This window comes from Fundulus heteroclitus, unplaced genomic scaffold (genome assembly GCF_011125445.2).
Source record: "Fundulus heteroclitus isolate FHET01 unplaced genomic scaffold, MU-UCD_Fhet_4.1 scaffold_54, whole genome shotgun sequence".
NCBI lineage: Eukaryota > Metazoa > Chordata > Actinopteri > Cyprinodontiformes > Fundulidae > Fundulus > Fundulus heteroclitus.
Genome location: NW_023396967.1, coordinates 901,725 through 1,028,280, shown reverse-complemented (window position 1 = coordinate 1,028,280; position 126,556 = coordinate 901,725). Strand labels below are relative to the sequence as shown.

General features: G+C 39.9%; 2 protein-coding genes and 1 long non-coding RNA gene across 3 annotated transcripts; all 3 read left to right on the top strand.

The window, feature by feature from the left end:
• The first annotated feature begins 8,253 nt into the window (after positions 1 to 8,253).
• Positions 8,254 to 13,002, top strand: rab5if (RAB5 interacting factor). The gene is made up of 4 exons (XM_012862298.3): positions 8,254 to 8,566; positions 10,338 to 10,441; positions 10,553 to 10,682; positions 11,714 to 13,002. Exons 1-4 carry the CDS (start codon positions 8,459 to 8,461, stop codon positions 11,753 to 11,755), a joined length of 384 nt encoding a protein of 127 aa, XP_012717752.1. The 5' UTR covers positions 8,254 to 8,458; the 3' UTR covers positions 11,756 to 13,002.
• A 1,534-nt stretch (positions 13,003 to 14,536) lies between these two features.
• zgc:158828 (probable ATP-dependent RNA helicase DHX35) lies at positions 14,537 to 26,754 on the top strand. The gene is made up of 21 exons (XM_012862336.3): positions 14,537 to 14,576; positions 14,959 to 15,086; positions 15,193 to 15,285; positions 15,513 to 15,590; positions 15,765 to 15,869; positions 15,941 to 16,002; positions 17,175 to 17,244; positions 18,093 to 18,152; positions 18,531 to 18,643; positions 18,720 to 18,816; positions 18,955 to 19,113; positions 20,834 to 21,044; positions 21,146 to 21,270; positions 21,466 to 21,520; positions 21,669 to 21,859; positions 21,953 to 22,030; positions 22,146 to 22,275; positions 22,368 to 22,449; positions 23,671 to 23,742; positions 25,068 to 25,179; positions 25,260 to 26,754. The coding sequence occupies exons 1-21, from the start codon at positions 14,537 to 14,539 to the stop codon at positions 25,296 to 25,298; spliced, it is 2,100 nt and encodes a 699-aa protein (XP_012717790.3). The 3' UTR covers positions 25,299 to 26,754.
• A 2,955-nt stretch (positions 26,755 to 29,709) lies between these two features.
• On the top strand, positions 29,710 to 123,544 carry LOC118561043. Its single transcript, XR_004929739.1, has 3 exons — positions 29,710 to 29,870; positions 101,950 to 102,029; positions 123,409 to 123,544. It is a non-coding gene; the product is annotated as an uncharacterized LOC118561043 (long non-coding RNA).
• The last annotated feature ends 3,012 nt before the right edge of the window (positions 123,545 to 126,556 follow it).

Here is a 126,556-nt window from a genome sequence, read left to right as displayed (position 1 = left end):
TGAAACCTGCTCCCAGAGTGGATAAGTCTGAAGTCGCTCCCTGCAGCGGCTCCGTTTTGATACCCCAATCTGCATAAGTGGCTACATACTGGCGTGTTTGCATATGCAAGCCAATGTTGACCTCGCCTCTCCCTTAAATGGCGAACAATGACGAACTTCAAATTTATTGTGGATTTTGCAATTCTTTACAACACTAACACATGTTGCTCCTCTAATGCGTTTGTGAAGACCGCCTTAGTGTTGGTTAAAACACAAATGCCACCTGTAAGGTGTGATTGTTCAAATTTTCAGGCACGAAAAGTTAAGTGGGGCACATAAACTCAACACCTATTAGCAGAAACACATTTTTTTTTTTTTTGGTGATGCATACAACCTGACTTTGTTAAATTTTAAATTAAACAGACGAGTTAGCATAAACCAACACATTAGAAATGCTGTTTTATATAAGCTAAATGTAATTTAATTTTTAGACATAAAATCACTCATACTGTTTATTTATTGAACACAATCACTTCAATCCTTCAACGAGCCAGCAAGGACAACTATCACTAGATGGTCGCACACTATCTGACAGAACGTAAACATAACGTGCAATTCCAGTATTTTGATTGGGTGATCCGAGCTTGGGGCCGTAGTATTTGTGCTCCATGGGTGAGAGGTGTTAGGCATGCACACTGTGATTTCAGATGTTCATTATTTAAACAAATGTTGGTGTGCCGGCCCCAACATCAAGGCACCTCAGGAGGATTTAGCCTGCTGAGGTTGTCAGTTTTCTGGCAGACTTAGATATATAGACACAAATGTTTAAAACTGAAATTTATTGGTAAGGGACAACTTGTCTTTTTTACAATATTACTCTATAAAGAACGACCCTGTCCCACTGATTATTGTGAGCATAGAGCTCCACAGCGACATCTGGTGGGGCCTGGTCCCACTGGCCCCAAATGCAGAGACGCCATAGCTCTTTCTGTACTTATGAGGTTACCATGGGTAAGTGCACTATTTATTGGAATATTTTATTGATTACTTATTGAGCTGTCTGTTTCCAGAACAAACCTATATGGGGATGAACCTGGCCAGAAAGTGCTCACAGTTTACGTTTTGGTTCAGACATTTTATTTTGTATTTTCCCTGGAAGCAGATGTGTTTTACTTTGCCAAAGTGTCTCTCTTCATGTCCGACTCATTACTTTCCTGTCAAATTGCTGCGTACCAAGGCAGACCCCTGCTCTAACCTGGTGGGAACTACACAGACACAGTTGCAGAGAACCAGAAGTGGTTTGCTTAGCCCCATTCACTTCAACCAGATGTAATCAAACGACCAGTTTTTCCGAAGGATTGGACGCTAATTTGGATCCGGTGTGTCTCGGCTGTAAGTTCACGGTTTTCTCAGAGCACGCTACTGCAGCTTTAAATTTAAAGGAGGCACTTCTAACACCCCATCCCCTCCTGGCCTCAGAAAGTTTCTCTCCCCCTATTCAGCCATTTTTGTAGTATGCTGTGGGGGTGGCGTCATGAATTTTGTGAGTTAATACACCAAACAACTGAACATTTTGACTTATCTACTTGTAGCTTTGGCATCCTTCACCTTGGACTACAAAATCACTGCAAAAAAAACAAACCCAAAATCATTAAATGGTGGATTTCCAATATTGGTAAACCAGAAGTCCATGACCTTGTTTATCAGTTCTGCAGCAAATACTGTGACGTAATTGTTCTAAAAACGTAATGGAGAATAAAGAAAACTGAAAAATATGACCCAAACAGAATAGAAAAAATATTTACACAGTGAATTCAAATTTTCTGCCATTTTAGAGACACCAACAAAAATGTATTTAAGGGCTAAAGAATTGACATTGCATGATATGTCCTCTTGAAAAAAATACTTACCTCAGTCAATTTGGTTAGAGCATCTGTTAACAACAATCTTCAAGTCTTTCCGCGGGTTTTCTGTTGGATTTAGGTCTGGACTTTGACTAGACCAAACTAATATGTGAATTAGCTGTTATCTTAACCATTCTAATGTAGCACTGGCTGTATGCTTAGGCTTGTTGTTGTTGGAGGGATTAGGCCATGCCCACCAATTATTTCACTACATATCTCTCAAGACCTGGACCAAGATCAAGCATACTGAATTGTGTGCAGAGCCAATGGAAAATGGAAATTCGAGGCAAACGTATTGCCATGGCGTGACGCCGGACTTTGCCACGCCGCCAGGACTACACCCTCCAGCCCATGTTCTCAGTAATAGAGACCATTCATCTTGTTATCTGTCACTTGGTATAATGTTATGTTGATTAGATAATAAGGGCGGTCAATGATGGACTACCAAAGTAAAACATTACACTTCCTGTTTTCAGGGGCTGGGACTTCAATGATGTTAGCATATGACTATTGAGTTTTGTTTGGGACCACATGTGGATCAATCAAAGATGTTTTCATGTCTCTGTGACTTTCCTTGTAGGAGCAATAACAATTGTGTTTTGTTTTTTTATGGTGAGAAGTCACCCTTCAACGTGCAAAAAACTCACAATTTTGGTAACGTTAGATCCCCCATCCCTTCTTATTAAACTGACCAAATGTCAAGGAGATCAATCGAAACTTCCAGGTGGAGTTCGATCAAATGTAGGTTAGAATCAGCAAAAACTGTCAAAATCGCACATTCAATAACAAGATGGCTGACTTCTTGTTTGTTTTAGCTGCAGATCTACAAGTGTACCGAATGTCATACCTCTACAACAAAGTACGCTGAAAGCGGAGGGTGTTTTAAAAATGTCATTGGTGTGCTGTGGACCCATTTGTTATGCGACTTTTGCAAAACCCTTAAAATACATATTTTTTTAACTGGCCTGATGCTTGTCCAAAAAACACTTTTTCTATATGTTTGGGCCTCCAAAAAGCCACTTACTTTGATGGGAGAATAGTAATAAACAAGCAAAAAACAATAGGTCTTTGCAGCGCTTATCTGCTCGGTCTTAATAAAAGAAACTGAAAGTGTTCTATAAAAGTGCTTCTGAGTAGATCTGTTTACATTCATTTTAAACTGCTCACGGGCAGTGATGGAGATGTAGAGCATCAGCAAATGTTTATTTAAAAATCCTTCCTGTGTGTAAGGATAGATTTGCACAACATATGTTTCACATATGTTGTGCTGCACAGTGGCGCAGTGGGTAGCGCTTTTGCCTTGCAGCAAGAAGGTCCTGGGTTCGAGTACACCCCTGGGTCTTTCTGCATGGAGTTTGCATGTTCTCCCTGTGCATACGTGGGTTCTCTCCGGGTACTCCGGCTTCCTCCCACAGACCAAAAACATGACTGTTAGGTTAATTGGCTTCTCTAAATTGTCCTTAGGTGTGAGTGTGTGCGTGAATGGTTGTTTGCCCTGTTTGTCTCTGTGTTGCCCTGCGACAGACTGGCGACCTGTCCAGGGTGAACCCCGCCTCTCGCCCAGTGAACGCTGGAGATAGGCACCAGCACCCTGCGACCCCATGAGGGATAAAGCGGTTCGGAAAATGGATGGATGTTTCACATAATTTTCCTATTCACCATCATGAGCTCCCCGTGCCTTAATTCCCAAACTTTTCTTGGTGCCCCCCCCTGTGATTTAAAAGAAAATTTTTGCACCCCTCTCCAAGCAATCTTTTCAACAGTTGAACAACGAAAAGCCAACCGCAGTAAAACACATAACAATAAAATAAACTGTAATCTTCTTTAAATCACAAAACTACCACTTTTAAAGTGTAATTGTTTTAAGTTTAGCTGTCTATTTTACTATGGAATTGAATTGAACATTACCATCAATATATATTTTAAAACAACCTCTCAAAATTGGTAATTTATCCATTCCATTTACAATGCCCCCCATGCAATTACACCAAGCAATATCTATTTCCATGTTCCATTTCCATGTACTCCCTGTGCATGCTAGGGGTCTCTTCAGGTGCTCCAACCGTCGAGAAACATGACTTGGGGTCATTGGTTTCTCCAAATTACCCATATGTAGGAATGTGTGTATATGCGATTGCTTGTCCTGTGTATCTCCACGTTGCCCTGTCCTAGATTGCCAACTTGTTCAGGTTGCCCCCTCCCTCTCACCCAGTGATTCTTGGAGATAGGCACCAGCACCTCTAGACCCTGGAGGTATGGACAAAAGATGGATGGGTGAAATATTCAATTCAGTTCAGTATAAAATACTTTATTATTCTCAAAGTGAAATTAACTGTAATTCCCACTATCATTTCTTCAAAGAGTAGCCGCTTCAATTGGAAATTCAATGATGGCTTTAGACTTATCTAATAATAGATTCAATAATCACCCATTAGTAATCACACAAATTAATTTTAATGAGTTATAAACACTCTTTTTACCAACCCACCATGGCAGACAGAATTTGGCATGCATTATTTTTTTTTTTTACTTTTAATACACTGTCAAAACCACATGCTGAAATTTACTCAGCAGTCGCGACCCCTCCCCCCCAACAAACACACACGCATGCACACACACAGTTAGCAGCTTTAAATACATTACTTAAATCTGATGAAACAAAAAGAAAGGGGAGGGATGACTTCAAGGTGAGACATTTTTAGTCCCTCACTTCCCAGCAGCAGACTCAAATTGCTCAGAATTAGTTAGGTTGCATGAGTTGCTTCTAGATAATATATATTTCACATGAAACATTTCTTTTGTTTGGCTCAAGGTTTCAAACATAAACTGTAAAAATTTTATGAAAAAAAAAACATGTATAACAAGTATAATCCATTTATACAGGTATTACTCAAATAAATCAATCATTGATCATTATGGACTAGTTAAACTTTCTAAGCAAAAAATGAATAAGATACATTACTTCATAAGATTCTTCTAAAGGCATTTAAAAACCTTTTTTTCACATAACAGCGCCAGGGTCACAAACACTGAATGGTTTGAAGATCTCGGGAACATCCCTAGAGGCATAAAAGATTATTTTGACATCCTCTAATGTCATGGAGAAGGTGTTCTGCAAGTCCTGATCAGAGACGGAAATGTGCATTTAGTTCTTCTTATTCACACAACATTAGTGTGACACTTGGTGACAAAAGGAAAGAAAGAAAAAAGCTTCTAATGACTTTGCAGTTTCCGGTTTTAACTTGGTTCCTGGCCCGTCAATGCAGAGTCACAACCCTGCCATGTGCCTGCCATTAAATACCTCCCCCCAAAATCACCCAGGCCAGTGATGCTCCACATGGACTGATGTGAAGCGCCCAGAAACAAGCAGCAAGAGCCCAACCTGTGTGACGACAGCCTGCCTCCTCTTATAGGATTGTTAAAGAAATATTTTACAAATAAAGCTCTCCGTGTGGTTGCAGGGTAACTGAAGCCATCGCTTGTAAGTTAATAAGGTTTTGTTTAAGGGGTAACTATTTTTTCATATTGTCTTTAAGACGCTTTTGTTATGATTTTGTTCAGCTGTACGCAAACTGAAAATGCTGACACCATCGCCCACCACTTCCCGAATTAGTCAAGTTATTTAGAGATTCAAAAGAGAAACTGAAATTCTCCTTCTGTGCTTCGCGCCAAAGGCTGAAAACACACATTTATGCACAAAGTATTTGATCTAATCAAATAATTGCCAAATCATAGATTAATATCAATGTTTTCTTCTGTTAATGGGGAACTAAAAAGGTCCTTGAGGTCAACAAAAACAATGCAAGTAGGAGGAGCTCTCCTCCAACAATCTTGGTGAAATTAAATTAAATGACAGAACTTACAGGAAATGCAGTGTTGCTCTATGGATAATCATTTAAACAAAGGTCATAAAGTCTGATATGCTGTTTGATCAAATAAAGTGAATGCAGACTGCAGACCATGTGTTAATTTAAATATTCCGTAAAACCAGATGTCATGTTATCACTTCTTCACCAAACTTACACAATTCTTAGATACAGAAAACTATCTAAAGAAATGTTTTTTTCTTACATTTAATTCTTTGGATCCCCTCCAAACATTTCCCATCTTTCTACGGATGCTTTTATGACCACCGAACAGTTGAGCAACATTTGACCCAAAACATGTCGCGAAATGCCTGAAACCAACATTGCAGTGGTGATCTTAAAAGTTGCATCTGTACTTATCTCATAAGGACAGCATAGGCACACGTGAGTACAGTAAGGATAAAAAGGGTCATGCGTCTTTTAAACTGTGTATGTAAACATTAGGTTGCAGTTGTAAGCTATGTGAAAAGATAAAACAGACAAAACTTGAACAACATCGCTGGGATTTCTTTTCTGTTGGAACATTTAAAGCCATCATTGTACACAGTGACTTACAAAAGTATACATTTTGTTGGAAACAAATTATTGTGTGAACTTTGTCCAACTTTGTCTATGGGGGGAAAAACACACTAACTCAAAGTGAGTCAATAAAACTACAAGGCATGCAGATTTGATAAGTGTGTATGCTTTATGTGTTCACCCGTCTCTCATTCTCTTTTCTTTTTTTTGTGTTTATGCAAATAAATTTTCCTCTAGGACTGATAAAGGATTCTAAATTGGAGTCTAATGCAAAATATGCCTGACATCTTCTATGGCAAAATGTATTTGCACGCAATTCTATACATTTAAACATGACTTCCTAGTTCTGTCCTTCACTTAAAAATATTGCAAATGCAAACAGGTTAGTTTCATGCCTTCATCTAGGAAGCTATGCAATAGATGGCCAAATAAGGAGACACCATAATCTGGAGCATAGTACTGCAAAACCCTCAGCCAGTAGTTCACTAGTTTTATTTAGTATATTGCTTTGGCAAAACTTAAAAATTCTAATCTGAGTTTTTTTTTTTTTTAATGCTAGCTCCAGCTTTAAATTAATGTTACCAGCCTATGAATCATATACTAATAATCAGGTTATTTCACAAATTATATTATGCTTTTTTGGCAACAGTAACTGCTAGTTTCCATTATTTTTGAAATATTACCGCTCTGTTAATTTTGAGATCAATTAAGAGATCCTTGTGTTATTTGAAAGTTTTATTTAGGCCCATTCAAATTATGTTTTGAGAAATAAACTTTTTGCAGTTTTTAGCTTACCCACATTTGCTACCCATGTCAGGTGTTGGCACGAGCATATTTAAATGAAAAAAAAAAACTAAATGTTACAACTTATCAGACTTTGGTCTGTTACTCTTTCATATTCACATTCATAAGAAAGAGGTTATGTTAAATCCATGTTTGAGCCAGCAGTCAAGGCGAAGAGAGATAGATTGCCATCCTCCATATGGACAGTAAGTCACTGTAGGCTGTGACAGTAAATGGTCGCAAAATGTCATTGCTAACAAAGTTGACTGTTCACAAAATGTTGTATTCGTCATATTAATGGAAAGTTGAGGGGAAGAAAAAACATAGATAACTGCAGCCTCAAGAGGGTCTAAGATGTTACTGGTTTTAAAGTGTCTTAATGGTATGACATCACACCCTTGACGTTATACCCTTCCACTCTGTCCAGACCATTGATGTCTACAAATCAGTTGTGAGACACTGAGATTGCAGCTGAAAAGTAAAGATGACTGTGCTTTCTTAGTGGCACAACCTGACTATGCACATTAGAAATAGAAATACACAGACTTGATCGTTTTGAGTCTTTTAAAGTTAATTTAATCGCTCTGATTTTTAGTTTCAGTTCAGCCAGCAAACTTTCCAAACCTAAACCCTATAGTTAGTCTATGGGATACTGTCGGGAAAAAGATGAGTGACAACAGACATGCCAAATGCAGACAAACTGAAGGCTGCTTAAGTGACACGCGCTCCTGTTCATCTCCATGTCACGTTGTGCTGACGCAGTAATTGATGTGAAATAAGCCCTGATAAAGTATTAAATTGATATAGCCCTCTGTACCGTACATGGACATACTTTTCAGTAGGCCTTAATTTTTTCTATATTAAAATTCCTTTTTATTGGTCTAAATATTCTTAATATTTCAATTACGAGAAATGTCATTTTGGATTAGCTCATAAAGACATAATCAAAGTCAACACAAATAAACAGTTGAAAAATATCAGACTGTGTGTAGTTAATATATGCATAGCATCATTTTCACATTTTTAACTGAGTTACTTGAGTTACCTGTGTGATTTACTCCAGCTCGAGAATCACTGCAGTACCACTATATGCAATAACAAGTCTGGTCCAACAGGGGTCGCTGTATTTTTCCTTCAGTCCCTTTGACGGAGCGGTGCCGAAACGTCGCACTCTCTGATTGGTTGGCGCAAGCTGGGGTTAAACAATGTTGCGCATGCGCCAGCCTCCTTCTAACTGTTAGCGACCGAAATCTGTCAGCTCAGCGGAGTGAAGGTTCATCTAATACCCTCAAATATCCCCCAGCACCAGTATATTTTGGTCAGCGTTGGGGAGTTAACTCTTACGCGAGGTGTTTTTAGCGTCGACTTGCAACTTTTCAACGCGTGTTGACAGAAAGAAAGCGCAGAATGGCGAGCAGTTCTAAACGGAAAGAGGAAAGTCACCTGCTGAATGGGGCTGTGAAACAATCCACATGGAGCAAAGCTTTCTGCAGTAATGCCGTTTGGGAAGAAAAGGCGAGTCGTTTAACTACTTTTTAGTTTATTTTTTGTACCAAAGCGCTATCTGTTTTCTACCTCAAATAGCCAATCTCAAGACTTTGCTTTGTGGTGTTGCTAAAGACAGCTAGCCCCAGCTAACCCCCATGTGAAGGATTAATCTGGGTCGTTTAGCTGACTGTCATGCTGAAAGATGTACGCTCTTTTGTCTTCGTGGCTTGTTTGAACGAGACCGGCTATTTAAACTTTGTTGTATTTAAGTAATTGATATCTAGACACGACAAATTACTTTTAGTTTCCAAAACACATGTGGTTTTACATCTCCCCACAGTGAACGTAATAGGAACATAACTGATATGATTCATAGCCCATGAATCATATCAGTTGTTTTTGTGTTAGCGTATGGAAAACATTACCTCGGTATTTTTTTTTTTTTTTTTTTGATTGAAAAAAAAAACATAACTAAATCTGCTCTCCTAAATAAATTAGAAAATTTATCCTGGATATGACATTAACTAAAATAAGAAAAAAAGATGGGCATAATCTGGGTATGCATTATTTAAGTACTGAACTGGATTTATTGTTACTGCAACTTTTAAAGAGCAATTAAAATTCAGTTTTTGAGGGACAATGCTGACAACTACAATGGCTTCTATAAAAGACTCCCAGTTCTGCTGAAAGTAGTCGATGACCTTCCTTTAACTGCATTGACTAAACTGTTTACTGTGGTAGGTAGATGGTTTCATCCCAAAACAGAAAGAAAATTATTAGAAATTCAGTTTTATTTACACAAAACCAAATTACAACAAAAGTCATCTAATGGCATTCTCCAAAGGGCTTCAATTCATATCCAGGTATATAGAATCCAGTTCGGCCCAAATTTAAGTCTATTCTTTTTTTTACATTAGTGTGTTAATGTAATCACATTCAGATTGATTTACATGCTTTGCCAACTGATCCTAATTATAACAGAGTAAAATAAAAAGCTGTTGTTTAAATAATGCCCAGAGGTAAACGGCCACCAAAGGTTTAGCTGACTCCACTCAGACGGCTACAGCAGCAGTCTCTCTTCCTAAGTATGGGATGTCCTTATATCGATATTTATTTTTTATTTCCCCCGATATCAGTCTTGCCTCAGTAGCTCAAGAGGACAAAAAAAGATGTTTTAAAGTGTTGAAGTTACTTACTTTGATTATTTTCATTATGATTATTAACAAAGAAAGAGAAAATGTTCTTTTTTTTTGGGGGGGGGGGGGGGGGGGGGGGCTTATTATATTTGAGTTGAGAGATTGATCTTTAAATGTCTTATTCAGTTATCGTTATTGAATTTAAATCAAGCTCTGATGGCTCAAGAAATACTCACATCCCCAGCATGTGAAGTATCTGAACTGCTGTAATTTTCTGTCAAAGGTCCCCCCACCCTGTAGGCTTGACCCATTCAGCCACAGCTTTTATGGCAGCTGGAGACCCCCCCCCCCCATCACAGTTAGTTCACTTTTTAAATTCAACAAAAAGATTCCAGAAATGGGTCCCACAGGTCAAATATTTGATTTATCGCTTGTTTTAAATATGTTGAGGTCTCGTAATCTAGCAGTGAACATACCTGTTACTTTAGCTCCGAATTAGGCCTCAAGAGTGCAAATGTATGTGGTCTGTCTCTCCATCAGGGCTGCGATTTGTTTTTTTTCCCCAGTCTCCCTTCCTGAGGTGAGGCTTTTTAGCCCGATCGAGCCTAGGTGTGGCTATGCTTCTCCAACACAGTTTCACTTCTAAATGTTCTTTTTCACAGGATGAGTTTTTGGATGTGATTTACTGGCTCCGACAAATTATTGCAGTTATCCTTGGTGTGATATGGGGTGTTGCACCATTGAAAGGATTTCTAGGAATAGCCATGTAGGTATTCTGTGCTGCCTGTCTGAATCGTATAATTTCCTGCCCTAATATTAGATTGTCCCGATGGAAAACGCATGAAAAGTTCTCATCCTCCCATGTCTACCTCTTTAGCTTCTGCGTCATCAATGCGGGTCTTCTGTACGTATACTTCAGCAGCTTTCAGCAGATCGACGAAGAAGAGTACGGAGGCACGTGGGAACTCACCAAAGAAGGCTTCATGACATCTTTTGCCCTTTTTCTGGTTAGTACACAATAAAAAAAAAATTAAGCAACTATTTTATTTTATTTTTTGCTAACTATTGCAGATTGAGTCAGATTTACAGTAGGAACAAAGATAAAAAATGATGATTTTGATGGTCGTTACTGGAAAAACTATATTGGTGTGTCACTCATTGGTTTATGTTGTTCAAACACAAATGATTGGCTGGAGAAAAATGTTTTTTAGGTTATTCTTTTTAAAAGAATGAAAGCAGATCAATCGCACGTTAAGCACATAAATTGTACAGTTCAAAAAATCGGAAATAGTTTCAGTTTTAGCCTTCAAATTAATTTTTTAAACTCGGATTGTAAATGCAGGTTATTGCTTAGACTTTCATACAGCTTGGTGGCCAATTTTTTAAATAGATGGCAGGAAGATGGTGAACTTGTCTGGTTTCTGCTGAGTAATGTTTTCTCTGATTTCTATTATTCCACTTTGAAATGCCCAAGCTGAGTTAGGTGTGCGTAATAAATAAAAATTTTGTTTTATTTCAATATTGCTTCAATTAATAACAAGCAATGCAATTAAAAAACAAATTAGAATTATTACAAAAAAATATCACTTTCTGCTTGGAGGTATATTATTTTTGTTTCCAGTCTTTGAGAGAAAGTGTGCTAAATAGCCAATAGCTCTAAACTGAATGCAGCACTGAAGTTCAGTCGGCCAAGAGGTTGGTTCTGCTGTAACAGCAGCAGCAGCCTTTAAATGCTTGGTGTCAATGCTGGCTCCAGTGTTGCATAGGAACTGTTGTCAATTGGCGCTATATGAATACCGTTGAATAGAATTTTAGGGGTTTAGAGAGTTTGACAAGTATCGTTGCTTTTTCTTTGACCTCGATTCCTACAAGAGCCTTTATTTCTATTTCTAGAAAGGGCAATCTCTAAATCAAGTTTCTTTTGTTTTCCTTAAAGGGATGCAGAGCAGTTGCTGCATTTATTTATTTATTTATTTTTTTGTCCAGTTCCATTAGAATAATCACCATTACGTGAACCATTTTTGTTCTTCTTTGCCAGGTGGTGTGGATAATCTTTTACACAGCTCTACATTATGACTGAGAGGAATGCATGAGGAAATAAATATGAACATTTTTGTTGAAGTAAGTTGACAAAACTGAAGAACTTCATGGTTTGGGGAAGGGGGGGGGGGCTGTCGGTGATCTACACTAAGACGTCTGTGTGCACAGCATTATGGGAATGCTAGTTTGCTAAACAAGATCCAGCAAGAACACAGCGATGAGCACGTTCAGATGCTGTACATTTTTTATTTTATTTTTTTGAGGCTTCCGTTTTTTAAGTACATCTTTCATTAAACTTCCCAAATATTTCTTCACATGATCGTAAAAAAGGAACAATAAAACACTAAGTTGCATAAAGTAAAAATGTTTTAGGCAGGTTGCACTGTTGGTTTTAGTACATTTATGTTGATGTGAAGCATTTCAGTCAGCTTGCTTTCTCCAACTTCAGATGACTGATGTGAATCCAGAGTTTCTACAAGCTATGACTACCAACCTGTGTTTATTGGTTATATGCAGCTCAGTGAAGTTTCAAGCAAAGGACAATAAATACAAAAGTCAATATAAGACAAAGGTTCGGTTTGTGGAAACATTTTCTAAATGCAACGTGTCAGATGAACAAAGCCACCCTACATGGATTAACTCTGATGGTTTAATCTTTTAATCCCTGCTCTGAAATTAGTTGACTGAATAAATGTTCAGAAATGGTAGTCATGAGTTATAGTAAGATTAATGTAGTTTGTCTTAACAAGAGCAGATATAGGGATTTTTTTATTTTTTTTATTTTTTTCTTCCAGAAATAGGAGCTGTCATTTGGTTTTGCTTCTCAAAATGTCAGATGTCTGTATCCAAAAACAGCTGATGAGCAACGTCCAACATGTTCCGATGCAAACTTTGATCATCTTGTTTTTAAGCTGAACTTGATCCGTGCACTGCCATGATTTGCTTTTAGTATTTGTCTGCCATTATTAATAAACTTTAATAAAAATGTCAATGGTAGCTTTTAGATAAATCATGTCTGTTTGGAAATTAATTTAAAGTGTGTCATTTTTTTTTCTGTCAAATCCCACGTTGTATTACACAGATTTATTTGTATTTATGTTATATCTCTTTTGATGTAACATAGTTCTCAGTATTTTATAGTAAAGAGGTTTTAAGAGCAGTTCTTGCAAAGATGTTATGATACTGTTATTCAATATGCAGCTGGTGTTTGACAGGATTGTATTTTCTGATCAAATCTTTTGGGAATCATTAAACGTGGGCTTCATTTGGCCTTCATTTTCAAAGACATGAGCATTTTCATTGCAAAATCCCTTCTTATTGTGTTTTTTTTTTTTTTTCTTTTATCAAAATACTTTTTAAATTGAAATGCTGTCATTACAGGCAAGGGAGTGTCTTCATATAAAACCCTTAACTGATCTGGTTTTAAAATATTGTAAACTGGTGGAAATTCTGGTTCCAAAATCCAAGATTCCAAAGTGATTGTAGATGTTTTACGGCATGAAGATGGAATGAGGGTGGATGTTTCAGCAAGACGGCGATCCCAGGCACAGCCAAGGAAACTGAATTGGTCTCATTGAAATAAAACTAAGCTCCCAAAATGGCCCGGCGGATCACCTGACCTAAATCTATAGAAATAATGTGGAAGGAACTAAAGCTCATAGTTAGTTGATAGGACCCACAGACCCTATAGTCTTTCAAGATGACTTACGAGGAAGTATGGCCCAAATTATCTCCTGAGGAATGCATGCAGCTAGTATGTCCATATAGGTGTCTTGAAGCTGTTATCGTCAGCCAAGTGTTTTTATGAAGTATTTAATAAATTTCAATCGGTGTGTGGAAAAATCCTTGTTCCCTACGGTCTTACAGCTTATTACACACTATATATATATATATATATATATATATATATATATATATATATATATATATATATATATATATATATACACACACACACACACACACACTCTACCGGTCAAAAGTTAGGAGTCACCTTGTCCTTCAATGGCTTCTTTGTTATTACTACCTCTGGCGAGTCCTTCAAAACAGGTGACTAACCTCATGAGGCTCAATGAGAAAAGTTTCTAGAGTGAATAAAGCGGTATTAAGCAAAGGGGGAAGTATTTAGAAAAAGCTAAAATATATGTTTTGATTTATTTCACAATTTTGTTTTTGATACACAATTCTATATACTTTTGAGTCATAGTTTTGATGTTTTCACTGTGATAAGATATTATAGACTTTATTGATTTCACAGTGGAGAAATTCACTTGTCACATCGGCTTAATAATCAAAAGAAGGTGATAAAAGGAGGAAAAGGTGCATGGGGTATATACCATGTGTCTCTAATATAGACAGAAAAATAAGGAAATCCATTGAATGACAAAGGTGAGTCCAAACTCTTGACTGGTAGTGTATATAGAGATGTACTTTAAATTCATTTGCTGTGGATTTAGCCGAATTTATGATCAGACAAAGTTTCATTTGGGGTTGTGTTGAGATTCAGTATATGGCATGACGTAATATCATATAATTAGATTGCTCGTCCATTCATCTTATTTATTCATAACGGTAACAATTGATAATTGATGGGGACATTTCTGTATTTTTGCTTTTGGGGGAATGACGTTTGGAGGGATCTGAAATATTGATTCAGGACAGAAACACTAGTATTCCTTAACAAAGAACGAGGGGCCGTGTTCACCAATTAAATGGTACGTTGGCTTGCCATACTCTGACATCATTCAGAAATCTGAAGAAAGCCCAGGTCGTAAGCGTCAGTCTCGTGGGCAGAGAAACCTGGCGTGACGTAGAAGCCAAGATGGCGGCTCCCCGCTCCACGATGAAATTTTGGAAGCCGGGTAAGTGGGAAGAAAACAAGTAAAAGGTCACGAAAGGCTGTGTTTGGGCTCCGTAATTGCACATTTCCGGCTACCGTAGTGAGTCGGTGATAAACGCGAGTCTGCAGCGGAGCTCAATGCTGCTGCGTGCTTTCTGCAGCCTGAGCGCTTCAACTCAGGCTCAACCGCGCTGAATCCAAGTGTTTACCTGCCCAGATGAAAGCGGCTCGGAATGTTAATAGCAAATTGATTGGTCGCAGGTAAAGACGGGGTTTCTCTACAGGGCGTTGCACCAAAAATCCCGGCTAAACAGGCTCTTGGAAACCCCTTTTAGTTTGCGGCTAACACTTTAATAAAACATATCTCCTCCTCCTCCTGTCTCTCGCCATCTGCTCTGCTCCAGGCTCCGAGGCTCCGGGCATCTCGGAGGAACGGGACCTCAGCTCGGAGACCACCGGCTCCCCCATCATCTTCAACCCAAACACGGCCCTCTCCATAGAGAAACAGCGGCAAAAGCTCCCAGTTTTCAAGGTTTTGGACGGACACGGATCAGTGCATTAGCAGGATTATTATCATTATTCCCCCTGTTTGCTCAGTCTGTGCCTTTCTTTTTCCCCTCTCCTCATTCCCGATGCAGCACAGAAACAACATCTTATACCTGGTGGAAAGCTTCCAGACTGTGATAATAGTTGGGGAGACAGGATGCGGGAAGACTACACAGATACCCCAGGTTAGTGTCTGTAAAATCTCCCAAAGGTGCACGAATGCAGCATCCCCCCCCCCCCCCACCACCACCACCACCCTACCCCCACGGTGGCTCAATATGACCTTGTATGGATGCTTAGCAGCCTGCTTTCCTTTACAGAGCAGAGTTTTGGGCCACATCAGCTAAAGCTTGATTTATGCAGAATGTCTTATTCATGCTTTGTTCTCTCCTTTTCATCTGCCTTCAATCAGTACCTGCTGGAGGCTGGCTGGGCAGCGGAGGGGAAAGTGATTGGAGTGACGCAGCCTCGACGTGTGGCTGCTATCTCTGTAAGAGCTCAGCTGATGTCCTCTTCCCCCCCCCCCCCTTTTTTTTTTTTTTTTTTTTTTTTGCCAATGTCACCTGGCTGGAGGCAAATTAACTTCACACTGTAGGACACGTGCCCAGCTTCAAATCTGATACTTTAGTCTCCATTTTTACCCCCCCAATCCTCTGGCTGGTAGGTGGCAAACCGTGTTGCGGAGGAGCGAGGGGCCCTGCTGGGACACGAGGTGGGCTACACCATCCGTTTCGACGACTGCTCTGATCCCCACGCCACCAGGATCAAGGTAGCCAGAGGAAGATGGGTTCAGTCTGACTCATGGTATTCTGTCTTTTACTAATGCGTTTGTGGTTTTAGTTTCTGACAGACGGCATGCTCGTGCGAGAAATGATGGCCGATCCTCTTTTAAAAAAATACAGGTACGTGTTTTAGAAATGAAGGACACGCTCGCTGGCCGTTTTGTTAGGCACACCCTTATTTACACCTTTTATTAGACACACGTCACAGTGGATCGCGTTTTGCTTTCAGAACTGCCTCGATTCTTCGCGGCATATATTTAACCACATTTTGGTCCTCTTTGACGTAGCAGCATCAATTGGTTGCTGGAGACTTGTTAGCTGCACAATCCTGAGGGCAGTCCTAGTATAGGTGCTCTGTTAGGTTAAGATCTGGTGACTACAGTGAACTTATCATGTTCGGGGAACCTGTTTGAGATGATTTGAGCTTCATGATGCATCGTCCTAGTAGGGGGACGGGTACACCGTGGCCGTAAAGGGTCTGCAGCAATGCTCAGGTTGGCTGTGGCATGTAAACGGAGTGTGTCACGAAATGATCCCCTTGTTTAGGGGATAATTATCTTGTTTAGGCCAAATTCTGACCCTCTCATCTAAATGTTGACCCTGAATAGTCTTCAGACAAGGCAACAAATTCAAATCCGTTCCTCTGCGATATTTGTTATTGTGCCCGAATTGTATCCATAGTTCCCAGTTGTTAGATGAGAGGGGGGTGTCTGTCCGATGTGATCTTCTGCTGCTTTAAACCCACTGGTTCAAGGTTTGACATGTTTTGCATTCAGAAATGGTATTCCCTATGCCTTGATTGTAACGACTAATGAGTAGTTTATTGAGGTACTCTTGCCTTTTATAACCATCTCAAGTTGGTCTACCGACACCAGGGACACATTTTCATGCACAAAAAAAAAATATCACTGGATATTTTCTCTTTTCTTTGGAACACTCTCTGGAAACCAGAGATGATTGTGCATGAAAACTCCAGAAGATTGTCATCTCACAACAGCCGTGCCACATTTAAGGCCAATTCTTTCTCCCCAGTTCTGAGGCTCGGTTTGAACTTCAGCAAGTTGTTTTCATAGCGCCTGGATGCATAAATGCACAGAGTTCCTGCCTTGTGGCTTGCTGAGTTTTTGTCTTTGTAAGGAAGCATTTGAACGGTGTACCTAATAAAGTGGCCAGAGTTTATATTTATGTATGGTTATAAGTCTTATGTAGGAAGATTGTTTGAGTTTTAACATTAAAATCCAGTTCCGGTTATTATTGGTAGTCAATTCTCTGCTTTCCTCTGTTGCATTCAGTGTGTTGATGTTGGATGAAGCACATGAGAGGACTCTGTACACAGACATCGCCATTGGTCTACTGAAGAAGGTAATTAATGTAAAAATGGTGTTTCACTTCCAAGCAAAACGTGATTTTTCTCGCAGTTGGTCACCACATTTGAACTAGACTGGCTTCAGGTTGTTATTGTGTGACATTGTTGAATACAAATACCACGGTTTCAGCATCAAGGTGTTAACACACAAACTCCAAATTATAACAATCCCACAGCTTTCATTTGAAATCATAATGACATATTAAGGATTGTTCTAATAATATCTATAATATGTTTTTGCTATTTTGATACATACACTATGCAAATGCATAGAATATACACCTGCTAAATAAAACTGAACTTTTACACCCCTTTCCTGTTCTGTATAACTAATTGATATCAGCTAGTTAATTAGTTTGATTATACGCCTAGATAGGCAGCCTGCTCTTAGTTTACAAACTGTAGTTTTAGTTGTAGTGTCAGAAAGGTCAGATCACAGACCTCAAACTGTATGTTTCTAATGTATGAAAGGATTCTAGTCAATTATTTATTTAGCTTTTTCTTTTGTTTTTTCGTTCATGTACAGCACTTTGGATGCTGTTACTGAAAAGTGCTATGTAAATAAACTTAAATTTATATTACCTCAATGAGAGGGATGAGTGGTGCTAAATCAGTTTGTATGCCTTGACTTTTTTCACAGCTCTTTAGTTGATATTCTGTGTCAACTCTTTAATTGAACTATAGTTTTAAAATGGGAGTTTGCTAATTCCTTGCTAAGTGAGCAAATCTTCTAAATCATTCATGGCTATAAATGATTATTTACCCGTCCTTGGCCCTCTTTTCTAGCCATCACTTTTTTTTGTTCTCTCTCACTCTCTTGTGTTTTTGTCTGATTCTTCGACAGATTCAGAAGAAGAGACGAGACCTGAGGGTGATTGTGGCCTCCGCCACTCTTGATGCCAAGGTGACTGCATCATTAAGATGAACAGATATGCTAAGCTAACATGAAAAGATCAACAGAGGCAGGCGCGTAGATTTCAGGTGGAATAACGATGCGCTCATGCTAGCAATAGCCTGATGATGGATAGATTGCTGGGACAGCGTCACGACTGCTCTGTGTCAAGCAAGTCAGCCAAAAAAAAAAAAAGACTTTTATCTAACTTTGCAAATTAATTAATAACTTTAATGCTGGTGAAAGCGTTTGTTCTTGTAATGTTGCATAGTATTTTCACGTTTTACTATTTGGATTTTGTCATAGCAAAATGTGTAATTATGGAAAATTAGAATTTAAAACCATAATTTTCAATCTATTAACCATGATATTGTCCTTTTTTATGTGAAGAAATTCCACGAGTTCTTTAACCTGAACGAGACTGGGGATCCGAACAAGGACACGTGTGGGATCCTGACAGTAGAGGGACGCACCTTCCCAGTGGACATCTTCTACACCGTCAGGTAGTCTAAATGGAGATTCAAGATCACGTTTAACTTAAAGATTCCTGTAAAACTTTGATCTCTGGTTTATTGTTAGCCCCGTCCCAGACTACGTAAAGGCCACAGTGGAAACCGTGATGAAGATCCATGAGATGGAGGATGATGGGGACGTTCTGGCTTTCCTCACTGGACAGGTGAGCCATCATCTTTATTTTGTTTTTCTCTACTTTTTTTTTTTTCTTTTAGGTTTATAAACTGATCGTCACCAAAGGCTTTGGTATCACCAACACATTAAGTTAGAATTTTTTTCCTTTTGTTAAAATGCGTTTTAGGAAGAGGTGGAGAAGGTGGTGTCGATGCTGCAGGATCAGGCCAGATCTCTTTCTCGGACTGGTATGAAAAAGCATCTGAGGATTTTGCCCATGTACTCTGGTCTACCCTATGCAGACCAGATGAAAGTCTTTGACCGGGCTCCCTCTACTGTTCGCAAGGTGAATGTTTATCTTTCTGTCTAATGATATAGAAAAGTACAATTGTTTGGGTAATTCCCATTGCTGTCATTTAATGTCATAATAAAAACCTGTTTAATGTTAAGTGGGACCTTTCTCTAAATTCTATCATAAACAAACCAAAAATACACGGAGTGCAAAATTGTGGTTTCCTCCCTGCTACCTGTCCTCCCATCAGTTTATCAGTGCTGCTCCAGAACGGCTCCAAGCTACGTGCCAACTGGGTCTTTTCCATGCGTAGCTCTAACTCGCTAAATAACAATTAAGTCAGCTCTTCAAAACATCTCTCTCAAATATAGTTAAAAATAATTGGTTGTGTCCTCAAATAGGGGCCCATGTGTGGCATTAACCACCTCTATTAATGTGCTGGTCTCCCTACCAGCCTCACAAACGTACATTTAGAGGGAAAAGTGAGTGGAAACATTTTTTCTTTTACACACACACACACATATATATATATATATATATATATATATATATATATATATATATATATATATATATATATATATATATATATATATATATATATATATATATATATTTTACATTTTATATTAGTTTGCAAAATTGTGCCACTCTGTGAAGGTTTAAACAAGTGTTAAATAATTTTCAGGTTTCTTGATGTTCAAAAATTAAATAAAAAAAAAAAAAAACAGGTAACACTAATCATGTGGATGTTTTAACTAGTCCTTTGATCTCTGCTGATTCATTGTTGAGTAGATTAATCATCACTAGCTGAAGGGAGCTCTGAGCCTTTCTTAGATTTTAGTTATTTACTTTAGCACCATTTTCTGTGCCTAAAGCAAAGAGAGCTCTGTTGAACTTTCATTGTAAAAAAAGAAAAAAAAACAACAACACTGCTGGTCCTGAAAACTCTCTATACTTTTTTTATGTCGTCATCTGATCATGTTGCTAAATCAATTCCTTCCTGTTGTTAACCTGAGTTTAAACGCAGCAAGTTTATGAAAATCAGATTCTGCTGCTGCTAAACGGTGGAGACCACACAGATTTGAACAATTACTGCTCAACTTCCAGACCGTCTGAAAATGTCAAGAAAATTTAAACTATGCCAACTGACCCTTTATTTCTGGTTGATCAGATTCTCTACACTTGATAACAGGTGAGACCTCAACAAGACTGAATGCTGGATCTGAATCGGAGGGGTTCAACAAAGAATTAGTTTAAGGGTGTGCAAACTTTTGGAACAATGCGATTACAGCTTTATTTTATTATAATAAGTTTTTTATAAAGCGCTTTCAATTAAAGAGCGGAACAGTAGGTGATAAAATTAGTAGAACAAGAAATAAAACAATCCAATTTAAAAACAGGTAAAAACATGAAAACAAAAGGAAACACCAATATTGACTTAGAACCAGATTCTCATCAACATGTTTGTAATTCCCCATTTTCTTTTCTATTTTTTTTATGAATGAGATTAGACACAGACTGCAAACAAAGCGTAGTTATATGCCCATAGATCATGATAGATCTATGGGCATAGATCCTACAGTGACGCTCACCTTTTACCAGCAGTTACAGGAAGCATTTCAGTCACTGCTGCATTTGGGTGTATCGGCACACGATTTTCAGTGGCCACCCTTTTGGATATCTCAGCATTTTTTTTTTAGATCTTATAAACAGACTTCAATGTAACAAAAAAAGGTATCAATCATGCTCGTCTTTTCCTGTTTCTCTCCAGATCGTGGTGGCCACAAACATAGCCGAGACCTCCATTACTATAAGTGGCATAATGTTTGTCATCGACTGCGCGTTTGTGAAGCTGCGGGCCTACAATCCTCGCACGGCCATCGAATCCCTGGTGGTCACTCCCATCTCCAAGGCTTCAGCCAGCCAGAGGGCTGGGAGGGCTGGACGAAACCGGCCTGGGAAGTGCTTTAGGCTGTACACAGGTACGCTGAAACGCAATTACAAGAAAAAGAAAAACGAGGAAACGCGGTCCCCTTTTTAATAATTTCCCCTTTGCTCCTTTTGTTTCTGTTTCGTGCATCAGAGGAAGACTACGAGAAGCTTCCAGCATCTACTGTTCCAGAGATGCAGCGCTCCAATCTGGCCCCTGTGATCCTTCAGCTCAAAGCGTTAGGCATAGACAACGTGCTGCGCTTTAGCTTCCTTTCTGTAAGTTGCTCACAGTGCCCCCCCACGCTCAAGGTAGTTTGCTCGCCCACCTTGAAAGGAACTGTGTGTTTTTGTTTCAAATCAGAAGAAAATAAAAAAAACTATGCACTCAGGCATCTTACAATTAACAGTTTGTGTCTGTAAAGATCTAAAGACACCAGACTGAACTAATTCTCCTTTGTTTTGTTGATCCAGCCTCCTCCAGCCCAGACTATGGTTCAGGCTCTGGAGCTTCTTTACGCTCTTGGAGGTGAGAGACGTTTTGGTCGTCATCTGTGAAAACACACGCCGTCCTTCAGCTGCAGCGCTGATGCCATGCGTTGTGTGCCTGCATGCACTGGCCAAGCGGCGCATCCACAGCACGCACCCTGTTCACAGCCCGCTTGTTTTCACGGCAGGTCTGGACCATTACGGCCGTCTGACCGACCCCATGGGCGTGCGGATGGCCGAGTTTCCTCTCAGCCCCATGTTTGCTAAGATGCTCCTAGAGTCTGGAAACTTTGGCTGCTCCAAGGAGATCGTTACCATTGCAGCGATGATGCAGATTCAGAATATATTTGTAGTGCCGCCCAATCAGAAGAAAGATGCCGTAAGTAAAAAAAAAATTTAGGAGCTTTTTGTAATTTCTGCTTCATCAGCTCAAGAACTATCTTGTTTCTTTTTGGCAATCTGCCCCCTGCAGGCTCGTGAACACAGGAAGTTTGCAGTCGCTGAGGGAGACCACCTCACCATGCTGAACGTATACGAGGCATTTATTAAGGTACAGCATGGCTCTTCAGGCTGCCGTGAACTCTCATAATTTGACGAATGTGTCAAATGCGTGTGAAATCATGCCAAGTGGGACCCTTTTTTTGTTTGCTGTATATTTCCTGCAGCACCAGAAAAGCTCCCAATGGTGTCAGGAGCATTTACTCAATTACAAAGGTCTGCTGCGCGCCGTCACAGTGCGAGAGCAGCTGCGACGTCTCATGAACAAGTTCAAAGTGCCACGAACTTCCAGCGAGGGTGTGTCTTTATCATGATTATGTTAAGTTAAATCAGCCGAGGATGTTGTCTGCAGACGTTTGGCTAACTCGTAATACTTTGTTTTCCCACAGGTGATCCAGATGTGATCTTGAAGTGTATCGTGTCTGGGTTCTTCGCTAATGCTGCACGCATTCACCATTCTGGTTCCTATCGGTGAGGCTCCCATTCAGTCGGGCGTTTTTAAAGGAGAAGTCCGGTCAAAATCAGAATTCAAACTGCTGAAAGTACTTTAAATATAAAACTACTACATACTGTGCAAAAAATTATAAGTTTTTTTAATTAATAATAATTCTCATTTAATCATGTTTATTTGGAGGAATCCATCTTGGTCAAGAATAGTACTGTCACCTCCCATTTTTTGACGTCACTCGGCGGACCCGCTGTTGAGCAAGTTTCAACGCTCTGTTTGTCACGCGCACTATTTTCCAAGATGGCGAGGGCTGGTGCTCTGTACTAAGCAGAGAGTGAGGAAGTACTTAGTGACAGTGATGAGAGTTCTGTGGAGTCATCATCATCTGATAGCGATATGGATGTTTTAGAAGAGTTTCTTGACAGAAACCGGACTTTTGACGGAATCCAGCGCACCTTTTTCCATTGCAAACTCAGTCGGGTCCTACAGAATATATCTATACACGCCTGTGTGTGTGTGTGTGTGTGTGTATGTGCGCGCTCCGCGCAGCACGGCTTTGAGCCGTGGAGCGCGCACACAAACACACACACACACACACACACAGCGGAGGAGAGATCGCTGAAGTGACTTAAGTTAGCTGATTATTATAGTATAAGTATTAAAATATAAGAGCATTCCAGCACATGCTGGGCGGAGCACAGCTTTGCACGGCGCTGCAGCTGAGCGCGCGCACACACAGACACAAACACACACACACACAGCGGAGGAGAGATCGCTGAAGTGACTGTGTTGAAATAAGCAATGTTTTTTTCCACTTTTACCAGTTGTGTTGGAACATCCGATGGCCATGCACGTGGGCATTGTTGCTTCAGCGGTGAAGTCCTCTGGAAATCCGAAAAAATTATTGATGATCGCAGCTGTGTAGAACGGCTCCTATTGACTTTGCATGGAAAGCGGAGAGAAATGCTGTCGCCGCTTCCGCTTTTCCACGCCCCAGGATGTGATGTCAAACGCCCCTTACTGCCCAAATATGGGCAGTAATGTCAGCCCCCATACACAGTGATTCAGACGACAATTTATGTTTTTATTTTCTTATTGATTAAAGATAAGTTCATTAAATAACCACAAACGTATTAGTTTTAGTTATAGCTAATGATACCCTGATTTTTCCTTGTTGACCGGACTTCCCCTTTAATGCTTTTAAGCTTTGAATTTCAAACTCAGTTCTTCTTTTGTCTTGCCAGGACTTTACGAGATGATCTCGAACTTCACATCCACCCCAACTCTGTGCTGTATGGAGAGAAACCTCCAAAATGGTCAGTATGTTATCTTTGGCACAGCTTTTCTCAGGTTACTACTTAGAATATGCATTAGTAACTATATATTAGCGAAAAGTTGTAAATGTTTTGTAAAATATGACAAGGTGCACTGCCTTGTAAAATTATTCAAACCTCTAGAACTTTATTACATTTTGTACAACCACAACCTTTAGTGTAGTCTGATATTTTAGGTAATAGAACAACATAAATTAGTACAGATTTGTGAAATAGAATGAAAAAGATGCAAATTTTAATTAATAAAATAAATAGAAAAATAATTTTTTATATATTTCATTTATTTTATCTCCCTTATACCTTTAAACACAATCTAGAGCAGAGCTGCAAAATATGTACTGCATTGCAGTTGCCATTTCGGGATCAATGTTTGCAGTATCGCAATCACCAAAGACTTCTTTGATGCAACATTGTGTGGAATATTATATTTAAAGTGTTATGCATGCAAATCCTGCATGGCTCCCATATTTTTGGCCTGTTGGACCTTTTCACATTCTTGATGTATATTTTTTGCAGCAGTGATGCTAAAGCTGTAGTGGGGTGGATAAATATAGCGGAGTGTCATCAGCACCATGCTGTCTGATCATTTTGCCAATCAGAAGCATATATATATATATACACTACAAAAACGGATCTAAAAACAAGTAAAATGCTCTTAAAGTTAGTCTATTCATCCTTGATTTGAGCCAATAAACAAGATTATCTGCCAATGGAATGAGTATCTTTGCCCCTAAAATAAGAAAATTAGACATCCTGCACTTGAAATAAGATGATGGAGATGAATTGTTCCTATTTTAAGTGGAAAGATCTTATTCCATTGGCAAATCATCTTATTTACCTGCTCAAATCAAGGACAAATGCACTAATTTCGAGAAGATTTGACTTATTTGTAGTTCTGTTTTTGCAGTGTAGTAAAGAGATCCAAGGTCTGAACCCTGTGGTACTCCACAAGTGACCCTAGAGTTTGAAGATTTATTATTAACATGAACAAACTGGAATCTGTCAGACAGATAGGATTTAAACCAGCCTAATGCTTTCCCCTTAATCCCTATAGTATGCTCAACCTTCTTCATCTTTTATTTTCATAAGAATCTGAAAAATACTCCTTTTCCTTCCGCTTTCCAATATTACACGACTTTGTGTTAATCCATCACATAAACTCAAACGTAAACTGTAAAATGCAGAGGTTTGTGGTTGACAAATGTAAAAAAAAAAGAAAAAAAGGTTATAGTAGAAACCACACTTCTACAAATTACTGTAAATGTGGATGTTCCTTTTTTTTTTTAAACCCTTTCTGAAAATCTTAGGGTCGTCTTCAATGAAGTGGTGCAGACGTCAAAATACTACATGCGTGACGTGACTGCTGTGGAGTCATCCTGGCTGGTCGAGCTGGCGCCTCATTTTTACAAGCAAGCCAAGGTATCGTTATAGCCCATCCTCCAAATAATTATCCCCTGCTTTGGGAATGTTCTGCTCAGTGTCTCTGTTTTGCCTTTTAGCATGGTTCGCTGGCCAGCAAGAGATCTAGAGTCCTCTGAATGAACCACCCTCAGAAACCCAAAGGGGAAAGCAAGACAAAGTTACCACTGTGCTCCCACCCATTTCCATTGTATATATGAAGATGTAATATATATTTATTGTCCATGTCCACCGACACGGCTCACTCCACTTGGTGTGGCCATGCTACAATAGAAATACAAATCAAAAGTTGTAGATTTTTAGAGTTAATGTCAGCACTTGTTCAGTTTCTTGGCTGTATGTCTGTTTACATAGAAATGAATGTTTGAGGAGGCCAGGCTGGGCCTGAACGGCACCCATTTGAGCATGGTCATATGGTTCATTCATACAACTAGAAATGTGTATATATACTGTACTCGAAGCAGGCTCAGGTCCAGGATTCAGCTCCTGTGCCACAGGCCCATCCACACCTGGCTTCAGGATTTTTTTTAAAGCTATGTTTTTTTTTTTCTGTAGCAGATAAATACTGAATGACAAAAGACTGTGAGGTTGTTTCCCAGTGAGGGATTCGTTATTTTTTTTTAACCTTACTTGGTACTATCATGTCTGTTAATTTTGCCTTCATTTCTAATTTTTTTTTTCAATGTAAATGTTGTCATATTGACCTACACACTGTTTCAGGGTTTTCTTTACATTTTTTCATTCAGCATCTGGTTCTCTGATTGATACTGTGAAGAAGCTCCATTATAGCTCAGATTTAGTGGCCTTGTCACCACACTGTGCCAATTCTTTTTGTTTCACATTTCACTTACAGATGAAATATGTAAATACTCCCAAATATTGTACTTGTATTGCTGTGAAACTAAAATGAGAGAAGAAATGCCATTTGTTGCTGTGATAACAAAAGAAAAGTATTTAGACGTACATCCAGCATCTCGTTAAATTAAAAAGGCATTTTTCAACTAGTTCCATCATTAAATGCCACCTATACAGAATTTGTTTTTTATTTGTTAGTGTCTTGTTTTATGCTTGGTTGTATTTTATAATTTCAATAACATGTTATGCATCACATTCCATGTCATCTGCATGAACCAAGTCATATTAATATCCATTTTTTTTTTATTCCAACCCTAAAAGCTTTACTTCACTTGGTCCGCTGCTGGAATGGCCAAATTCGACACGTCTACCTTTGTTAATTTTTCCGTGGTAGAACCTGTCTTTAGAATAGCTCAGTGAATTCAAGTAAAACTGTAAAAACACCCAAAAACAATACCTTACAGCACATAGGATGCACTCAGACCTATTAGATTATAAGATGGAAGTGCATTTGCATGTTAAATGGTATTCTAACCACGACCTATTCACTTTGTAGCTGTATTTGAGGAGAAAACCGTTCCAACGTGACTGAGCACCCTCCTCTGCAGACGGAGTATAAAGCAGTGATCTGTAGACGTGTGTAGCAGCTTACCTCTGAGATCAAAACTATCATTTTTCCTGTGACATCCTTTAAATAAAGCCTTATTGTCATAACACTTACCTGCTTATGGTTGCTTTTTTTTTTTTTATTTATTTAGGTTATTTTATTGTACTTATCATGCTGTCTATTCGCCAGGAGGTGGCACTGTTGTTCCACTAAGACTACTAAAGCTTCAGCTATAAGTAAAATCAGCGAATGGCAGGACATTAATCAGTGTCTGTATGCATTTAATCTCTTTAAGGGAAGTGTTTTTTGTATCAGCTTTTTACTGTTAACACATGTCAGCTTAATGATGCAGTGTGGAGAGGACGTGCGACTGTAGCTGCAGTTATCTGTCTGTTTAAAGGGACATTTATGGGGAGGAAAAGTGTTAAAAACCGTTTTAGTCCATTTGACTCAGAAGATTGTTGCTACAAGATATGATGTTACCGGCTGCATTTTGAGTTACTGAAATATTTTCACATCTTTGTATTGTTCTCCCATTAAGGCAAGTGTAGGCAATTTGTAGCGCACACACCAAAGAGTTTGACCACATGAAAGAAAAGACGGAAAGGGAACAAAGCATGAGCATAAACGGGTTATATGAAATAATAAAAAGATATATAAAAATACAGAAAATTTAAATGTGCCAATACATTCAGGCTTAATTTTACATTTGCTTCCTATCCAAATCTTCTGTCTCATGTTTCAGAAAAGGGTAAAAAGGTTGCAATCAAATTCCTGCTGTATACAAGAACGTGATTTAAAGGAGCCAGCAGTTTTGGGCCGTTTGTAGGGTTTCTTCAAGGGTTATGTGATATTCATTAGGGGTGTAACAATACATCGATCCACAATGATTTATCGATTAAATGATTAACGATCCAATTACATTGATGCAAAATGTGTCGATCCATATTGTCATAAGATGCACTTTTATTTTGAAATTCACAAGGCAAGAGACTAAATTTAACATGATCTATTATTATTAATAGATCATAATAATCTATTATATCAAAATTAGAAGAATGCTGTTTTTGATTTAAATGCCTGCTTAGAAATAAAATGGTCAATCATATCTGGGTTTTTTGTGAGTGAATAGGAATGTAAATAATAGTGTTAGATGGGCAGGTGATATCGCATCATATCGATCGCATAGATAGGAAATCGTAACATCGTAATCATCAAACCAAATTTATATATTGTGATAAAGCTGGTGATTTATACCTCTAATATTTATACTGTCAATTCACTTCACTGCAAAAGCATCAAACTGGAGAACGCCCAATCACTATAATTATTATTTTGAATTTTCTTTGAAGGTAATGGCCCCTTGATCATAACATGATTGGTTCAAGCAGCCCATATTGGTGCTGTATAAGATAATCACAGTGCAGGGGGAAATAGATTCACCAACACAGTGAAAAGGGTTGGGGAAAGGATTAAAGGGAAGTAGCAGCAAATTGTTGATAATCAAACGCACTGATCACCAGGAGAAGATACCACTTCTTTAAAAGCATATCCTTTTTTCAGTTTGCTTCTCTGGAGAATAAGGCTGTGTTAACACAATTTTAAGGAGGAAAGAGATCCACAATAACCTTAAAGAAGCAATCATTGGTCCTTTACAATTACAATGTAAAGTTGTTGTCTTCAACGGAGAGATCATTCACAAGTGGGAAAACATCTTACACAGCTCCCAATATTACCAGGTGTGGACGTCCCAGTATGTTCACACCATAAAGTGCTTGAGAAATTACAAGAACCGTAAGAAATCCATTTCAGATGCTTCAGCCGTTTTATTTATTTATTTTTCTTTTTGTGTTTTAAATGTTACAGGTAATGTCAGCCCAATTAGTGGTATGGTTTGTCAGGAAGGGTTGCCAGGAAAAAACCTTGTTACTCCATAGAAAAATTAGACAGCACAGTTTAGAGTTGCAAAGTTGCACCTAAATGAACTAGAATACTACTGGGACAATGCCATTTGACAAAATATGAATAATGTAGAGATCTAAGGACTTAATGCGATTTGATGATTGCACAAAGACTCCATGTCTACTGCCAAACCAGGTAGTGGAGGCGTAATGATTTGGCATGAAAATATCGTTCGATGCGAATTTCCAATAAAGGTAAGATGTTACTTTATCAGTTAATTTCCTCTCTTACTAATTCATTTGATTCTATTACAACAATTTTTGATTTTAATCTGATTCTCTTTATCCCTATTGCTTTATTTTGCGGCAAAGCACTTTGACTTACCTTGTGTATAGATTGTGATATACAAAGAAGCCATCATAGGATCTTAGAGTCACTGAACAGACCATGGACTCCAAAGTATACCGAAGTTTTGTGGAAACAGATGTGAACCCATCTGTTAGACAGCTGAAGATTTGACCAGGACAATGAACCAAAAAACAGGAAACCCAAGGCAGAATGACTGGAAAAGAAAATAATCCAGGGTCTGTAACGACCCCACACCTCAGTTTAAGCAAAATGGACTTTATGGAAGCTGTGCCTGAACAAATGCCAGCAAACATCAATAAAATGAAGCAGTGCTGTATAAAGAAGAACAGGAGCTACAGATGACTTACTACAGAGTACAATTGCCTCAGATAGTTCATGCGAAAAGGTTAATATTTACTTTTTCTTCCAAAATTACTTTCTTTGATTTCATTTTTCATATAAAACTATGAAACAAATTAAATGTTTGTTTCATATATATATATATATATATATATATATATATATATATATATATATATATATATATATATATATATATATATATTCTAGAAGTATTTTTCAGAGATCATGTTTCGTTTTCAGACGTATGCAGAGTCAGGTGCGGTCAGGTGTGGCCTATATACTGCCTGATCTTTAATGGTCGCACATCTTCAAGGGAACCTGACGTAGTTTGTGATTTTTAACGATAAAATTGCGTATTAGTGTAAATAAAATAAATCCAAAAACAAAACTAAGCATGTTAGTGAGAAAGAAAGAAAGACACCCTGAGAGGTCACCCGATTTTAGCGAAACACAAGTGGCAGGGTCCTAAAAGACGCGCACCCTAATCTGCCTCGGCAAGCCAAAATCGGAGCTCAGCACATTTATTTGTTTCATGCAGATGTTGGATATTGCAAAGAAATAGGTTTTGTTCATGTGGAGACCACAGGACAGGGAAACTGCAACACCTGCTCTTCAGGTGAGTAAAGGTGTGCACTGTGCACACATTTTCAGGTGATTTTGCCAATTTAAAAGTTGGCAAAATCACCTGAGCCATTTAGGTTTGCCCCCCTCCCAAGAAAACAGTAACAAATCATAGTAGTACGTGTTAATGTGCAGCACTTTGTGTGCCTTACAAGATTTTTTTTAACAGCTGCCTTGTACTGATTAAGTGAAAATCACATGATTTTGTTAATTACTACTACTTGTGCTTTTTTGTTTTTGGTTGAGCCACAAAACCTGAGAGTTAATTTATCTTAACAACAACAAAAAACAAACAATCGACATAGTCAAAGGTTAAATAAAAGCCGTAATCTTTCCAAAAGATGTGACATGTTGTGCATTGTGGGATTTAAAAAAGTAATGGAGCCATTGTTGCAAGTAAAGCCATTATTTGTCTTTAAAATTTGTTCTGCTGTTAAATGTATCCATCTGCCACTATTTGAGCAACAAATAAGAAATGAAAGGCTTTTGCAAATAAATTGTACCCTCTTACTTTTGTCTGCAGATGTCAAAGGGAACTAAGATTACTCAGACAAATGGTTTCATACAACACCCTGAACTCATAATGAGTAGCCTAAATGTTAAAAAAAAGAACCTTTTAATTTGAGTACATTTAATTGAATGTAAATATAGAGGTACTACAATTATGGGTAGCCCTAAAAACTTTACATAACAAGCTATAGTTCGGAAGACAGGCCAAGAAATTAGCTTTTCCATAAGTAAATATGTTTGCTAAATGCTAGTGGGAATGTATCTGAAACTGGTTGCATTGATTAATGGAGACTAAGATTGATTGTTTCTTTAAGCAACAAACACTACAGGTGGATTTGTGAAGTATGGTGGCATCTGTGATGCTGTGAGCCCAGTGCTCTATCCATCGAGACTGATCTAGATGTGCACAGCCGGTAGGAACCATTAAAGAGTTGGAGTAGAAAACCATGCATCATTCACAATAATGCACCGCTATTTCTTGGTCCATCACAACAAATCTCAACAAGACTCACACAAAAATTGCAGATCTAATATGACAGAATGTAAAAGAGACATTTTTGAAAGGCCTAGTGGGATTATAAAATTTTACATGGGGAAAAAAAAGACAACTTGCATTTCGACTATGTTTGGCTTATTGACTCTGGCTGTAAGGCATATTAATCAGGTTTTAAAAGCTAAAATTATATTATTGCCAGTATGACAACCAAAATGTTTCTTGGCCTAAAAAGCTTTTAGAAAACCTTTTTATCCTTTTATTCTAGGGATCTATTGGGGACTCTGGATGTTCATGTGTCTCATTAATATTCAGTGGTAAGGCTGACTTTGTCCACCTGATCTGTGCACAGACGACAAAAACCAAGTAAGAGTAGAAAGGCTACATTAGTACATGTGTTTTCTCGTTTCGCTCAGTTGCCCATTAGTGTTTCATAAGCACATACATGTGAGGTGACAGCCGGAGGCATCAGTGATTAATAGCAGGCATGTGACTGGAACGAGGCGGCAGCTTGAACAGGTTGCGAGTGCGTGCTTGAGCGTTTCCTCGTCATATTTCAGCGCTGTCAAAAAAAAATCATTGACATGTTCCGTCCAATTCGAGGAATGTTTAACCGTTTTAAAGGGCTTGATGGGAGAGCAAGTCAAGTGTGAATTGTAATTATCCCCTGTTCAAAGTTTGTTCATGTTTTGAAAGAAAACAAGGTAGTTAATGTTTCTCCACTCGGTGAATAATTAGTAATGAGTGCTTTTACTTGTTTTTGGAATATTTCTTTTTGTACTGATGCAGTGTACAATATACTTTACCTACCAGGTCTCAAAAAGGTATTTATACCTTCTTTTTTTTTAACCTTCTTTTTAAATGCTTCCACATTTTGTCTTGTTAGAACCACAAACTTTATTGTATGTTATTGGCATTTTATGCAATAGACAACCACAGTGTAAAGTACTTTATTTTGCTACTAAATAGCTGGTCTGACTTGCATTTGCATTCAGCCCTTTTTACTCTGATACTTCCGAATAAAATCCAGTACAGGTGGGAGAGTCAGTTGAGAACCGTTGGTCTTACACAAATTTGGCCTGTATGAAAAATTGGCAGGAAGATGCCAATAGGAAGTCTCCTCTATGGCTTGCCACAAACCACGTAGGGGAGATGAGAGAAAAAGGGAGCTTTTTGGCCTACATGCAAATTGCTGTGTACACCGGGGAGTAAAAGTGTGCTTCACCCTGTCAACACCATCCCCACACTGAAACATGGTGGTGACATCAACATGATGTGGGTATGCATTTCCTCAGCAAGGACGGGGACGCTGGTCGGTGTCGATGAAAAGATTTCAGGAGCTAAACACAGGACAATCCTCGAAGAAAATCTGTTGCAGGCTGCAAAAGACTTGAGACGTGGGCAGACCAATGCATGTAAACATATAGCGAGAGCTACAATACAAAGGTTTAAATCAGTGGTGTCAAAATAGGCCAAAATCATTAAGTTGGAAGTACTTGCAGGCCACAAAAAATGTATTATTGTTTTAGTTAAAAACACTCATTTGACAGCAAACCCCGCCCCACCCCCCACAAATCTCGGCAATGGAGAAAACACAGTTTTCTAATGAAAGGCGAATCAAAGAGAGATTTGTAAACTGTAGATCCAGAACCATACAAAGGGTCTTGCATGTTTTGCTTTATTAAAAGAAAGGCATGGAATGTCATAAAATATTATGGGTTGATAGTTTTCTAACATATTTGTTTAGAAACAAATGTTTAGAAACAAAAAATTATGTTTTTTTTTTAATCCGTTGTTAATAACAAAGATTTTGGCCATTGTTGCTTTGAAAATACTTGCTATAATCAGGCATGTTTACTGAATGAGTGAGCCCAAGTCTGCTATTGAGTAAAAGTGATCCTATTTACTATAAAACAAAAAGGGTGGTTAATAAAGATTTACATTTTGTGTTTTTCCTAAACATTTTCCAATTGAAGATTTTAATTGTCATTGAAAATACTGGCCTAAATAATAAATTGTCTTATGTTCTTACAAGTCAAATTTTTACCATTCCACACAAAATTGTGTCGAGGGCTGGTAATAACTCACGGTCTGCCCTTTAGGCACCCCTGCTTATGACCAGAACATATTGGTGTCTAAAAATGACCCTGTCAAAGTACAGCCCAAAACCCCACAACACTGTGTCGAGACTTCCAAGACGTTTCACTCTCTGGGTGTAACCCAGTCGGACGAGGCAGATGACCGTTCATACTGAGCCTGGTTCTGCTGGAGGTTTTTTCTTCCCGTTAATGGGGAGTTTTTCTTTCCACTGTCGCTTCATGCTTGCTCAGTATGAGGGATTGCCGCAAAGCCATGTACAATGCAGACGACTCTCCCTGTGGCTCTACGCTTCTCCAGGAGTGAATGCTGCTTGTCGGGACTTTGATGCAATCAACTGGGTTCCCTTACATAGGAAATGTTTGACCAATCTGTATAATCTGACCCAATCTGTATAATATGATTGAATTTGACTTTGTAAAGTGCCTTGAGATGACATGTTTCATGAATTGGCGCTATATAAATAAAATTGAATTAAATTAATAAGGTGGTAGAGGCATAACCCAAGTGAGCGTAAAAACAAAGTATTAAATCACGAGGGTCTTAAGACATATGCAAGCAACACGTTTCAGGTTCCCCATTGCATAAACAGAAAAAAAAGAAGTTTAAAAACACTAATGATCTCCTTCCATCCCACATTTGGTTGCAATTGTGTGTTGCCCTGATATAAAATCCTAATGAAATACATTTAAGTCTGTGGTTCCAACATGCCAAAACATAGCAACTATGAATACTTGAAGGCTCTGTATGTGTTTGACACATAAATGTAAATAAAAACCAGAAGACACAAACATTATGACACTTGTATAGTCAGTAACCATTCCCACCGCTTTGACTCTGTCTCTAAGCAGCTGTATACATGAAGAGGGAAAAAAAGCACTTAAGAGGTTTCAAGCTCCAGAGGAATTTTTATATTTGGGAGGCTGGATGCAATCAGTAGGCTGGGACTTGCAGAGGCCTCCTCGGGTGACAAATTGAAAGTGTCTCGGTCTAGTTTATAGCCCTGATCAGGTCAAACGAAAAATATTGGAGGTCTGGGTGAGGAGACAGGCCCGCCTGGCGCAGATAAATGGACTGATCATTTCTTATTGAGAAACAATTCCTAAAAGGTAGTTTACTGTGTGACTGGAGAAGCGGCGAGCGGAGAGCAGAACACGTGCCCACTGCTCCCTCCCTGACCCTTCCTCCGCTGCCGGGATTAAATGGATAGAGAGAACGCGCGTTTCTGATGGCACTCCTCCGCCAGAGAGACACTCCATTTGTTATGAAGTAGGGGGTTCTGATGAAGTGTAGGGAGCTCCTTTTTTTCTTTTTTCTCCCCTTTTTTTTTCTTCCATCCTCCCTTTTTCCGGCACTACAAGGCCGGCCTTCAGTCTGCTTCACATGAAATGGATGGAAGGAGCCGATTGAATTTTACACTCCCCTGGTCATGATTAATGTGTTTGCTGTGGTCTGTCTTGGCAGTACGACTCTAATACCACTAGCTGGTGCTAGAGCTCCTCCAGGCCTGTACCTTGAACTCTTCAGACAGGCTGGAGCAGCTGTGAGAGCGGGGCAGTTTTGCTCCAGAAAATGGACTTCAGGTACCCCCCTCCTCTCCACCCCCAACCTCTTTTACTCCTCTCCCCTTGTGTTAATAGAAAATCTCTTGCCTGTTTCCCAGTTATTGCTTCACGGCCAGTTTCTCAGTGTGCTCTGTACCCGGTGTAACTTGGCAGGGCACACTGTAAATGTCAATTTATCACTTAACTCGCCGTTAAAGAATGGATGGTGGTGGCTAATAAAAGATGCCAGGTCATGCTTCCATAACAGATGCTGTTTAATTATTTAGGCGACTCGCAAAGCGGTAACGTCCCGTCAGACTCTCAAACAGATAAACAGCATAATTGCAAGTTGAAATGTGAATTAGGCTGTGGCACTTGTGTTCTTGTACATTTTAACTGCGGTGCTGGAATTTGGTACAGGTTATGGCTTAAACAGAACCACAAATACATAAAAGTATATACATAAGCATTGTGCGGGTGTCTCAAGGCATAAATATTTTGGTTCATGCCTGTGCAAATTCTCAGTTATCCGGGTCATAGCAACTGCAAACGGGCTTAAATCGGAGGGAACCGGACTTTCACAATGATTATAAGCTGTAGAGCCCCAGTGTTCACTAGCTTAAGTCAAAGATTTGTCTAATGAAAAACATCTGAGCCTAACACGCGAGACATGACATCTCAACAAAATAACATATGCATGTTGATGTGTCACTTTGGCATATTTTAATGCTTAACAAGATACACCTGAACTTCTAAGATGTACAGCCAAAGAGAGAGGATGTGTGTGCATAAAGGTGTTTATCAGTGATTTAAGTGTACAATAAGAATTCAAACCTCAAAACCTCAATATAAACACTGCATTTCAAGAATGAAATAAGACCATTTTGAGTTTACTGCAAATTTAGACAGCAGGGCAATTTGGAAACTACTAATGATTTACACTATATTGCCAAAAGTACTGGCTCCTTTCTCTAGATACTTAAATGTAGGTGTACCTATTAGATCCATGGCCACAGGTGTGTAAAATCCAGCATGAAAGCATGCAGACTGTTTCTGCTAACATCAGGGAAGGGATGGGTAACTTTGAGGAGATCAGTGAAGTCCAGCGTGGTACTGTGGTAGGATGCCATATGGGCAATAACTAAACGGTAACCTACCAAAAAAAATAAAAAATAAATAAATCAGTGACGTCAGCAGATGATGAAGCCCATACTGCACAGATGTCAACTTTCTGCAGTCAGTAGCTGCAGACCTCCAAACTCACACGTGACCTTCAGATAGGCTTAACAATAGTCCATAGAGAGTTTCATAGAATGGGTTTCCAGGGCTCAGCAGCTGCACCTAAGTCTTACATCACCAAGTGCAATGCGTCCGATTCAGTGTTAGAAAGCATGCTGCCACTGGACTCTGGAGCATTGCACACCTGTTTTCTGTAGAGACGAATCATACTCTGCGTCTTGCAGCTTAGTGGATGAATCTAGGTTTGGCGGGTGCCAGGACAGCAGCGCTTGCCAAGTTCCATCGTGTCAAGTGTAAAGTTTAGTGCCAAAGCAATTATGGTTTGGGGATGTTTTAGAGGAGTTGGGCTCGACTCCTTAATGCCAGCTAAAGAAGTTGTTGATGCTGCAGAATAGCCCAATACATTTTGGGCAATTCTTTGCTTACAACTTTGAGGGAACAGTTTGGAGATGGGCGCCACAGTTCCAACATGAGTGTGTACCAGTAAACAAAACAAGCTCCATAGGAACATGAATTCATATGTTTGGTGATGAAGAACCTGACTGGGCTGCACAGAGCCCTGACCTAAACCTGATTGAGCACATTTTAGAAATCAAGAGCACTGACAGAGACTAACAATACTAATGAAAAGACTAGGAATGATTATTTTTTTGTTTTAATAAAGCTGTAAAATTGATTTAATCACAAACTGTTCCTTAAACAAAGTTTTCTTCTAGGGCTGCAAGACATTCGGAAGAGTTGTGATAAGTGATAATATTGGTAAATGTTCAGATAACGGTATAGCTTGTGATGAATACAAAAAAATGGAAGCGTTAATGTCTTCCTGCTTTAGGATCATAGCCAACATAGACTCCAGATTTCTGTTCAGCTTCTAAAAAACAAAAACAGTCATAATTTCCATCTTAATCTTAGTCACAAGGTTTAGATGAAAAGATCGTCTTTGATCAACTTGGGATGTTTTGGAAATGACACAACTGTGCAGTCGTTTATTAACTGTACCCCCTCTTTACCCTCTCAAACTTTTTATGTTGCATTTAACAACAGATGCCAGCTAACACATTAGGGGCACTGAGAGCCTGAATGCAGGGTACTTAAAGTATAGCCTGGGCCTAGCTGTACAATTTTGTTACATTTTCATGAGAACTTGTTTGGTCAGCGATGATACTGGTAGCATCACTTTAACACTTTGCACCCATTCTGTCCTCCACTGCCTCAGTAGCATTGGTTTCAGGCATCACTGAGCCAGTGGTTCAAAATGATAAGGCTCAGCCCCGCTGGGCTCCACAGCCTTCCTCAACCTCTGGCAACCTCATAGTGATCACAGCCCCGAGCCCTGATTAACCCCCACCGCTCATTCCCACACTTAAGGTTGGGTTATGCTTGACGCATCCGCGAGGTAAGCACAGCCATATTACGTAATTTTGGCTACTATGCAATAAATATAGACACCTTTATGATCACAGTGATCAACAATTCCTGGATAGAAATTGTGTCACTCTTGGAAGAGAGACGCTTTAAAATGTTGGAAACAACTGTGATTTCTACTTCAGTGTGTAGTGGGGTGTAGTATGCTTTGTGTATAAGCCCAACGCTGCCCTCTACAGTCTAGGAGTATAAGTGGTACTTCGGAGGAAAAGCCAAAAGCTGCAGATGTTGTGTCGGCACGTCTCATTCCGTGCACAACATACATTCGTCAAGCATAAACCAGCCTTTAGCCATTTTTTCTTGGAACCACCCACTTTCTTTCTGTTTCAGTTTCTGGGGGCGGATTGATGCATTTACATTGGGGTGAGTTACACTTTAAATAATTACGTAACACTCACTGCACTGCAGGAAGTTCTTTGCGATGTGCACGTTGCGATCTGTGATATTGTGATAAGGATAAATTTGCGATCTATTCTAAACCCATATTTTCTTCTAAATTGCATAATCTTTGTTTCTGTAGCTGATTGCAGTGTACCAAAATGAAAGTATAAAACTTTTCAAATGCACACACTTCTTTTACTAGCATATTTTTTCTTTTTTACACAAACTGCAATATATTACATACATTTGTATCTGGAATCAAAATGCTAACATTTTGGTAGTTTTCTTGCAAGAATCAGTAAAGAACATTTGCAGGTTGTCTTTTTTTTTTTGTCAAAAGCTACAATATTAGTGAATGTAGGAAGTTTGATTACACAAAATGTGTAAACTAGGTAATGTATGCATATATCAGGATTCAAATAAGCACAAGAGGTTCACGATGATAAGACAGTAGTATTATCCCCTGAATTAGGAATTAAAGTCTGTGTCATAACGGAACCTGGCATTAATGGCTGTAAGGCTGGCAGGTAGTGCACTGGATTTACCGAAGTGCTTTAGATGAGAGATCAATAAAGCGGTTACTGAGTGGATGAGCCAGACTAAGCAGGAATAGCAGGTTTAATTTTGCATAAATAATGTACTGCCTGAGATGAGAGAGAAAGCTCAAACAGGTGTAGTCAAAAAGCATGTCAATCCTCCTCTTAGTAATTTCTTTTCCTATGTTTAAATTGAGTTTTATTCCTGATTGTTGTGATCTTATTTTCTTTTCTACATATCATCTGTTTCCATCATAGTGCACGCATATTAGATGTTTATACAATTATAGCCCCGATAGAAGTCATGTAAGTAGATTGCAAGTTACCCCAGAGTCTTTTTTTTTCTCCACAAACCCAACTCCTTCCAAACCCTGCTTTGATCATCAGGACTTCAGGGGATGATGGATGGAGCTGTCTCCCTCCAGGTTGTCATAACATCTGTTGCATGGAGCTCACTGCATCCAGCTTAGAGGATGCCTTTATGCACACACATCCTCTCTCCAGCCTGTATGTGTGGGTAAGCTGGTGGATAATGATGGAAAATGGAAAAGACAAACGTTCCAGTGGCAACAAAGTATCACTCTCTTAGTTGGTACAAGAGGGGAACAGGTACCTGTATGTGCTCTTTTCCAGTATCCTCCCCCCCAGGGAGAGAGATTACCAGACCTCATGTGGGTGTGGGGTCAACATATAGAGATAGGAGAGAAGAGATAAGTGGAGATAAAAAACAATGGAAGAGTGACGAAAGAAGGGATGGCTGAATGAGGGAGAAATCAATAGGAAATCAGTGTTTGGGGAGGGCCTGTCGTTTATCAGGTGACACGGTTAAACAGCGTTAAGGCACTAAAAGTGAAAAATAAGGCCCATCCTCATGCTAGTATTGATCACAGCCGAATGGGGCGGCAGAAGGCCGAAGCCACTAATAAAATAAGACGTATCTGAGTGGGAATCAGCCAGGGATCGATGGGCATGGTGATCAAGGCCAAAAACATCTTCACTGGGATTTAGGTTCGCCCGTTCTGTACTGGGACCCCCGTTAGGCACCCCAGTGTGAGCACAGGTTAATGTGACGAAGCTCGGGGTCATTTGGAGGGCTTTCAGGACTGGACCTGTCTCCTCTGGGTATGACTGGGTGGTGAAAGATGGGAGTTGAATTTGAAGTATTTTGGTGCTTACACAATACACAATACACAATACTGTTTTGTTTTCTAACCACTGACAAATGCTTTTTATATTTGTGAGGTCCCGTGCAAAGAATATCCGATTAGTTGACTCTGATGTACCTGTAGGTCTTCATTCTATGTGGTTTTGCTATCATTGCATCACAAGAATTTTCTGCAGTCTTTTTCCTGATTTTTTTTTTTTTTTTTTTACATTAAATTATTTGGAAATGAAATATTTTTAATATCCTTACAAAACAAATTGTTCAAGTAAGTATATTTGGGAAACTTTGGACCAAACTTCCTTTTTTTTTTGTCAGTGTTTTGAACTTGACTCAATTGATTAGAAGAAACTGGACTGAATCAAATGAATCTGGATTAAATTCTGTTGTATGTCACTGTATATGATCTTGTTTTTCTTATGAAATGCCTTTAAATTAGATTACTTTTGCTGTGAATTGGCTCCATGTACATCAATAGAAAATAAAGTGAGGATTTAGGTGTTAAGTTTTATAGTAAATCCAACAGTGGACGTATAGTGATCAAAATCATTTGTCGAACATGGCCCTTCAGGGTAGTTGATCGTGGCACACCTCCACGGCAAAATTAATTTAAATATCATGATAAGTTAAAATGTACTTTATTTTCAAACACCACCTGCTCCTTTCTGTTTGGCTACCAAGCTGGCTGCTTGTGCAGCTACTGTATGGAGCTAAAACAGTGGCAGCTTGCAGTGATATTGAACAGAGATTTGGCATTGTACAATTCAAACATTGAAAAATTAAACTTTGAAAAATCACTTGCAATGATGTTGAAAAAGTGATTTGGCATTGAAAATTAGACACTTAAAAGTCAAACATTGAAAAGTCAATGTTAGAAAGTGAATCCTTATGATGATATTCACATTTTATACTGCAGTTTTTTTTCAATGAGAGATGTTTTCATTGTCACTGCAGAGTTCCTTCAGCTACGATGTCACTACAAGCTGGCACTGTTTTGCTGTTGGGGGCGGGGCTAAATTGAAGGCCCCTTCACTGGCCTTCCTTTTTTCCAGGACTTCTCATCATCTACCTGCTGTCACTGGTTTAACTCCATGTGACTACAATCATTAGTTGTATAAGCTAATGAAGATAATATTAATGAAAATAATACCCTTTCTTGTGGTCAGGCAGCGGTACCTGACCATAGCTTTCCTTAAGTTCACTGCAGGTAGATGATGAGTACCGGAAAAACGGAAGGCCCATGAAGGGGCCTTTAATTTAGCCCTGTAAAACAGTGCCAGCTTGTAGTGCCAGGATATTTTTTTTTTTTTATTTTTTTTTTTTACATTTTTTAAACCGATGATATTGCTGTTGCAAAACTTACATTCTAATCATACAAAAAATGTGTGTAGGATGGCGGCAAAAATCTCATACATCCTGGAATTTTTTTTTTTTTTGGCAATCCAGTAAAATGCCTTATTTTGAATTAAAGCATCTTACTGGATTTATTGAAAAGATTTCTTTCTTTTGCTGTCAATGCAACTTTTGTGATGTACTGTTTGTTTGACTTTTCAGATCCCTGACAAATAAAATGCATAATTCATAATTAAAAAGTAAAATCCGAAGTACTATTATTAATATTGTCTGGTTTACGAGTCATGTTGGAATGGAGCAGAGATGAACTGGTAGACTAAGGCCTCACCTGCAGTAATGAAGCTGCTGCTCCGAGCTAATATGGTGGGGGGGGGGAAACAACTAAAGCCAAAACGTGCTTCTCAATTCACCAGTCCGTCTTGATTCAGAATAGTCATGAGATATATAATGACCAAAGGAAACAGGATCCCGTGGAAGCAGATGAAAGGACCTTCCTTTGCAGGGTGCCTGTACTCAGCTGTAGAGAAGACTTAAGGAGCTCTGTCATCCAAGCCAGAACTTGGAATTTGTCGGCAGAGGCGCTTTTAAAGAAGCTCAGGCCTGTAATCTTTAAGGCAAGATCACTTCTATTGTTTTGGATTTATATCTTGGTTAACGTATCCGTTGCTCCATGTGATTTAAGTAATTTGTTGTCTTTGACCTTGTAGTCTTTGACCGTCTTTTCTGCAATCTAGTATATCCCTGGATCTGTTAGAACACTAGAAAGCCCCCAATTGTGTATATTAGACACTGATCCACGGTCGTGGTTTTAAATAGATTAAGTTCTGGTTGCTGCTAGACATTCAGTTATACATTAAGCTAATATACAGACAGCAGTGCTTTTAACCGCTTTTTTAAAAAAAAAAAAAGCTTTCCTGCGTTGAGCATAAAGACTGACAGGTTGGTGTGGCTCATAAGCAGTGATGTTGTAAAGGAAAGGGTATGACCAAAAGTTTTGCTCAGGAATGTTTTATTGCTTAGTTATGTAAAAAAAAAAAAAAAAACACACAAGGAAGTAGAAAGGCTAAACAACCAAATTGTTGTCGGAAGGGTAAAGTATTTTTTTTCCGCTATCTCCACATTTTTCCTGGGCCCGTACTGCAGTGTGTTTAACAAGTGCTACAAGTAAGAGGCGACTGCGGAGGGAGCACTGTGACAAATAGCAGCAGATCATGCAGAAAATGTGCAATGCTAAACATCAGTTACTGCACATGGGAGAAATGGTGTGTTTGTGCAGTGTTTGCTGTCCAAGGAGTTCTGGAGGGGAAATGGAGAAAAAAAAAAAAAAAAAAAAGAGTTGCTCTCACAGCTGGGGACTTGCAATTGAATACATGGCTTCATTTTAACAGTTAAAAAAATTATGTTGAGGAGGGCAGAAAATGTTGCTGGGGTTTTGAGTTTCTTTTGATGTGCTCTGATGACGATTATGAAATCCAATAAAAACTAATTAGGAAATTAGGTGGCAGATCAATAAAGTTTGCTCCGGTGGAGCATGATATGTGCGTCTGTGTGTGTGTGTGTGTGTGCACGCGTGTAGTGGTCAGCTTCGTGTTGCCCAGGGAGTGTGTTGGAGCTCTGACCTGGCCAAAGCAATTGTTACTGATACTCCTCTGTGGATTCAGCCTGCTCTACCCTCACATGGCTCTAATTTATATTTTGTTGACTGCTGGTTTCTTCGTCTATGTGTAATCTGATTCAGTGAGTTCCCAGTTTTGGTAATTTCATCCTTCTAATGTTGCACTTAACGTGCCCTGAAACCTCTTTATTGCACTTTATTGCTTGCGCTTTGCATTATTTACTTCATTTATTTATTTAGAACTGATTGGACCACCAAAAAAACAAATGACGTAGTGGTGCTGCACTGACAGTAATGTGATTTTATCATGGCTTAGTTCCACCTACTGATAAAAGTGAGTTCACTTTTAAAGCTCGGCTTAAAGTTAACAATTTCACCACTTTTAAAACTGCATTAAGATAGTTTAAAGCCAGCTTGCTATATCAGAAATAAGTTCAACCAGGGCTTTTCAAAGGTTTTATAGTGAGTACCACCTTGCTGATAGATAATGTTATTGCAGACATAAGAAAACAAAAGAACAAAAACACATAAGACCCCTGACCTTCCAGGAGGCAGTCACACCAATATATTTCAAAATGGTAATTAAACAGGAATTTGAATTTTCTGTTGTTTTTCAAAAAGGCAAAAATAAGAGGAAAAAAATGCCTTCTTCTTTTTCTTCTGCTTATCTGGGATCGGTTTGCAGAGGTAGCAGCACAGACCTCCCTTTTCTCAGTTACTTGGGTCAGCCCCTCTAGGCGGATCCCAAGGCGCCAGGCCAGCCGAGAAACAGCCCCATTTACACTACCCTGGTTAAACCGATCCATGCCGATCTCGGTCCAAGCTTGGATCAGTTAACCAAGCCGAGCTTGGTTCTGACGACCGTTTACACATCACGCTATCTCGGTTCCTTGGTTCCTTGCCTCCTAGTGACGATCTGCGATACTACTGCTCTCTAGGGTTGAAGGAGGGAATGAAGCAAATCAAAATGGCGGTGCCCGTAAAATTCAGGAAGATATGCTTGATTATTATTGTGATATTTCTTTGTTTGTGGAGAGTCAGGCGAAGACGGCAACTTTGATGAATTTACTTGACGGATTAGGCTTTTGGGAGGTGGATAAGACAAACGAACGTCTAATAAGGATTTACAGATGCAGGAAACAACGACAGACGCTGAGGTTCATCACGCTGCTAAGCAGAATCATCTCTGGAAATCGTGTGTCATAGAAGGAAAGCTAATATTTTAATGAATGTCTGAAATGTCAGCTGGCTGTAAGGAGATGACGTGGTCTGCTCATGTGCTCTTTGTTATTAGAGAACCGAGCCAGGGAAAAACCGGGCCGAGCCCACACATGGAACTGGTCTAGATGTAGCGCAGTCCGGTTGTGTCTGGCTCGGTTCAGTTCAGTTTGCGTTCCATTTACACTCGATAGTTATCTCAGTTACCGAGCTCGGACTGGTCTCGGCACGGTTAAAAAGGGCTAGTGTAAACGGGGTACTTGTCTCTTCAGCATTTCCTGGGTCTTCCTCTGCGTCTCCTCCCTGTGGGATGTGCCCAGAACACCTCACCAGTAGTCCAAGAAGCATCCTAACTAGATACTGACCCACCTCAACTGGCTCCTCTCGACCTGGAGAAACAGAGGCTCTACTGTAAGTCCCTCCCGGAAGACCGAGCCTCTCTCTAAGGGAGAGCCCAGACACCATGCGGAAAAAAACGCAGGGTGTCTGTATCTACGATCTCATTGTTTTGATCCCAACCCAATTCTCATGACCATAGATGAGGGTGGGAGCATAGATTGGTAAATTGAGAGCTTCACCTTTTGACTCTTTACCATGACAGACCAGTACAGTGTCCGCTTCACAGCAGATACAGCACTAATCTGCCTATCGATCTGTCACACTGTTTTTTTCCCTCACACATGAACAAGACCCAGAGATACTTCAACTCCTCCATTTGGGACAGGACATCTTCCCCGACCCGCAGAAGGCACTCTACCCTCCTAACTTTGCATATTTATTTTTTTTTTTACCTCAGAAATTAAGTTGAAAGGGCAAGTGGGATACGTTTTCAGAGAGCGCTACTTTATAATCAAATAAGGCTGCCAAGAACAAAGAACTTTACAATCAAACAGTAGTTTTAAAAAAAGCTGCCGCACATTTCCAAATCCTTTTATACCCCATTGCAGATGGAGGTTAAAAGTATAAAAAGTAATAAAATTAAAGAAATACAGCTTTATGTATTCTGCTGAAGCTCCTTGTTGCTTTCCTGTAGATTTTAAGTACGTCAACAGAAATAACGTCCACAACTCTGAATGTTTCCCTCATATTTTTAAATTATCAGCAAGGCGAACACTCTGCAGCAGCAGCAGCCCTGTCTGTTGACAGCGAGCCTCTGCAACAGACGCAGTCTGTAAGTATAAAGCAGTCTGCCAGATCTAAAAAAAATATTTGATATAAATCATTTCATATACAGCTCATTGAATTATTATGGAGCTATGGTTTAGGTATGCAACTTTTTTAATCATTGATATCTTAAACATCAAAAGTGTCATTCAAAATATGACCTGCAGCAACAAAACACTTTGCTGTATGGATTGTTGGTTGGATCCAAAAATAAAATCTAACCCAAATCTTGGATCAAAATGGGCTCATCTGCAGTTCTTAGCTTGCCTATAATGTTGTTATTGTAAGTTTGTCAGTGAGGACAGTAATCGTCATATCCTTCTGGCTTTATTGCAAATCGAACACGATTAGTTTGGAATGGGTGTAATTCCCTGATCCACATTCCAGCTTCAGATGTAAAGCTGTTGTTTGTTGTTTCTAGTTCACTGTTGTCCACTTGAGTTTAATCTGGAAGTTCTCGATGTATCATCCTGTTCTCTATGCAGTTTTCATTAGTTTGAAGCAAAGCTCATCGGTTCTACATAATTAAAACATTTTTACCTTTTTAGCTACTTAATACCAAAACTGTGTCTGAGTACTACCAAAAGCAGCCCAAGTGCCACTGCTGGTATTTGAGAACCTTGGACTTTGATAATTCTGGAGAAAGGTGGAGGTTTTCTGTGTTGGATTTGCTGTTCAGTTTGGAGGTTAATGGGTTAGCTCTGGATATGAGCCACTGGCCTGCTGTATGATAATGAGTTACCATTCCAGGACAGGCCAAGAGGATATCGTTCGTCGGACAGTACCGTCCCCTTTCCTCTGCTCTGTCTGACACCCCAGTCTCCTCCTTGGCCGTTTTTTGCCGCCCACCCTACAGGATGGAACGGCCTTATTTAGCGGCCGGACTCGTCTGTGTCCGCGGCTGGCGATTTGTCCTTGTCTAATTACGGCTGCTGGCTGCTGCCCGTGTGCACATGACTAATGGAGCGGCCGGGAATTGGGGGGTGGAGGGTTGTGAGGTTACTTGCGGGGAGGGGGCAGCGGGGGAAGAGGAAGCAGTGGAAGAGCAGCTCAGCCGCTGGTGATTTGTGGACCAGGCACTCTGTCATTGCCCCGCATCCATTTGTCTTCAAGAGCAGTTGGGAAGAAGAGGGGTGGAGATGGAGAGGATGACTAAGGTGGGGGCTCCAGGGCAGAAAATGGTTTACAATGACTTCCATTTTCCAGCACTTTCATCCTTGGCCGTAGCCGTCTGCATGGTTTGCCAGAGATGGGATGGAATGGGCGGCTGAGGTGATGTAGGATATGACAGAAACCTTGACAGCTCACCGCTGCTATTTCTTTTTAGGGGGCCGGCTTGATGGCCACCCTCCCTCTCTCCCGAGAGCGAGCCTTATCTGTTTTCTCCCTGTCATGTGGCGAGAGCGGAGGCTCTGTGGATTCAATGCTCTGTTGTCTGGAGTCAAACTTTTAGACAAATTTTATCTCGCATGCCTCTGACTAAGCACATACATCATCCCCAGTTTAGACGTTGACTATTATGTTTTCTGTTTCTTTTGACTGATTAGGGATCAACATACTGCCTGACCCCAAGATGACCGTTATCACTGACAGTCAGCTGGAGGTCCTTACTTGTTGCATAATAATTACATAGTAAAAAACCCAAGCTTTTGTTAACTTTGTACCCCCTCTTTACCTCCTCTGGCTTTCTATTTTCTAGAATATCCCTTCAGTTATGTGCTGGTTGCAGAAGACACCTGCATCCCTTATCCACCTGGGGTCCTTATTAGGTCCCTGCTTATATTTGTTCTGCCGCTTGAACAAAAAAAAGAGCAGCAGCAGGGCAGGAACTGCTAACGTTGTATCGATTTTGCACAGTTTTTTACCTGGCCCTCTTTGCTCTTTCTCCAGGTCTTTTTAAGTAAATAAACACCAAATTTGTCATGTTTTTCCGGGGAGAGGAGGGGGTCGGTAGAAGGCGTATGGGGCGGTGGAGAGAGGCCAGGTCCCAGCCCAGGCTTAGCGCTGGGTCAGCCATGATTCATTTTGCCATCTCATGGATGGAGGGATTCGGGTAGGATTGTTGAAGGGCGCCTGTGGAGCCACTCTATGACCTCCCTTGCTCCTGCTCCTCCCCTAACGCTCCTTGGCAGCCCGGGTCCTAAATCACACGCTGTCAGTGGCTTGGCAGAACAATGGTGCGGGGTCTACTGTTCCATCTCAGGCTCCAGCCCACTGGACATGGCTTCCTCTGTCGTTAGTGTAAGCTTGTACCCTCTCTGGTCCTGCCTGGCCTCTGAAGCCCACAGGGCCTGACGAGGCGAGGGACTAGGCTTAGTGCGACCGTCTGAGTTGCTGCGGACAGTCGGTATGAGAGCAGGGAGGAAACGGATGCATTTGTTCACACTTAATGCACACTTTTTCATGTTTTTAAACATTTTTATTAAATGTTAAAGTTATGCATACAGAAGTGGATGTCTGAAATAGCTGCTGATTTCATAGTATCTGGAGCTATCAAAATATTTTAGTGCCGTTAGTGTTTACTTCACAGTTCTTTTTGTAGCCACAGAACACTGACTTAGGTGCAGTAAAACTGGCGTGGAGGCAAAAGATGTTTTCATAAACTGAAATCCTGTCTGCCATGTTTAAAACTCCCAAGTTGGTCCTACTGCCTGATTTAGGACAAGAACAACGAAACCCAGAGGTTTAACAATAATAAGTGTGATTAGCACTTGAGTTGAATGAATTGATAGCCCATTTGCTTATTTAAAATCACCAGTCACATTGCGAATGCTGGTCAATGGACTGCATAGAGCTGTCCTCACAAACACATTTTTCAAACACTATTTATAAAGATTTCAATGCTGCTCATAAACATTGCCCCATCTTGTGCTACGGCAAGGTGGTGTTATTAAATCCTGTTTGAAAGGACGTGTTAAACTATTGTTCGCAGTGCTCCTAATAAATACCAGCTATTGAAAAGCAAATGCCATTAATAAATAGGATTGATAAACGGGTGGAAGTCTCTGTCACGAGGTGTCTTGCGAAAGTATTTCTACCATTTTAACAATACATATCAAAAAATTGTGGCAGGCATTGGAGTTCACCTCAACAATTAATACTTTGTAGCGACACCTATTGCTGTGTTTACAGTAGCAGGTGTTTTTAAGTCTCTACCAACTTTGCCCACCCAGAGATTGTTTGATTTTGTCACATATGCCAGAAAGGTCAATTATAGTGTTGTTTTTAACCAGGCAAACCTTCTCTATGCTCCTTGTGTGTTACACGGCTCGTCAGATATGGCTTTCTTTTAACCATGGGTTTCTTATTGGCACTCTTTCATGCACATCTAAGTTGTGGACCCATAGTTCTCATGTCAATAAACTGTCCCACCTGAGTAAACATATTTTGCATCTCCTCCAAAGATACTATGCGGTTACCTTACTGCTTCCCTGAATAATGGTGTCCTTTATCAGTTTTGTCAGTTTAGATGATGAAAAGAACAGGGAGCTGTCTTAAAGTTTCTGCTGTGGTCCTTGGTCTTTATGATGCTCTTTATTCACTAATGTCCTAAGTAATTAATTACGTTCCTCTGCTTAGGGGAGTTAAAGTAAAGAGTGCAAACGGGTAAACACTTTTCAGATATTTGTTTATGGAAAAAATAAAAATAAATTAAAACAATGCTTTATTTTCTTTCCATTTTACAAGTATGCACAACCACGTATTGGTCTGTGACATTACATTCCTGAACATTAAAGTTTATGGCTGTTACGTCATAAAATGAAGTTAAAGTGGTTAGTTTTTTTACATAAATAGCAGTTTTTTTTCATCATTACTACATATTGTCCCCTTGTTTTGAGATCCTCTATAGAAAATGAAATATACAACAGAAGGTAGATAAAAAAAAGTGAATAATGAAATGGTAACAAGCTGACTTTCTGGTTGCAGAAAATCAAACAGCTTATTTGCTGTGTTGTTTTAGCACAAGTTTAGAACTGGTTCCTGCATCATTTAATATTTTAGACTGGAACCGCTTTGGGGGAGATTCCCGGATGCATAGACATTTTAAAAGCATAAACTTAATCTTTCTTGAGGAATAAAATGGGTGTATAATTCAAGTTTTGTTTTTAATTTCAATGCAGTCGATGCTTTGCCAAATTCAATGAGTTTGTTTTAGCAAAGCATTTACAGACAAGTATGGTGCTAAAGTAACTTTCAGGCTGTGGTCACCTTGGTAGTGAGACAGACCACTTGGTTAAATATTACTGCAACCTCGAGAAAATCAGCAATAGTGTTCCAGTTTCTAAACATGTGAAGAATCATTCTCTCTTCGCTTGTGCTGTAATCCTTCCCTGAACCTTGTCTCAAAACTAAAGTGAGGTCTGGTGGATCATAGCTAATGAGTTGAGGGCAGCAATGAAGGGCTGTTGTAACCTTCTATTCAGTTTCTTTTTTTTCATTTCTGGCAAACATGTGAATGTGGTAGAAAAAAAGTTGCTGTTCTGAAACTTTCTCTAAAGGAAGATTTATTGACTAATTTTGGCTACTTTATTAATATTTTCTATACAATTTATACCTATTTATATATTAGTTTAATGCTTTTCTTAAGGGTGTTGTGTTCTCTGGATATACTTCAGAACTACGTTACCCCCAATTTATTCAATGTATTTAAATTGAATAAACAAAATATTTTCAATGTGATACAACTGTTAAGATTAATTGTAATTAACACACTAAATTAAATATTTTGTGATCTAAAAATAAGACTGTAGTAGAAATAAAGACAAACGCAGCACATCATAGTGACGTATTTGTGTGTGTGTGTTTGTTTACATTTGTTTTAGTGCGTGTGTGTTAGTGTACCTGAAATCAATAGTCGTTGAACTGATTGTTGAACTATGTGCTCCGGGAAACCGATGTGACTGTGTAAAAACGCCTAAAACTAATTGTTGTGTTAATCTGAATCAAAATGTAATCTTTAGCAGCTGTCATGAATGACTTTATTGAGTTTTTGTTTCAGTCACTTGTTTTGCTTTCACCTCTACTCCCCACTGATCTCAGTTTTATTTTTCCCCCTCCTCCCAGACTTTTTGATTTGCCCTTCGCATTTCACTGTTTAAAGTCAAGAGTCTGGGGTCAATCCATCAAATCTCCTAACTGAGAGGGCGATCAATATGTCAGCAGCCCAGCTCTCCCTCAGCTGTTATGATGATGTCCGCGGTGCTGCGCCGGCCTCGGCTGCTGCCGCTACAGCGCGCTGAACAGAGGATCGAACTCTGCCTGTCAGGGGGCCTGACGGAAAGCATGAATCATTATTACCGGAGCTGCTGTTTGCTCCCTGGTGCTCGGCAGAAGTGCAAACTACGATGCTCTGTTGACAGTCCAGACCTCACACTAGCTGAAGCACAAGCTAACACGCGCACACACACACACACACACACACACACACACACACACGCACACATCCTTGTTTAAAATACAAAGTGAGGACTGTGCCTTGACTTCCATTGCCTTCCATTCATTTTCAACCTTTTTCTATGGCCTTACCCTGAACCTAACCTTTACCAGTGTCTAACTCTAACCTAAACCTAATTGACACCTTACCTAAACCTAACCCCTAACCCTCCCCCTCCCCCTCCCCCTCCCCCCCCCTCCCCAAAAAAAAGTGAGGACCAAGAAAAGGTCTACTAGTAAAATGAGCAAAAACATTTCTCACTCAGCTGCAAGTACACATATACATGGACACAAACACACATGTCATATATAACGTTGTGAGGATATTACATTGACTTCCATTCATTTTCTATTTCTTCCCTAAACCTAAACCTAAGGTCACAGGTACATACCTAACCTTAACACAGAGTTAATTCACACCTTAGTCATAAAAGCATTTTGCATTGTGAAGACCTTCCAAAATGTCCTCACAATGCCATCTGTTCACACAACGTTGGTGTACAGTCAAGTTTTGGTCCTCATAACGATAGCTACACACACACACATACACACACACACACACACACACACACACACACACACACACACGCACCAAGGTTGTTTCTAACATATAAAGCATTGTGTGACTAGATCATGTGCAGAAGGTCCTCTGTTTTTACAGGGTTTACAGATAATATAGAGGTAAGGAATGCTTTTTACTTACTCCCTTACCTGCTCTCCAGGCCTAAATGGGCATCCTTTTATTGCTCAATTAAGTGTCAGTTAGTCTTTGACTCATTAGCTCCTGGAACTTGATCCAGCTTGAACACCACTGCTGGACTTGTTAGCTCAGCCCGGTAGCTCTACAAAGGTTCCAGTTACCTCTCTAATCTCATTGAAACGCTTTACCCACGGCCAGCGGATGTCTGCTTGTCCGACAAACAGCCCTCACCCTAATAGCAACATGCCTTGTTTTTATGGTTTGCACGTGTGCGTGCGTGTGTGTGTGTGTGTGTGTGTGTGCATGATTGCGCACGTGCACAAAACAATGTAGAGCTGTTAAGGAATACTGTGCACAGGGCAAGAAAACATGATGTTAAAAAATGTGTGTGTGTGTGCTGCAGCAGTAGTGTGTTTGTATGTGGGAATAATATCCTATTTTACAGGATGCATTTCCCCTTAATATGCCCATCCTAATGTAATTTGGCGTCTATGGAGTGTCTGTGAGCCGGCCTGGGCTGGTGTGCGTTTCTGCTGACTGCTCCTGTTTTCTGTTTATATGGATGAGTGGCTCTCGGGGAGAGCATTATGCATTGTTTTTACCGTTTAAAGATTATGTGCACGGTGGAGGCAGAAGCATTAGACAAACAAGGAAATATGTCTTTGATTAAAATATCTTTTATCTCTTTATTGATTAAAAGGCTTAGTTTGGTAATAGAATGTCTCTGCCCCTCCCCTCAGAGCATTTCTTTTTCTTCCCATGGTTTTTGTTTTCCCGTCTTATCTCTGGTGCTGTGAATTTTGGATTAAGTTGCATCAAATGAACGGGAAAAAATAATTCTCACATGAAATAGATGGGTTCCCCCCTCATTCTGAAAGCCAAATTGTTTTAGCATTACGTTGATGTATACCGTGCCACAATTCTGTCTTTTATTTATACAGAGAAGGTAAATGCGTAGTTTTAACGTAAATGCCCAGCTATTCATTGAACTTTTTCACATTTTCTCTCCTTACAAACTGAAATCTAAATGTATTTTGTCAGGATTCTATGCAATAATTAGCCTTATTTGAGACAGAGGGGAAGAATTATTTAAAAAGACAATCTGGAAAAAGTATTGTGTGCTTTCGCATTCAGACTCCCAGGGTCAATGCTTTGCTGAACAACGTATTACTGCAACTGAAGCAACTAGACTTTTTGGACGTGTCTAGCATCTTTGCACATGTAGAGGCTGAAATTTCTACCCAATCTTCTTTGATGGCTCTGTCACAAAGTACAACTGGTTTTAGGACTGGAATTTGACTTGTAACAATTATTTTATCTAAATATTTTCATTGTATCTCAGACTGTATGTTTAAGCTAAGTCTTGCTGGAAGATGGGTTTCCATAGGATGACGCTGCCTCCACCATGTTTGACAGTGGTACGGTTCTGGGGGCTGTGCAGTGTTGATATTCCATCACACACAGTTTTGCATGTATGCCTAAAGGTAAAACTTTGGTCTTCTCTTACCAGAGGATCGTCCTTCACAAGTTGTATGTGCTACATTACATGTGGCAAACTGCTAATATGACTTTCTATACTCTTGCAAAGGTATTGAGGACGGAAATAATAGTTGATCAAACAACAGATATTCTCCCACCTGATGTGTAGATGTCTGCAGCTCTTCTAGAGTTACCATTGGGTCTCTTGCCTGGTTCTCTGGTTATTGCTCTTGTTGAACAAATCGAATTAACACCTAATTTCTTGCCCTTCTGAGTTAAGGTGTAGAGGCATTTCTTTCCAGTTCTGTCATAAAAACTTTCTATCACATAAAATTCCCCTAAATATACTAAAGTTTGCTATAAGGTGACACGATTGTGAAAGATTAAAGGAGTTATGAATTTTTTTGCCAGATACTGGAAAGGATTAGTGAAAGATGGATTAGAAAAAAGTCTATGGACACTTTGGGTCCTTTTTTTGTTGTATAAAACTGAAACTGTCCATTTAAAGTGTCACAAATAAAATTTAGGAACTCACGAGTAGTCGCATCTCATTGATAAATGTTTTTGTTTTGCAAAGTTGTCATTGTAGTATGATTTCTCATTGTGACAAACAGCTGTTGCTATTTTGGACACTATAAGAAATATCTTGCTTATTTAGGCTGCTTCGCTTAGACTTTTCCCTTTTTGCAATTACAAGAGCATTATAATGGACAAAAAAAGCTAACCTGTTGTAGAAAGTTTCCTTTTGCGCCAGAAGATGTCGCTTGTACGTAGAGAAAATGTGCACAAAAAAACAACTTGAACCCTGATCTTTCTGAAAGAAGGCTGACCGGCTATCCTACACTAACAGTGACCATGCTGGGTGCAGTGGCTTGCATATCCTCTGGTGGTTTGTGGACACCAAGGTCAAGCTCGGGGTATACCTCATTAGTCAGGTCAGCAGACAAGCCGGGTTAAAGGTCTGATCCTGTAGTTAAAGTCCAAGCATGTTTATCCGTGTTCTTGTGAAGGCCGTTGTGTCAAGTATGGCACGTAAAGGAAAAGAGCAGACTGAGTGAGAAAAGTGAGTGGGGTTTAGTGTGTGTGTGTGTGTGTGTGTGTGTGTGTGTGTGTGTGTGTGTGTGTGTCAAGGATTCTGTGTGCTTGATGGGAAGAGACTGAGCTCAGGCTGAATGAGAACAGATGGAGATGTGCTCTTTAATTAACCCTGCAGAATCACAGGGCTGAAAACGGGCCTCGGCCCGTGAATAACATCTAGCACATCCACGGTGTGTGTGTGTATGTGTGTGTGTAACTCTTTACATTAGAGTACATTACGTGTGGATGCGTGCATGTGTACGGAGAACACTACGAAGTAGCCAGAGCATCGACCCATTCTGCTTCATCCCCCCCCCCACCATCCCTGGAGCGGGGCGTTTTATTTCTCATTAGCGGGGCCGCAAACTGCTGGGGGATGAAATTTGCTAACAGGAATTAAAAGTGCATTAACACATCTGAGAGATTCGTTTTTGCTAATAGTTTTATTAGTGCTCTGACCTTTCATTTCATTAGCGGACTACTGGTGAGGGGAGGGGTTGAGGAACGGTGGCGAAAAGGGTCCCCGGGCTTACTTTTCACTGGTAGACCTTTTAGAAGGATCTCCAATCACTTTTTTGATTCGCATGTCGTAACTGCTTCCTTTAAACACATTCATACAATTATCTGCACACGTCCTGTCACCCCATATGAGACGATAATGATGCAAAAGTGCCAACCGGCTCATATTCCACAGAGAAGGTGCTTGCTTAGTCTCAGTAGTCTGATGCTCACCTCCCTGGAGTCAATTACCAGAATTTATAACATGATGTTTTTCAGGTCTGTTAGAGCTTGAGTGTATCACTTATCCAGCCGGTTAATTGTTTATGAACTGTGCCCAGCTCCTTCCTTGAAATGAAGTGAGAGAACCAAGAAAGGAGCAGCGAGTGCAGCGAGTGTGACAGGAGGGGTATTTGGTGGGTCAGAGCATAGCTTTAAACTTATACCAATCCTGTACGGCGTTCACTAACAATCTACTGCCTAGATGTCAAAGATCTTTTTTAGATGCCGTATGAAATACTTTACACCGAGTACAACTAAGAGGAAATTCATGTTGTTTTCCTTTTGTTTTAATTGGAAATCAAGTGAGGCAAGTTACAGTGCAATTTGCTTTCCCCTGTTCCCTATAATTAGCACTTTACAGAAATGAAATAACATTGATGAGAAGGTCAATAATCCTGATCTATAGTGAAATTAATCCTGCTATCGACACTACAAGCAAACAATACAATTAAGAGCCCAGGCAGGAGAGAACGGTGGAGAAAAAAAAAAGAGAAAAACGGGAGGAAAGGAACTAGTCTGAGCAATAGGATGTGTTTTATCTCCAGGGTTCACTGTGCAGAAATCCTATGAAGGTTTCTAATTAATTCATCCATTGTTAATGAAGGCAAAGCGAGGAACCAGGGATTATACATGAGGAGAGGAAAGAACACAATTAGAGATACTGGCTTAATGATTGCTTTTTAAACTTGCTGTTGTTTTTCCCTTGTGCTTTGTTGACTTGCCGATGTGCGTTTATTGGAGGTTTGTAAAACCACCTCCACCTCGTCTGCGTGCCACCACAAAGAAAGACCTCTAGAAAGAGAACAAAGTTAAAGTTGAGCTATAGCCAAACTTCATAAATGGTATTTCAACAGCTTGACGGTGGCATTAGCTTTTATGAGTTGCACAGGGCTTTCATCTTGTAGGGTCTGGAGATGTTTTGATTCAATCCTCAGTATTGACTTGGAGGTCCAGTTAAAGTTATTTTAAAATGACAGGTATAGTATCTGACTGCACTTAACTCCCAGTCTGTGTTGTAGACCTAACTGTTGTAGCATGAAATGCTCAGAAAGTTGACATGGCGGCAGACATGTCACATTCCAAGACTTTTGCATGAGGCATTTTTTTATGGCAGAACATTTAGCTGAAATAATCTTTTATCCTGCGGATGAGGATTCTGCAGTTGTTAACTGTTTGCAACCCATTGTTGCAAATTCACCTCACACCACCACCACCACATAGCCAAGGAATTGCATGTTTTACATATAAAGAGTTATTTCCCAGTTGGACAAAAGTTGGCTAATTTGCATAAATAACACCTAAAGTTGTGTAGGCTTGTGGTCCTGACATCCCACATCATTAAGGTGATAGAGAGACTCTGATGGCCCATCTCTGTAAGCAAACAAGCACCTATCAGGACCTTGTGGAGTGTTCTTATTGCTATGGAGTTGGACAAACCCATTGTCATCTATAATATTTGATTTCTCCAGTGCATTTAACATGCAATTCAGTCATGATTGTCTTGTCAGAAGCTCCACAAGACACATCTGGATCGATGACTACCTGATAGCAGTTTGAGACTCAATGGTTGTGTGTCTAACCAGGCGGTTGGCAGCACAGGAGCACCACAGGGAACTGTACCCTCACCACTACATTTCACTCTGGACACCTCAGACCTTCAGTACAAGACGGATTAATATCATCTGTAGAAATACTGAGATGACTCTGCAGTTGTGGGGTGTATCAGAGATGGACAAAAAGCTGATTATGGGGAGTTGCTGGACCACTTTGTCCCATGGTGCAGAACTTTAAAAAGTGGACAAAACGAAGATGATTAAAGATTACAAGAGAAATACGATTAGATCAAACTGGGAGAAGAAAGGGAGCGGATGGACAAGCATAAATTCATCATTGTTTATGTGGACAACAGACTGGACTGGAGACGCAACAATGAAGACATCTACAAGAAGAACAGACTTCCCTTCTTGAGAAGGTCAGGTCATTCAGTGTTTGCATCAAGATGCTGTACATCTTCTATAACTCTGTTGTTTCTCTAAGTCAGTGAGGGCTTTGCTTTGTTTCCTAGTTTAGACGAGGTGTTCTAAATTTAAAAACTTAAATTATCTCAATGTTTAACAGATCACAAAAATATTATGAGTCAAGGACAATATCGGCAAGTAAAAAAAAAAGGGTAACGTCTAAAAATGAAACTTTTCCAGGCAGCCCAGTGCTGTCTGCTCACAGTAGGTACTCTACTGACACGGGGCCAGGTTGCTGTTTACAGCTGAGCGGTTTTAAGTGGCGCTGGACCGGCCAGGGGATCCAGAGGGGGGGGGCGCAGAGGCCGAGCATGGGGTGGGCTGCCCTGAACGAGGGTGCATCTGAGCATTGGAGGGTGAAGAAGGATTGCCTTTCAAGAATTATGAGCCATTAAATCACAGCCTGGAAATCTCAAGGTTCCCCAAGACTGCTGCACAAGGAATCTAGGCTGGAGAAATATTGTTTATGGTTTAAAAGGCCCGGCGATGGATTTATAAAAGAAACATTCATCATTGCAGGAAAACGGAACAAAACATTCCGGAAATAAATACTCGCTCTATAGGTATACTTGTCACCCAGACAGCACAATAACAAGTGAATTGGGAGGGAGATCCTTCATTTGCTGGCAGCTGGCCCCCAAAAAATGTGCACTGCGTGCCTCTGTGTATGTGTGTGGCATCACAGTGCTTGATGTGAGCTTGAAAATATCTTGTTGCACATTACCAGTAATTTTGTGTTCATGTTCATGCAGCTGATGGTGCATTAAGACACTTGGGGGATTTGTATACTGCTGTTTTCTATCAGTATTGGCTCGGGGAGTTTTTTTTACTCAACACCTTTTTATAGTTTATTTTTAAATCATTTCCCACGTCATCTGCCAGTTATAGTCAAACCTCCAGTAAACTTGATTAACATTATTGATTATCTCAGCCTGATCTGTTCCTGGAAAAAGCCATAGATTCAGTGAGGTAACATTTTACCCAAAGGTAAAGGGTTTTGTTCCATAATGTGACCTTAAGGCATTGTGAGAAATCTATAACACAGTCTTCATGGTGTCAGGTCTGCTCTGAACAGCTGTCAATAACACGCTGTTATTATAGATGTAATGGTAGTAATGTTGACTTTAGAGCAGTTTTGCAAAACGTTTGGGTTTAATTACCCAGGTACAAAAACCCAGTGAGTTGTCTTTTCATTGTGGGAACTGACAAAAGTTTATGTAAGTGGCCCTTAAGCGACTCTTTTAAATTCTAAAATCAGGCTAATATTTACTTGGAAGCTCCATTTCATATTGCAGGCACCTCTACAAATATGAGCATGCCTGGTAAAGATGTGTAAAACGCTTTAGCAAAATCACCATTTGAATGCAATAATGTTTCACAGAAAAATATAGAAACTTCAACCTTTTTCAAAACAATACCATCTTTATGATAAAATATTAAAAATACAGCTGGTCCCCTGCTATTACCATTTTGTACAACCACGTTGTGCCAACAGAATATTACTTTGCTCTCACCTAGAGATAAGGATTTAATTCTCTCGACTTTAGATTTATTCTCTATAGATCCTCCACAGTCCCAGGTCGTCTATTACGCTCTGTTTGTTTCAGCTCACCACACAGGTTTTCTGTGAATTAGGTCTGGGGACTCAGTGGTTATTTGGGCATATGTTTAGATCATTACCTTGCAGAAAGATCCAGCAGAACCTAATTTTCAGCTTTCTGGCAGAGGCAATAGATGTCTTTAAAATGTCCTGGTATCTCAGAGGTCATGATGTCATGACCATAAACAAACATTAAGAAAGTTCCCTGGACTAGGGCTGAACAATTATTCGCATCAGCAATATGAACTCAATTTAAAGAAAATGCAGTTTCCAAAACGCATAGGTCTGCAATTTTACGTAACAATTAATGGATAAGACATGTCCTTTAGGTGTCGATAACGTGTTTAAAGTGAGTTTGCTCCACATGGAAGGGAAGAGAGTTGCAGCAGTGTGAGATAATGTACTTTTATTACTTTTTAGAGTTTATATGATCATACTTTTTTACCAGAAACTTAAAAGCCCATAGCATCACAGATTCACCCACATACGCAGCAGTTTGATTTGTGTTTCAACGGGACAGGAAGGGCTTTTTCTTGGCATGCCCCTGGTATTTACACAACATTTAATTAAAGTTATGTGACTCAAAGATGCCACACTGCTGCAGTTTTCTGTGCCAGGTAGCATGAAGGATCTGTCGTTGCGCAGACTTTGAGCCAGTAGCGAAAAAAAATGGGTCTCTAGTCCCTACATCTGATCAAACTTCATATTACCATCGGCAAATAATTGGCATGTGTACAAATATGATCATAAAAGGGTTAACAAAGTAAAATATAAATTTTAAAAACATCCTGTTATATTTCTTTAATGAATTGTCAAATAATTCTGGTATCAAAACAAATTATTTCTTTTTTGTATTGGTAAGAGAAAGTTACTGCTATGAACAATCTATATTAAGGCTGTCTATACATTGAGGTGTCAAAAATGGGAAGGGTATTGTATTATTAACTGGCAAACAGCAGCTTATATCAACAGTTTGATAAAATATTTTAATGCATATTCTATGGCAATCTGTAGCATTTTTTGTGTCTAAGGGTCACAGCTGGAGCACAGAATGACAAGATCCCAGAATGTCAGAACAACCATGCAGTCATGTTTTGCTTAATGAGTATATTTTATAAGCATACAGAATTTGCATTATTAATTTTAGTCTTTGTAAATTTTAAACACATCAAATTTCACTTTCTTTTCAATAAATATTGCACCTTTACAACTTGCCATGAAATCAGCTATTGGTTCTCTTATAGTTTTAAAGTTTCAGCAAGAGTATGTTCTTTTTTTTCTTCTTCTTCTTTGTTGTGTAATACATATTGGATGAACCTGGGGAGTGACTATTTAAACAGCGCTATGCTCTTGTGGATTTGTAATGGGCTGAATTCGTTGCAATGACGTGAAACCGAAAGCAGAGGCGGTATTGGAGGCAGAGAACAGGTGACAGTGATGGAGTGATGTTAGAGAAAATGGAGGGAAAAGAAAACTCATCATTTGAACTCCGTGTGTAAATTTGTGTTATGACAGAACGTATAAGAGTGTGGCGATAAGTGTATTGAGGGCTAATGCAAATTTGAAAACTGTATGTGTCTTATGTCCAGAACTATGAGGTGCTGACAGTGAGCAGACAGTGTGTGTGTGTGTGTGTGTGTGTGTGTGTGTGTGTCTATGTGTGTGTCTATGTTGATGGATGGGCTGGCAGGGCAAGGCCGAGGATAAGAGTGCAAACAAACTGGGTAATAAATGAGAGCGACAGAGGAGCAGTGATGGGGCCAACTCTCAGGCTTCTGATGCATGCCGACCAACACCGGTAGCCATTTGTTTCACAGAAGGGAGGAAGCTGTCGTTGGAATGAAGACGGTGTTCGTACTAAGGTGGAGAAGGCCTCTATTACACTTTCGCTTGTCTCTGTTTTCTCTTTAACACACACACACACACACACACACACACACACATACTTGAGCTGTAGATTTTAGCTCAGCGGGGGAGTAATCAGGGCGAGGTTGGGTGCTAATGTAGGCCATAATGAGCGCAGCCCTCAGTGACATATCACACACCACTTGGTCTGTTAGGGAAAGCGCCGTAGTAGAGCTGCTGGAACCACACAGACACAGGTGTATGTCCCAGCCTAGCAAATATACCAACAGAGAGGAAATAAATGAGGAAGATAAGGAAGGTTTGATGATACTCCAGTTTCCAGTGAGGTCTTTTTCATGATCACGACAGTTGTTGCTTATCTTTCAGTTTGACAATTTAAATGACGACACATTAATTGACCTGGCGCAGAGCTTATCTGCTTATCTGCTTTTATTTCTAGACACTGCCACATATGGAGCTACTTCTGCCATTAGCTTCTCTAACATAGATGCTCTGTCATCTCTTAATCTCCGGTCGGTTGCGGCAGATGGCTGTTTCACACTGAGCCTGATTCTGCTGGAGGCTTCTTCATGTTAAAAGTGAGAGTTCCTCTCCACCATCGCTACATGCATGCTCGGTACGAGGGATTGCTGCAGAGTCAACAACACAACCCAGGTCCACTGTTGCTACGAGCGCTGTCTGGAGGAGTGAATGCTGCAAGTCAAAGACCTGATGCAATATGCAGGGTTTTACTTAGAAATCCTTTTAACCAATCTGTTATAATTAGATTGAATTGACTTTGTAATGTGCCTTGAGATGACAAGTGGTGAATTGGCGCTATATAAATAAAATAGAATTGAATTATTTGTGACATACCAAAGCCCACCTCCCGCCCACTGGTTGCTTATCCCCTGCCAGGATAAATGGGTGTAGAAACTGGGTGGATGGACCCCGCTGTGAGCCTATGCATACCACTGTCCGCTGCAATTTACTTTAAGTCTCAGAGTAGTCTTGCAATATCGAGTAGCTCTTAAGAAAACCGATGCGTGAACAGTTGTCTTCAAAAAGTAAAAAAAAAAAAATGTTTTGCTCCTTCAACATTTGCTACTGTTTTTGCCTTATTGTCACTCTTAAATGTTTCAGATCAAATTGTAGTATTAGACAATGATTACCTAAATAAATACAAAAAGCAGATTTCCAATTCCTTTTTATTTTTGAAGGGAAATTAGCTATCTAAATTAACATGACTGTATGTGGAAAATATGCATTTGCTCCTTGGTTAAATAATGAGCTATGATTAACCAAATTTTTTGGCTTATTTTCTCTACCCACTCCCAGACCTGCAGAATCAAGAAATCACTTGAATAAAACCTGTTTGACCACATAGAGTTGGCTAAAACATTTTAAAATCGTTCCATGATCTAAGGAACTTTCAAAAACTGAGGGAGATCATATCTATCGATCTGGAACAGGTTACAAACCCATTTTTGTACGCATTGGGACTTTAGCAAATCACAACGAGATTCATTCTCAGGAAAGGCAAGCATACCAAAATTACACCAAGAGCTAATTAAAGACTCATAGGACGTCACACAACAACCCAGAACAATATATAAACCCTGGAGGTCTCACTTGCATTAATAAGGGTCAGTGTCTGATTCAAGGAAAAGAGACATAGCAAACATTTTGTCAGTGGGACAGTTCCATGACCAAAACCACTGCTGATCAAAATGCACACAAATGCTTCTTTTACATTTGTGAACCAAAAACATTATGATCCTCAAAACCTCTTGGAGAATATTCTGTGGACAGATGAAACAAAAACAGAGCTTTTTTCGAAGGCATTTATCCTATTACATTTGGTGTCAAACTAAATTTAGAAAATTAACATACTCTATTAATCTACCGACAGTTTAATGTTGTTGTGGTAATGTGATGGTTTTGGGCTGTTATTTTGCTCTTTTGGAGATGAATAGTCGATGGAAGCATGAATTTTGATCTCCATCAGACTGGGTTATTCCAGATCTCTAATTTCCTTTTTTTTTGTTCAACGTGTGGACTTAAATCCTATTGTTGGGTTAAGGTGTGGCTCTAAAGTTTCAGCTCTCAACACATCATTCATGCACAAGTCAAACCAATCCGTCGTTTATGTTTACACATTTGGCTGACAGTTTTATCTGAAGCAACTTCCAAAAGAAGAGCAATAATATAAAACCTGGACGCATGAAACTCTGGGCTTTCCAGAATCAGTTCAGTTTGTGTCCTCGGTTTGCCGTTGCTTTGTTATTTGCTTGTCTGCTAAATCTGGGTGCGCAATCCGTCACTGTTCTGATGGCCACTGTTCTCTGTGCCACCCAGATACCAGAGGTACAGCCTGGCAAGACAATGGGGGCGAGCTGCATATGTTTGCCTTATTTATTTATTTCCATGCTTATGCGTGCGTGTGTGTGTGTGTGTGTGTTTAGGGATGTATGCAGCTGGTGGAAGAGGACTTTGGGTCTGCACCTGCATGGGGATAATTAATGTGAATGGAGTTGCACCCACATAAATCAATGCCTCCTGTAGCCTCAACAGTACTTTTCTGTTTAGGTTCAAAATCTTCTCTCAGTGCACTGGATTAATAATGCCCACAAGCAGAAACGAGGAATAGGTGGTGTACACACATTTACAGTATGTTTGTTGTTTGTTTTGTGTCTTTGGTGTCCCTCCACCTTTATGCGTCTCTTCAGTGAGAAGCTGTAAGGCTATCCCCCCCCCCCCCCCTTCCACACCCTCACACTCAGCATTGTAATCTCTTGGAGGACAAACAAAAAACAACAAAATGTCATGATTTTCTCGGTTGTATAATTAGCCTCACCCATGTGTGTGCACAGTGATGAATAGAGGAACCTTTTCTTTGCATTTGTCATACCGGAGTAGCATTGTCACAGATGTGAGAACACGAGAGTGCTGGAGGTTGGTTACATGCAGGCCTCTCAGCTAGCCACTTTAAAGTGCCTTGCTAAAGTTTTCATACCCCCTGACCTTTTCCCACATTTCTTCACATTACTCTTTTCAGCTCCCCCGAGTGTGTGTGTGTGTGTGTGTATGAGAGAGAATCTGTAGAGCCACATTTTGCTGCAATTCCAGGTGCAAGTCTTTTAGGGTATGTGTCTTTTAGTTTTGCTAAATGGCTCAAACTCAGTCCAATTGGGTGATGAGCGTTTGAGAACATCAATTTAAGTCTTGCAATAAATTCTCAATTGGCTTTAGGATTTAAAGTTAAGAAAGTGTGGTGTATTCTTATATTCAGCCCCTCCGAGTCAATAAAAGATCAAGCCAACCTTCCTCTGAGTTAAACCCCTAGTATTTTGGTATATTTCTCTGCCAACATTGCACATTTAGTGACTGACTTTTTTACCCACTCCTCTTCGTCAAGTCCTCAAGCTCCATTGGACTGGATTGAGTGACTAAACATCAGTTTTCAAGTATTGTGACAGATTCTTCATTTGATTTAAGTCTGGACTTTGACTGAGCCATTGTTATGCATTGATGTGGTTTTTATCTAAACGATCCCAGCCAAACTCTACCTGTATGTTCAAAGTCATCACTCTGCCCGAATGTTGGTAAATCATACTGTAGTTTCAAGTATTTTGCAGCATCAAACATGATTTATCCATGGTTGCAATTTCATCAGTTGACCAGCTGGGAGACTGGGAGTACTTTGAGTCATTTAGTTGCAAATCTGAGCAAACAGAGATCACATGTGGAGTTCCTCAAGGAGCTATTCCTGGGCCAATTTTATTCAACATACATAATCCTGCTTGATGAGCTTATGTAGAATTTCAGGATATCTTAAATTATCTATGCTTATGACATATAAGTTGTATATTTGTGCATCATACTTGACCATAGTCCACTACAGTCACTGAGGCTGTGTCTCCAACATATCCACGTGTGGATGGATCATAATTTCCTCCAACTTAATACAGAAAAAAAAAATATTTTGGTCCCCAAAACACAAGATTTTGTGAGACTCCATAGGGCTAAAGACCATAGAACGCCAAAAAACCTAGGTGATCATCATGGACTCTAAGCTCAATTTAAACAACTGCATGAAGTCCATTACTAAATGAGCCTACTACTGCCATATAAAACTGCAAAATAAGTTTTCTATTAAACAGGACACCCAAAAATTTGCTCTTTTATTTTTTTTTTTTACTAATAAACACTTCTATCCACTTCTGTAATGTCTTCTTTAGCTAAATTTGCATTGTAACGTTTCTTCTTTTTTATGTGATGTGTTGCATTTAATTTTTATTTTGAATGTGTCATTTATGTTTTGGATTTGTTATGTTCATAATCCATTTTAGCTCTGCTCCTCTGCTTTCCTGTTAAGCTCTTTTAATTATCCTTTGTTGAAACTGTGCTATGCAAATAAACATTCCTCACTTTTGATTACTTTCCCCATCCCTGCTGAAGAAAACCATCCCCACAGCACACTGTTTTACAGTGGAGGTAATGAGTTCAGTTCCAGTATTTTCAGCCACACATAACATTTTGCACTTTCTCCAAAAACAAAAATGTTGGCCTGATCCAACCACAACATCCTCTTACACGTTTGCTGTGTCCACTACAAACTGCACACAGGACTTCCTTCAACAATGATTTCCTTCTTGCCCTTCCTACCTGAGCAGTGGACCCCTGCAGCTCCTCCAGAGTTACCACAGGCTTTTTGGCTGCTTCTCAGATTAACAGTCTTCTTGGCCATCTTGTCAGTTTAGTTGGACAGTCACATCTTAGTCTTGATGTTGGGCCATGCTCTTTCTCTTTCAGTTTGAACAATGCTATGAGAGTTTGGAATATGATTTTATACCCTAACCCTGCTTTAAACCTGTCCACAACTTTATACCTGACCTGTGTGCTGTTTTTCTTGGTCATCATGGTGCTTTTTGTTTTTTAATGTTCTCTAACAAAACTTTGAGGCAGTGGCGGTTCTAGAACAAATTTACAAAGGGGGCCAGGGTGGGGCCTGTGTCTTTTCATGGGTGCAAAGAAGAGAAGAAAAAAACAAACAAAAAAAATTACAATATTTTATCAGTTAATATATAAAGTGAGCCAGAACCACTTGCGGTTCTGGAACTGCAGGTAGATCTAGCAGATGAGAACTGTGATCCTGGACCAATACGGCTGAAGCTGAAAGTGGAACACCTTCATTTTCAAATACTGTTAAAGTAAAACTGTAAAGGTAAATAAAATTGTTTCCAAGGAACCATCAGTTACAGTTTCTGTGCCCGCTCATATCGTCATAGGAAATGGATTTAGTATCGTCTTCTGGTGCCAGGACCAGTTCTACAGGGGCACTGGCCCCTGTTGGCCCCTGTCTAGAACCGCCCATGCTTTGAGGCCTTAACAGATTAAGTAACATCCAGGTGGACTTTGCTTACTAATTAGGTGACGTCTGAAGGCAAATCTTTATGTTGGATTTATTTTAGGGGCATCAGAGTAATAGGCAGATGGGAGTAAATACTATAATGCTTGGATTTTCCGTTGTCAAAACAAAAAAATAAAATCCACACATTCCTTTGCTTCAGTTTTACAATAATTTACTACTTTGAGCTGGTCTATCAGACAGAGGCCCAATTAAGTATATAAACGTTTATAGCAATATGGAACAATGTTTAAAAAGTTCTGTGGTACAAACCTTTTTGCAAAGCACTGCATTCATACGGGGGACACTTTAGTCGAGCCATCCCTGTGTCCCATAGTTTACAGCTTATCTCCACCTCTTGCTGCTATCTCCGACAGCCGGCCGGCTGTTCTAGTCCAGTCCGCTGCAGATATACAGCCCATTCTGTCCACTCCTATCTCCCAGACTGATGGTCTCTGATTGATCTCATCACCTCCCTTATCTATTATTCATGTTACCTTTCATGTCCTAATGGAGGGAGGGCGAGAAGGGGAAAGGAGACACTACCTGTTTGCTGGCACGTCTGCGAGGCCTGCAGAGAAATTTGTTTGTTTATTTATTTATTTAACGACGGACTCTTCTCCCCTAAGATCAATCTCCTGATCTGTATATAATGGAATGAAATGGCTCTGAGATAGATGCCCCATGGGGCTCGGCGGAGATGGGTGCAGGGACAGAGAGGCACCGCGTACTTACGGCTGTTTGGGGAAGGAAATTAATGGTGCATTTTTTGTTTTTATAATGTGATTTAATGATGCAATTCCTCTAATAGAAGAGAACATTTCTTAACATTTACACGTTCATTTACACGTTCCGTCCTTCGTGGAGATTGTTTTGGGGGTGGGGGGGAACCCAGTGGGCCACTGCAAACATCTCACTCCCCTCATCCGCTCGGAGTGCTGCAGGCCTTTTTTATCGCCGGTGATGGATGATTTCAGTTTGGCATTTTTGTTTTCGCCACTGCGCAACATTTGAAACCCAGCCCCTCCACCCGGCCTCCTCATTTGAGTGCGTAAGGAGTCCATCCTGTATACACAAAGCCTACATCTAATGCATATTGAGTGTGTTTTGTAAAGGATCATTTGATGGTCTTGTAAATGCCTCTCAGCTGCTAATTTAGCCACATTTCATCTCATTACAGAGGAGGAGGAGAACAAACGACAAAAGGCGCTCTCTGAAAACCAAATACTGATTTGACTTTAAACAGCTTGAATTACCTCAGATTATTTAGAGGTTTTACAAGAACCTCAAAGTGACTTGTTCTTTCATCCCTCATGTTCTCCCACCTTTCCTTGTCTCTCCATCTCTTTCGAGCATGTGCGAGTGTATCTGGTTTCCTGAAACGTTTAGCATCTTGGCCACAAAACCCGGACAGGAAGCCCAGACCTTTTGCAATGTATCAATTGCTCTGAATAACACTCCGTTTACCTTCACCTCCCCTCAGCCTGCAGCTGGCTCAGCAGAGACACATCTCTCTTACTTTCTTGTGCAAGCTTTCAAGTTCATACATGCAAAGGTAAAAAAAAAAAAAAAAAAAAAAAAAAGGGAGACTGTTCCCATTAGATCTAGCACAATGACTGTACTGTAATCAAACGCACACCATCCGTGCAAACACCTTAAAGTAAGCGAACTACTCGAACAATGTGTGTACGCAAACACACCCTAAGAGGGAATCTGACCTTGGCACCACTTAGTGCTGGGGTTTATCTTCCGGCCAACCTGGCAAGTCGAATGGATCAGGGAGCCAATATAGCAGCTTCAGCTACTGCAAGGCTGCTGTCATCTATTACGCAGAAAAATACGCGGGAACAAAAGGAGATGGAATACAAAAAAACGAAATAAAAATGAAAACATTGAAATGCAAGTAAAAATGCACCTTCTGTTCTTTATTTACTGTCTATGCTGGTAACAAATGCATCTGTGGCAAACACATTCCTGTGCGAGGGTGTACGTTACACAGAGGATGTTACATACGAATGTATTTGCTTGCATTGGTGTGAATGCGAAAGCAGAGACAAGTGCCTGAGGTGACGCCTTTGAAAGGCACTTTAGAAATTAAAGCGGTGCTACTGTTCTGTAATGGGGCTTAAATGATCCAGAAAACACAAGATATATTGAGCATTTAATGAAAAACACAGCACACGCCTTAATTATTTTCACAGCTTCCTCAAAGTGTCTGTTACCTGTTAAATCTGCTTTATGCTGTACGTACACACACACGCTCACACAAAATGTTTTTTTTTTTTTTCATGCTTATAGGTTTTGGTCTGTGTTATAAGTATGTCCCAATTAGGACTTTGTTCTTGATGCAGATCAGAGATGGTAAAGATTTAATATTTGCTGACACAGACTCTAAATCTGATTGCGTTTTTATATAGGACACGGCTGGAAAATACACACTATTAAAATCAAAACCATGCACATGCTTGACACTTCACTAAATCTGTAATGTGGAAAGGAATACAATCTTTGTCCTCTTTCTTCAGGCAAAATGTAATCCTAAAGCAAAACCAAAATTTTGGTTGCATTTTTTGCTAAGTGAAAGGATTATTACACTGATGAGCAAATTGCAGTGCTGCAATTTTTCCAAACAAAATGTAAAGCATTGTATGTGTATAATATCAACTTCTAGACAGTTTTTATTAAATTGGTGCTACTTTGCAGACTTTTCCCACTGCTAAGTGAAAGTGGTGCACTGCAGTGTTAATCATGTGAGAAAAGAAGCATGCTGTTTTGATGTTCCTGTAATTGTAGTTGTATGAATATACAACTAAATTGCATTGTGCCAAGTTTAAAGCAGTTTTAATCTAAAAAAAAAATTGTTATATTAAAAAGGAATAAATAATTTAATTTCTTGACAGTGTAACAATTAACTGCAATAAACTTGATTCTGATTCTTTGATGGATCAACATTTGGCAATATTATAACTATAAAAATAAGACAATAAAGCAGTCATTTTAGAAAACTACCACGAATGTTTGCAAGTATTTAAAGATAACTCATAGCCGTATTCAGTGTTGTAATGCTCCTTGTGTAAAAGCTGTTCAGTAGTAATTGTGGTTGTTTTGTTGCGTTCATTTCTAAGGTGGGATGAGCCATTCAAGATGTCAGGGCAATTATACTACTCGCCAAAGTTTTTTTTAATTTCTTATTTTGTTTTACAGAAAGGTTTGTCAACTGTTCCTCAGTTCATCATTGTTTATTAAAAACTGTACTTTCTCAGTATTGTTGAACCTGACACAGCATACACGAGGACAACACGAACTGTCTCCATAAAGGTGCAGCAAAGGTTGCACATCTTGAGAGCTCCTTTGAAGAGCAGACTGCCACAACATGGGCTTGTGTCCCTCTATTTCTGCTCCATTGAAATTGTTCTGATCTGTGGCAGCCTGGTGTTGTACAGCAGCAGTTCTGAATGTGACTAAAATACTTTATGGAGAGTAATCAAAATGGCAGAAAAAGTTTATGCAACACACTTTTATGCCCAGGAAGATGTCTTCCCCTCCTGCTCTGCTGCTAGAAGGCCCCTAGCATGATCATATTTGGGGGGAAATTAATTTTATTTTCACATGTCCTACTGTGGCTTCAGACATACCATTTTGTATAGAGAAGCTGGTTGGATATCTCAAGATAGATAGTATCCCAATTTTGTGATTGTCTATATTAAATCCAGACTCGATCCCGCATCAAAGTAGGCAGGCCGCATTGATGTAATGGTAATCTATTTTTGAATGACCGTCAACCATTTTGGATTATTTGTGTGTCAGAAAGTGTGTGTGTGTGTGTGTATGTGTGTGGGTGAGTGAGTGAGTGAGCGAGCATATGTGTAGAAATAAATGTGCTTGTGTTGAGTCGGTGTATATGAATGCGTTTGTCACCCAGAGGTGCATAGTTGATAGTTGTAAGAGTGAAGAGAACTGTAGTGGTAGGCTCAGGTCAAACACCAACCCCAGGCATCAAGCCAGTACCCAGTACCAAGCAGGGCAGGAACTTGATAACTAACAGATTTGCTTCTTGAGTTGAAGCATGTGTTGTTTTCAAGTCTTACTGGATCAATGTGTGCTTCTGTGCTTTTTGTCTCTCTTGTTGTGTCTCTGTTCTGTCTTCTGTAACCCCCAGTCGGTCGAGGCAGATGACCGTTCATACTGAGCCTGGTTCTGCTGGAGGTTTTTCCTTTCAGTTAATGGGGAGTTTTTCTTCCCACTGTCGCTTCATGCTTGCTCCGTATGAGGGATTGCTGCAAAGCCATGGACAATGCAGACGACTCTCCCTGTAGCTCTACGCTTCTCCAGAAGTGAATGCTGCTTGTCAGGATTTTAAAGCAATCAACTGGTTTCCTTATATAGGAAATTTTTGACCAATCTGTATAATCTGATTGAATTTGACTTTGTAAAGTGCCTCGAGATGACATGTTTCATGAATTGACGCTATATAAATAAAATTTAATTGAATTATTTATTTTCTTTGCAAGTTCCTCTTTAGCTACTTTTTCTTTTTTTAAATGATAAATAGGACGACTTCTGTTGCCTCCCAGGGGACAACAGAACAGATATCCGGTTGATCAATTACTTTCCTAAAAATATGTCCACTCTCGTAAAGCTGGTAAAAATTGATATGATGTTAAACTTTAAACATTTTACTGGTGGTGTTAATGTTACTGGTGCATGGTTGCTTAAGTAAATAGGATGAATTAGTTCCTCACACACCTCCTTCATAATAGTTGTTTATTAGGAAGATATGGGAGTAAAAGTGGTGGACAGGTGGGGAAAAAGCAAAGTCACACAGGCCAAAATCTGTCATATACTGCTTTAATGCATTAACAGACTGCCAGTGCAGATGATCTGCTGAGCCTGTCTTTGTCATGGTTGAGTTTTGGTTTGGCTTTGTTTTTCTGTTATTTTCATTTTTTCATCTCTTTTGGGTTAGGTTTGACTTTATTTATTTTCAGTCATCAGTTATTTTCTGTCATTTTTCACTTCACCTCCTCAGCAGTCAGTCACACCTGTTATCATTTACCAGTCAATTAGCCAGATCCTTGTTCCACCTGTGTAGTGCTCTATTTAAACCTCCCTCTGCCTTCAGTTCAGCACTGGGCCGTCATCATTACTCCACACCTCTCCATGCCAGTCCCCGTTTGCCTTGGAAGCTTTGTTTTTGCTCCTGTTAAGGTTAGTCCAGTCAGTCACTCTAAAGACTGTTTGTTCTCTGTTTGTCCCTGGAGAGGTTCTGCTCTGTGCCCTGTTGTCTCTCAAGTTCTGCTAACCTGACTAGCCGCCCTGGAGGAGTTCTGCTCTGTGCCCTGTTGTCTCTCAGTTCTGCTAACCTGACTAGCCGCCCTGGAGAAGTTCAGCTCTGAGCCTCGGTGTCTCTCTAGTTCTGCTAACCTGACTAGCCGCCCTGGAGAAGCTCAGCTCTGTGCCCTGGTGTCTCTCAAGTTTTGCTAACCTGACTAGCCGCCCTGGTGAAGCTCAGCTCTGTGCCCTGGTGTCTTCTATGAACTGCTAACCTGAGTGCTACGAGGCCTACTAGCCGAGCAACACCAAGCAAGGGTGGACTCTCTGTCTCCGGTCCGTCAGCTCCTGCCATCACCTTCTCTCCGTTCCTGTACAACCAGCTCCTCTGGCCTCATCAAACCTCCACCCATCAACCTTGTAATAAATACTCTCAAACTTTAGTCCCGTGTGTGCATCCTGAGTTTATCGGTAAACAAAATCTTGACAGTCTTACTCTGTGTTCAGAGTGAAGTTAAAATCTCCTCCCACCACAAGTTGAAAGAGCAGAAAAGAGACTGAGAAAAGTTGGAATCATCTCCATTTGGACCATGTACAATAGTGATACACCAGTCCCAGTTGTTCGTGTTAAAAATTAAATACCGTTCCTTCTGGATCAAATATACTGTCTTCACATGTAAACCATATCCTTCTATTTATAAATTAGCTTGTCCTCTTTTTTTTTTTTTTTTTTTTTTTGCATTATTGTTAGCTAAATTAAAATGAGAATATCCTGGTGGACTTGGTGCATTCAGTCTAGATCTGGATATAGGGGCTTCCTGAGGTTTGTGATGTTTTTCTTGTTGATCTATGATTTTATGCTTTCTAATATTCTTTCTGATTCTTATACATTCCATATGACAAATGGTATTGAATTAATTTCACTAAGTATGAGGTTCAAACTAAGTTTTTTTTTTTATTGTTTAGTGTCTTCCTGTGTGCATGTGTTTATGATAGAGATGTGTGTGTGTGTATGTGTATGTGTGCATGTCTGTGTGGAAGTGAAAGAAAAGTTAGTGAAAGAAACGCAGAAGTTATTTAATGCAAATAAATTTTAGCTATCATCTTAGCAGTGTTTACTGTTAAATCCTACCTGCAGTTGTATTCAGTAAAGCCACAGAGTAATCTCCAAGTTCTGGCACAACTGTCCATTTATACAATCCCTGTCAACCTTGACTACAGCGTGCGTTCACACCGCGGTGTGTTTTTTCCAGAAAGGAAAAACGACATGTTTGCGATCAAGGATCTTCTTTGGAAGTTGGTCAATCATACTGTATGTTTGTATGACGCAGTTTCCTCCCTACTTGTTCTTTCTGTTTGAAATGTTCGAACATCACTGCAATAGGTCTCGGCTGGTGGTTGTTGCCAGGTTGCTTTGCTCCCAGATGGCGTTCATGGTGGAATGTGATGGTTTTTATGCCGTCGCTCCAGATTTCCAGAGCGAGCAACAATAGCCATGCAAGGCATTGCTGTTTGCCTGCTCCCAGCTGAGCAGAGAATGCTATGGTTTCATTAACGTTTTATCATTTTCATCTGACGATAAAAGTCATACTGCAGCCTAAACTTCTTGGATCCCACCCAGAAATACTTGATATATCAACTTGATCCTTGGGTGATTCTGCATCATCTGATATTGGCCACTCCCATTCCCACCTAAACAGATTTTTACTATGTTGCAACAAACGTGAAACCTTTTTTCCATATTTCCTCCTACATTTTAGGATCGATCAACATAAATCTACGGTCATATTGTCTATAGACATTGCCTACAAAAGGTGTGGACATTTTAAAAATATTTTTTTAAAACCGTCTGACCTACGCACAAACTTACTTTTATTGCAAACTAGCCCAAAATTTTATTGACTAGATTGCTACCATATTTAATAATTCCCAATTCCAAAAATCCAATTCCTATTAGGGAATGAGATTTTCTTTCTACATATACAAATTCTTTATTTTATTTTAGATGACAAGACATTCTATAAGCTCCAAAACTTTATATCTACATAACGGTTTGCCAGGATTACATCAAATTTGGTATATATGCTCAAGACCTTGCTTTGAGGAAATGTTTTTAATATTATTAAAAAGTGGGCATGGCTCATAAGCCATCTCCTATTTGACATTTGAACTGGGTGAAATTGAAAGATTTTGTTCCCCAGAAAAAATAACAGATCATATACAGAATTGCACCGCATGGAATGGAGATAAAGTTTGTTAAATGCGACCCATAGGTGGCACTGTCACAAAGATTAACGCTGTCGTGTGATGCGCTCTGAGTAAATATGGAATTCTTTACAAGCATGTTTTGTGACACTACGTTCTGCACATTATCTAACTGGGACTCTTGCCTTTGAATCAGTTTCGGGAACATTAAGCAGAACCCTCCAAGCTGATTGGGCGAAGCAACACCTAGTGCCCACCTACCAAAGGATGGTTTTAGCCAATCACGGTATCAAATTAAAACGTAAGCAGCAGGTGCCATGAGAAACCACAAGTTAAGCTGGTCAAAGCGCTTACTGTTCTTTCAAAAAACAAATCATGGATTCTTACAAAACAAATGCGATAGCAGCAGCTATGCGTTGATCCTCCTGAGCTGCCATGTTTATTTTGGTTTGGCTTTGGGCTCAGCACCTCGTGCTTTCTCCAGCTGGTATATCCCACCTCAAACCACAATACGTGACTGTTTTTGGTTCGGTCACAAAGGGTTGAAGGTACAAGGTTGATTCTCATTTGTTTGTGAACGCACAAATATCACGAGAATTCATCCTGCAGGGAAGGTTAGCCCCACCCCCCAACTTGGCCCCCCACTGACATCTGATCGGCCTACAACGTTGTACATATCTAAAAAAAAAAAAAAAGAAAGTTTGTTTACTTCTTTTTAATTATTTTTTTGCTGTACTGGAAAGTTACTTGCAAAAACGTCGATTGTATTATGACAAAACCTTTCACATACCTCCAGGGCATAGCACTTAGATTACATATTCATCGCTGTAAGGGTTGTAAAAATTTGAAAAAAAAAAGAAGAAAAAAAAAACGTCAAAAGTCACATGTTTTTATCCAAATGAGCTCATCTTTTCAGGATAAATTTCTTGGATAATCTTGAACATTTGATACACTAAAACTTTTGCTTCATCTTGACATGTGTGACTCTACTTTTTCAGAAGTGTGTTTTCACTGAGTCGTCGTATTTCTCACAGTACTTGGACAATCTCACTTAAATTAGGCTCACCTCATCATGTGATGCCTGGTTAAGCTCTTCTATTTTCTCCTAATTCCTGCCTTTTGTCTGCCCACAGACATCACATTTTGAGACAGTGTCGCAGTATACAATGTTTTTCAAGTTTTTAATTTTTTTTTTTATCAGGAAGCATTTAAAAATCAGCATATTGGATACAGACATGGTGATTTGAGAATATTTAGAGATCTTTAGCTCAAACTGGAGATTTCATAATTTTCAGAAATCTCTGTGGAAATATTTATTGGAATAGGGGTTCATTATTAAATCTAGGAACATGATAAATAATGTATATTCTAATAAAAACATGGTTATGGGATACTATTTTGGGAATTTTATGAAAAACTAGATTTTTTAAATGATTTTTTTTTTTTTTAATTTGGAGAAGTACCACAGAAATGAGTTAACAAATTGGTTCTAAAGGTTTTTAATCTAGAGACATGAATAAACAAACTAGATTTTATTTAAAGGTTTCAAACTAAAACGGGGTGAAATACCTCAGTTCTGAGATTGTAATTTATACGATCTCTTATGTGTGTATAATTTTCCTTCTCATTGCCAATCGGGCAGTCCTTTGTGTTGGCCTGTCACATACGTTCCCGGTAAAATACACTAAAGTTTGTTGCCGTAAAGTCTATAAATGTGAAAAAGATCAGTTGTAACAATAAGCCACTTCGTAGGGATATAAACTACCTTCCACTGAATTTAAAACTGTATAGAAATGGTGTAAGATTTATATATTACATTTTTTTTAATACTTTCTGTCGCTTGTCCTACCAACATAGTTCAGTCTAGAAATCTACGTTTTCTTTATAAGTTCCTGTTTAGAGCACAGAGAAGCAGTCACTCTCTTTCTCATTGTCTGTGAATGTCCTTTGTGGTTTGGCCATACATTAATAATGTAAAGGTAATGATCTCTAGACTAAAGGCCCTGTCCTGTCTTGTACCCCCTCCTCCCGCCTCCCCGTTTCTCTCTGACCCTCCCCCACGTCTGCCTGCAGACCAGGCCGGAGAAAGAAACGGAGAAACTGGCAGAAAGGACGAGGACTTTTGGCCATGAAGGGTCAGGAAGAGAATTGGAGGAATTCCTGGCCGTGCGGCCGTACAGTTGAGGATACGGTTGTGCTTCGTTGATTGCTCGAGGAAATGTGGGAGGAAGCAAAGGATCGTTCTGTGAAAACAGCTCTTGTGTGCCTTTGCCTTCTCCTTTTCCTGCTCCTCTAAAGTTTGGGCTAAAGGAATGATGGATGGGAAAGTTGCTCTAAAGCCTCCCGTGTCCTCTCCTCTTCCTATCTCCTTATCTTCCTCTTCCTTCTTTACAGACTTGGATGAACAGTGTTAGGAAGTGATGGATGGGAAAGGGGCAATAATAGCAGACACCCACATCAACACTTATGAGATCTTAATCTCTAATACAAATACATAATCAAACAACTATATACGGATGTAAAATTATTACAAGGAATGGTTGCATATATTTTCTAAACGGAATTTGGTGTCAACTTTTCTTTATTTTCACCACTAAGAAAATATATAAAATCTTTACTTAACCCCGGCTGCTCTCCCGAGTGTAGATTGTCATGAGTAAGTTGTCAGAATTCAGGCTCTGATGAATGCCAGCCAAGGTGGGTATAATGGAAATTGGGCCCCTTACACAACATTACGCAACGTTAATCATCCTAAGGATGGGTTGGAGGGTGGAGAGTGGATGTGGGGCATTAAAAAATGGGAATGAAATTAGAGGTAAGAAAATAAGTGGAAGTAGGGGAAGTGGAGGCAACAGAAGGGGGTTAGAAAGCCACAAATAACTACCATCAATCATCAAGCAGTCAACATTTTTACATGTTCAAATTGCCTCCTATTGGCAGCAGCCGGGGATCTGAGTGTGTGTGTGTGTGTGTGTGAGTGTGTGTGTGTTTGCTCTGTCTTGCCCGCCGCAGATTTCGCTCCCTTTTCTCACTGTCCTCACCTCTCCTTAAACTGACGCACAAACAACAACAGTTAGGAAATCACCCTCGTCAGCAGGAAGCTGGCAGGTGTGTTAACTCCCCGAGTACCAAATTAGGATGTGCAAAGATTGCAGAAACGCCTCAGCTCTCATAACCCCCCCTTTTCTTTTTTTTTTCTTTCTTTTTTTTTTTAATCGCAAACACACAAACATTTACAGGAACCTGGATGGAAACACAAATTAGGCTTTCACTGAGGATTTGGATGCAGGGCAGGACCTTGGATCATGATAATAAGTGAGATGTGGGCCTGAGCAAAAGACTTTGGGGCAATTTATGTCTTTCCAGTCTAAAGACCAGTCACAGCCAAAACCATAAGTTATCATGTGCTAAAGTGGGTAGTGAATGATCAATGTATGGGTTAAATATGTCTAAAATATGAGTGCTGGTGAAGGTTATATAAAATAATCCAACACCTACGTTTTATATTAGTTTTCTTAATTTTATGATCTTTCTTTGGGTATTCTTGAGACAAGATGACCATTTCTTTACCAAATATTCTATTTTAAAGAAAAACATGCTCTTTGACAGACAATATTTCTATCATTCTGTTTATGCACTCTATTTATTAGTTATTCTCCTGCCAGCGCAAGCTGGATTGCAGAAAAGCAACACTAGGGGGTGCTCCAGGTTTGTTCAGCCAGCGGTTGAAGCCTATTCATCTCCAGGTGTTTGTGTGCATTTCTCTGTGCATCTAGATATGCGAGTGCGGCAGATCTTCTCCACTTGCTGTCCAGGGTTTGAACCAGGAGTTAGATTTTCTTATTTTCCTACTTTGTGCTTAGGCTGCCACAAACGCCTTTATGATTAACCCCGTGCGTGTTTATCTCGCAGAATGGTCAGAGGTTAAGTTTCCTAGTTACAAAGTATTGCAGGATAATAGTTAATAAATGAAGGTTTTTTATAGAGTTTGGGCCATTGGTTCATATTTAGTAACTTAATGCAGTTGAATATGAACAGACTTGCTGAGGGGACAAAACAGGGGGAACTAATTGGGTGTTTACAGCACCTAATTTCTGGCTTGTTTAGGCAGTTTATGAATGGAAACTTTTACTCAAACTACCTTTCACAAAATTTAAGAAAGAATATGTGGGATACAACAAGATTTATTAGTTAATATTATCACTTTTAACAAGGGCCAATCATACAAGTGTTGCAGAAATTGACTGTTTTGTTGCTTTGAATGGTTTTGAAACGAGCATTTCACAATAAGCAGATAAAGTGCTTATTGTGAAATGAGATGCTTATAGTTTAATACTGATGTATTTCAACTTCTTACACTGACCCACAGCTTTTTATGCTGTTCTTGTAACTGGCTAAAACAAGAGGAAAATGTCTTACTGGTACTATTGTAAAGTGGAAACCATTTGTTAAAGTGAGCTGCAAAAAGAGCCCCATAATGAATGTAGTGCATTCAGTTGTTTGCGGCCAGCCAGCGTGGATGGACCGCGAAGAAAAAAAAAATGCCCCAGGGGCACAATAGGATAAAGGACATTGTCATTATGTTGTTAAGAAGCATTGCCACATTTTCAAATTTTATGTGCTTTTTTAGAAAAAAAAAGACAGATTTATTTTTTCCTAAATAGAGTTGCCTATTTATTAAAAACAAATTCTTCCTTAAGTTGTATTCCACTGAAAATCATTTGTCTTGTTTTCCACATTTTTGGTTTTTGTGACAAAATACTGGAACTCATCCCAGACCCAGAAAAATTAACCATGGCAAATAAGACGTAGGCTGTGTTTCTAATTGAGATTTTTCATGTTATTGTTTTCCACATATCCTCGTGACGCTACCAATCCTGGACAGAAAAGAAAAAAAAATATTATATAGATACATATTACAGCCCTGTGAGCTGTTCTACATTATGCTTAAATTAGAAATGTAAAAAAAAAAAAAGAAATCCTGTTGTATTTTTCCACCCACATCTTTATAGTTTCCTATTTGTCCCTGTCAGTTGAGAAATTGTTTAATCATTGAACAAGTCATCCCCAGCCCTCCAGATGCGTGGCTGCGAGGAAGTGCCAGGAGAGGCAGCGCTGATGCTCGGGCTCCAAATGAGAGAGACAAGTAATCCGAAACATGGATGTGCAGCAGAACTGCATGCATCTGTTCATTGTCATGTTGTAGGGAAGTTGACAGATGATGATCTGACTTTGCTCATCTACTTTCTTCTCTCTTCCTCTCTTCTCCTCTCTTCTCCTCCACCGATACTGTCACGGCGACTCTGACAGACCGACCCACCTCCTCCGCAGAATACAGAAGGGGGAGAAGAGGGAAAAAAAAAAAAAATCACAGAAACAGAACCAGATTATTCACGGCGCACCATTATTGAATATGTGACTAACGCATTGAGAACCGCTCTGGGAAATCAGATTAAAAAATGAATTATTTATAAGGACACGGAAGGCTAGTCCGATAGGGTGCAGAGAGTGGAAGAATACACCTACAATATACCCCAAACAACATTACAAGTTGGATCATGACACTTGCTGCTGTAGTTATTCATTTTTATCGTCTTCACAAATGCTCCCCTTTATATTCTGATATTGAAATACGACTCTTGGCAAAATTGCATGGTAAAAGTGTTTTATTATTTTTCTTTAAATAATATTACTTGTATTTTCTCCGCTTTTTCTTCCCCTCACACAGAGTGTCGAAAAGACAGTTTGATTTATTTTCACAGAGCCTATAAAAGCCAGTAGGAAATCAGTGAAACATGTTTCTCTTTTTTTTCCTCTTTGCTACATGATTCATAACTTAGATTTTACAGAACGCATAATGGGAATTCATAAAGATTTAATTTCTCTATTCATTCTTTTTTTATCAGGTGTCTACCTTTACCATTTCTGATGGTATCCTACAGGGATGAGCAATTATCATAGTGTTTATCATCGCAAAATTTGCATGAGAATAGGATGGAAACATGGCTAATATGAAAAAAAAAATAAAATAACCATAGTTGTGGTATCGTGATAATATTTAAGTGATATTTGCAAATCCCAGAAATAATAAAAAAATTAATGGTTTGATAAATTTTTCCTGCAGTTGTTTTCATTAGACTGTCAATAAATACAAAAAGATTAAATGCAGTTGACGTATACTGCGTGATAAGAGATTTTTAGCAAATTTTAGAGTAGTATTCATAAGGCACTACATATTTACAGTTAAATGTATTGCTAAGAATATTTGATAACATTTTAAAAGACCTTTTAACGGACTTTCATTGTTTTTGAAATAAATGGCAAAACATAGTGATAAGAGCTGAAGTCCATATTGCTAATCATTATAATGATTAACTTTATAACTAATCAGGGGATCTTAGTGGATCCATTCAAACATGAAGGCATGTAAAAAGACACAAACTAAATATCTGAAACACCAGTTTTGCATGTAAGGAATGCAGCAAGTTTCCTCTGAAATTAAAAGCGACCTAAAATTGCAATATGTAACATTCCTTACCGTTTAATTTTTGTCTTTACTTATCCATCAAACAGCTTTTCTCCTTGTTAAAGTTTTTAAATGCGTCTAATTTCTAGCTGGATAAGCCTTAATTTCACAATACAAATCTAATAGCTTTGCTGCTTTGCATCGATCACACAAGTTATTTTCAGCATGTTTTGTACAGCAGCATTAATCTGTAGGTGAGCAGGAATAAACCTGCAGCTTATAGAACCTCTTATGCGTCCTCTCTTTGTGTTTTTGGTTTCCGTCCTGACACAGACTCCTCGCTGTTGATCGGCCTTTTTTTTTTGTCTCTCTCCCTCTATTGCTGTCTTTCTGTTCTCAGATGAGCAATGTGCTGACATGAGGGGAAGTCTGTAAGAGTCGTCCCTGTCTAAGTAATTACTCCTTTATCTGATCCCATGCTCTGGCACCACAGTCAAATATTTTCCCCGCGCAGCTGCCTCTCCCTTCGCTCTTATACAGTTTTTGTTCTGCTCAGTCGTACATGTACAGCCTCCAGTGACAGGTGTGGCGCTTGAGTCATGCGGGCCGTCGCAGGTGAATGCGGGGGAAAAGGGGGTTATGTCAGCACCTCTAACCCCTTTGACACAAACTCTCTCTGTTCTCCTGTGGGCCAAGCTACACATTTGGCAGCCCGCAGGGGAAATGCCGGGGAGTTTCCACTCTGATCTCAGGTCGGGTAAAGAAAGGGAAGAGTGTTGTATTTTGGTGGGATCATTTTGTAAGAGGCCAAAACAAAGCAGTGCACAATTTTCTAAGTGGCATTTAAATATGTTTTTTTTTTTTTTTTTAAACAAATAAAATCCCAAAAGCGTGGCATGCATATTATCACTTTATAGAACCACTACTGCCATTACAGCAGCAAGCTGTGCACTTGTAGAGACGGAAGGTTTTGGATGTTTCTTCTCGGGCAGAATAGTTCAAACCTGGTGTGATTGGCGTCTGTGAACATTAGTTTTCATGTCTTGCCACAGTTTTATGATTGGATTTAGATCTGGACTTTGACTGGGCCATTCTACACAGGAATATGCTAAAGATCAAAACTACTGAATTTTCCAGACCATAAGGCGCACCGGATTATAAAACGCATTAAATATTCTTCCCAAGTGTGTAATATCACTTCACCCCTGTGATCCCTCTGCGTACACAGCTCTCTCCTTAAAGGGAGAGCTATCGGTCTCTGTCTGGAGGACAGAGAAGTTAGACTACACCACCCTGGTTCTAACATAAAGCCAAAATAAACGTAACTTTATATTGAATTAACTTACTAGGTTTATTATTGCTAGCGTGTACTCGCAGGCTGCCAGACATGAATGCACTTCTAGTTTCGACATTACAGTCAGGCAGTCTTGTAGACATCTCATGGGTCCGATCAGGTAGTGACACAGTGTACCGTAATGCTCAGAATATCCATTGAGTGGAGCGGCTTCATCGCTAACCAAAGTCATACCTTCACATTGTACCACATAAAATCAGTCAGTAAGCACAAGTTTAATCATATATAAGGCGCACCGGATTTTAAGGCACACCATCAATTTATAAAAAAAAAAAAGAAGGATTTTAAGTGCGCCTTATAGTCTGAAAAATACTCCATTGTTGCTCTGGCTGTATGTCTAGTGTCACTGTCATACTGGAGGGTCTCAGGTCGTTTGCAGCCTCTCACTGGCTTTTTCTCACTATAGTATTTATCTATCAAATCAAGCTCCAGTCATTAAATCTCACCAATATTTCTGTCTCTGCCGTGCAAAAGCATCACCACAGCTGGATGGGGCCACCACCGTGTTTCATAGTGGGGTTAGTGTCTAAAGGTTCCACTTTTAGTTTTCCTGCACACATAAATGACCTGTTAGCCAAAATGCATAATGATGGTCTCATTGGAACAAACCACATTTTCCGTATTGTCAACCTAGATTGTCATAGACGGCAAACTAATTAGGTGGACTGGATTTTATCTAGGGTCCTCCCATTAAGAGGCTGAAAACGTGCACATGCTCAGCTTTTCAGCTTTGTATTTGTGATAAAGTTTGAAAGCCATGTATTTTACTTGCACATCACAATTGTTTAATATTTTGTTGGTCCATTACATTCAATTCCAATACTATACATTGAAGTTTTTGGTAGTAATGTCACAAAATCTAAACATATTCAAGTGGTATAAATAATTCTGTAAGGGACTGTGTTGAGAGTGCTGCTGGTCTTCAACGAAAACAGACTTGTAAAAGGATGTTTGCCTTGTGGACTTCTTCTCTTTAGGAAGGGGGCACCTGGAGCGCGCTGTAACCCACACAGATGTAACGTTTGATGCAGAGCTCAGGGCTCACATTCAGCCCCAAAAACTGGTGTGTGTGTGTGTTTGTGTGTGATGCGATCGGGAGGAAGACGGAAGGATGAAGGAGTAGTCGCATCAGCAGAAAGTTGTTTTTTCTGTGGCCTGCAGATTCTGCGTAAAGTGGAATGTGTGGGTGGGGGAATTAGGTGGTTTGGGGGTGAGAAGGGGGGAAAAAAGTGGGAGGTAGGCTGGTCAACAGCCCAAAGAAACACAGACGGGATGAAAGGGAGTGGTGGGAGGGTGAGATCCCCGCTCTTTTTCAGTTTTGATTGAGGCTGAATCGTGCATGTTTGTGCGCATTTCGAGGATGATGCGCGATGGTGCCTTGGTGCGTGGGCGTGAAATGTGTGCGAGTATGCCCATGCTTGTGTGCCTGCGAGAGTCTGAGGTATTAATCTTCTTTGTCAGTGGAGCCCAGATGTAGGGCCTTTCCAGAAGTACAAGCCTGGACTCAGCAATCTGGTCTCTAGGAGGCAAGGCACCGGGTGTAAGTGGGGATGTTTCGAGATGGAGTCGGGTTGGGGAGGGGCTTGTTGTGCTACCAGAAATGGGCACGCTGACGGTGAGGGTGAGGAGGACAACACAGCAGATTAGCTAATGATATTAGCCCGAGAAGACCCTCGCGCAAAACCCAAAAGTTGCAATTAGTGGAATTCCTGAGTTTCCCCTGTGGCCTCTAACACACACACATATGCACGCACACATGCACGCACACACACACGCACGCACAGCTTACTCTATATGAAGCACATAAAGATAAGCAGCCACTTGCGTTAAGCATTGATGTTAGTCTTGCTGTACATTAAATTACATTCTCGTCCCCTCTTTTCCTGCCTGCTCTGCCTCCGCAATCCAACCTTTTTAATTTAATTATTTTTTTTTTTTTTTTGGTGCACCTCTCTCTTCTTTCCATTAGCACTGCTCATGAGCCCCCTTCACTGTTTGCCCACTGTGAAAGCAGATGAACTAACATGTTTGCTCTGCAGGAAACACACGCTCACAGTCGCTCTGTGGGAGCGAAGCTGGGGCTGCGGGCGAGCCGACACTCTATTCAAGAGTCTGCTGATCACTCACACTCACACACACACACACACACACACACACACACACACACACACACACACACACACACACACACACACACACACACACACACACACACAGAGGGTAAAAAATGTCAAGGTAGGGGGTTGAGAGATTGACATAACAAGCTGATAAACCGCTTTCTCCAGTTAATTTGCCAGGACAGCACTGAGAGGAAAGGTGTTGGGATCTGTTGGTGATGGAAAATATTAATGTACTAGCAAAACAGAGTTGATTTCAAGCACATTTGGTAATGAGAATGCTGAGCAGAGCACGTCTCAATGCCAATGCCAAGGCTTGTACTCAACCACTTTATCTTTTTGTAAAAGCTCAACTGATTGGTCTTGGGACTGTAGTCCATCCTTTTGTTTAACTCAGGGTGTTTTTAACTTTTTAGCTTCTGACAATGCATGCGTGAAGAAAATGGATTATGTAAGGTAAAGTAAGCATATGCAGTGCGGCAAAGTATTTTCCAGGTCTGCACAAGAGTGGAAAAAGAAAACAGAGTACGGAGAAATACTTGTATTTCCAGACTTTATTTTTGTTTTTTGCACAAACTGGATTACGTTGGTTACATTCATCCATCCAAACATTTGTGTGTGTTCATCCATTCAATCATTCAATCATCTTTTTATCTATTCATTCGTTAATTTATTTATTGATCCGTCCATTTGTCCATTATGGATTTATCCATCCATACATCTATTTGTCCTTTATTTCTCCATCGGCCCATCCATCAGTCTGTCAGTCCATCCATTTATTTTACCTTCCAGAGATCCATCCGCCCGTCCATTCAGACTTCCATGCATCTTTATAGGCATCCATCTGTCATTCATTTGTCCATTTTCTATCTATCATCAATCTGTCATCCATCAGCCATCCATCCATTTTCCTATTCTTACATCCATCCATTTTTTGTCCATTTTTCCATCCATCCATCACTTTCCATACTATCAATCCATGTGTTGACTTTTCCGTCTGTCCTGCCTGGTTGCAATGGATTAAACATTTCTAATCATTCTTTTCGAATGGGCTAAAAAAAATGACCTTACTGTAGTGTTTTAATAATCTATAATTTGATGTTTAATTTATGAGTTCAGTTTTTATTTAATTTGAACAGATCCATTCCTTCCCTTTTAATGCAACGAATTGCTACGAATTATATTGTGAATTTCACAAACTCCCTATTCTTGGGGAGTTCGAAGTGTTACCTCCTTTTGCACCTCCTCTGAAAGCTGTGATCACATCTTAAAATTATGTGTAAAACTGGGCTTTCCAATGACAGAGTGATGAATTATAGAGGCTCAGAAAACATCTCTTTTACTCTGGCTCTGCTGTGGCTCCCGTGGCAGGAAGCCAACCGTTTTGCAATGGGGTAAAATGTTTCCAGTGTAATGTTAAAGCGGCTTTTTGCAAAGTGTCCATCAGACTGGATGAGTAAATTAGGTGCTATATCCCTGACAACAACGTCTTCCTGCCTCTTTTTGCTTTCTCTCTCTCTCTCTCTCTCTGACTCCCCTGTCTGCAGGAGATTAAACCAAGACCGGCTCTACTTTTCTTTCCTACTCTGTCTATCATCGTGAAAAATGACCTTTTAGTCTTCTCCTTAGTCGTGCTGGCCACAGAGCAATCGGACAGAAAATAATGACTCGGCTTCTGCTTGTGAAGTCTCAGTAACACAATGACTTAAGACTGGACTGAAGTGGGACGCCCGAAGAAACCTCTAAGGGTTCCTGTGTAAACTTCATGAAAACACACATGGTAGATAAGGATTGTGGGCATCTGAAATTTGAGGAGTCACCAAAAATGTTATTGCTCCATAACACCATTCACTGCACTTCTAGCAGCAGCACATTTTGGGGTATCTCTCTACTGGCTTCACACACACCTGGAGACCAAAAAGGTTTTATCCATTTTTCTTTCTAGAATGGTTCAAACCTGCTCAGATAGACTAGAGAGGACCCATTCTCAAATCTCTGCCACATATTCATTATTTGATTGATGTCTGGACTTTGACTGGACCATTCTGACACACGGTCCAGTGGTGTTCAAACAAAACTTAAAATATAAAAATAAAAACAGCTAAATTATTTGCAGTATTCCTGCTTACCCATAACTGAACAAGCACAGTTTTAATAAGTCGGACCTTTTTCGGAAAAGCTATCGATGATTGTACATTTAAATCATAACGAAAAATACAATACCACCAGATCAGGGAATGGAGCAAACTTCAAAAACACTTGCTGTATTTAGCCAGGCATAATAACTGGGTGCACCAACACAGACATACATGTTTGTGTTCTTTCATATTATGGAGTTAAAATGAAAGGCAAAAATATATGGCTAATAAAAGACATATACTTTACATTGTACCTAACTTATCCTTTTTAACAGTATCTTAATTTATCAGTGAAAATAGCCCCTAAAAAAATTATATAAGTATGTTCTTATTCTAATACCTGCCTCTGCTGGAGGGCAAATTTTATTGATCTTGATTTGGTGTTGGGAGCTGCACAAGATCTTTCAAACGGCTGTAGATGGCCCTGGGCCGCACTTTGGACACCCCTGATATAAATCATTCTATCGTAGCTCTGGCTGTATGTTTTATGGTCGTTGTCCAGCTGGGCTGTAAGGGTCTGCCTCAGTTCCACGGTTATTCTGTGCTTTTAACAGATTTGTTTTATGAAGTTTGTATCCCCACAGCATAATGCTATCACCACCATGTTTCAGGTTGAGAATGGTGTTGTTAGGGTGCCTGTAGTGCTGGGCTTTCTTCCTCCCACTCTTCTAGACAAGCTGTCTGACTAGCCGATATTTCCACCTGATAAATCTCTGCAGCTCCTCCAGAGATACCGAGGGCATCTTGGTTGCTTCTCCAATTAAAGGAGCAATAAGAAATAACGACAGCGTCTCAAATCAGAACAACCCCCACCACCCCCACACACACACAATAAAAATAGGGCTGAACACCTAGATGCTGTTTTGAGAGACAATAAAAAGCAGAAATTGGTCCAAACAGAACTGTGCCAAGCTGTCTGCTAACTTTGCCTCTCTTCTTCTTCACTCCCCCCCTCATCTTTTCCTCACAATCCTTCATTCTCTCCACTTTTCTGACCCCACGCTCTGTTCTCTTGAAGTTTGATTCGGTGTGGATTAATTGCTCCTCATATGGGAGACGGCACTCGATTATTCTCGTTCTTGATAATGGTGTGTTTCTTGGCCGTGGGGAATAGGCTGCCAATTTGCTCATGGCACATCTGCCAAATGATTGGTGTTTACTCGGCACATCCCCCGAGGAGTGTTTGTCACAACGCTGCTTCTTACATCTTAATAACACATATACTACCAGTACAGACATCGTCATTGATAATATTACATGCAGATATGCCACATTGGACACAGTTTTGAGCACAGACTGAAAGTTTATTTCAGTTATTTTATTTATTTATTTAATTTTTTTTACATTGTTTCCTTTTCCCAAACCCATTGTCTCCACTCCTCAACGCTTTCCACCATCGCTCATCTCGTCTCCCTAACTCCGTGCTCCTCCTCTGCTGTCCCATTAATCACCCCCCTCTAATTAACAGGCCCACTGTTCCCAGACTTCCCAGCACTCCCACTCTACACCTGGCCCAGCCTTGCTGTCCAGCAGGCATGCAATGCATGGCAACACACGTGTATACGCTTACAGTCAGAGCCTGAGTACAGCTGGCAACTTGACCACTATAAAATTTGTGCTTGGAGGGGTAAAATTCACTGCTTTCAAACTTTATTTGCGTGTGACAGTTTTCTCCTTACTCTCTGTTGAGCCTCTTGATGCATGATTTCGTCACCTCATCAATCGCATCTTTCTTGCAATAACTCAAACTTCCCTCCCTACTGTTCACTCCCAGTTTGTCGTATTCATTTTTACTACCGTCCTCACCCACGCTGCCGCCTTTGACTCACATCCTATTGCCTCCCCCATTTCCACCTTCTCCCTGTCCTCCCCCCTGTTAGCCAGGGTGGCCCCGGCAATGCAGCAACGCCATCTGCCAGCGCAGCATGCTCACAGCCTTGTGTCCACACACACTCGCCCACAGACTCTCACGAACACACGCTCAGCTTGGCAAGGACACCGTCCAGCGCAGGATACACCAATATCCACGCTTCCGCCACTAGATCACCGAAGTCCCACTCATTGTGTTACACAAGGAACAGTCACTTACACAGCCCTGTTGAGTCACACGCTTCATCTGTCTCCCAACAGGGGGAGCCGGGGAGCATCTGCCGTAGACCAGATAGGAGTCCTGGAGGCTGCATTCACAGTAAGAGAGCAAATTCCTGCAGCAATCATACAATGCCTGATCACAGGAAAACAGAGAAAAGATTGCCACATAGGTGCGTGTTCCACACTGACTCCAAATGAATTAAAATAAAGTAAAGCAGACCAGCAGTTACATGCAAATGCACATTTCTGAGGGCCTATGCAACATTGCACGACCGTATGCGGAAGAATTGTTTCAGACGTCTGCACGAGTTTTAATGTAACAGCAACAGACTAATATATGTTAATTCTATAATTTACATGAAAAAAACTTTCAAGCTGAGATGCATTGCAATAGTGTTGTAAAAGTATTCATACTTGAATTTTTTTTCCATCTTCTAGCTATAAATTTTTGTATAATTCATCAATTACGTAAAATTATGTAATCGAATTATGGAATTATGGAAAATGCATGGGTTTTAAAAGATTTATATTTTTTTCCTACAAATAAGAAAGATTTTATTTGAAATCCAATGTAACTGCAGAGTCTTGTTTGGGATCATAGGTAAAAGAACAGCATCATGACCAAGACCAAGACCAAGGAAGACACCAGAAAGGTTAGGGATGAAGTTGAAGATGTTGAAAAGTTAAAAGCGAGGTCTGAACATCTGAAGAACTGTTTATTCCAACATCCAAAAATGGAAAGGGTGCAACTGCAAACCTGGTAAGAGATGGCCATCCCTCCAAACTGACCAAGTAAGTAGATCAGAGAAGCAGCCAAATGGCCCATTGTAACTCTGGAGGAGCTGCAGAGATTCACAGTTCACGTGGGAGATTTATTCACATCGGCCACAAATCTGGCCTTTATGGAAAATGGCAAGAAAAGAAAATCCCATTCTTTAAAGAAAGTGATGACATTCTTTTTAAAGTTTGCCACAAGCGGAGTAGGCAACACATCGAGGTTCATCTTCCAACAGGAAACCGATCCAGAACAGACAAGATCGTTAAATGCATTGTGGTTTGTGGTTTTAACAAAGGCACAAAGTTGTTCAAGGGGTATAAATACATGTGTAAGGTACTGAAAGTCGATAAAACTTGGGTTAAGTCATTTCAATTAGAAGTTTGGGAAAATCATGGCACAGCATGTTGGTAAAAACCATATGGATGAGGTAACGTAACAACTTTTCTATATGTTATAAATCTATTCTGCCCCTGTTGACATTTGAACAAGACAGAAGCAGAGTTGATGGGAAACGCAGCAATTAGCAAATGAGCTCCAGGATGTGTTGCTGTTTGAGCTGTTTGGTGCTGCGTTGGGCTGCTGGGGGTGGCAGAGTGAACATGTTTGTGTGTGTGTGTGTGTGTGTTGGGGGGGGGGGGGGGCATGGTGTGTATGCCTGTGTGTGAATGTGGTGTGCTGCCAGGTGCGAGTGGGGGTCTGTGGCAGTATATTTATTAGCAGCTGTCAAAGAGGTGACACTTTGATGAATGGTACAGAGTAATCAGGGCTCGGCTGTGACAGGCTGCACTCACAGCCTTCTACCTGCCAAACAGCCCAATCACACACACTTATATGTACGCTTGCATCCTCGCGCAAACAGCTGCATTCATGCATCTACACAAAAGCTACTGTAAATGTGTGTGTGTGTGTAATAAAAACACCTAACAGATAAACTACGTCATCAAACTCCCCTTCCTCTCCTCTTTAACCTCCCTCGCTGTCGTGCCTTGAATACGACTCTTTCACGTCCCAGACTCTTCTGTCACAGTGCTGTCATTCCAAAGAACATCGTTGTTTTTTTGAGGAGATAAATGAAAAGGATAAATGGGTCGAGAGTTTGAGAAGCAAAGACTCAGAGAGGGAGAAGAGAGAGAGAGAGGGAGAGAGATTTGGGGTGAAAATTTGCAGAGCTTTGTTGTTTTTTAATTGCCGGTGAGAGACAAAGTAGCCTTAATTAGTCCTTGTCTGTCTTCTGTTGTACTGCAAGGTCATTGTTCTGTGACTTTTGGCTAATTAGTCAACTACTGCCGACTAACTCGAACCTTCCCCACAGGATGAGAAAAAGGCTTGGTTTGTTAAGTGGGAGAGTTTATGGAGTGTGGTAAATTGCACAAGTTTTCCATTTTTGTCTAAAAGTGCCTCTTACAGTCTTTTTTTTCTTTAAACATACACTCAATTATCCACTTTTTCCATTTAAAAATGTTTGAACAGAAAAATAAATAAGCAACCCCTCTCTGTTATTCCCAGAGTAAAAAAAAATTAAAACCTCACAGCAAATATTGTACAACTCAAATACAAAATGGAAATAATTACTTCTCGAATGTTTTTAATGCCTCCAAACCAACAAGTAATGGGAGGTTGTAATCAAATAATTTCACTGAGGTTTGGGTTTCCAAACTGTTTTCCACTGTTTCTATCTGCAGACCACAGTCTGGCCCTGAAGCCTGGAGGCTCAAAGAGAGGGAGGGGGGTGCTGAGGAGAGGGAGACAAAGAGGAGAATAATAAAAAAAGACAAAATAGGAAACAAATAGAGGAGGGAAAAAAGAAGGGAGAAAATATTGGAGCCAAAAGAGTTTGTGGTTATTCTTGTTTTCCTTTGCTACAGGAAGGTCTGGCAGTGGTAGTGTACATGAAACCTACTGACACTGTTAATGTCAATGCGTCTAAGTACTTTCTGTAAAACCGCTCTGGCTTCCAGTTATTCCTCTGATCTTCCTTTTGCATAAATAATTGCCACTATCTGTAAGATCTGGTCATGTTGCTATATTTATAGCATGTGACTATCATTTTTTAAATGCAACTTGTCAAAGAAGTAATGAGATTATTTTTAAAGAAGCCCCGATGAGACAGAATTGTAGTCCATAATGTATTTTAGTTATATGCTCAGAAAATGTCCTGGATGATGTTACTGCCCGGACTTCTGCTTGGTCTTAAAAAGACTTAGATTTAATAATCTCCCTTTTACTTCTGAAAAGTCTTAAACATGCTCAGATGTTTCATAAAAAGTTCAATCGCATTAGTCAGAAATCAGATTTTTATCCAATCTCAATGAAAACCTTGAGTTATCTTTTGTTAGCTCTTAAGGTGCATAGCCACGTTTTTTTAACTTTTTATTTATTTATATGTTAGTTGCTCACGCTGGTTGTATACAACGTTTTTATGAAAGATTATCATGTCCTGCTGGCATATTAGTTGTTATTTTGGTATCTTATGCTTTGTTTTTGCTCAATTTGTTAGTAAATAAAGCCTTTCATGTTTATTTACAATTTTAACGGAAGTACGTACTGCGCATGCGCAGCAGGGGTTAAAACAAGGAAGCCGCTAACGGCTATTAGCATCTCCCCGCGAAACAATGAAGAAAGGTCCAAGATCCAGTGGAAAGAACGTGCAAAAAACATGATTCCAACAGGGAAAAGAATGGAAAGTCACTGGGAAAACAGTGTGACAGTTGATGTTCACTTAGCAGACGCTAAACCTGCTGAGGCTCAGATGTGACCGCAGAGTTGACTGATGTGAGTCTGATATGAGGCTGGTAAAGTTTTTGTATATCGGTTTATTTTATTAATAAAGGTTGGTCTTCGATCATGCCGAGCTGCCGCTTTATTGCGAGGCGTTACAGAGGGCCAGGCTAGGCCCGGTATTATTTAAAATTGATTTATAAATTAAGCTAACCGGGGTTATGATAGTTCTGCGATACTGCCACTAGATGTCACCGTGTCTGTTTATATTTGTTAATCGCACCCGAGAGCAAATTATCTTTCAGCCCATATAGGACCAACAAAACACTATCAAGATGGAGGCTTGGTGTATATAACCTTATTTTATCATGATCAAATGATTTTTGGTCTTTTTTTATAAGCATATTATGTGGCCATATACCTTTAAGTCTATTTCTCACCTTTTGCCTTGAAAGCTTTTGTTATACTTCGATCAAAGTGTTAAAGTCTAACTCTGAAATTTGAGTCATTCTTACAGGGTGTTTTATTTTTTGTGACCTGCTTAGAGGAAGTAAAGGACTGGCGAGGAGCTAATACATTTAAGTACCATTTGGGTGTACTCAGCTGAACATCTGATAAACGTGAAATAAACCTTTGCTGTCTTTTTTTAGTTCTATTGAAATTTACCAATTTTCCTTCAACTACGGCCATTTGTTTTGCAGACAAGTTCCAGTCGTCTTATATCTAGGCTAAGGAAGTAGGGTTGCAAAACAGAGTCAACAAGCTAAAATCTCTGCAAACATTGCAGGGCAATGTGTTTGGGTCTGTTGAATTGGTGTTTGTCACATCTGAACATCTGCACCTCACAGGAAGTTTCTGGGCTCACCTGTAAAGGACTGTGGATGTCCTCCCAGTTGGATAGATTTTACATCACTGAAACTTTCCATTTTTATATGACAGCCTACACTTTTGAAAGCTACTGCAGGTCTTGAATTTAAATGATAAAATTCTTTAATAGGACCTAAATATAACTTTGACCTTTATGACGGTATGAGATAACATGAACTGGTTTACACAGCTAAAGCTGGTATTTTAAATGTCAGATGTTTTTACTTAATTATTTTTTTTAGCTTGTTAAGTTTTTTTTAAAGAGAGCCTAAAAAAATAAAATTATATGGAAAAAATATGTTTTGGTTAGGAGCTCAGAAAAATGCCTGAGCGTTTTTTACTGGGTTCTGGCGAGGTTTTATTGTCTTAAACATTAAAACCTTCAATCAGCTTTCATAAATTTGACTCCTTTAAGCGGTTCTAAATATGTCAACATTTTCCACAGAAGGCATCAGTTTTCTGCTGAAACTGATTTGCAGTATATTTAGGGAATTACAAAGGAAAACATCCTTTTACATCGTCTACTACTGGATATGGCAGAGACAAAAACCAACTACATAGTTTGATACAGTTATATTTAACATGTTTGAGTCGTAAAGTTAAACATAATTTCTAAAGCCATGAAATTAACACTCTGTCATGAGGCATATTGATTTAAATTAAAAAAAAGGTCATTAGGAGGTCTTAAATTTAACTTGGTGATAACTACAGGAACCCTGTATGACAGAAAGGACTAATAAATATGGTCCAATTAAATATATTTCTGTCTGGATGTGTACTGCTGCCGATCATCAGCTTGCTTCAGTGAACAAATAAACATTTGCAAGAAATTAAATGAGCACACTAATTAATGACAGGCTGAATGAATGGACTGAGAGAATTCTCTCTTTCTCTCCGTTTCTCCGAGGAGGATTCACTGCCAGGTTGAGTGAACATTGACGGAGTAACACTTATTTTCTCCATCACACCAATGGAAATCAATTGGGTAGTAATTGCTGTCTTTGACCCCTCGCCTGTCTCCAGCACATCCCATCTCCTCTCCGTCCATACATCCTCCCCGGTCCAGCCATAAAGATGAGTCTGAGGCAGTCGATTCATTTTATACATCAGGTTTTTTCCCCTGTTGAAGTGAGTGAGACTAATGTGATATATTTCAGCAGCCCTGATAAAAATCTGAGAGGCAGATGAAAGACAAAACTGTCGGGTGGGTGGGTGGGTAGGGGGGGAGAACGGGACAAGGGAGAGTGGAAAGTGTTAACAAATGCACGGCAACGGGACAGCGGATGAAGACTGTTTAGAGAAGCTTCTCTCTACAGCTGCCATCTGTTCTTGTGTCTGTGTGAGCGTTTTCATTCCTCGTCTTTGGGGTTGAAGATGGCTGGTCAGATGGGTAATGAGTGACCCTTCCTCCCTGGCATGGTTCTGCCATTACACCAGTATTAATCTTCTTACATCATCCCTTCCCTGAACCGACAGTAAGCCTCTTGGGGCAGCACAAGCATTCACATCCCCGCAACACATAAATACACACACACACACGGAGGCACTGATGCATAAGCGAGGTGGCAATGATGAATGAAGACGCTCTTAAGGTCTGTTTAATAAGTTTTTAAGGCGGGGTCCCTGCGAGAGCAATGGGAAAGGAGATGGCGTGTGTACATCTGCAAACTCTAAGGGGTTTTCCCAGTTGACTGAATTGACACTGTCAAGAGAAAGCGGAGAATGTTCAAAAACGAAATTCACAGCCGATTTAAAAATGTTATACAGTACTTCCCAACATCAGCCACCCTTGAACTTTTTTTAAACCTCAATGTACAGTATTTTGTTGTATTTGTATGCGGACAAACGAACAACATTGTGCAAATAGTGAAAATGGAAGGAAAATTATGCAAAACGATGCAGAAGTTTGACAGCTGTGGCGTGCATTCCTATCCAATGCAGGTCATTTTGGGGCACGTTTCTATCATGTTTGCTCATCTATAGAGAGATCTTTCTGCCTGTTATTTGCAGAACAGATCGAGTTCGGTCAAATGGATAAAGTGTATCTGTGAACATTAAAGTTCAAGTCTTGCCACAGAATCTTAACTAAAATTTAGATCTGGACTTTGACTGGGCCTTTCTAACACAAGGATATGCTTTGATTCAAAGTATTGCACTGCAGCTCTGGCTGTTTGTTCAGACTTTTTGTTCTGCTGGGATGTGAACCTTTATCTTACCCACGAGTCTTTTGAAGCCTCTAATAGGTTTTCTTCCAGGAATGCTTTGTATTGAGCTCCATCCATTTTCTCATCAGACCTGACTGACTTCCTTGTTAATAAAGAAAATCCCCACTAATGCTGCCACCACCATGTTTCATGGTGCAGATGGTCCGTTCAAGGTTATGTGCATCACTAATAGTTGTCCTGTTTGTTTCTCCATTTTCTAATTAAGGGATTTTTTTAATGATAGTTGGTTACACCATATTTTATTTAGGGGTATCAGAATAAAGAGGACTGAATGCATGCCACCCTTTTTAGACTATTTGGAAAAAGTATTGACATTTTTTATTCTTCTATTTCAGAATTATGCACCACTTTGTGTTGGTCTACGACATGAAATCACAATAAAATAAACTTTTTGTCATAAGTTGGGACAATTGAGTAAAAAAGCTAAATGCTGTGAAGATTTCTGGGAAAAAAACGTTATAAAATATCTAATAGTCATCAATATATGTATTGCCAATTACATTGTTACGCCAGCTATGACTTTTCAGCAAGCATTTAAAGCAGACCAAGACCAAATGTTTTAAAAAATGTATGAACGTTAATATAGACAGATGCATGTTATACTTAAAGGAAAACATTTGTAACATTTGAGTGTAAAGAGACCAACACTGTTAAATTTTTTTTTTTTTACAGTGCAGAAACTTTTATATTGTTGCATTATTTATCTTTTCTTCCCTACATTATCAAAATGTTTAGTCTTTGGAGAATGAAACATTCAGTTGAACTTTATTAGATTCTTTTATTATTTCATACACTAAAACTAAAATTTAAATTATAAATTGGTAATAAAAAAAAAAAAAGAACGTGCAGCGTGCCAGCTGTAATCTTGGAAGGCTTTTTAGCGAGGTCCCACCTGTTGAATTGATGCACGTGTTGTTTGCATGGCGGAGCTGAAAAGAGCTGAAGGTGTCAGAGCTGCGAACACTAAGAGTCAACTCGACAGCCAATTCAGATAACTCAGACAGAGGGTGACATTTCAGAAAACCTGCTAATTTTCTCACGCTACACATGTGGAAATGACACCTTCACCATTCAGACCAGATTAATGGGTCCTCTGATTCAGATTTCTTGAACAAACCAGATCTGTTTGCTCGGTCCTGTGTTTCTGAATGGTGATCTTGGGAAGGATAGCGGGGGAATGTGTAGGTCTTAAAGTCATGTCATGCAGTTCCCTGAAGGCATTTTTGGATCTACAACTGAATCGCAGTTTGTTTAAAACTTTTGCATTCAGGCATCTGTGTGCCGGTTTTACGCTAACCCACCTCGAATCACAAATATCCTTCTATAAAATCTGGTCATTTTTTAAGCATGTTGTATTTTGGATGTTTTTATTTTCTGTGTTAGTCCTCTTTCACATTGTTCCTTGTCATCTTTCTTTCAAAGAAAAGCCTTATTTTTTTATTTTTTCTCTCTTTTCTTGTCGGTTAGGAGCCTGGTCAGTGAAGCTTGGGTCGTGTGTTGTCTGACAGCTGCTGCTGCGTGCCTCTTTTTTCCTTTCCAACCGCTTCTTCCCCTCCTCTCCACCTCTCTTTTAAACACGCGTCCTCATTTCTAAACTATCTATCATGCTGGCAGGGCCAGTGGGGCCTTTAAACTGTGGGATTGGCACTTTCTCAGCTGCTGAGCTGGAAAAGAGGGTCTGCTTGCAGACGGAGACATAAGCAGAGGGCCAGCCTGCTGCAGGCAGAAGAAGCAGGAGATGCTCCTTCTGAGAGCAGGTGGACTGAAAACTCTTTCCTTTGCATCTTGATCTGGCATGGTGATAGCATGCCTCTTGTGCGGTTGCTGATTCCAAAGCCTTGCTCTCCAGCAGACAGAGGAAAGAGTTGTTTTAGGAATTTAATTGGAAAGCAAGTCGATGGGTTTGAGATGGGACTGTGAAACCAAGTGTGCAGTTTCCATGGATGTTGTCGGCAACGGGTTGACAAACTCCGTCTCACTCGGGAGTGAGAGGTGTCTGAAAAGATGGTAACATGCTGACAACATCTGTGTGCCGACGCGTGCATGTGCATGGAGACGCGGCGTTTGACAAACATGAAAAAAAAAAAAATAACAATGCGGGTGCTGTCAGCGGGTCTTGTCCCTGGCAGGGGGTTGGAAGCGAGCACGAAGTGTGACTTTCTCAGACGAGCAGAGAACCCGCGATGACGCCTCCCATCGATGTGTGTACGCAAAACGGATGACACGCGTGTCCTCACTCACACTTTTTGCACACTGATCATAAGGACCCTCATTGTATCTGTGACTTCACCCATCATGGCATCATCCCTAGTTGGCCTGAAAGTATATAAAAAAAAACATGCAGTCTTTAATGTGCTACACACTCTCTTGCAGCCCAATACTAAAGGGCAGCAAGTCGCTTTCAATGCTTTATTTGAGGTTTTACAAAACTGACTTTAACGCATTGTGTCCTGGTGCCACACCACAGTCCCGGTCGTCTCTGAATCTTCTGGTTCTTCGGTTTTAAAATGGTTTCCCATTGTTAAAGACACACATCTGAGAAGCCACAGCACCAAAGCTGAAACCAGAAATTTACAAGCTCTCTTTAAAAAGATACAAAACTTCCCCCCTCACTGTCTGACAATAAATCAGGCTAAAACGTTTCTGTTGCAGGTCACTTAGGATACCTAATTTATTTGTATTCGCTAACATCTGGAATAATGAGAATTATTAAAGAGAATGCTTTTGTTACTTTCTTTTAAATGGAGGCCCACTTGTGGATTCATTTCAAGGTACACCTCAAACACCCTGCTTTCTTGTCTGACATCACAAGTAACTCATAAAAAAAGAAATAAATTAGGCAAGATAACAGGAGAATTGTCTCTCAACAAATTTGCTTGAAAAAACAAACAAACAAAAAAATCAGTTTAAAGATGCAATCAGGGCAAAGCTAAGATTGAAAGTTTCGGACACGACTACCATCTTGACAAACAGTAGAGCAGTGTTTCCCAACTCTGGTCCTGCAATCATCTGAATCAGGTGTGTTAAAGCAGGGACAATCTAAAACATGCTGGGCAGGGTGCCTTGAGGGCCAGGATTGGGGAACAGCAGTAAAGAACACCGTCTCAATGAAGTGTGGGGGTGGGAGTATCATGTTATGTTGAGGTTTTAAGGAGTGACTGGAGCACTTCCCAAAATAAATCCTACTCCGAGGAAGGAACATTTTGGGCAAATAATGGAGCAACACATAAAGACATAATCCAGGAAGTAAACTGGTGTTTCTAATAGACAAAACGAGTTGCAAGATTAGACAACAGTGTCAGAGTTTTTGGAGTGGCCATCACAAAGATTCTGATCTCAGTCCATGAAAATGTTGTGGCACTTCTTATAAGGCTTGTGTGAGCATTGTAGCTTAAGCTGTACTGTTTAACAGGAAATAGATGTGATCTTCTGAAATTGAAGAAAGTAAAAAAAAAAAAGAAAGAATCTCTTTAAACCCACACTGGTAAACCAGTTGATTTAATACATCCACCGGTGCAAAGTCATATGAGCTTTTTTGCTTCTTTGAAAGCTAGAGGGACGGTCCAGAACTACTTTGGTTCAGTGTGTATCCCGTGTTTACTTCCTGGTTCCTGAACCAATTGTAGGAGAGCTTCCAGGGTTCCAAAAACAGAGCGCAGCATTTGTCTGAAAACCCACTAATCAGCTGTAAGCGCTATAGAAAAAGCTGAAGGTGAGTCCGTATTTTTAAGGAAGAGTGAGAAGAAAAGGAAGATGTGGAAGAAAAGAGGAGCGTGCACAGAAGACGAGTTGGAGGAAGTGGGAAACTCAAATCACTAAGGATCCACATAACAAGATGACCAACTTTATCAAATGACATTTGTGCATAAATCTTTATTGTCATAAACCATGGACTGGTGCTGAGGGAGGGTGAACTGAGAGTTCAGTTACATACTGCAATTAGTGTACAGATTCCAGAACAGTAAAAACAATAAATCTGTTGCTGCCTTAAGCACACTGGTCAACATCCCTGCGCCAATGGGACATATTTTTTGGACCACACTTTCTAACAGGAGAAAACAATTCCTAACACGATTATGAATTAAAGTCCATCTTGTCAACATCAGACCTCTGTCAGCCCTAGACCGAATTGCTTATAACAGCAGACACAGTTAAGCAACTTTTTATTTAATATGTAAAAAAACAAAACATTTTTAAACCAGTGTACATTTTTTACAAACGTATTTCACTTTACAAAAGTTACTGGGTATTCTTGCTAATTGGGTGTTAACTTGATATGTTAAGTTAGGATAATTGTATAAAATGTTTTAAAAAAAAAATAAATCAGAACTCAGTTTTTGAAATTGTGCTTAAGATAATATGGACAAACATTTTAAATACGCATCTAATGTATTTCAATGCATTCTAAGAAACCCCTGTAACGTGTACCTGCTTCTATTGGTTTAGCAGTTGTGCTGTTGACCTTTTCTGGTCTGCCAGTAGAGGGCGATCTATACTCAGCAGTGCACTGTGTGTGTGTGTGTGTGTGTGTGTGTGTGTGTGTGTGTTTGTGTGTTATCATTTTCTCTCTGTGCTTACTTAATTTCTCAGCACAGTGGTTGTTTTCATGCGCTCTAATTACATTAAGAACCACAGTCTATTTATTCTTTCCTTTTCTTCTAAATGCCCCTTACCTCCGAGTATCTGTTTAAAAAATACATTTACTGAAAAGACCAGTGTGATGACTTGATTACGGTCTTTGTATATTTTAAATCTCTCTGTGCTACCGCTGTGAGATTTACTCTGTCAAAATAAGTTGTTTAAAAAAAATAGCTTGTAACTGCAGCTGCAGTGAGGATAAAAAAGGAGTCTTTGCCGTCTGCTGTTCCGTACCAGGAACATGCAAGGGAAGTAGATAGCTTACATTGATTTGGTTTCTATATTTGTGATAAAATGTAAAAAACGCTCTCTATTTATAGCATCACTAGCGGCTATTTGCTGTAGTTTTCATTTTGCAACTTTAACTGCTCCTTTTGAATTGTTCCTAAAATGTTGCCTGCAGTAACTATTTAAAAGGAATACCTTGCTCCTGATTCAAACTGCTTTATTTCATTCATGGGGAGAATAATAGTTCAGTTTTTTTTATTTAGAAAGCCATGTTTTACTTTCATTTAATCTGGTATCTGTTATATTATTTAGCTTATTTCCGTTATATCTTTGGGTAAAATGACTCATTGAGATTAAAATTTGATTTACATGACTCTTCTTTTAGTTTCACCCTTTCTGTCTCCTCGACCATGCATTTAGAAGAATAGAGACCATGAATGAAGAATAATACTGTACTCTTAATCCAGTAAATCTGGTAATCTTCCTACATTTATTGGTACCTTGGTAAAGATGTGAACGACAGGATAAACTTTTGTCCACTTTCAGCCTTGTTTAATCACAGTTCTGGTCTTAGGTTACACATGTTTGTTGATATTTTGCTCAAATTATCTAATGGATTTTTTTTTAAATCTGTCCTTGGGTATAGATAAAGTTTTTGTTACATTTATTTAATGAGAATCGTTGGGGGTCCAACTATAGTAACAAAACAATAATTCCTTGTTATTGGATACTGAACAATTATATTACACAGGAAGTGTTTTTTTTTTCTGAATATTCTGAAGTGATATTATTAAAAATTCATTTATTTTAAGTCTTTTTGCAAATTTATTGCCAGGACAGCAAATGGGTGACAGCAAAAGAGTGGAGAATTCTAAAGGTTCATACCATAAATTTCATATTTGGGGCCTGCCATTGAATTATTGTCCACCTCTAAACTAGATGTTGTGTAGTCTACTTATTGGTTTTGACCCAAGTTTGAGTAAATTTTTTCATATTGTAAATAATAATGTTTGCTCATAAGTAGAAATAGCCATATGCCTTTAAAGAATGTTGCCACAGTATCAAAAACGGTATTGAGTGTTTTTCTTGGTATCTGTATCAAGTTTGTAATTTTTGTACTGTGACAAGACAACCCTAATGTAAACACTGAGTAAACAAGGGCAACTATGCTGGACTTTCAAAATGAAACCTCAACAAGCTCTACAAAATAAAAGCCTCCCTGTTTCCCACAGCGCATAGTTGCAGCATTGGGCTTAATGTTACAGTGTTACAGCTGGGACTTGATCAACGTTAGAAATGGAACTACAAGTAAGGCTTACTGAAATTTTCAGAATAAAAACCTACATTTTCAATAGTCACTATCTAAATTATGAGCGGATATATTAGAGCACAGTAATTTTAGCTTAGGAGGAAGGTTGCATATGACTAATGGACCTTATCCAGTGTTGAAAGGAGAACTATGCTCAACTTTAAAAATAAGAACTAAACCTATTCTACAAAATAGACGCCTTCATATTTGACAAATCAATTCATTGCAGAATTAGAACATACATTACAGCTGGAACTAAATCAGTGATGGAAATGGATTTGCTTCATCCTTCCAAAATAAAGTGTTCTTATATTTTCATAATAAAACCCTCAGTATTCTATAGTCACCATTTGCATTTTAACCCCACAATAGAATTTAAAGTGATATTTGCATTGTTCTTACAGTTATGAAATAAGTAATAGATACACAAACTGAGTGTTATTTTAAGCTCTTCAAACCTTTAAGGTCAAACCTGACGCACATTGTGATGAACTCAGCCACAGAAACTTTGGCTCTGGTCCGAGAATCACGCACCAAGTACCAGGCCCCATGAAAATTTATTCAGAAGTGTTTTAGTAATTTCTATTAATATCAACATCTCATCAGCTCAACCTCTGACGTAACCAACTTAAACCAATATGTCATAGGGTCTGCATTCTTCTATGTTCAACAAAGCAAGGCTAGAAGCACAACTTTTTTTTTTTAGCACTCCTGTGACCTGAAACAACCTTTAATATATGAACTTCTCTAAAAGAAGGATTGCGTCATTTCTAAATGAGTTGGAGTTATAATTATGGCCCTGCAAAGCCATATTTGTTATTTTGTCGTAGATGTCTTCTTATTTTCCTGCTTCGTATTAAATAACTTTCTACCGGCTTGCGTGTATTTGGCTATGGAAAATTTCTGTGATCATAAATAGAAAGTTTATGTTTGTGGGCATGTGTGCCACATGCTATGTTTATAGACTCTACGTTGCCAGAGCTTCAACCAAATGTTGTGTTGGGACAGTCCAGAGCATATGAATGTGACATTGCATGAGTCACTATTTCTGACAGTTTACCCAGTCCTCCTTCATCTGTGCTTTATCCATCATTGTTAGGAATTTAATTGCGCATGCAAAGCTGTGTTTCTTTCACAAAAACAGCCCTTATTGTGAGCATGCAAACCCTTTATCATGAATGAACCAGACCTTATGAGACTCAAGACATCAGTGTTTGTACTTTAAATACAGCAAACATATAAATTGTTCACTACTTATACAAAGTGAGTAAATACCTTTTAAACTTAGACATTCCCCACATGTCGGTGATTATTTTATGAATATATCGGCACGTACTGCAGACGTATATAAATCGTTGTTAGCTCTTTAGATTATTAACCGTGTTAGCAAAGGTTAGGTGTGTGTGTGTGTGTGTGTGTGTGTGTGCCGGTATGTCTGAATGGTTACATGTTCAGGATGAGAGAGAGGTGAGATAAGAGTCTGGCAGGAGCGTGGTCAGATTGCCTTCAATTAGTGCAGTCCAGCAGAGACAAGGGGAACAATGGTATATAGATTGGCACTCCACTGGACTGGAGACTGCACAAGATGGAGTGAGCGTGTGAATGTGTGTGTGAAAGAGGGAGAAAGTGAGGTTAATGACAGGCTACTCACAGACAGGTAATCTGTCTCCCTCTTTCTCTTTCCTTCTCTCTGTGGGTATAATCAGTTTCTTTCCTCTCTTCTCCCTGCAGTCATTATAATTATTATAACAATTAGCTTTCATTTTCTGTCTGCTGCGATGAAGTGTCCCACCGAAACCTGTACTACTACAGCGTGTCTGCCCTGTCCAGCGCCCATCCATCCTCTCAGCCAGGTGTTTCTCTCCCTCATTACACGGTATCACTCGGAGTAGCTTGATGGAGAATTTCTCTTGTTTTAATACCAACAGAAGCTATTCACACTTCAGAAGTAAGTAGATAGTAAAACACATGTCTAGGTACAAAGAAACGATGTTTTTCAACTCTTGGTAGCAAAATTCACCAAGTTAATCCAGATGGACATGTATTTAACAAAAAGGTTTTATTCAGTCATTACAATACTAAACTTTGCAATATTAGCAAATGCACATTGCATATTTTTGTATTTAAATTGTACAAATACTAACTCAAATGTTAGAAATTTTAAATTATAAAAATATCAGTACGTCACAGAGAAAGGACAAGGTGGGATATTATGTTGAGTGACTGAAAAGAGATGCAACACTGGCTTAAGGTTAGTCATACATAAACTTCCCAAACATCATTTAATGGTCTTATTAAAATGTTTAGCAATTTTTTTTCATAAAAATAAACTAGCAATCACTAAAATACTGTTGGAGTTGGTCAAAGAGATCTAAGGAGTAGGTAAGGATAAACTGCGATTTACATATTTTCACAATGATCTCAGCAAATGGTTTTAAGTTATCCTTTGACTCATGTTGGACAACAGGAGGTCGCCTGTCAGAGATATTTTTAAAGTTTTAAAAGCTGTCTATTTCTAAAATGGCTTGTAACTAAGCAGAACATGTTGTTAGTGGAAGAAAAGTAAAAATACCCCCATTTTGTTATACAGATGCACCAGAACGAACCTAAACCAACAGCTGGATCTTTGGCCGACAAGACGCCTAATGACTGAGTTGGGACAGCGGAAGGGTGAGAACCGATTATGTCCATGCTACTGGACAATGTCTGGATTCAGGACAATAATTTGAATTGTATTCTAGGGCTTTGAAGAGTAACACTAGCATTTTTCATGGATTAGCCTACGGCCCCTTAGCATGGAGCAGCTGATATGTTTATAAATATGTTCGGATTGAAGTGCCGAGGTTTTTTGTTTTAGATATTTTCATATTAGCTTATTAATCACATGATGTTATTTGGAGGGTATACATGTATTGGTAGGTATCTTGAATAATATGAGTGGTGTTGTGCAACAGGTGTTGTGAGAAAAAACCAGGAGCTTCATATTGATGTTCACGCATATTTATGCCTGTATGACATGAGCATATTCTCGCATTATGTATGCTGCTTGTTTTTCCGTGCCGATGTCCTCCTGCTTTTCATTTTTAAATAAAAATAGACAGGACTGCTTGGCTGTGCAGGCGATAACTTGAGTTTTGGATAGCAATTCTCATGTTTGAGCTTACATATCAATGTCTGCTAAAGTTTGGAACCATGTTGAACCTGAACTCATCCACTCACAATTGAATCGCTGTTGAAATGCTGTATGCTATTTATACTTGGTGGCACAACTTACGTCACACATGCGAGTGATCAAAGAAAACGTTAAAGACACCAGAAGTTTTTTTTTCCAATGTTATAATTAAAATCAAGTTTGTACAATTGTTTTTTTTTTTTTTTTAAATTAGCATTTATTATGATAAGTCATGCTTTTACATTTAAATGATGGTAAAATAAAAACTCTTTTTATTCCCCCTTTAAGTCACAGCCTTGTTGAGGTGTGTGGCTACTTGGCAACTTGCTGAAGTTCAGATAATGGGGAAGAAAGGGAATTCAAGTGACTTTGAGGGTTGTTAGTACTAGACTGGCTGATCTGCTGGATTTTTTTTTTTTTACATATAAGACCTTAACTGGTTTCCAAAGAATATTCTGGAAAAGATAAAATATTCATTAAACTGCAGTTATATTTACAAAAATCCCCCCTTAAGCAGATGGTGTGCAGCACTAGACGACTACACTGATTACCACTACTGTTAGATAAGAACAGACAAATAAATACTAAATAAATTAATAAATAAAGCCATAATTTTCTAACTTTGAGCCCAGCTTGAGTATTGGTGCTGACCAACAAACTTCATGACCTCAGTGTACCCATGGCATCTACTGATGGCTGCTTCCAGTAGCCATGGTGTGTTCATGGTGCACCATGGCTACACCATATTGCATGGTGGTTAATGCTCTTTGCCAAAAGTTTAAATGATCTCATACTTGTTTCATGAGCATTATGAGGCCACTGTGCTCACCTGGTCTCCACAGGGATTATATTTGAATCTGGTTGAGCCTCTTTGGATGTGGTGGAATGGGAAATGTCCTCATGGGTGTACGGCTGACAAATCTGCAGTAACTGAGTGATACTATCATGCCAGTATAAGCCATGATCTATAGCAAATGTTTCCAATACCTTACTGAACCAATTCCATGAGGAATTAAAGCAGTTTAAAAAGCGAATGGGGTTGAACCCAGCTATACCAAGGTGTATCAAGTGAAACTTTTATGAGTGGTCATGCCCTAAATATATAGGAGAACAGTGACTATCATTTTAAGACAAAGACAAAATCATTATGGAGCTGGCATTTCAAAATGTCTTTAGCACCTAACTGTATGTTGCATGCTGGCATGGTTAGCATTGTTTAAATGGCACTGTTTTTGTGTATTCCTAACAAAATGTAAATTCTTAAATTAAAATGTTCAAAATTCTGCCAAGATTTTGAAATTCACGATGTTCTATTACAGAGGTTAAAAGCTCAAAAAGGATTAAAAGGAGCAACATTTCTGTACTCCATTGAGTTACTTAGTTTCTCTGCTGAAAGTCTTAACCTTTATTGAAGGGTTAGCATTGAAGCCTAAATGAACCGCAGACATGTCTTATCATTTCATAGGGGATACAGTTTACGTTCAGATTCCTTTTAACAGCTTTTGTACTTCATTATTTCATTTTATACAACTTAGTGATAGACCTATTGAACATAGCCAACTGTGACTACCATTTACTCAGTAACAACTTTCACACTGAAGAGTGGTGTGTTATGCGTCACCTGGTAGTGCTTTGTATAGTGCAAATATATATATATATATATTTGAAGTTCTCTTTCACCAGTAAGAGTGAATTAATCTGAAATATGTCTGATGATGATGACCAGATGATTGCTAGGTACATCTCTGGTTTGAAACAATAATAAAAAAGTATTTTTGCCCTTGAATTGATCAGTATTGCCATTGTCCCTTACCAACTAGTGTTTTACCAATATGTTGGTGACAGTTATTTAATCATGACTGGTATTGATGTAAAATATCATCAGCACACACTTGCTCACTGTCAAATGGCTGAATAAAGCACAATCTTCTCACAGAAATATTGAGAAAGATAACCAACATTTCTTCTAGCAGGACCAAGTCATGCAATATTATTTATGGAATGATTTGGATATCAAAGTTCATTTACAAACCCACTCCACTGATACATTTTCAGGAAAGTGGTGCATTTGCTAGGATAACTTGTGATTATTTGATGAAAGACCATTTGACTAAGGACCAACATAGTAGATTTGATAAGAGAATATTACAAGTATGAGAGGAACGTGATACTTGATTGTGTATCCAGTGCCGAAGTGTGTAACCAGGCCTATTAGGCTGAAGCTCAGTGCTGTCAATCACCCTGGGTGTGGATGAAGAGGGGGGTGGTATGCAGATACGACTTGCTGTCAGCAGACCGTAGGAAAATGGATTCCAGAGAAAGCCATAACTATGATAAATTTACTCCTTCAATTCTCAGAGTCCCCCCTCCTCTCTTTCTTCTCCCTCACTAACACATTGTGATAAACATGCATGCATTTCACACACAATACTCCCCATCCCCAACAAAACCCAATATACTACCTCACATTGGCCTCTTCTCTGCCACTGGCAGTCGGTGCACGTTTGACTAATGTATGCGCTAAAGCTTCTCGCTACCATGCCGCTCACAAGCCCACCACCACCACAATCGGTCCATCTAGCTCTACGGTGCTGCGGAGAACGTTTTCAAATAAATTTGTAAGTGCATTGTCACAAAATGATAATGAAGGCAGAGTGGAAAAAGGAAACTTTGGGTTTGGGACAGATCATACTTGATGATTCATTCCTTTATTTGCTGGTGAAGATTCTCAGTCATCCAGGTCATGGTCATTACAACAAAAAAAGGTAAAAAAACAGTTGCTTTGTTTTTTACAGTTGCTTTGCTCTGTTTTTTGCTTTGTTTTTTACTTTGTTTTTTACTCTTTTTTTTTTTTCCTTTTTGAATTTGCTTTATTATCCAAATCTTTGGAACGGAAATAGAGATATGGATTTGGTGAAGACACAAAATTTGTATCTTAGGAGCGATAGAAAACTGTTTAGTCACATTGCTAAAGTCTAAAGTCTTTATAATGTGGGATCTGCATAAAGATAAAATAGCGTGTAGGTCACTGAATAACTCACTTATCCATCCATCCATTTTCCAAACCGCTTATCCCTCATGGGGTCACGGGGTTGCTGGTGCCTATCTCCAGCGTTCACTGGGCGAGAGGCGGGGTACACCCTGGACAGGTCAATAACTCACTTATATGCCTTAAAATATAGTTGAAATTAGGGTCTTGTTCAAAACCGGACTTATAATTTTTACATGCATTTTATACTTATGTAACTTTAGTACCTTTCCAGTATTTTCCATTTAAACAAAGATAGAGAATATACAAAATTTAAACTTTGGGATCTTAGGGGCGTCAAGAAAATAATTAACCTTTATCAAGATGAAACTTACCTTTCCTTCAGTAACCCGTTTCAAAGGTATCAACCTCCTAAAAGCACCATTTAAAAAAAATACTTACAAATAAATAGTTACCTATCATGGAAGCATGATCAATATTATGCCCCCCACCCTGTCAACACACAATAGGAGTGAATGGTTGACTATGCAGATACATGTTAAATGGATATTGAGGAAGATATAGAGGAGAAGGACTGGGAGGAAGCTTGTCTACAACAGATAATGAATGCAAAATTCAGACAACCTCTGTAAAAATGGTCATTTAGAGTCCATATACCTCCTTTTCATTTCCATCGAATGTTGGTGAGGTGTTCGGTCAATAAAATGGATGTCAGAAACATTTTGTTTTTATGGTTAATTGCTAATTTGTGTATTCTTGAAAAGATGCTCAAGAATACACAGTGCGTTACATTAACGCACAGTTTACTGAATGTATATTGCTTCTGTACATATATCCATTTTATTAAATTTTATTTTATTTTATTATATTCTTATTTTTGTCTGCACTATCAACACCAAGTGAAATTCCTTGTATGTGCAAACCTACTTGGCGACTAAACTTGATTCTGAAATGATTTTCATTTTATATCCAAAAAGTCCAAACCATTGAACTTCAAGCCAGGAGGGCCATTGCACTTTGCTCAAAGTATGAATTCTTCTTCGATGGGAACACAGATGAAGAACTCTCTAGCTTTATAGGATTGGAAATATTTTTCACCAAGGGTATGCTGATGAACTTTGACAAACTCTGGGAACCATATATAGTGGTCGAAACTAATGAGTAAACAAGTATTCTGTTACTGAAGCAATTTGTTTATGTGATGGTGCAACTGTATCTCTGGTGTGCACAGAACCCACATGAATTATGTTGCACAAAACAAAAAAAAAAAGGCCAATATACTTTAGAGAAAAAAATGTAATCACAAATATCCTTTTTGTATTATAAGTAAGTATATTCTGATGTCTTAAATGCTAATCATCAACTAAAGGAAACAATTTCACATCAAATTGAATCAGCTCTTCAAAGGTGCTGTATAACACAACAGTTGTGTCCATGTCAGACATTATATTTTCAGATGAGAATGTTCTGTATGAGCAGAACATTTCCTAAGTTCTTCCCTATTAAATATGCCAAAATTTAGCAAGGAAGTTTATTCCTTACAGGGTTCAGACTCTAATGAACAAACTGAGTGTGATATAAACCTGCACAAAACATCCACCAGAATGATCACTGTGTATGCACTTTTGACAAAAAGTGCATACACAGTGATCATTTTGACAAACCTTTGGGTATTTGTGTGGTACATACCGGGACACAAAGGTCAGAAACATCTAATGTGGACAAAATAATTATAGGAATTCTCGGAAAGTGATCTAATCCTCCTCTGTAATGGTGGGCTTTGAGCACATACTCGTAAGATCTAACATAACCAAACACAGAAGAGTTTTATAGTATAACCCGTCTTATACAAAACCCTTAAGAGCATTGTGTGTAGTAATGCTTGTGTCAAGGCAAGAGGGAGCAGACTGAATTCAGAGTTATTGACTGTTGAGATTATACGTGATCATTGTAAAGTGCCATCGTAATATGGCTTTCTTTGTCCTCATGTTTGGTCATGAGTGGGTTGTCAACAATAGTGACTCATCTTTAGAGATGCATTCTTTCTTTCCTTCGTCATCTGTGGTAAACACACAATCCTTGTTTTCTCACACTCCTACCCACCAAAACCTACTGTATCTGTTGCACCTCCCTTACTCCCCCATTGCAGTGTTGTTTTCCATCCATCTGCCTCCCCCTCTGTCCCTTGTCCTATCAACAAGATGAGTCACATGACTGCCTGTGTCAGGGGCTAAATGTTTGGTCCTCTCCTTTTAGCCCTCGAAGCACAACTAAACAACAGTCAGTACTGGATCTAAACTGGCCAAATGTGATGAGGCTGAAACTTTCCACCCTCATCGCGAGTAAGCCCATGCTGTATTTGGTCAGAGATAAACACAATGTCAACAATACAGCTGAGACATTTTGTGCTTGCTGTGAATGTGATGATCCTCAAGGTCACAAACAGAGATAAGAAAAATTATGTGGTGTTTTGCAGAAAACAGGAGAGGAGATATCTGGTGACCATCAACACGATGATTTAAAAGATCAAATGTCATTTTTCCATGCAGGTCATACTTTTCTTTCCCCAGGACACATACAGTTATAAAATATCTTAACGACCATACCCATCTTTTACCAAATTATTAACCTGGTCAATCATAATGAAAGACCCTGCACAAAAGAGTCAACTAACTTCACAACTCCTGTCAGTTTCTTCTCTTATTAGTTACTGCTGATTGTAAACATGCAGGTACTTTTTTCCAAGCTTGCAGAGCCCTGCTTGGTATCAAATTTGGCTTGCCAGTAAATAAGGTGGAAAATAGCTTAAGTGCTATGGCTCCTTCTTGAGGGAAAAATAGCCAAATAAAGTGAACAGCAGGCTGTAAGAGATAATGATGCCTTTTCTCTGCTGGATGAGTAAATAATTACTCCCTAGTTGCAAAATAGGCCATCACAGATGTAAAATCGGTAACTAAAAAGGCTTACCAGAGACCTCGCACATTTTCTTACTGAAAGCTGAATATAATTCAACAATCCTTTATTGTCCCACAGTGGGAAAATCCATGAGTACCAGCAGCAAAGAGCAAATTTACAATATAAGAAAAATACTGTACATACTAGCATATTCAAGAAATGAAAATGTTTTTTCATGTGCAAAACATGTATGCATATTTATGCATGAAAAACACCAATACACTAATTACAAGAATGAAAAAGATTGGCAAAAAAAGCAGAGATTAAAAATGCGTATTGAGTTTTTTAGGAGCAGTGTTGTTCAGATCTCTGATAACACTCATTCATGCATTTGGGATGTATTGGTCTGCCACTAAAGGAGCTCCACACCTCTACAACAGCTTCATGCATGTTGTGGGATTCACTGTCAAACAATGTTATTTTAGCCAGGGTCCTTCTGTCTCCTACCATCTGCAATGGGTCACAGGGGCATGTTAGAATATCGCTTGCCTTCCTGATTGTGTTATCTAACTGTGCCCTACGTACCCTCCCCATTCTCAACAAGTCTGTCTGCTGGGGATCTTAGCTGGTCCTCACAAATACACACTGTTCAGAAGCCCAGCAGAAACTGCACTTACTGCAGCAACTCAAGAAGTTCAACCTTTCACAGGAGCTGCTGGTCATCTCCTACACTGCCATCATTCCATAGGTCCTGTGCACGTCAATGTGTGGATGGCTCACCCACAAAACAAGACAGATCCAAACTGCAGTTAGGTATGTGGTGAAGATAATCGGGGCTGACCTTCCTTCCATCCAGGACTTATACAGGTTTAGGATCAGGTAAAGGGCTCCTAACATCTCTGCAAACCCCTCACATCTTGTACACAAACTGTTTAGACTTTTGCCTTCACATCAGCACTGCAGAGCACAGTTAGCAAAAACTAGCTGCCACAGGGACAGTTTCTTCCCCCAGACTGTCTCTCTGGTGAACACAATGAACACCTTAAAGCCTGACTCATCAATTACACTACTGTGAAATATATATGCAGATTATACTTGCACAACTCACAACCTCCCATTTTCATTTCTTTACAAATTAAAAATGAAAACAAGAAAGAAATGCACACTGTTTATATTTGTATACCAAATATCTGCATGCTGTTAGTTCTGTACCAAAGTTTTTTTTGTGATTGTCCACAATCACAGTGGAATACAGATGATTCTAATATTGATTAGGAGTCCACCATCTCAATGTCAGTTCCCTGGATGAGGTGTGGAATGTTGGTTTTACCAATGTTCATCAGTAGATAATTTGGCTGGCAACAGTACACACAGTCCTATGTCCCCTCTTTATACTCTGAGATGCCTCACCTGTGATGAGGCCGACTAAGGCAGAGTCTTCTGACTAACTTCTGAAGATGGCAACATATGGAGTAGAGCACAATCTCTGCAGTGTAGAGGTATACAGGAACTGTCAGACACAACCCTTTGGCCTTCCATACTGTGGGTGGCCAGTGAGTTAGTCTAGTATTCATTGGGAAAGGTGGTGGTCCACTCCAGCTTGTCCCTCAGTCCCAGCTTGAATTTTTAAAACCACTGGAAAAACATCATACAACATGACTCTCATAGTTCTCCCAGACAGGTGAGTCAGAGCTTGGTGTAGGAGATATATGACAAAATCCTAATTCATGGGGGGATTTGTTTGATGGGGTCCTCTGAGAGATGTGAGTTTCTGGGAAGAAACCAGGCAGTCATCAATGATAAGGGGGTTGCAGTAGTGGAGGCTTGACTGGGGGGAGTTTCAGATCGAACTTGAAAAAACCTGTTCAGATTATTTGTCCAAAAATAAATCTCATACATCGTTTGGTTTGTGAAATATTGTTTTTAATCTCTTCCAAACCCTACTGAGGTTGTTTAGCTGCAGCTGATTCTGAAGCTTCTTCCTTTAGATCTTCTTTCTATACCTGATCTTCGTTTGTTCTTCCTTCTGCACAGCTCTTATTTTGTCTTTGTTTTCTGTTCTGAATGCTCTCTTCTCGTTCTTCTCCATTGAGGCTCTGGCCCACCTGTAGAACCATGGAAGCTCCCTTTTCCAGGGTTGATTGAGAGCTTGTTGTTGGAGATACACTGTACATCCTTGCTGAGCACAGTGGTGTTCACAAAGACGTTATTGTAGTCCCTGACACATTCTGTGATGGTGTCAATGCCCTCTGTCTGAGGAACACAGAGGTCTTCCCACACAGTGGAGGTGAAACGGTCCCTCAGAGTTTCTTAAGTCTTCTCAGACCGACTTTTCACAGTGCATTTCACAGCTGGTTCTCTGTGTACAAGGGGTTTATATACAAGCTGGAGATGAACCAGGTTATGATCTGAGCCCATGGGGGAGGGAGAGGTGATGAGCTGTAGGCCACCTTGGTGTTGGCCTACAACAAGTCCATCATTTTATTGTCTGATGTTTCAGGTAACATACTGGTTGGAGGTGGGAAGGTTGGAGGACAAAGAAACATGATTAAATCCACAAATATCAGAAAAAGAGCCTTTGCATGTTGTGTTTCAAGTCTGGTGGTAACTGTGTAGATGACATTGCAGGGTGCTGCAGTATAGGCCAAGGGGGGAACATACATTGTAATCATAACATCCTGTGCAAACTCCTGCGGTACATAGGAAGGCCTCATGCTACCAGTAAGCAGTTCACTGTCCTTACTGCAGAGTACCTCTGAATGGCACTGTTGTACTGTGGCAACAGTGGCTTAGAGAGCTCAACAGTTCGTCCTGTAACCGGGTTGCTTGTTCATACCCCAAGCTCTGTCCATCTCAGTCATTGTGTTCTTGGGCAAGACCCTTCACTGGCCTTGCCTACTGCCAGTGGCCCCAATCGTATGACAGCTAGGCTTCAATCAGTCTACCCCAGGGCAGCTGTGGTTACAATATAGCTTAGCACTGTCAGCATCAGAATGTGTGTATGAATAGGTTAATGACTTATTGTAGTGTAAAGTGCTTTGGGGTCCTCGGACTTGATAAAGGCACTATACTAGGATGAACAAACATCCACAATTTCTGGGGACTGTCCCTGTTTTGGACAACCTGTCTCCGGCAAAGCTATCCCCAGAAATGTCCCCGATTTTAGCATTTTGCGATAACGGTTGCACTTAACAGGAGCTATTAAGTGACCTGATCTCAGACAAAATAGTAGATGAAGAAACAAGCGTACCGCACCCTGTTGCGCAAAACATCAACCCGCTTGACACAATATTTTCATTGAGGGGCAGAAGAAAGGAGAGGTCCCCAGTATTAATTTGAGGAATCTGGTCACCTTGCATCATAGAAGTACAAGTCCAGGCCATCTATCTTTCACAAATGCAGCTATATCCCCTCTTCTCTTTTTACCAATCCCCTTGGTTCACTCGGCCCAGAGTAAATGAAAACATTCCATGTTTATGTGTGTGTCTGAAGTTAGTGTGGTTAGCCATGTCTCAGCATAAGAGGGGAGTGGTGGCCTAGTGGTTAGAGCAGTGTGCTTGCACTCTGAGAAGGTTGCAAGTACCCGGTTCGATCCCCACTGCCTGCACTCTGTGTCCCTGAGCAAGACCCTTAACCCCCGATTGCTCCCCAGGCGCCGCACAGTGGCAGCCCACTGCTCCCCAAGGGGATGGGTTAAGATGCAGAAGTGAATTTCTCCATTGTGAGATCAATAAAGTTCAATTATTATTAATTATTATAAACAATTTGCTCTCCTGTTAGCATCTCTTTTTTAGGGTTACCAATTCATCCACTTTGTTGGAAAGAGATTTAAAATTTCCCATCATAATGGACATTATGATGAGTCCGTTTCTTCTCCTAAAAAACGGAAGCGTCGCTGCTTACGCTGTCTCTGAACAGGAATGCTGTAAAAATAAATGAAAACAAAGTTATACACAAAATGGTCCTCTCCACAATGGGTACAAGTAAGCTGGAAAACACACAACATATAGAAAAGGTTTAAAAAAGAAAAACTTCAGGATGAGTAATGCTGCAAAAGGCTGCTTGCTTGCGAGATGCCAGACGGATTATATTTACACTATATTGCCAAAAGTATTTGTTCACCCATCCAAATAATGGAAATAAGGTATCGCAATCGCCTCCATGGCCACAGGTATATAAAATCAAGCACCTGTTTCTACAAACATTTGTAAAAGAATGGGTTGCTCTTAGGAGCTCAATGAATTCCAGAGTGGTTCTGTGATGGGAAGCCATCTGTGCAACAAATCCAGTTGTGAAATTTCTTTGCTCTTAAATATTCCACAGTCAACTGTTGGTGTTATTATAACAAAGTGAAAGTGATTGGGAATGACAGTAACTTAGCCATGAAGTGGTAAACTATGCAGATTTGTGGTAAGCCACGTAATCTGGCAGAGCGGGGGCAGCGGATGCTCAGGCGTATAGCACACATCGGTTGCCAAAATTCTGCAGTCAATCGCTTAAGACCTCAAAACTTCATGTGGCCTTTAAATTAGCTCAAGAAAATTGTGTAGAGCTTCATGGAAAATGTTTCCATGGCCGAGCAGCTTTATCCAATTAATCAATAAGTGCAATGTAAAGCCTTGGATGCAGTGGTGTAAAGTACATTGCCACTGTACTCTAGAGCAGATTTCAGGAATGACAAATCGTGCTTCTCTATCTGACAATCTGATGGATGAGTGTAAAGTCAGGCAAGTAGAGTTTGGTGGAGAGGGGGGTCTGTGTGTGTGTTTTTTTTTTTCCTGGGTCTGGTTTTGGCCCCTTAGTTGTAGTGAAAGGACCTCTGAATGCTTTGGCATACCAAGAGATTTTGAACAATTCTATTGTCCCAACTTTGTGTGAACAATTAAGTTCACAGTCATGTTCCGACATTGCATAAAGCAAGGTTCACAAAGACTTGGATGATGGTTTGGTGTGGATGATGTTAGGGTTAAAAAATCCTAACCTCAACTCGATAGAACACCTTTAAGATGAGTAAGAACAGAAACTGAGAGCTAGACCTTCTCGTCCAACATCAGTGTTTGACACAAATGCACTTCTGGAACATTGTAAAAAATTACCCCAAACACACTTCCAAACCATGTGGGCAGTCTTCGAAAAACAGTTAAAAGGGTGGACCAACACCATATTTAACCCCATGGGTTAAGGATGAGAGATTACTGAAAATCATATATGAGTCAAGGTAGTTGAACGAATACTTACATAAGCAATACATTAAGCTGTACCTTAACCTCAAATGTATCTGCACATCTCCACATATTTATAACAGGGATCCATGTTCAAATCCCGGTTGTGTCACAAAGGGCATCCGTCATAAGCATTTTGCCAAGTCTACTAGTTGCAATGGCTTATTGTGGTGATCCCTGAATATGGGAGCAGCCAAAAGGATTTGCACGAAATCACAGCCAGTACTGTTTGCGCTTTGGGTGTAGGCAGAAGCCGTTTTTGATTTGTGATATGACTCAACACCCAGGGCACCATTCCATCAGCGTACTGCATGAGCACCTAGGTGGGGGGTGGAGAACAAGTCTGTGGGGTCCCCATTGTGTTGCTCAAGTGGAAGAACGGTAAAACATATGTTCATACATCTAGTGAGTCACAGATTCTTAATCAGTGGTAAATGTAAGAGTTAATTTGCTACTAATTAGGGTTCTTTGACTTCATTGGATCATCTCGAGTCCAAAATATAATATTCTTCAACTGGTTAGACATGAGTGGAATTGGTTTACAACATGGGTGGCTGACTCCTGTACTCAGGAGACATGTCCTACATTTTTCAGATGTTTCCCTGGCTTAATACGCCTTAAACAAATAAATGTTTTATTTCTAGGCTTCTGTAGGACTTTGCATACTGAGGAAGTGATTTACTCATTAACTTGCCGTTTGACATTGGCTCTTGAGGACTGGAGTTGGCCACTCCTGGTGTACAGTGAATAGATATTCTTCAAAACAGAATGTATGTTTTATGCAGTATACAGCTTTGATTTGTGCATGTACACTATTTATAAAAAGCAATTGAGTAAAAAATGGGAGACTCACCCAGTAGACCATTTATCCAAGAATCACCACTGCATGCCAGCTATAAGCCAGAAGTATCTGAAGGTGTGCGTAAAAAAAAAGTTGGCGCCAAAAAAATACGTAAAGAAAAAGTTATAGCTGTTCTTGGCAAATAAGTAATTCTTAAAGTATTCTTTCTTTTTATCTCTGTTCTTAATGAAAACTAAGTATTGTATGATTGCTTGTTGCTTTTCTCTGTCTATACAGTATATATAACAAATGGGTGAAAATGATAAAGATCATGTATACTTGGAGCCCTGAAGTTATATTAATGGATTTTTTTACACTCAAGTTGATTGTTCTTTAGGATTGACATATGAAAATGACTAAGTGGCTAATCTACTCTTTGATCAGGTACAGTTTTGTGCATTTTTTTACAGGGAGGTTTGACCACCACAATGTCTTTGCTCAAAGGGAAAGACAGATGTAACTTTACATTTAACAAAGGTCATTAGACTATTTTATCTGACATTTTTTTTTATATATGTCACAACCTCTTCCTGTGCTTTGTTTTCTTACACATTTTTATCTATTCTTTCTTTTCATTCTTTTTATTCATCCCTTGCTTCTTCCTCAGATGACATAAAAGGGTTCCTTCCTAAATCAGTCTTTGACAGATAGAGGTAAAGAAAGGGGAGATAGAGCGAGAGAGATAAAAGGGATAGAGGGATAGGGAGGGGAAAAAGAGAGGGATGAGGGTTTGAGCATACATGGAATGAACCTATCAATCCAGTGTGCCTATTATCCTGTGTGAAATGCCTCTTGCTAGCAGACGCCTAGTTAGTGTGACTGTTCAAAATTAATAAAACGCCAGCCAAGTCTGGGCTGAGACTCCGACAGGCCCCGGTTATTGATTAAGTCATGTCACAGGAATGGAAGGCTCTGCCATTAAAAGTACAAATTATGCAGCACGTTTAGCCATGCCTCTTATTCATGTCGGAGACAGGCAAGAGTCACTGGAAGAATAGAAGCCTGCTCCATTCTGTTCCACAATCCACAGTACCGCTTCCTCTATTGTCAGGGCCTTTTGTTGTATTTAAGATCCTAATAGTATGAAGTTTTTTAAAATAGGTTAGCCTGCCTGTGTCTGGAATTGGCCTGAGACAAGAAGGCCTGAATGAGACAAAGACGAGGATGAGATGGAGCGAATGCATTGTTGTGCACTTCAGGACAAAAGAGAGCTCATATGCGGAAATGTCAAACACACAGATGATACAGAACACATTTTATTAGCGTTTTCTGTGATAACAGTGCATTACAAAATTATTCATAGCTCTTAAACCTTTTGACATTTTTTCAGGTAACAATAACAAACCTCTATTGTATTGTATTGGGACAAAGTGCTGCATATTCAAAAAGAAGAAGAAAGTTTTTTTTTTTTTACAATAAAAATCTGGAACATGTAGTAACCAATTAATCAGCCCTATTTACTTTGATATACCAAAATTAGTCGTCTCTTAGTACTAAATAAGTCAAAATTTGTGTGATTTATTCTCAGGTCAAACCCTGCTGTTCTGTGAAGGCTCATGAGGTTTGATCAAGAACATTTTTTAACTAAGAGCTTAATGAAGACCGAGGACCACAGCAGACAGTAAAGCTGTTGAGCAGCTTAATCTAGGGTCAGCATTTAAAACAATATTCCAGACTTCAAACCTACCAAGGCACGGCCTGTTGAATTTAACTGAAAGCATGAATTGGAGAAGCAGCCACACACTATATACTGTAGTTTTAAAAGGTACGCTGAACATTACCCTGAACGCACTGTCCTTACTGTGAAATTTGGTTACGGAAACATCATGCTGTGAAGATCTTTTTCTTAAGCAGGGACAGGGAATTTGGTCAGAGATTAATGAAACTAAATACAGGGTAATCCTGGTAGAAACCCTGTTAGAGGCTATAAAAAACATGAGACGTCTCTGCTTTTGCTAAGCGGGCGGGCACAGATTCTCTGTCGGGTCGGTTTGCTTTGCCTGATCTGCAATGCTGACAGGTCAGGGATGGAGCGTACGGCTCAGCTCTTCTACTACTTCGGGACAGTGGCAGGACCGGCTAAATACCTCTTGCTGCGTTAAACTGTTTTACTCCATCATGATACTGAAATAGGGGACATTTCCAGGGACAGCTTCTGCCGAGGACAGGTCATCCAAAACAGGGACTCGGGGATGTCGAGTCACTGCTTGCTTCCTCACTGGGAGCGGCCATGGTTGTCTGAATCCAAACAGTTGCTTCTCTGATACGTCACATATACGAAAATCCCACCCGGCAATACTGATTGGCTCATCCATTTGATGGCAGTGATTCCAGATCTGGCGAGAATCAGGTTGGAACAAAAGTGCTTATCAGATTATTCAGATTTTTATTTGTACTGATTTTAACCATCATTATACAGCTTAAGCGAAAATTCAGACTGAAGAAACTCTATTGCCTACCTCCATCAATCAGGGACTCATCCGCCTCCGACACAAGCCAATCAGTTTTGAACTGCTCCTCCTCAAAGCCAATCAGCATCCTGGGTTCATCTTAAAAGAACTCCACATCCTCATCTCAGCCTTCTGCTCAGCGAGCAAGCGGTGGCATGCCGCGTCTGGTTTGGATTCTGATGACTGGATTCAAGGGATAATAAGTTATCCTGAAATCCTCCTACCATAGGAATACCATCTAGCCGCACATTTTCCTTTCCGACCTCTGTTTTCGTCAGCTCCGATTCCTGGCGCAAAGAACTCGCAAGCGACGCAGAAGCGTCCCAACTCTGCCTAAGTTCCGGTCAGCTTCGCTTCATAGCGCGCCGGGGTCTTTCTCAAATTGATCCCGTGGGGCTGGCTCTTGGTTCGCGGATCCGCCGACTCATCCGGGACCTCCTCTGGTTTTCATCGGCTTTGCGGCGCCACCTTGCCGCTCGTCCCGGCCGCAACTTTTCAGCCGGATCTACCCTCTCATTCACTCGCTAATGCGTTCGGAGCCAGCTCAGGTAATATGTATTCACCCATGTTTGTTTTCGTTTTCTTCTTCTTCTGGTGTTGCCGGTAGCCACCGGGCTTGTGGTGGCATTGCTGCCACCTACTGGTTGGAGTATGAAGTGCATTTTAAATTCAGCAATTGATAACAATTGTTGTTAAACCGCTGCAACTCTGGTGCAGTTTGGCATCCACTTGGACTGGTATGCATGCAGCCTGCCCTGCCATATTCCCTGCGTTCTCTGCCATATTCCCTGCGTTCTCTGCATTCTCCCTGTGTGTTCCCTGCATGCTCCCTGCCATGTTCCCTGCGTTCTCTGCCATGTTCCCTGCGTTCTCTGCCATGTTCCCTGCGTTCTCTGCCATGTTCCCTGCGTTCTCTGCCATATTCCCTGCGTTCTCTGCCATATTCCCTGCGTTCTCTGCCATGCTCCCTGTGTGTTCCCTGCGTTCTCTGCCATGTTCCATCCCATGTCCCCTGGATGCTTCCCACCATGCTCCCTGCTATGATTGTTCATTCATCACGTGCATGGCCTGGACCTCAGCATTTTTTGGGGGGGAACATCCCTATTCTCATACATCTGTTTATCTATGTTAAAGTATAAATCACGTTTCCTGATTTATGTTTCCTGCTGAGGTCCAAGTATTTCGATTTAGACGTTCCCCTTTGCAACCGGCCTGTTTGATGCACTGGCCTCGACCTCGGCAATTTTTGGGGGGAAATATCCCTATTCTCATACGCCTGCTTATGCATATTGAAGTATAATTCAGCGTGAATTTTTCCTGCCGAGGTCTGAGCGCCAAACTCTTAAAATATTGTATCAATAAAATTCTTCTAATTGCCTTTTCTTTCTGTGTGAGTTTTTCAGATTGAAATACAGCTTAAGCGAAAATTCAGACTGAAGAAACTCTATTGCCTACCTCCATCAATCAGGGACTCATCCGCCTCCGACACAAGCCAATCAGTTTTGAACTGCTCCTCCTCAAAGCCAATCAGCATCCTCGGTTCATCTTAAAAGAACTCCACATCCTCATCTCAGCCTTCTGCTCAGCGAGCAAGCGGTGGCATGCCGCGTCTGGTTTGGATTCTGATGACTGGATTCAACCCACCTCCATCCCCTTCTCCACCATCGTACCAAGCTCCGCCTGGCTTTCCTATGGTGCTGCTTCAACCTCGTCCCTATCAGAGTGTAATTCCTCCCAGACTCTTACGGATTTCCCAGTCACTCCTTAAAACGGTCCGGCAGAAGACCGCCATGTTGAGCCTGGTTCTGCCAGAGGTTTCTTCCCAAAGGGGAGTTTTTCCTCTCCACAGTCGCTTCATGCTTGCTCATCATGGACAGTTCATGCAAACCTGTGTTTATCAAGTTGGACATCTAGCTCAAACAGTTCATCATATGGACTGAACAAACTTTGTTTATCTCCACTCCACCACCAGTTTCAGACCCTGGGGGAAATATCCCTATTCTCATACGCCTGCTTATGCATATTGAAGTATAATTCAGCGTGAATTTTTCCTGCCGAGGTCTGAGCGCCAAACTCTTAAAATATTGTATCAATAAAATTCTTCTAATTGCCTTTTCTTTCTGTGTGAGTTTTTCAGATTGAATTACTATACATGCACTACTTTGTGCTTGTATATCACATAAAATCCCAATAAAATATGCTAAAGCTTGTGTTTCCAATGTGGCAAAACTACACACATTTCAAGTGGTATAAATACAATTAAATATAAAGAAGTTTAATTATGATTTTGACACAGCCAGATAGCAAAGTCTGTTCCTCTCTCCAGTATGTGGAAAGACAGATTGAAAAGGGGAGAACTTGATGAAGATAAAATCTTAGAGGAAGGCAGACTATTTTGCAGGTAGCATGTATGTCGTACAATTTGTGTGTTGGGATATTCAGTCAAATTGGAGAATGTACAAAGCTTCAATCAGAAGGCATCTCTGCTGTTTATCTGATGTGCATGTGACTTTGTTAAAACACAGGTTGAAATCCCTGTTTTAGGTGTGGAGACGATTGTTTGAAGCAGATGGATAGATGTGAGGGAAATGAGAAGATGGGAATATATCAATAATTTATAAGTAGTGTCTTGTGTCAGAAGGGCAAGAGTGCTACACATGGATCTTAAGACTCCCACCATCTTCGCAGCACTCAACACATGCATGTAAACAACTGAAGACATGTAAATTAGAATTTGCACACACGCGCACCCCGCCACAAACACACAGAGACACACACTACTCACCCTTGTACACAACTGACACAAAGCCACAAACATGTATGAAAAAAGGAGCCCCACTTCAGTCACCTGGCAGGTCATTAACTTTGTGATGCAAAATCAGAAAGCAGGAGAAGATGGAGCCCCACGCGCAAAAAACAAAACAGAAAATTGGCGGGTGTGTAACCGTGGGTGTCCCAATCCACCGAACAGTCATGCACCAAGCCCCTTCAGAAACCTGTGTTTATGCATTTGAAAGTCTTTTTGTTGTTCTGGCTGTTATTGTTGTTGTTTCCAAAGTGCCAAAGCCATTCCAACAACCTCTCAGATCTCAGATGTTGGTGGGACATAGATTTCTGAGTGGTGACTGCTTTGTTGTATGATTTATCACCTACCAGAAGTCAGAACTGAGGCCTTGTCACACGGACAAATGCCGTCATTTTACTGTCAAAAGGGTCTGTGACCCAGACTGTGACACTTTGGTATGTCAAAACACACTAAAGAGTCATTAAGAAGAGCCAGATTGCCCGAGGGCCAGGAAAGGTAAGTCGGTAGCCTTATGATGCTGCATGGCAGAAACAGCTCTTCGGGAGTAAAGGAACAATAAGGAGGAGAATGAGGCAGGCTGGAATGCAACTCTAATTAATCTGTTAATCGCGCCTATTATAGAACAGATGCTGTGAGAATTAAAAGAAAACCTCCTTTGCTTGTTTCTTTATTTGTAATGCCCCTTTCTTGCTTGTGCATAGGAACTTTTGGCAGATGATCTGTGTTTTCCCTTCTCTTTCCTAGCTAAAGAGCCAATTGTGTCTAATAGCACGGTGTTCAGCAGGCAGACTGCCCCCTTGGCAATGCCTGCCGGAGGAGCAGAGGGCTTTAAGATGGCACAGAACAGTAAAAATTGTTAACTGAATAAAAGAGCCACTGCGGGGAGAGGTAGATTGGCTTTACGGTACTCTGTGCACAGCAGGTTATTTAACTTATTGCCGCAAATTATCAAACACGATCATTGTTTTAACCTTATTGTTTCCAGATTTGCCTTCTGATATAGCAGACACACTTGTCTGGGTGAAACGGTTTTGAGATGAGGAAGAGAAGTCTTGGAAGCAACAGAACGACAGAGGGGGGGAGCGGGGGCTAGGAGTGGGGGTGTGAGAGCTGAATCAGCGGGTAGCTCCGCTAATCGCCGCGGCTCATCTGTTAATGGAGTTAATGAAGAATGGGAGCAAACCAAATGCGCTGAGATGAGAGAAGTTCCACCACACTGCATAGGCCTGTGCTCTCTCTCTCTCTCTCTCTCTCTCTCTCTCTTGGCTCCACACAAACACGTATGCAGCAGCTTTTTATTTCTTTCACTTGTCCCCTTGCTGTCCCAGTGCATTTACCACCTTTTCAGCACCTATTGACATACTTGCTTTTTGCACCCTCTTACACCTATAAGCATAATCTGCAACTTTGGCACTCACCACCCCACACGAACATCCTCACATACGTACTCTCGCACTCTTTCCTCGCCTGTCCTGCTCCCATATGTTCCTTTTCCTTTGCCTCATGAGGTGCGCATCCCCCTCTGGAGACCCTCCACAACTCTGCGGTGAGAACAAATATGGCGACAACACTGTTTTACGTGCAAGGTGAAGAGATATTTGGCGACGGTGTGCAGACCTCTCACCCAGTTAATAAGGCTGATGGGTTGACAGGTCCTTTCAGTAAGAAACACACACAGGCACAGCCAATGCTCACTTGTTAAAAGCTCAGTAGCACTTATTAGTCATTTATGAAACACATATTGACACAGCAATTATTGCATCAATTAAGATATGGTTTTGAGCATACACTTCAATCAATTAAGCACTGAGTGCATAAATTAGAGCAATAGATCTTCAAAATTTGATACCTGATTGTGTCTGTTTTTTGGAATCAAATGCAACGTATAATACCAGAAATATATTTTAGGGGAACTTCAGTAAATAAGGAATTGGGAAGACATTGGTTATTCTGGAAGTTCAGACGTGCCCCAGCCTAAACTGAAATATGAAACTGCCGCAGATTCTTATACAGTCAGTTAAAGAAACATTCTTTGTAGGAGGCTTTATTAGAAATATGACACAGACTGTCTGAAGAATAAACTGTAGATGCTACTATATTTCAAGGTCCAGAGCAGAAAGGCTGTGGAGCAAATTTAAGAAGATAGACAAATCAAGATGAGGCTATAAATGCAAAGGTATTGTTGATAGGAATTATTAGAACTGCACAGATAAACCATAGCGACTATCGTATCACAGTAAGAACCACAACAGTTTAGTAAGATGTTTAAATTAGTGTAGGTTCAGTCTTTAGCTGTTATTCCCCATAAACTAGATATTAGTGTTGTGTAGCTGTACACTAACTTCTCAGTGTTGGTTTTAAACAAAAAACATAAAGTTATCCAAAATAGGCCAATGTTTCTGAAGGGACTGAAGGACAAGCAAAATTGAAAAGGTTTAGGCCTCCCTGAGTTCTGTGTTTTTGAAGTGGGAGTTCACATTAATACACGTGCAAGAGCCCCAGCACATGCAGTTCCTTCCAAGATTATTCATACCCCTTGAACTTTTTCACACTTAATCACATTACAGTTATAGACTTTTGTGTATTTTATTAGGATTTTCTACAATAGACAACATGAAGTAGCTCATAATGATGAAGTGGAATTAGAAATGTGAGGCATTCATTTGTATTCATGCCCCTTTATTCTGAAAACCCAAAGTAAAATCCAGTGCAACCAATTTTTGGGAGAGTTGGAGGGGCAAATACAAAGCTGTTGTGTCAAGAGAGCAATGAAAGGTCCTGTTGGAGATTGCCACAGGTCAAGCAGGCGGAAAAGCAAATGGGAAGAAGAAGGTACTCTGGTTGGATGAGAACCACATTCATCTTGGTGGCCCCATCACACCATGGACTTTGCTTTCACGTCCAGGGCCAGAAAAAGGGCAATCAACATAGCTGTCAGCCCCACACAACCTGGTCACCGGTTATTAAGACTTTTACCTTCAGGTTGGCGCGACAAAGCCTTAATGGTAAAAATAAGCCTACACAGACAGCCTACACAGTGTGATGAATTTTTTGGGTTAATGCACCCAACAATCGAACATTAGGACTTATCCACTTGTAGCTTTGGCATCCTTGAGCTTGGACCACAAAATCGCAGCAAAAAATAACAATGGCAGAAAACTAGTTTGCTGGAAGTCCATGAATTTGTTTAGCAACTCTGCCGCAAATATCATGACAAATGTTCAGAAAACAGAGAACAGATTAAACTGAATGGCTTGAAAAATACGACCCAAGCGGAATGTAAAGATGCCTATGCAGCACCTGGACATACTAAATTCAACGTTTTTGCATTCCTAGAGACTTCAATTGTACAACAAAACATAAGGGCTAAAAGTAAGTAAGTGTTCAACACCAAACTTAGTTGGGTTCATATTATGAATTGTTTGGAAATTTGCCTCTAAACGTGCCACAATTAAAACCTACACATGTACATGCAAGTCAAATATGTGTAAATCTCTAGCCCAAACAAATACAATCATATTTTGTTTTGTGTATGAAAACCCCACAAACCCGGTTAACCTAATGAGCTCATAGTGTGAGATCCTTACAATGATGTACGCGCACACACACAATCTGCTGGTTAATCATCTGTGTAAAGTACCATATCTGTCTTCCCGTTTCCCCCATTATTGCAGACGCTGGCTTGATTAGGCCCTTAATCTCCTGAGATTGAGACATTAAAGCATGGGAGTGATGTACTCACACGAATTGGCACAGTGTCACACTGAACCAGGGGAAGACTCATCTGCCACAGGAGTGCCAGAGCACACTGGCTGGGTAAGATAAAGTGGTCCCTGTCATTTGTTGCCTGTCACCGTGCTATCCTCCTTCTGTTTTGTCAGTTTCATCACTCTGTAGTAATACGGGACTCACAGTGCACATGTGTTTCACGCAATTCCTGCTTACATAAGGTTCATTAAGAAGAATCCTGTTGGAGCACTGCAACTGGGCATGGGACAAATCTACGGCTTGGGTTTCTATACATGCATCCATCCTTCTCATGGACTTAACTATTAAATTCAGTTCAATTCAATTTTATTTATATAGCACTAATTCATGAAACATGTCTTCTCAAGCCACTTTACAAAGTCAAATTACTAGTAGAGATCTAGACTGCTTTGATAAGTTTGATTCATTCCATGAACATGGGATTTTATAGTTCCATGTCCACCTCAGGTTAATTTGCACTTCACTTTTTTTTTTTAAGTAACTCCACTGTAAAACAGCAGCAGGTTTGCACAGAGGGTGTACCGATTGGGAGGGGCAGGTGCATTGAACCTAGAAGCAAAGATGTCTTGAGTTCTGGCCCATTTCCTCCAAGGACAATAACCCCTATCTTGTTTAACAACTCACCCGGCAGGGACTATTACATTAATTTTAATTGGCTCCCCTTTTAATTGCCCAAGTGGAAGGAGGGGGTTATTTCTTCTTTCCCCTTCACCCTTAAAGTTGGGGCTGCCAACATGAGTTGAAGGCAGAGAAGCAAGTTGAGTTTTATCCTGGAATGATTTTAAAAAACAAGAAAAGCTAGTGTCTCAGGTGGAGCTGGAACGCAGCAGTGCGACTCGGAGTAAAACCACCACATGTTACGGTTGAAGACAATTACCCTGCTGTTATTGGTGCATTGCTGCCAATAGCTGACGGTTTGTCCTGAACAGCTGGTGGGCATTCAGAAATTTAGATGTAGATGGGATAGTAACTTGGTTAATGATAGGGAAACTATGAGTTTTGGGTTGGTTTAAACAAGAGGGAGATGGGGAGAAAGCATATTGACAGAAATTAAAGTGAGTGAGAGAGGAGAGACTAGGGGATGCTGTTCGAGGAAGGGCAAAAAGAGGGACAGTAAAGTGCAACAAAGCACACAGTTAAATGTAAAAATCTCCGTGCTGACTTTATATAGCCCTGAAAGTGATTTTCTAAAACGAACAGTGATTGTACGAATGAATAGCGGTTAGGGTTTTTCATTAAAGCTGAGCAGGAGCAAAGTCTTACGTTTAGTAAGGCTTCTGCATTTATCTTCCTTTCCACATCTTACCCTCCCTGTATCTTTTATTGTCTGATAAAACTAGAAGTTATGTCTTTTTTTTCACCTGTTTGGTAGATTCATATGTATTTAGGTATCTGATACTGTTTACTGATGTAGGTCTCTATTTTGAGCCGTATTTTTTTTACAAACGCATTATCTAAAAACCATTATGCAAATTTGTATGAAACAAAGATTCTCATTTGGCTTTAGACCTGGACTTCAACTGGACTATTGTTTCATATTAACATGCTTTCATCTAAATAATTTTGTTGTAGCAGTCCTTGCATGGTCATTATTGTGATTGAAGGCTAATCTCTGCCTCACTGTCAAGTCTTTTGCATCATCTAACATGTGCAGTTACCTCTACCCATCTTCCCATTAGCTCTTACCGGAATGACTGGCCTTGCTAAAGAAAGGCATGCCCACAGCATGATGCTGCAACAAATGTTTCATTGCAGATATAATAAATTATGATACTACTTAAAGCAGTTGGTATTGCTGGGTGTGATTTAGGGGTGTCAGAGTAAAGGGTATACAAGTGAATACAACAAATTTTCTTTGTTAAAACATTTTGAAAACCACGTGTCCTTCCACTTCATAATTACGTAACGTTGTATCAATCTATCACATGTAATCCCAATAAAATACATACAAATAATGTGTGAAATTGTAAGGTTTATGGATTTTTATGCAAGGCACTGTAGATGCAAGTAAGCATGTCCTATCCTTCACTTTGTGGCTCCTTAGCAGCATAAAGGAGTGATGAAGACAATTGAGAGGATTGAGGATTTGAAAGCACTCGTGTCCAGTGCAGGGAAATCCCCCTGCCTTTATTGACAATGGGATAGGAAGGAAAGAGCGTGCTGGCTGCATGAATGTGCCAGGTGGTAACAAGAGAAAGGACAGAGCTACGTGTGGGACACTGTTTGAGAGAGTGAGGATGTAAATGAAGAGAAAGAGGACATGAGATATTAATGTTCTCTTTCCCCCATGTGCACATGAATAAAATGTGCACATGGGGGAAAGTTTTGCACCATCAACACCAGTGCAAATAAAGCTTGGAAAACAGAGACCTCACCACATATTCAAGTAAACAGTATTTGACAGAAAAAGTGTAATAATCCTTGGAAAATCTTGAACACTCACGAAAATATTATACCTCTTAATCTTAAAGCTAGTTTTGTTCATTTCTTATTATTTAACATATTTAAAATGTGGCATGATGAAGGAAGTCAACACATGATTTGCTCTTTTTCTTCTTTCTTTTAAGTTAGTTTTAAGTGCGTTTTCCTGCTTTGAACTAAGAACAATACACGCTTCCAGAGCAAACGCTCAGCAGTCAGCTCCCTCTTTGACCTTCAACTTGATGTCATTACGAACTCAAACGCTTTTACTTTCCTAAGGTGGAGGATGTCGGATGCAATCTCGAGTGCATGAGATCTTTCTTGTCTTACCGTAATATGACTCACTGCACAGAGATGGCGTCAGCGGCACGTTCTGGCCTTGAGAACAAACAGCTTGTGCTTCCGAAGGCAACAGAGCATCAACTCTATCCCCTTATAAATTAAAGGGAAATCACAATTTACCAGCATGTTTAATTTAACTCTGTTGTTCAAGGCTCTGTTCTTGGAATGCCTGCTCCAAAAGGAGTAGTTAAAAACAGAAAGTTCAGGGAACAGATTTCACTCTGTAACCTTTGGCTTTGAAAAGAGAAAGCAAGAGGAAAAAAAGGAAGGAGGGGGACTCCAGATAGAGTT

Coding starts and splice junctions, on each gene's coding strand:
- rab5if (XM_012862298.3), top strand. CDS start 8,459: ATGGCGAGCAGTTCTAAACGGAAAGAGGAAAGTCACCTGCTGAATGGG. Junction 8,567..10,337: donor ATGCCGTTTGGGAAGAAAAG/GCGAGTCGTTTA, acceptor TCTTTTTCACAG/GATGAGTTTTTGGATGTGAT. Junction 10,683..11,713: donor CATCTTTTGCCCTTTTTCTG/GTTAGTACACAA, acceptor CTTCTTTGCCAG/GTGGTGTGGATAATCTTTTA.
- zgc:158828 (XM_012862336.3), top strand. CDS start 14,537: ATGGCGGCTCCCCGCTCCACGATGAAATTTTGGAAGCCGG. Junction 21,045..21,145: donor GTGCTTTAGGCTGTACACAG/GTACGCTGAAAC, acceptor TTCGTGCATCAG/AGGAAGACTACGAGAAGCTT. Junction 22,276..22,367: donor GCCACGAACTTCCAGCGAGG/GTGTGTCTTTAT, acceptor GTTTTCCCACAG/GTGATCCAGATGTGATCTTG.